Raw genomic sequence first — 102653 nt, 5'->3', positions numbered from 1 at the left:
AAAAGTTTTCTCTGGACAAGAGACATACCTGTACTATATTTTAAAAAGCTGTTTACCAACCAATGCAAAGAAGTAAATTTACATTAAAATTTTCAAAAGTTTAAAGGTCAGTGGTAGGTCCTGTAAAACAGCCAGTTCTTGATGATCTTTCCATTCAGTAGATGTTTTGCCAGCCCAGGGCTTTTCTCCTTAGAGAAGAATGGAAAGCCAGAGAAACTGAACAGCCAGTACTGAGCCCTTCCAAACCCTGGTCTTTGATGCTTCACCCACCCAGCCTTTTTTCTTTTGACAGAGTTATTGTGTCAAAATAAACAATTGTGTTATAATGTGTGAGCAGAGTGGTCAGGCTGTAGTGGGTGGAACTGAAATGTGGAGAAAAGGTGGAAAAGCAGAGAAAACTGGGGCAGAAGGAGAAGGAAGAAAGCTCCTGGAGCAGAAACTTGTTTGAAGAAAACAGAGACAACTTAGATAGTAGAAGTCCACTTTCTGAGGGTCCAACAGTTATTGATTGTGATCCATCATTTTCACAAAAGCAAACATACTCATCTGGCCAAAACCTTTCATATCAGCCATCAATTTATATGCTTCCTGGTCACAAGCTGAGTTTTAATCCCAATGGCTTCATGAACATATCCATGCCATTTCTTGACAACAGCACATAAGGAGTTGTTGCCTTCTTCCAGGATGCTTTTCAACTTCTGAGTCTAGTCTACAAATCAGGGATTTTCTGGTTTTCCATCCTAAGTAGCAGCCAGGTTTGACTTATTAATTATGCAAGATCAGCCAATACCAGCAAGGTGCTGCCATAGAAAGGGCCTGGCTCATGGTGAGAATATGTAGCTGCAAGGATTATGTTGTGTTCTCCTTTGTCAGGGGCAAGATGTATGTGTATAAGAATGTGTTTATATCATTTGTGATCATAGAGTGACAGTTACTTCTACTTTCATTCTCATTGCAAATGATACTGAGGACTAAGGAATTGATGAGCAAAAGACTTTCACTTTTGAGGTTGGCTTTTTTGAGCTTTCCTTGGAGAGAGAGAGAGAGAGAGAGATGATAGACAGACAGACAGACAGGCACACACATACATATTCTTTATCTGCAAGCTATTTTCCACAGAAAGTCATGGAGAATAATAAGGGTAAGATCCTGTGGGACTTCCAGATCCAGACAGACAGGCAGGTACTGGCCAATCAACCAGACATTGTGGTAGTAGACAAGGACCAGAAGACAGTGGTGGTGATAGATGTAGGGGCGCCAAGTGATAGCAACATCAAGAAGGAGTATGAGAAGCTAGAGAAGTACCGGGGCCTGAAGGAAGAACTAGATAGGATGTGGAAAGTAAAGGTCAGAGTGGTCCCAGTGGTGGTAGGAGCACTCAGGGCTGTGACTCCTAAGCTGGGACAGTGGCTCCAACAGATCCCAGGAACAACATCCGAGCTCTCTGTCCAGAAGAGTGCAGTGCCAGGAACAGCTAAGATTCTGTGCAGTACCCTCAAACTCCCAGGCCTCTGGTGGAGAACCCAAGATTGAGGAAGACACATACCACCCATAGGAGTGAGAGGGGATTTTTTTTACACACACACACACACACACACACACACACAAAGACATACATTCTTTATGTGCAAGTTGTGGGGTGTAGAGGCAGCAAACCTACAACAGATGTCCAACTAAACTTTTGTAAGCCAAAAGTGAAGACTGCCCACTCACTCCATGCTGACATGCTTCAGCATTGTTGACTGACCAAAGTTAGATAGGACACTGTCACATGAGTTGCCAAAATTGGCATTTGTAATTATAATACTTTCTTCATTAGCCATAAGACCATATCAGAATATAAAATACAGAGCAATAATAAGACTGTATATAACCAAATAGAGTAAAAGGCAGAACTAAAAGGTGTTTTCCCTCTGAAGAAGGGAAATTGTCATTGTCACACTCTTTTCCTGCAAATACACAGTGGTATCTTGGGTTTATCAGGTCTTCTTTCAGCATCTCACTGATTTCTATACATTTGTGAGGAAATACTGAAGGAATTGAAAGCAATGTAATGGAAGCAACTGACATAACCCATACTTTGCTGAATGTACAAGAGAAATTCCTCTGCATTCCTTTTCATGTGCCCAATGAGCAATGATTGTTGCTTGAACAAAAACCAGTACAGTACAGCACTGCCTTGTAGAAATACCTTTCACTCCTTCGTGGATTTCCTGTATCACGTCTTCTTGTGTTCTAAGCCACTAACACTTTGCAGATATTATTTATCTACAACTCAGGGGTGGGGAGGCAGCAGACCTACAACAAATGTCCAACTGAACATTTGTAAACCAAAGGTTTACAAGACTGCTCACTCAGTCAATTTCTGTTCAGAACAGGAACCCCTAGGAAGAAAAACAGATTTCAAAATATTTGTGGCTTGCATTTTAGCACTATAGATTGACTCACCAATAGGGATATGGAAATACTCCAGCTAGTTTTCTTAGCTATACTTGCTTGCTTGACCAAGGCCAATCCTGCAACATATAATAAAAGCTATTCCCTGAAGAAGCATTACATTCCACTACTGGGAAGGACTGCGTGTGCCTGAATTAAATCCTGAGCAAACATCCTAGTACGAGGTTGTCTTGTCTTGCAATTCTAGAGAGACGTCTAAGAACAAACAGGAATAGGTAAGCCCTGAGCATTCCCCTTCCACCAAGCATCACTGATGGGAAATGCAAGCACCAGTTGGTCTCCTTAATACATGGTGGGGTGGAACTTGTCAAGTATAGGCGGGTGCTGTGAAGGTCAGATTCAGCCACCTCTCAAATTGCCTGTCTGCTTCAGGTTCAAAACCTCAGTGTATGTTTTTTCTTACATACCAGTCTAAAATCTATTGCATTTTGATAATTAAATGCTACCACTCACATTGTTAGGAAATAAAAATAATCTTTTAAATATTTTGTTTGTTGACCATTGTAGAAGTATAAAGGTAGAATCAAAATAGCCTAAGAGCTAAACAAGCTTCTCCTTAATTCAGTGCAAATGCAAATGTATCCTTATTGAATAAAATGGTCTTCTGGTGATTAATCAATTAAAAGTTCAAATTGATTAATCCAACAATTAAATCATTTATATTGGAAGAGCTGTTTCACTTGAGATTTCCAGGTATGATTCCCTTATTCAAGAAAGAAAGCTCAACAGGCTTTGACTACGAGAGAAAGAATTATATTGTCAATTTTGTCTGTGTAATTAACTCACAATACCATGCTTTCTGAGCAATCCTGCCATGTCACTGGTATGAAATTTGGTACTGCATTTTAAAATGTTGGCACATATTTAGAAAAGTAAAAGTGTCTGTAAAAACAAGAAGTACTGAAAAGGCCAATAAAATACTCTCTGCATCAGATTTGAGGCCTCAGTCAAAAAGATAATTGAAGTATAATTGGTAAATGCTTTGATTATAAGGCTTGTTGATGGCTGCATAGACAAACACAAAGCAGATGCATTACTTGGTTGTGGCCATAAAATAGCCCACGCAATTAGCAATCACGTGACAGAGCTGTTATTAGACATCACATGTCTGGAAAGACTGAAGAGGAAAGTCAGACAGAACACAGAAGGCAAAGATCACATCCAATCTCCTCAAGAGGCACAAGAAGAAAATCTTTGCTTTCTCAAAGGCAAAAAACTTTCCTTGGATTCTATGTGACCAATGAGGGGAGCAATAATAACCGACATTCAAAGGAAGTGAGATGGGTAGCTATATAAATTGGTTTCATTAATAATAATAGTAAGAATAATAATAATAATAATAGAAAAGCCATGAGAGCTAAAGAATCATCCAATAATCTGAGAAGCAGCTTAAAAACCCTTTAATTTTAAGTCTTTGTAGTGCTGTAAACTAACTATTAGTTCCAAATCAATAAGTGTATATTTATAATGTGCATAAATACATGGACTTACTATTTCCTCTCCCCCACCCCCTCCCACACACTTCCTAGTGCTTGGTGGGAATAGTTCACAAATTAATAAAAGCGAAGGATGGAATTCAATCTCCCTGTCAATTCACATTGCCAGCATTAACATGCTTCTCTCACTATGCTTTCAAGGTTTCTTCTGTCTAATCCAGTGGTGACTTTCAGACTTGATAGCAGATATCTCAGGAATATATTCAGAAGATGAGTATATTTTAAGGCAGTATCTAATCTCGGCTTCTCATTCTATACATCCAAATAACATGTAAATGAGAATGAGCTATTGGTCTGTCTTCTTGAATGAAGCCACCCCATAACATTAGTGTAATATCTGGCCCAATACACACATGTGGACCTACTATACCACATCTTTTCTTGGAGCAGATAATGGGTGATCTGAGCATGGAGGACATTATTAGACTGTATCCTTTGGCACATTAAGATAATTTCTTAGTCCAAATTAAGCGTGTCACTTTCCATTCCTTCCACAGGTTAGATGGGCCTATTAGTATGGATTGTCCCAGGTGCTTAATGGAACTGGCTTGAAGCCAAACAATGCATGGGGAGTTTCCTAGCAGGCAGGTCCATTGGGCATCTCTGGAACTGGGAAGCAGCCAGGGTGCTTGGCATGATTTTTCCCAAGCATCCTCTTGATGTTGACTGACCCTGGAAGATCCTTGGTTATTGAAGATCTCCAGAAGATGAAGCAGTAGAAGAAATACCTGTGATGATGCTAAAGGAAGGTAAAAAGTGAAACTGACTGAGCATGGGTTCAAGCTAATGTTGGGGTGTACATGGTGGCAGTAAGAAGGATGAAACTGTCTCAGTCATGGGACAGAAACAGCTTTGGTTGCTCTAGTTGATTACCGTCAATAGGACTTGGAAGAGGGGAGTGCATCAGTTCTGATCCTTTTAGATATCTTAGCAGCCGTTGATACTCTTGACCATAATATCCTCTTTCCAGTTGAAGACCAACTGGAAATTGCAGTTGATTCAAAACACAGTAGACTGCTGTCAGCCTTTCAAGGGTGGCCAGGTCAAGAAACAGACTCCACAAGAAAGACTAGAACTTTACTTTTTTGATATAGGCTACAGCAGCAGAATCTTGAAAGGCAGACAAAATTTTACCTCCCTCCCTCTTATACCAAAGACAGTAAAGGCACAGTCAGTTTCAGTTTCTTTCTAAAGTTCTCTTCTTTTCTTTCCCTGGGTTTAAACTATGTTTTGCTAACTGCTGCATTCCTTCCCCAAGATAATCTCTGCAGTTCTCTACAGTTGCATATTGGTAAGTCAAAGTCACCACAGTCAATAACACCTGCAATTTCCATTTTTAGTTTTGTTTTTAATCTGTTCTACCTGACTGATTTTATGATGTAACGCACTGAGAGTCACTTGAAATTGTGGCAGTATTGTAGGTATGTAACGCACTGAGAGTCACTTGAAATTGTGGCAATCCATTAATCAATCAGGCAGGCAGGCAAGCAAGCAGCCTTTCCCATAATTATGGGCACTGACCATGTTACCTAGTCGGGTAATGAAACATCTGCAAGCAAACAACCAAGCTCAGAGAGCACCAAGGACTCCACAGTTCAACATGAGCTACACATATTCTGTTCTGTTGGAACCATAATTATCTGTCAGCATGGCTAGTTGTTGGAAACTATGGGGACTGAAATCCAACGTATCTGCTAGGCACCAGTATGCAGAAATATCTTTTAGTACATTCTAAATGGTAGGACTAAAGGAAGTTTCAAAGTAATATAAGGTAGGAAAAAATCTGTATTTTCTTTATAATCTATTCACATTATAGCCAAATAATAGGTTTGTATGTTGGCATTTGAAATTTTTGTGAGGATGTAAATTACATTTTCACTGTAGGCAGTCAGAGGATCAACAAAGGAACATTGGAGTCTATCAACAATTAGTTTAATACAAAGAACTACCTGCAGTCTTTGCATTTGTTATCACCGAGCCAATTGAGGAGGCAGGACTGCCATTACTGATATGGGGAAATCTGTCTTGAAATGCCTCAAATTATCCTACAAAGATGAAATCATACGATAACTTATTTTGACCAGGATTGGGGGAAGAAGCAAGATGGTTTCTGTAGACATAGAGGCTTTCAAACTCATAGGAAGAAAAATAATTCTGGCATCATGAGGTAGAGGTACATGATGATTACTGGGAACCCTTAGGAAAAATGCCATTTAAGTCAGTGTCTCCTTGTCTGGTGCCCCCTTGTTGTGTTGGACTAGAAATAATAATTTAACACCCTAGGAAGGTACTACTAAGCTAAGGAAAGCTGACCAAATTCAACATATTCTTATCAAAGATACCGCCCCCCAAAAGAAGGGGGGGGAGTGACACAATACATTTTAATTACGACTTTTCCGTACCTGATACTGAATATAATTGCTTTAGAACAGCATTGTCCCAACTCAATTATGGCAGCTAGATCCATCCACCGTGATTTAACTTTCTAAAAAAACAAAAAGACAGACAGCTGTAGTAGTGGGAAAATGTCTTCAAGATGAAAGGGGATTATCTTCCCCTCAGGCCTGATATCATCATTCAACTCCATTGGAACTGAAAGAAAACAGGGTCAAACCTCTAGGGTTACTCCCCATTGAGCAATTACGGATTCTGAAGCTTTCACAGAAATTGCTCTCAAATATTTGTATTTCTCCTGACAGTCTTTAGATGTTAAAAGTGCCAACACAAGGTGTGGTAAGCTTTGCACTGACATGCACATAATTCTCTGGTGTTGTCTAATCTAAGTCTGCTGTCCAGACCTAGCTGTAACTTTCCAGCAGTTTTCAGTAAGATATTGAAGAAGGTTATTATATAATGGAGGATATTTTGAAGCTGGTGTAGCATTCTTGTGACTGAAGCACACTCTTGAAACTGTACAAGTTACTTTAAATCCAGTTAATGCACCAAATTCTTTTAATTTCTTCATTAAGTGTTTGATGACAATCTATGGCTCCCATAAAATCAAAACTAAGTCATCAGCAAAAGCCCTCAATTTATAAACCACTTTTTAAATGTTCAGACCTTTTATGTTCTGATCCTGTCTGATGTCTCTATTCAACACTTCCAAAACTAAAATAAAAAGTAGGGGGGACAGAAACAAAAAACGAAGATGTTTGTTAAAAACATGACTATACAAGACCAGGAAACTTTGATAAGAAAACTGGTTTTAAATTGAGAAAAGATTAAATATCTGGGGATTACATTGACTAATATGAATTGTATGTTGTTTCAGAATAACTATCTTAAAGTCTGGAATGATATTAAAAAAAACTTATTGAGATGAGATAAACTACAATTATCACTACTGGATAGAATTTCAGTAATTAAAATGAATGTTTTACCTAGGATATTATTTCGATTTCAGACAATACCGATATTGACAACTGATGTACCATTTAAACAATGGCAAAAAGATATTTCTAAGTTTCTATAGCAAGGTAAAAAACCAACCAAGAATAAAATATAAATTGTTACAAGATGCTAAAGAAAAAGATGGGTTAGGTCTTCCTGATTTAAAATTATATTTTGATGCCTGTGATTTGGTGTGGATGAAAGACTGGGTGACTTTGAGAAACAGGAGGTTACTGGAGTTAGAAGGACATGATTTAAGATTTGGGTGGCATGGTTATCTATGGTATGATAAGGTGAAGGTTAACATCGCTTTTAAAAATAATTTTATTAGATGTGCTATACTGAGAGTTTAGAATAGATATAAAGCAAGCCTGTCTCCCAAAATACCTTTATGGTTGTCACCTCAAGAAGCTTTTTATAGAAGAGAAATTATAGTTAAACAAACATGGTTGATACATGCAGATTTACTGACTTTTTTTGAAGGAGAACCTAAACTGACGATTAGGGAAGAATTGGAATTGGAAGGCCATACCTGCCAATGGTTTACTTATGCTCAGTTGTTGGAAAGAGTTAAACTGGATAACAAGCGTCATGATTTTACTTTTGAGAAAATTAACCTGGAGTTAGCTTTGTGTACTAATGATGAACATCTTATTGCCAAGATGTATAAACTTTTGTTGAAAATGAATATGGAAGACTGTATGCTTAAGTGGGCAAAAAATTTTGGATACAATATAATGTTGGATCAGCGGGAGAATATGTGGAGCATAGGACTTAACTACAACTAACTACAATTTGAAAGAGAATTTTTATAAGATGCTATATCGTTGGTATTTAATATTGGATAGATTGTCTAAAATGTATAAGGGAATATCAAATGTATGTTGGAAATGTAATCAATGTGAAGGTACTTTTTATCATCTGTGATGGATTTGTAACAAGGCTAAGAAATATTGGGACGTGATATGTAATTTGATTCAGAGAATTTTAAAAATAGATGTACAACTGAAACCAGAGGTTTTTCTTTTAGGCATGATGGATAAACAGATTGAAAGAAAACATGAAACTGTATTTCTTTATAAGACAACAGCAGGGAGACTCCTATATGCGCAGAAATGGAAGGATTTACAAATACCTACAACTGAAGAATGGATAGTGAAGTTAACGGAGCGGGCAGAGATGGTGAAACTGACTACTTTGATTAAAGAAACGACGTTCAAAGGCTTTGTTTTCTATTTGGAAACCGCCTTTGGACTTTTTGCTTGAAACCGAAAGAAATGAAATTGTAATTTTTGGATTTGACAATTGATATTTTTTATAGCTATAGAAATACTTTGTATTAGTTTAAATATTAGAGTAAGAGGTGACTGTATTATACACTTGTACCTGTCCCAAAGAAAGTCTTTTTTCTTTCTGCCCTTTAAATCCTGTTCTTGTTCTGATCCTTTCTCTTTTTCTTCTCTTTTTCCCCGTTTTCTTATATTTTATTACTTGTTGAAATTTAATAAAGTTCTTTGAAAAAAAAAGAAACTGTACATGTTACAATTTTGATGACTCAGCAGGGAGTTTCCTTTGCTTTATACAGTCACACCAATAAACAGGTTTATGGCTCTCTTGGGTGGGTGTGGCATTACAAAAGCTTTCCTTGACTAGGAACAGGGTGGAGAACTTGTGGTTGCAAGGAAAGCAGTTTTATATATTTCTCCTGTTTGCAGTGATAGACTTGCTGTAATGTTTTGCAAAAATGCCTTCTACCTTTGAAGCACCAGCACCAATGCCTCTTTCATTGGTGGTCATATAAAATGAGGATGCAAATGTGTTCTGTTTGTAACTCTAGGACTGTCCTGTATTTACCAGAAAAGAATTTAGATTGACTCCTGTGTACCCTAAAATGAAAAGAGAGGGAGGGAGGAAGTGGGGTGGGGGGGGAGAGAGAGAGAGAGAGAGAGAGAAATTGAAACTCTGGATAACACCAATCCCAGATATCACCTCCTCCTTCTGACTGAAATTAGATGCCATAAAATAAGGTATTTATTTACAAACTCGATCCCTCACGCACATATAGAAACCATTTTCTCATACACACAGTCAACACTCTATGTATGCTATAGATGGGTACACACCTCTGCACACACCTATTCCCCCTGCTTCTTCTAGCAGAAAGAGAATAGAACCACAGAAATGGGATAAGGGGAAGGGCCACTTCACTGGGAAAAGAAAGGAAGAGCAAAATCAGATGGAGATGAGAGGAGACGAAGTTGAGTACAGGAAAAAAAAAAAAAAGAATAGTGAATAATAAATTAGGATGGTGAAGCTGGTTGCCTGCTCTACAGGAAAAAAAAATGTCTGTCAATAATGAGCAAAATGGCCTGCATTGTAACAGGGTGGTACACATGAATAGGGAAAATCTGGTTCTTCCAGAAGAATTTGGGGCAAATTCTCTGCCAATTGATTTTATTGTCTTTGCAGCTGCTGATACTATTTGTGGAAATGGTGTAGGAATATGCATAAAACAGAAAAGGTGTTTTGTTTCATACCCAAACACACATGATGGCTTGAAATTTTGGGTGGAGCACTCCAGGTGGGCCATGGTTTGGCCAAACCAAAACCTGGAACATCTTAATTGTACTCAGTTTTAAACTATGGAGACATCTTACAAGGTGAATAGGGCTTGGCTTGTGTACCCTCAGCCTCTCTCTCCTCCTTCTCCCCACTGATCTGACTGGCAATCTGCCCAGCAGCTCTTAGCTGTCTCCATCCATGAAGTCAAGGGTGGCATATCCAACCAGGCCCTGCTCCCCTCTCCTGATCTTGAAAGGAATGTAGGTGCTGGGAGGCTCAGCAAAGGGGCAGGTGGGAATAAATGGAAAACTGTAGCTACTATTTACCTCTACCCTTGAATTAAAATGTGGCATGTCCAACTGACCCGCATGCCTCTCCCCATCAGCCCTTTGAAGTAGGCCTGGTGGAAACAGACACCACAAGGACTACTGGAACTCTATTATATTGTTATAGGGTATGAGAACAATCTTGAAAGCTGACAGCATTTCTCTCTTCCCACTCTTGAACCAAAGAGAATCAAGGAGGGGCAATCTTGAATTTCTTTATCACCCTCTCCTCTCTTTCAGGGCTAAGCGGATGTTTATGTAACCATTCTTGCATTCCTTTTCCGTATTCCTCTATCCCTCCTGACCTTTCCAGCACTTTTTTTTCTCTGTTTGGGTCACCACTACTGGCCTTGCTTTTTTCCCACTTTCTCTACCTCAAACCACTTCTGCTGGAATATTCATATTTCTGGTCTGCGCCTCAACAATACGCATTTCTGCCTGGATGCAGGCCATCCCAAAACTATCTGTTCTGCACACAGGATGTTATGCACTTCCCTCAAATGATGGTCACAGTAGTACTGCCTCATGGCTGCCCGTCCATTGACAGGGCTCCAGAGGAGTTTGGTTGCTACTATCTAGTAGTTGCAGATCTTTTTCAGAGTTCGGTTTAGTGCCGGCAAACAGGCAATCTGATCCCCATATTAGAATATATAGGGATTTTCAAAGCAGAAGTGACAGAGCAAAAAACATTTTCTCCAGAGGCCTCAGAAGCAAGGAGGAGGACAATTAGCTATTAATAAGCCCTGAAAACAATTGATAAAGAAATCTGCAACCATAAAAAAAACTCGCCTGGCTTCCTCTGCCTTTCTCTCGGGGAAATTTCTGAATTTCTAACACTGTCTGAAGAAGTTGCTGCTCATTGTGCAATAGTGAATGTAGGACAGCGAATGACTAAACATATGGTTTGTGTTTGTACTGTTTTATTTGGGAAGCCCATTCATTCAGTGGGGCATGTCCATTGGAGTTGGGCGGCCAAGAAATTTAAATAAAATAAAATAAAATAAAATAAAATAAAATAAAATAAAATAAAATAAGAATGAATGAATGAATGAATGAATGAATGAATGAATGAATGAATGAATGAATGAATGTAGGTGTCCCTATAGGATTGGGAACTTGTGTCATTTCTTTTCTGCTGCTTTTCTACTTACTATATTTGTTTCAAGTGGGTATTTATGTGAATCTCATAGAGGATAAAGGAGTGCCTTTTGGTAAGATCCCTGCAAAATTCTTCACTGGCATTTGCAGCGTCAAGCAGAATCAGGCATTAATTCCCTGATAGAGGCATTATTCCACTGAAATGAGTAGTGCCCCAGGCATTCCTCTGGCCTCCTTTTCAAGAAGAGATTCTAGTCTCATTTTGAGATTGCTATGAATTTAGGCCAAGGCAAATGATATCCCCTATAAGGCAAACAAAACTTCAGCTAAATCAAACAATTGAAGTTCTGCTTGTTTCTATTTGTTCTGGTATCACAGTCATATCTATCTATCTATCTATCTATCTATCTATCTATCTATCTATCTATCTATCTATCATCTATCTATCTATCTATCTATCTATCTATCTATCTATCTATCTATCTATCACTATATACAGAATGTGAACATTTTGTAGCAAGCATGGAAGAATCTTGATGTACCGGTAGTCCTCCTTTAGTGACTGCCTCATTTAGCAACCGCTCACAGTTACAACAATGATGAAAAAGTAACTTTACAACCAACTTTTGCATTTATGAACTTCATAGATGTGTAAAGCAAAGGGAAGCTGAAGTAAGATTGTAAGCACAGGAACAGTTTTACTTAGCAACCACTTCACTTAACAACCAAGTTTCCAGTCCCAATTGTGGTTGTTAAATGAGGACTACCTGCATTCTAGATTTGAGAAAATATGAGTCAAAACCACAGGAAGTGTAAGAAGCCTCTTTGTTTGAGAGTGAGGAAGTGAGGAAAACTCTCAAGTTATAGGTACCAGAAAATAAGCTGGATCTTCATTAGAATAAGGGGAAAAAGAAACAAAGAAAATTAAAATGGGAAGAAAAGAAAAATAAACCATTTGAAAAAAAAAAGCAATGGAAAATTAAACAAAGGGCAAAACAGAAAGTTAAACAAAGGAGGGCCTATCATTTGACCTATGGTTTATTGACTCCAATTCAAAGAAAGGGGGTAATACTTTTACATGAGCAGAACAGTTACTCATAGCTAAAGTTAAATGAGGGCATTTCCCCACTAGTGACCACAGGGTCTTCATAGGGTTACGTAGACATCCTAAAGTGATAGGAAGTCTGTTCTTATTGCTGATTTTGGCACAATGATGATTAGATGACTCTAGAAAATGCTATAAGTTCCTAGCGGGGAAATGCACTTTATTAAACATAATTCATGGGAAGAGAATATTTCCTTTAAAATAAGTAATTGATCTATTACTTATTATACATACAATTGTGTGAAAAAGAAAGTACACCCTCTTTGAGTTCTATGGTTTTACGTATCAGGACATAATAAAAATCATCTGGTTCTTAGCAAGTAGCAAAATTAGGTAAATACAACCTCAGATGAACAACACATGACACATTACACCATGTCATCATTTATTTTACAAAAAGAAAGCCAAAATGGAAAAGCCATGTATGAAAAACTAAGTACACCCTTACTGCTTCCATAGGTATGAAGAGACTAAGTAGCAGCCAGGTGCTGCTAATCAAATGCCCTTGATCAATTGATCATCAGCAAGTGTGACTCCCTCTATAAAAGCCAACATTTTAGGAGTTTGCTGGAATTGAGCATTGAACACAGTACCAAAGACATCAGCAATGATCTTAGAGAAGCAATTGTTGCTGCCCATCAATCTGGGAAGGGTTATAAGGCCATTTCCAAACAATTTAAAGTCCATCATTCTACAGTGAGGAAGATTATTCACAAGTGGAAAACATTCAAGACAGTTGCCAATCTTCCCAGGAGTGGATGTCCCAGCAAATTCACCCCAAGGTCAGACCGTGCAATGCTCAGAGAAATTGCAAAAAATCCAAGTGTTACATCTCAGACTCTACAGGCTTCAGTTAGCATGTTAAATGTTAATGTTTATGACAGCACAATTAGAAAAAGACTGAACAAGGATGGTTTGTTTGGAAGGATTGCCAGGAGAAAGCCTCTTCTCTCTAAAAAAAACATGGTAGCATGGCTTAGGTTTGCAAAGTTGCATCTGAACAAATCACAAGACCTCTGGAACACTGTCCTTTGGACAGATGAGACCAAAGTGGAGATGTTTGGCCATAATGCATGGTGTCATGTTTGGTGAAAACCAAACACAGCATATCTGCACAAACATCTAATTTCAGCTGTCAAGCACGGTGGTGGAGGGGTGATGATTTGGGCTTGTTTTGTAGCCATAGGACCTGGGCACCTTGCAGTCATTGAGTCGACCATGAACTCCTCTGTATACCAAAGTATTCTAGAGTCAAATGTGAGGCCATCTGTCCAACAGCTAAAGCTTGGCCGACACTGGGTCATGCAACAGGACAATGATTCCAAGCACACGAGCAAATCTACAATAGAATGGCTGAAAAAGAAAAGAATCAAGGTGTTGCAATGGCCCAGTCAAAGTCCAGACCTCAGCCTGACTGAAATGCTGTGGTGGGACCTCAAGAGAGCTGTGCATAAATAAATGCTCACAAACCTCAATGAACTGAAGCAATGTTGTAAAGAAGAGTGGGCCAAAATTCCTCCACAACGACGTGAGAGACTGATAAAGTCATAGAGAAAACAATTACTTCAAGTTAGTGCTGCTAAAGGTGGTTCTACAAGCTATTGAATCATAAGGTGTACTTAGTTTTTCACACATGACTTCTCCATTTTGGCTTTTTGTAAAATAAATGATGACATAGTGTAATATGCCATGTGTTGTCGTTCATCTGAGGCTGTATTTACCTACTTTTGAGAACTGCTAAGGACCAGATGATTTTTATTATGTCCTGATACGTAAAACCATAGAACTCAAAGAGGGTGTACTTTCTTTTTCACATGACTGTATAATGGGGTTATAAAAAAGACTATAGTTTTATTCCTTCTGGCCTTTCAGTAAAGAGATGTCTGAGAAGAGAGGCATTCAGTTAAGAACACAGAATGTGCATGTATACATTTTTCTTAAGAGCATTTCTAACTTGGAGGTTGAGTTTAAAGCCTTGCTCACTAAGAAGCTGACATTTAGACTTACGCTCTACATCATTATCTCTTCAATGATTCTGAAGCTAGCAGGCACATATATAACCTTTCCTTAGCCCCTGAATTAGGATGGGAAAGATGCTGAATCAGATAAAAAACAACCAGTTTCATTAACCTTTTATTTTCACCTGGAGACAGTTCTGGAAATGGAATAATAAAATAGATCTCTGTGTTCAAGCAATTAGGTTATGCTTGCAAATGCACATGCCTTGGTGAAAAATGTTTCTCAGGCAGCAGTACATATTGGCAGAGTGGTCTAATCTCTGGGAATCAAACATCCTCTGGAAACCAGCAAAGCAGAAATAAAAAGGGAGCAATATTTGTTCCATCCTCTTTCAGGGAGTTTTTTTAAAAAGCATTTTTAATCAAAATACTTTGTTCCCAGTGGAAATATTCTTCCGAAGTTTAGAATCTTGAACCACTCATCTCCCCCCTCCCCCAACCCCTGCCTTTGGGAGCTTTCTAAGGTCAGGATTTCCAGCCTCATAGAGCACCAGGGACGTTGAGAGAAGATCCAGTATATATCCTCTCTTCAGAGCTCCTGTGTCCGACAGTGGCCCAGAGATCTTCTATTTACTTGCTTGTAAACCTACAAATAGTTGATTTACCATTTCTGCTACTCATGCTAGACTCTTAGCAATTCCTTACAAGGGAGCCTGGAATTCTTCAAAAAAAGGAAAAAAGGAAAAATGGGGAAGATGATCCATGGTCAAGGCACTCTGTCTTCCTTCTGCTTTTTTTTTTTTTTTTTAATGGCTTAATGTTTTCTGATTTTGGATTTTCAGTAACATGACAATCAGCACGCTCTTTTGTAATCAATTAGTCTGCTGCTGACCTCTGGCTGTAATAACGAATCTATCTTCTTTTTCTTTTTCCTAGAAAAGATATTGCCTCACAATGGATGTTGGAATACACTCCTATATTTCGAAATGAAGCTCGTGGTAACTTCCATCAGAATTCTGCTGCTACAATGGCTTTGAAGACTCTTCTCCATTCATTAAACACATTCTTGATCTCGATTACCAAATGGATGGTAAATGAGTGGGAATAAAGCTTTTATTATCTTAACAAAGCACCAACAATCCTCCACTGTAATTATATAATTTAAAATTGGATCTTGATGCTGGTACTATATCCCTTTGCATATTCAAACATTGTTAAAAACCAAAAAGTTGTGTTAGGGCAAAGAATTCCAACATGAAATTGTAAATTCAAAATATGTATCTCTTTACTTACTTTCCTTCCTCTCCGAGTCACTGGAAGTACACTCCAGTCCAAACAGTAATGTTTATGGTTTGTTATACACAAGAATACAGCTGATTAATATGATATAGCACAATATCATTGCTTACTGCTTCATTTGACCTCCTTCAGATATGTGAAGCAAAACAAGTTACATTTTGCCTTTAAAACGTAACCCTATATTTTAAAAATTATTGGAAGAAAATCTTAAAGAAACAAAAACATTTATCTAGATAATGTTGATCATACATGTTAGTTACTAAGAAAAACTTTCTAAGATTCAGACACTCTCTGAATATATACTGATTTTATTTTTATATATATATATATATATATATATATATATATATATATATATATATCACTATTTTAAAGCCCTAGGTACAATAAACAGAAAAGTGACATATTGTGCTGAATCAATGTTGTTCCATGTTAGAAGTCGGTTTGGCACAGATTATCGTGGGTAGGAATTCCTCCAATGAGTATTTGATGCTCTCAGCTTCTGATATGAGAAATATAGTCTTGTTACTCAATATTAGAATTTAGTCTTGTTACTAGACCGTCCTAAACGATTCCATAGTTGATATGGAAAACTTAAATCCTAAGAAATCATTCCACAAATTCAGCTTAGAATGTTATTATCAGCTTTCTAGTCTTGTCAGAATTGAGTATCCTGATTCAACTCTTGTGCTACAGAAAGTTTACTTTTCTAGGAACTAAGACTCAAGTTACAACTTTTGCACAAATGTTTTTCATAAAGTCAATATTTATGACAGCATCTTTGAACACTTCTCATGCATAACTGACTTATTATGAGAACAAATATCACAGGTCAAAAACTAACATGGCTCCATAAATCAGGGCAGGTTTTAATATTTAAGACCCAAAAGGGGGTCATGCTCACAGCTGACCAATAGTGAACCTTCAGCTTACAGGCTGAATTCAGAATGGGAAGTTTTCTTATATCCCCTACTCAGATCCAGATGGACTGCTCCTCACAATGTTGTACCTCAGAAACAAGAGATCCGTTCACACAATGTTCTAGAGCAAGGCTAAAATGTGAGTGGCAATTTGGTGGCTTAGTGTATTGTATAAACCAGCCAATGTGGTTATTCCTGAGTGTGTTGTGCAAACCAAAATAACTGGGTTAATAAACCAGAGTTAAGGATCCTGTATAAATGCAGCTAATGGATCTTCTAAAGACTCACTCATTTCCTCTACACAGAAAGTGACTCTCTTAAAGGCAAATACCATGATTGTTAGGAATTAGCAATGGTTTTGTCAAAAACAGCTCCTGTAAGACAAATCTCATCTCCTTCTTTGACAAGGTAGCTACTTCAGTGGACAACAGGAATGCTGTAGATATAATCTATCTTAATTTCTGCATAGCTTTGAACAAGGTTCCACATGACATTCTCATGGAAAAGCTGTTAACGTGATTTGGATGGCATTCCAATAAGATGGCTCCACAACTGGCTGATTAGTCACGCTGGCTGTACATTGAGTTGAGAGCAGTTGCCAATGAGGCCCTGCAGGGTTCTGTCTTTGGGTTGATATTATTTAACATTTGTATTAATGATCTGAATAAATGGAGTTGCTAGAATTTGTGGATGACACAAAATTAGGTCTGGCCAATGGCTAGAAATGACACAGTGAGATTGCAATCTAATCTGGAGAAGTTGGAAGAATTATTGTATCAAAGAGGCAAGGTGGGGATGACATCTTCTGCCACTGAATCCTAGTAACCTATTTATCATTTTATTACGATTTATTAATGTAATCTGTCTATAGCCAGAAACCTAATGGACTCCAGGCACCTTACAGAACTTAGTGTAAAAATACAATATAAAAATCCGTATTATAATTTCTTAAAATAATAAAATCTAAAACCTACTTTCCAAATAATATTAAAAATAGCAACCTAAAATTGTTCAACATGGTGACACTGGTTATAATTAATCCTCAAAGGTTTTCTGGAACAGCCATGTTTTCACCTGCTTCCAAAAAGCCAGGAGGGGGGCCCCATCCTTGCTTCAGGACAAGCTCTTCCAGAGTAGAGGAGCTGCTATGGAGAATGCCCACACTCAGGCCTCTTCCTGGTAGGTGAAAAGGATGCAGAGAAACTATTGAGGAAAGGCAGCCTGTAAGTTACCCAGGTCCTGAGCCATATAGTTTTTATATGACTGCAACCAGCACCTTGAAGTGCACTATTGGGAACCAGAGCAGATCCTGCAGCAGAGGTATAACATAGCAGTATCAAGACTGACCACTGAGAACACATTCTGGACCAGCTGAACTTTCCATGTAGAGTACAGTCCCATGTAGAGTAAGGTATGGAATCTAATCTAGAGATGACAAGGACATGAGCGACTGTCCTCAGTGCATCCTGCTTCATATAAGGCTGCAACCATCTCACCAGTCATAGCTGTGCAGAAGTCCCCCTAGCTATGGTCTCTGCCTGCTCTTTGAGTAGGAGCATAAGTCTAGGAGGCCCAGATTGTAAACCTGCTCTTTCTGGCTGAGCACCACCTCATCAAGGGCCAAATATGGTGCAAGCCTGCAATCAGTTGCTCCCTGAATCGATAGCTGCTCTGAGTCTGAGGCTGTTTTTCCATTCAAATGACAGCTTCCAGAATCCTGGTCATGACCCACATCACATCTCTTAACAGGCCTGGGATGCAGATGCACAGGTAGGTGTCATCTGTATGTTGACAATACCTCACCTGAAGCAAACAATGGCCCATCCAAAGGATGATTTAACACTCATTCTAGTTTTATGTAGATATTAATCAAGATGGCGAAGAGGCCTGAGCCATCAGGCACTCCATAACAAAGTGCCCCCTCAACTATTATTTGGACCTGACTGCTCAGGTAGGAGCAAAACCAGCATAACATCATCTCCCCCAATTCCTAACCCTCACAGGTGGTCCAGAAGGCACTATGGTTGACATCAAAAGGCACTGAAAGATCTAGGACAGTGTTATCCAAGCTTGGCCACTTTAAGATGAGTGGACTTCAACTCCCAGAATTCCCCAGCCAGCCATGCTGGCTGGGGAATTCTGGGAGTTGAAGTCCATTCATCTTAAAGTGGCCAAGTTTGGACAACACTGATCTAGGAGATTAAGGATAGTTGCACCTATGCATCTTCTTCCTTCCCATCACAAAACAGTTGTGATTTGATTTCTGTTCTTTGTATTCATTTTTTTTTAAAAGAAGATAATTAAGCATTTTTCACTTGCATTTATTAGGATTTCATTTGTGGTTCTTTAATAGCTTTCCCACTGCGTGTCCACTGTAACAATATATTGTAATGGTATACCAAATGAGGTAATTCAATTCGATTTGGTTCTTATTTTACAAACAGAAAAGTCTCTTTTGGCATTTGAATCATTGTAAAAGAGAAAAAGAAAACAAAAAAAATCTTTTAAGTTAGCATAAAATTTATTAGGGGAATTTTGAATATAATGCAATCCTATGGAATTTACACTGGTCTAGATTTACAAGCAAATGGTTGGCAACATACCATTTATGAAGAGAACTCTGGGTTTTTTTATGTTTTAGGGAAAGTGTCAGAAACATACATGGGGATTTTTCTTCCATGTGCTTTTGAACTGCAGAGGAACTTCTAGTTATCAGTATGGTTGGCACACTATCGGATTAAAGAAAATACTTTAATACAAATGGTATTCATGTAAACAATATGTAAGTGGTTAATCAATATATAAGTTGTTAATGTTTAAACTCTGAGGTATTGAAGACCATGTATTTAATGCCTCGGTGCAAAAGTGCAGAATGTCATTTTAAAATAAGGTTTCTGTTTCAACTAACTCGTCAGTGGAATTTGTGATTACAATCTCTGCTACAACTCAGCTATCTGCAAACATTTAAATGTGTAAGATTTACTCAGAATTTAATACCACTGAATTTGACGCTCACATACATGGACGCGGGCACATACAAAAGCCTCAGGGGAGTTGAGAATATTAAGGTTAAAACCTACCCTTGCCCATTTATGTTGCCAAAGCATTCAGTGTCCTGGCTTGGCTTCTACTCTTACAGGATTCTGTAGTCACACCCTTTAAATTAAAAGACTCATCTCCTAAAACACCATATTTTTACAAGGCCCAGTGATCATAAAGCAGTGTTGTTATAGACGTGGAAAAAACTCTGTGCTTGTGAGACCTTCTAAAATTAGGGCTTTTCAAGAATCTGACAGCAGCAACAGCATCACTAGTTGATTAAGAGAGGACAGAGGTCTTGGGTCACCCGTTAGAAGTTGCATACGTGTCTTCTGACTGTGGGGTTGAAAACAATCCTGCCCTTGACTACACAAAATACATAAATGCTGAAAAGGCAATGGGAGTAATTAAATATCTTCCAGCCATATTCAGGTTGTATAAAACAATCACCTAAGCCAAAGAATCTCGTTTGGAGATGAGTTGGTAGTTACCTCCTCTTTGCACGTGGATTCCCTAACTTCCTCTTTCCCCTAACACTAGTTTGGCGGTGATTTGCGAAATGGCCAATTGTGGTTAACTCGTTTGAAAACTTGCAAGCCGTGTCATGAGGCATTAGAAGCTATTAATTCCAGTTTGGCAACTGGAAAGTATGGTTAGAGAAAATCAGGAACAGAGAATACACATGTGAGAAGAAGGATAAAATGGTAAGCCCATGAGAATTTCCTGAGCACCCAGTCAGCAGTATTCACATAAAATATTAAGGCAGATTTTTTAAACAGTTTGTTGAAAAAGTTGTGGTGGCTTGATTCGTAAGTAATGCTAAGTCATAACTGGTGAGTTTGCACATGATCTACATGTGGCTGCTACTGAAGATTTGAGCTAGGCAAGAGAAGAATTTTTGCACTTCCAACACAAAAAATGTATCATATGCAATGTTAAAGAATGCATTTCCTCTAGAGAAAGCCAAACTGAAAAGCAGATAGACTATATGATGAGTAACAAATGAGCATTTATTATGAAAAAAAGGAGGAAATATCCTGAAATGTTGCAAGTGGCCTTTTTGTGACTGGAGTTCAAATGTTTTCTTTGGCTTGTTATGCCATATTTTTATTATGATCATTTTAAAAGACGCAACATCAAGGTGAATTTGAGCACATCTCAAATTCAATATACAAATACATAAAAACCCAATTCCAAAACTTCCATCAAGCCAATGTTTTGGAATGATTATTATATACATATATGGCAGTGTTCTGCAATAACTATAGTTAAGCTTTACGAAAGCTGCCCATCAGTCTAATTTGTTAAGTATTTACAACACTGAAAGGTTTTTAAAAGATCCCATATCTAGGTTTCACTTGTTTTTATACAAAAAATTCCCAAACTTTTGCATAATTCCTCGAAACTTGTTTTCGTTTGGATGCAATGGATGGTATAAACTAGGATTGTAACTAGCCACCTGATTGCTCCTTCCGTAATTATGATGGGTGGCCTTGCTATTTGCCTCTGGCAGTTGAGCGCTGGCTTTGGCTGTGTTGCTCATTGGCTGAGCTGAGTTTTCCATTTTGCAGAATGGTTCAAAGCGACTATAAACCCGCCTTTCACTCAAGCGAGGCCGCATCAGCTCCTCGTGAGGCTTCGTGCTGGACAGGCGAGAGCTTGGGGCACTGTTCCTTTGTGGAGGAACTGCGGCAGGAGCAGGCAGGGCTACTCGCTCACGGCTTGTGTTTGTATGTAACTCTCTGACATCTTGGTACTGAATTTGTTCTGTGTTAAATCTGGGAGCAGATGAGTCACCTGGAGGTACTTCTAACAGGATACTTTCCAAGGGTTTCACAGTAGGACTTCTTTTAGTATTTTCATCAGATGGAGCTTTTAGAGATTTTGGAGACTTCGGGGGCTTGGGAGATTTGGGAGTCTTAGGAGACTTGGGGGATTTAGGCCTTATGGCAACATCTTCTTTACTCTTATGTAGGCTCCCTTGTGAATTTGATGAGGAGGTTCTTTTCCTTCTTGGAGAACAATCTATCTTTGTTTCAGAAATTTTGGGCTTTTGATTTTCGTCATATTCTGATGTCAAAGTGTCAGAACTGCTACACATTCTGTAGAAGGCAGGAGTTTTGTTTTTGGACAAATTTTCCTTCTTTTCTGGTGTAAGATTCAACAATGACCTTAGTTTCTGTGATCCCTTTTTCAGGAAACTTGGGGAATTCTTATTCTCTTTCTTTAATGAGGCATCTTTATTAGGCTCTTCTTTGCTAGATTCAGCTAGTGCAGCTACAGAAACAGCCTTGGTAGTAGATGAGCCTTTTGGTTCAACTTTGTGGGTTTTATTCTCATCTGACACATGATTTGCCACACTGTGCAAGCTTTTAGAGTTTTTAAGGCTGTCCTCCAAAGGGGGCTTCATAGCTGTTGCATGCCTCAATCTACTCCTGTTTAATGTACTATAGACATAACTGGATGCCTCTTTGTTATCTCCGCGATCCATAATAGATTTTGAATGATCAAACATAGGAAAACTTCGCCTTTTCAATATATTTTCATTTTGATGATTCTTTAGAAATTCTGGTCTCCTTCTGTTTAGAGATGAATATAGGTAAGGAGGTTTCTCCTTAATGATAGGTGGTGTTACACTTGGTTTTATATCTTCTGAAATCTGCAAATTATGATTCTTTACTATATCAGGCTCCAGTGGGACATTAGTGTTTGGTTCTACCTTAGTATTAACAATTTCATCTTCCTGTTTAGGAATATGATTGGGTGTTGCTTTAGGTGTTTCACTGCCCTCTGAACCAATGATAGTTGAATTGGAAGAACTTGCACAGCTGTTTACTTCTTTCTGTTCTGGCAGCGTTGGCTTGAAAACAAACGAGGAGCGAAGCCGAGAATGAGCATAAAGGGCATGGGCTTTGATATTATCTGCTGCATCATAAGTATCGCCTATCCCTGAACCATTTGAATCCGCTGGAAAATCTGACTGATCATTTAAATACGATTCAATGCGCCAGTTACGTAGAAAAGATTTTGTGGTACGTTCAAGTGTTGGCATTCTCTGCTGGAGAAAACGGATATGACTGTCAGTTCCGTTGAAAGATCTCCGTACAATCGAGTTCCTGTCTGCAATATTGAGCTTTGGCTGTGGAAATCGATCAGCTAAGCTCTGCTGAGGCACTTTGTGATTTGTATAGCTTCCGTGCAATGAAGATACAATACTGAGACTATCAGATGGTACTTTCCAAATGTTTGGTGGATTATTTGCTCGATTAGTTGTTCTACTGAGCATCAAATAAGGAGTCCTTTCTGGTTTCTCCCCTGCATAACTGTGTCTTTTCCAATGTTCATTTACTTCGTTGGGCTGATACTGCTGTATTCTATTCTGCATATGAAAACCTGGAGCAAACTGTGTTTTATGAAATAGCTGATTTCTAGTATTGAACTTGTCATTTTCATTTATTCCATATCTAGCAGTACCTCGTGTTTTCAGAAAGCTGGAATCTAAATTGTGAATTTTCTCTTGCCACCCAGAAGGGTTACGCTGACTAGAAATTGAAGCTAAAGAAGAACGCGAATGCTGGTAAGCTTCATTTTCCCAGAGTGTTCGGCAGCTATTGATTCTAACTAATTCTGGAGCAAATGAACTGGGAACAGAAGAGCGGGCATACAATGTCCTAAATTCTTCATCAAATGATTCAACAAGTTGTCCTGTGATTATCTGGACCATACTGAGATTGGCTTTTTCAAATGACCACATAAAGCTGAAAGTTAAAAAAAAAAAAAAAAGGATAATTAACCATTTAAATCAGAAACAGATAAAAACTTTTGTGATATATTTATGACAGGTTTTTGTTTTGTAAGTACTACATTCAGAGGTCAAAATCTCCAAAGGGAAGTTATGAACGAACCCAAAATAGCAATCTGAAAACCTCACTAGCAAAAAGATATTCCTGATAACCAAGAGGCTAAAATATAGTTCAGATGTTAAAATGAAAATGAAAAATAATTTCATGTTGATAACCATGTGGACTATACAATGGATATAATGATCAAATATAATATATTTCCACTACTCTAAATAACTATCAAGAGTACATGGGGTAGATAATTATAGTTATCATCAAAACATCAATATTTTCCAAAAGGAAGCTCTATTATTTTTAAAACATTGGCGTTTTGTTAGGGTACGTCTAACCAAAAAGAATTTGTTCTACAATTAATTTGTCTGCATTATTTAACAAGTGTATAAATTGGTCCAACACTACTTCTATAATTTAGTTGTGAGACAGAATCCTAAAAAATAATTGATTTAGCATAAATATTTGATATAGTTAGCACTGTAAACCAAAAACTGTCATATTTGTTTACAATCCAACTCTAATGCATCAACTAAATATGCACTCAGTAGGACTTGCATGTAAGCCTGAGCACAGCATCTCTTTGTTACTAATTAAAACAATCAAACTCTACACAAGCTTTAAAAAGGGACTCCTGCATTAAGGGTTGACTCCTTAAAGTGCCTCTTAAACCAGCTGATGCCTGAAAAAAAGACATTACCAACTATTTTAACCTTAGGCTGAAGGCTTGATGTCTGGAGTACTATTTGCACATCATTTTTTGACGCTTCCCCAGAATATTATATGGAAAAATCTTAAGGTAAGGAACTCTTGTTCCCCTTATCTTCTCTGCAGCAGAATGGAGAGGGAGAGGTCATAAAAGTCAAGATGACAGTCATGACTTTGAGACTGAAGCCCCACCACTTTGTACACGTGTGCAACATCAATGGAAATACAAGAAGGGTAAGGTTTTGATCATGTTTGTGACTTTTTTTATCTCCCCAGATGCTACTGCTTCTCTGCCATATAGAAATGTTACAAAAGCAGCTGCAAATTAGGAATCACAGATCTGAAGAAATACTGCAGTATACTTATTTTGTGTGTCTGTTTGATTTATATGGGTGCCCATCTTTCCATAGAGAGTCTGGGTGGCTAGCAACATATAAAAATACATTAAGAACATAAAAACTACAATATATATAATAACCACCAAGGTAAAAAACAGCCCACAGCTTAACCTCACAGGCCTGCATTCACCGTTCAACCCCCATGATCAGGAACACATCCAGGTCTTCAAGGCTTTCAAAAAGGCTGACAGAGTTGGGACCAATCTAATCTTGGGGGTATGATATTAATATAATATATAATGATATATAATGATATAAAACTAATACACATTTATATAATTTACTGCTTTTTTAAGTTCTAATTGTTTCCGATTGCACAAAAGTATTATCAAAGGATCCTCCTATGGTATTACAAAGATAATAAATTCCTTTGAGAGGTACAGAACTAGCTGCATTAGTAGATGGAATGAATGGATATATTTGGCCTTGAGCTAAAGCAATGGAAGGGATATAAAAGTACTCTTGAAATACCCGAAATGATATTATATAGAAAGTTAACACCTGTCTTCTTTTGTTTAAGATTGCAGGACATGGAACAATGGAATTAAATAAGAGGAAGGTCTGATTTTTACTGTTTTTCTTTTATCTTTTTACCTCTTTTCTCATAACACTGGGAAACTGAGGGGGAAGGGACAGTTTTATTTTGATTAATCTGTGCAATGTGGACACAACTGAAGCAAAATAGATAATGCACTTGATCAGTTCTGCACTGGAGAGTAGAATGTCTCAGGACAGCTGGTCTGAGCTTTCTAATGCCTGATAAAAAGTGTCATCATTACTATCTATGAATTATCACCTATTAAAAAGAGTTATGTTAGGCAAAAAGACAACTTGCCCCAAAATACCTTGGATCCTTGTCCCTCCTGGTTGGTTAAAGCCACCAAGGAGGTGACTTTAGGGTGGGTACTGGCGGTGGTCAATTCATCCTTGCAGGAGGGGGTGTTCCCGAAGCCTTTCAAGGAGGCTTTGGTTCGCCCCCTCCTCAAGAAACCGTTGCTAGATCCCAACCTTCTGGACAATTTTCGTCCAGTCTCCCACCTTCCCTTTCTAGGAAAGGTGGTGGAAAAGGTGGTCGCACGGCAGCTTCAGAGGATCCTGGAGGAAACGGATTATCTGGACCCCTATCAGTCAGGTTTCAGGCCCGGTTATAAGACAGAAACAGCATTGGTTGGACTTGTGGATGATCTCTGATGAGAGCGGGATGGGCTGGTGCATCAATCCTTCCTCTTCTTGACCTTTCAGTGGCTTTCGATACCATTGACCATGGTATCCTTTTGGGTCGGCTGCAGGAGTTGGGGCTGGGTGGCACAGTGCTGTGCTGGTTCAGCTCCTTTCTCCAAGACTGAACCCAACCTGTGTTGATAGGGAGCGACAGGCCCAACCCATGGCCCCTACTTTGTGGGGTGCCTCAGGGTTTGGTGCTCTCGCCACTCCTATTTAACATCTACATGAAACCATTGGGTGAGATTATCCGGCACCATGGGATGAGGTATCATCAGTATGCTGATGATACTCAATTATACATCTCCATCCCAGGTGACCTAAGTGATGCTGTGGCTACCTTTTCGCAGTGCCTGGAGGCTGTAGGGGCCTGGATGTGGGACAACAGGCTTCAACTGAACCCTAGTAAGACGCAGTGGCTGTTGGTACAGGGAGCCTCAAAATCTAGGAGTTTCTCATCTTTGGTTCTTGACAGGGTTGCACTACCCCAGACAGACTCACTGCGTAATCTTGGGGTCCTCCTGTTTGAAGAGCAGGTGGTAGTTGTGGCTAGGAGGGCCTTTATGCAACTTCATGTTCTGCGGCAGTTAGGATTGGGAGGCTCTCCTCGATTGGGAGGCCCTCCACACAGCCACTCATGCCTGGTCACCTCCCAGTTGGATTACTGCAATGCACTCTACATGGGGCTACCCCTGAAGAGTATCTGGAAGCTACAGCTGGTGCAGAATGCAGTGGCACAGACAGTTCTGAATGCCCCCAGGGGGGCACATATAACACCGTTGTTACGCGAGCTGCATTGGTTGCCGGTTTGCTTCCGGGTCCAATTCAAGGTGTTGGTTATCACCTTTAAAGCCCTTCATGGCACAGGACCAGGTTATCTGAGGAGCTGTCTCGTCTCTGTTATATCAGCCTGCCCCACTCGATCTGGCAGAAGGGACATGTTGCAGACCCCACCAGTCAAGGAATTTCGACTGGTGGGATCTAAGAAGAGGGCCTTTTCTGTGGTGGCCTCCGTTCTGTGGAGCAGCCTTCCTCTGAGGGTGCGGTGTGCCCCCACTCTCATGGCCTTCAGAAAAGGTGTGAAATCCTGGCTATGCCAGAAGGCCTGGGGGTTGGATGGGGGCTCGCATCAGTGGATGTTGCTTGTGCGGTAATTGATTTTGCCCCCCCCGTCATCTTGAATATTTTTAGTATTTATGTACAGTATAGGGTATGTTTTACAGTCTGACTTTTAACTGATTAATTGATTTTAATTATGTGGTATTACTTTTAATTGTTCATGGGTTTTTGATTTTAATTGTGAGTCACCCAGAGTCACCCGTTGGGGGAGATGGGCGGCATACAAATAAAATAAATAAATAAACACAGTGAATTACATAGCTGTGTAAAAATTTGAACTATGGGTAGAAAAACATGTCAGGGTCTGTGTGTTCAATTCTTCCTTCTTCCCCACCCCCTCGTCTTAGGGGCAGACTAGGCATAGGTAGGGACATGGATGATATTACTGGAGTGGGGAGGAGTCACTTTTTCAGCTTGTCTGTCTTTGGGGTGAGGGGAGGAAGGAATTATGGGATGCTATTGACACAGCTCAGCAGCAGCCCCAGGACTTTCCTACTTTTATCAGAAAGATGAAAGCAGCACTGAGGCATCTGCAAACATGCACGTGATGTTATAAAGCATGTAAAAAGAAGGGCAGGGCTTGCACTTTAACACTGCAATGCTACTTTCATCAATCTGGCCTCCCTCCCCTCCCCCCAACAAAGGCCACTAGTTCACTCATTACAATCTTTAAGTCCTGAAACCTACATCCCAAACAGACCCTGTCCTTATCCTGAACATGCCACACTACAGCTTGTGTCGCTTTTAAATGACAGAAGTTGTATAATCCTCAAGCAGAATAGCAGAAAGAAATACAGTATTTTCATTTATACTGAAGAGACACAAATGCATAGATTCTTACCTATAGGTACCATACATAACTTTCTTACAATCAACAAGAAGAAACTTTTGTTCCATTTTTCCATGAAATTTTGCCCCTGACTTGGAGAAATAATCTTGTCCTTTTACAGTACGTACTCTCATGTTCTGCAAAAGAAGGCAATAAGTAATATAAAAAAACTAGAATGTTGTATTACTGAAGTTATATCACAACGCAAAGTGTATTTACTTAGAAGTAACTCCCCAAAGACTTAATGCTAAACAAGTATGCATAAAGTTGCATTTTAAGACTACATTACGCACCACACACTTAGGTATGTACTTTCTTTCATTAAGTCATCTTTAGATGAGTTCAGTAAAAAGTATTGCCTAGTGAGCGAGTTTAGGAGTATATTATTAGATGCTTCTAAGTTCTTGCTGCAAGCAGAGTTTAATATTCATTTAGCCAGCAGTAGGTACATACAGAAAGTGGTTTCCATATATAAATTAATTTGTCAGACAGGTGTCAGACATCCAGCAGCCAGGGTGTCACACAGTAATCCTGATAGTATAGATCAACTATGGTGCCTTCTAACCCTAAATTTTATCTAACTTTCCATCTGTGAGGAATGACATCCACAAGTATGATCAATGCCATCTCAGTACTATAACCCAGCTTGAAACCTGACTGAAAAGAATCTAGATAATCTGCTTGCTTCAGGGTCCTCCAGAGTCCAGATCTGCAGAGTCTCCAGGCACTGGGACGGGACTTAGATAGCATCACTTAGGTGGCCCAGGACCAAAATGCATAATTGGGTATCATCTTGATACCTGACCCCAAACCGACAGATGATCTCACATAGTGGTTTCATGTAGATGTGAAACAGAAGTTGAGAGCATCAACCTCTGCAGTACCCCATAAGTGAGGGGCTGTCAGCTCAATCTCCCTACCACCTGAAACTGGCCACAAAGATTGGACAAAAATTCTTGAGGGCAAACCACCACTTCCTTCAAAGTAGGGTGGAACATCCTCTCTCACAAAGAAGCATTCACCACCACATGCATCTACCTACATGTCATCTTCTGGAAGGCCTTAGTCAACCTAGAGAGACAGGGATCTAGAACACAGGTAGCAGAACTCCGAGCCCCAAGGACCCTGTCCTGAGGACTAACAGGGTCAAAGTCTTCCCAGCTAACCAAGCAAGACCATTTCTCAGACAACTGCATGGGACCTGCACAGCCAGAGCCCAACTGTGAGTGACTCATCCTCATAGTGACACTGCAAAGGTTCCCCTGGCTCCTCCTTACCCAGGAGGGACAAAATCACCTTAAAGAAGGCTACCAGCCAGTGATCTGCAGATGCAATAAGAATGGAAAAATAAATACATTCTCTGCTTTTATCGCCACAAGGTACTCCTTAATAAAGGCTTGGTTGAATTCACTCTTTGTTTTCCTCCAGGGACACTTTGGGCATCTCTTCTGCTGTTTCATCTTCTGGAATTCCTTTGAAAACCACAGAGCCCTCCAGAATCCACACAAACACAGTGTCTGCACAGGTGTATTCAATCCAAGGCTGTCATCACCCGCTCCTTCCAAGCAGGGACTAAAGCCTCAGTCAAGCCATGCAGCAGAGCTTCAGGAACAACTCCAAGTTCCCTCTAAAACCCATCTGGGTCTATCAAGTGCCTGGGGCAGACTAGTTTAATAAAACCTTTCTCCCTGAAGTGGGGAATAGCCACAGAGAATTCCAAGGAGTAGCCACAGAGAATTCCATCACAAGGGGGGACAATAACATGCCAACTCTAGATCAAATTCTGAGACAAAACCCAGATCTTAAGTGTGACCCTCACTTTTGTGGGTCACGCATTAAGATTGAGTTGGGCCATCAATAACTTGGATCAGGTCCATGATTGCCATGACAGCCATGAACTCCTAAGCTGTCTCTGGTTCTGAGCCCAAAGAAGGGAAGTTGAAATTCCTAAGTACCATAAGTTTAGGAAAATCCACTGCCAACTTGGTCACAGCATTGAGCAGCTTAGGTAGGTAACCAGCTATGCAACAGAGAGGCTGGAACAATAGCAGCAAACTGGTTTCAGGCCTGGTTATGGGACAGAAACAGCATTGGTCACACTTGTGGATGATCTCTGGCGAGAGCGGGATGGGGTAGTGCATCCATCCTTGCTCTTCTTGACCTTTCAGCGGCTTTCGATACCATCAACCATGGTTTCCTTTTGGGTCGGCTGCAGGAGTTGGGGCTGGATGGCACAGTGCTGTGCTGGTTCAGCTCCTTTCTCCAAGGCTGAACCCAACCTGTGTTGATAGGGAGCGAGAGGTCCAACCCACGGCCCCTACTTTGTGGGGTGCCTCAGGGTTTGGTGCTCTCGCCACTCCTATTTAACATCTACATGAAACCGTTGGGTGAGATCATCCAGCACCATGGGATGAAGTATCATCAGTATGCTGATGATACTCAATTATACATCTCCATCCCAGGTGACCTAAGTGATACTGTGGCTACCTTTTCGCAGTGCCTGGAGGCTGTAGGGGCCTGGATGTGGGACAAGTTTCAACTGAACCCTGGTAAGACACAGTGGCTGTGGGTACAGGGAGCCTCAAGATCTAGGAGTTTATCATCTTTCGTTCTTGACAGGGTTGCACTACCCCACATAGACTCAGTACGTAATCTGGGGGTCCTCCTAGACTCACGACTCCTGCTCGAAGAGGAGTCATGCAACTTCATGTTGTGCAGCAATTATGCCCCTTCCTCGATTGGGAGGCCCTCCACACAGTCACTCACGCCCTGGTCACCTCCCAGTTGGATTACTGCAATGCACTCTATGTGGGGCCACCCCTGAAGAGTATACGGAAGTTACAGCTGGTGCAGAATGTGGCGGCGGAGACAGTTCTGAATGCCCCTAGGGGGCACATATAACACTGCTGTTATGTGAGCTGCATCGGTTGCCAGTTTGCTTCTGGGTCCAATTCAAGGTGTTGGTTATCACCTTTAAAGCCCTTCATGGCACAGGACCAGGTTATCTGAGGAGCCATCTTGTCCCTGTTATATCAGCCTGCCCCACTCGGTCTGGCAGAAGGGGTATGTTGCAGACCCCACCAGTCAAGGAATTTCAACTGGTGGGATCTAAGAAGAGGGCCTTTTCTGTGGTGGCCCCTGCTCTATGGAACAGCCTTCCTCTGAGGGTGCGGTGTGCCCCCACTCTCATGGCCTTCAGGAAAGGTGTGAAATCCTGGCTATGCCAGAAGGCCTGGGGATTGGATGGGGGCTCGCATCAGTGGAAGTGGCTTGTGCGGTAATTGATTCTGGCCCTCCATCATCTTGAATGTTTTTAGTATTTATGTATAAAGTTTGTTTTACAGTTGATTTTTAATGGATTAATCCATTTTAATTATTTATGGGGTTTTGATTTTAATTGTGAGCTGCCCAGAGTCACCCGTTGGGGGAGATGGGCGGCATACAAATTTAATAAATAAAAATAAACTCATCTGCTCCCTAAAATGCAAGTTTACAGACAAAGACTCACACCCAGTTATCTATGTGACAGTGCTCCTACTAGTTACCAGAGTCTCTTGGGTGACAACAGGCACTCCACTACCTCTGTTCCAGAGCTGCAGCTGGTGCCACACACAAAACCCAAGTGGGCACATTTCCAAAAGGGAAACTCTGCCCCCAACTAGGTTTCAGTAATGCATATCAGGTCAATCCTGTTTCCTGACACAATTAAATTTAAAATCAGCACAACACTGGTGTTTTTTTTCATAACTTAGAACCCATGTACCTGACAAAATGACTGTCCCAACCCCAACTGGATGGTGCTTTCCTCTGCGTGTCACCCCCATCTGAGGTGGTTATCAGAGAGATCTTTTTTAATAGTGGCATCTGATATACTGAATTCTCTCCCAGAGACTGTAGTGAGGTGCAAACAGGAAAAAATACCTTTGTTCTTCTAGTATTCTCAGTGTTTTATTGTTCTTATTTCTGCTATGTTTTCTTGTATTCTGTACCTTTATTTATTGTTTTCTTTATAAACTACTTTAGAAGCAATGTGAATATATAAATCTCTAAAACAAAATAGATGATTCACATAACAAGTAATCTTAGTTCATTCATTCCACCCAAATATTTGGCAAATTAGAAATCACCTTAATATACTCCTATCCATTATAGCTGTTTGCTGTAAGTAGCAAATTTTATAAGGGTAAAATAAGCCAAACATGTTTATCACCTATTAAAAGAACGGGAACATCCTGTGTAAGCACAGTTATGCCACATCATTGCAATGATACCATCTTATTACACTTGCAATCAATAAGATGTAGTTTGTTTTATCTGCAGACATAATGTACAAGCAGAAAATAGGCATTAATGAAATACCTTTCTCACAAGTGGGAGACACAGTGTTTTTCTATTTGGACATAATGAGATATTTCCTTCTGAATTCAGATGCTATTAGAAAATACATCTGTTGTTTTAACCAGTGTTAAATCTTATCACTGATACTCTTTAATGAAGGAGATTAACTCACTATGTATGTTCACAATTATTAAATTAATAACATTAGGACCAGCAGTGATTCACATGGGTGGAAGAAAATATTGGAGGAGGAGGAAGACTCTTCTCTAAATATTCTAGTGTCTGAACAAGTTTCCTTCAGAGGTCTTCTTTGCTTGAGTATCTTCTACTTCTCCTCATAGGCTAACCATTTAGTTGCCCTATATTTGGCTCAATCCACTCCACTATTCTGAGGGAAAAGGCAAAATGAGAAGATAGTTGCTACTCCTGTTTATGTCTACCATTTCTTGTTCAATTAAAAGAGATCAGCTGAACAGGCAGCAGCAAGTAGTAGGAGTATGACAGGTTCAAAGTACATTGGAAAGTGTAGGCTTCAGCAGTTACTAAGAGAGAAGTCCCCACAACTGCTTGAACTTAAAGTATCTCCCACCAAAACCTGGATCGTATTCTGAAACTCAGAAATCAAACATACCCAAATGGTCTCAGTTAAGCTGCCATTAAGATCTGGGATCACAGATTCAATGGTCTCTGGACAACAAGTATTTCTTCCTATGCAGCCACATGGTAGTTTATTCTGTGGATATCCCAGAATGCAATGGCTGTATAGTGGCAACACCAGTGGATACTTCTGTTTACCCCTTCTATAAAAAATTTGTTTTCTGCCACTCCTTCTCCAAATATGATGATAAAGCAACAGCAACGGTAGTTTTCACAAGACCCCTCTATCAGAAAGAGGACATTTTATCACTGTCCACTTCTCTACCAACCTAATATATTCACTCCTTTGTCTCAGTAAGACAGTGGTGGTATAATCCTTTGACTGTTGGACAATCTATACATACGGAGTTAGCATACAATATTCCAGCTTAGAGCCATTTTGTGAAGGTTTTCAGGGATTGTTGGTCCTTTTAATGAGTTTCCACATGTGGTATTTGTTATAATTTCTTTTAACAGTGCTAAAGCTCCTTTGTGACACCTCAAGTACAAACAACCATAATAATATAAAAGTGAACAACCACAACAATGGCAACAAAAGCCAAAAAACAAAACTAATGGAAAGTTTTGAGGGAGAAGTGTATTTTTGCCTCTTCCAAATGGCAGTACAGAAAAAACAAACTTACACCTCCTCAGGAAGCTGATTACATAACTTTCTGGGCATTTCACTAAAGCTTTGCATCAGGCAGCCAAAATTCTAATTTTGCAGAGCAAGGCAACAAAACAGACCCTGACCTGCAACAGAGCATAAACAATAGAGGAGCTCACCGTAAGAGGAGAATTTATGTCTCAGGATATGATGGACTTTTTAAAAAACAAGTTCCATAATCTGATAGGTTTGCCCAGCCATCGTTCACCAAATGTGAGACTACCTGTTCGCTGAAGGAATCTTCCAAAGCAGAACATAAATGATCTTTGTATCATTTTGGAACAGCAGTTGAGACGATATTGGCCACTACACTAATCTTTCCTTTACAAATGTTTTGCAGATACTTGCTTTTAAATAATACAATTATATAACACAGGATATGTGTTATAAACTTTAGGATGGCATAAAATAATGAGCTGTCACTGAAAATGTAAGATATTAACATTGGCACCCTACGCATATAAATGAACTGTTTTAGAACTTTTTTTTTTTTGAGAAAGTAAAGCACACCCACCCACACAAATCTTAGTCCTAATATAAAGCCAAACCATACTAGTTGTTAACAAGCCTTATTAACAAGGCTTGTTCCCATGGGTTCATTCCCCCCATTTCTATACTTAGAAAAAAGTATTACTGAATCAAATGAGAATATATTGGTGTAAATATTCTCAGGATTATGTCACCCTCACAGACATTTTTGTGAGCATAACCTCACTGACATCAATAGGATTTACTTCTGAAATGTGATTATAGTTATTACTACTACTACTACTACCACTAGTGTATACAGTATTAGTCTCCCTCCCTAGTGGTGCATAGGATCAGACTGTAATCTTTTCACTGGGAGAAAATGCTGGAAATTAATAACAGCACAGTAATGTAGAAACACACTATTTCCAGTCGTAATCATCTCACCAATATAATCTATAATATAATAATCCATTTCATGTATTAAAACGTCATTATCTCTGTATGAACCACTTACTATTGACTATTAGGCAACTAATGCGCAGATAAAGCTAGCATGTTATTACTTGCCAAAATATTTGGATTGTAAGATTCCTCAGCTTAGCTGGAAAACATTCTATAAATGAACTGTTTTAGAACTTTTTTTTTTTTGAGAAAGTAAAGCACACCCACCCACACAAATCTTAATCCTAATATAAAGCCAAACCATACAAGCTGTTAACAAGCCTTATTAACAAGGCTTGTTCCCATGGGTTCATTCCCCCCTCTTCCCCTTGTTGCGTGGGTTAAGTTTATTCACTGTTTTCTAGTTCACAGCAGACCATAATCTATAGTATCTTAAACTGGGCAAAGAAAGGTTTGCAATTTTTGTCTGTAAGCAAACTTTTAACCAAAACTTTAAGGCTGTGCAACACTTCATATTCGGTCTCTAAAAAGGGCATCAGAGTGTGTGGAGATGAAACATAGCACCTGTCTACATTGCCTTTAAGTAACAAGTATGCGATATCATGGAAAGATGCCATGCTTTACAGTGTTGTAGGAAGGTGCTATGCATGTACTCTCACATGCTCTGAAGCACCTTTTAGAGATTGAAACAGGTTCACACAGCCTACAAAACAGTACATTAAGGCATGTTGTTCAGCTGAAAATAAGTGAGGATATTGGACTGACAGTGGAGGAAAGAAAGGATGGGAGAAGAAAGTATCTACTGATTTAGGAAAAAAACAAATGAAACTATTTCATAAATGTTTTAAGCTAGAGTTTCTAACTACAGTATAAACATGAAATATGCATCTTTAATATTCTAGTAATCTGTATATTATAAAGCAAGAGAAAGTAAAGTTTCATTCATATGTTTGAATTGCCAACGTACTAAACATTACCCTTCTATACTTACCCTGAGCCTTTGGACTTGACAACCTTGTTTCTCTGTCATCTTAAGAAAATGGCTGAAGTTTGATTCATCTAGTAGAAGATAGACTGAAATTCCTCTGGTGGATGCTTCTACAATTTCTTTGAAAATATCTACATCTGTAAATATATCCATAACTATGGCAATAACCTAGGTAACGGAAGAAAGAGAAAGTTGTTATACCATTTTACACGTTAACAATAACTGAAATTAAAATATTACAGCTTTTTGTAATTCACCTTTTTGATAGTGCACACAGGATGATACTATTCATTTATTAATATGAGGCCTTACACATATACCTGTAAATAATCCTTAGTTGCTTCACTCAAAAATAAGCAATGAACAATAAAACTGAACTGCATTTAAATCAGCATCATAAAACAATCTAAAGTTTAGAGCAGTTAAAACACACATAAATAAAACTATCAACTGTTCCTATGCCTAATTTAAAAAATGCAAACATAAAATATATAATTCATGAAAGATTGATCTGAAATAAATGGGTTTTGAAAACCTACTTAAATATTGGCAGAATTTGCCACAACCAACTTCTAATGAACCATAATAGATTGGTCTATTATTGAATAATTGCCTTCTTCTTTACACAGGAGAGTGACTGTGAGTTACTTTCTAAATTCTTGCATCAAAACATCAAATGTGTTTCTTTTATCACTAAGAATGAATTATTTCGAACACTTGGCTTGGTTCTCACCAATTTGGCTTCCAAATTGATATACACAAATTGCAGTGTAAGCTAGCCAGCTGACAACAAGGACAATACACTGAATAACTAATAATGTTGTAGAATCTTAAAAGACTAACATTGCTGTCATGAAATTGTTAGTTTTGAAGTATCACAAGGCTCTTTGTTTTTGTTTGTTTCAACAGACTAACACTACTATCTTTCTTGATTATGTCATGTAATTCCATGGTTTTTCTTATGTGGCTGATAGGAATAACTGAATGAAATATTTTATGAAAGCAGATACTTGCTGCAAAAATAGCATTATTTTAAATTGTATCTTCACAGAATGCTAGGATTCAAAGGGACTCTGGAGATCTTCTAGTTCAACCTCATGTCTAGTACAATAATCCTGCATCACAGCTTCCCTGACAGATAATCATCAAATCTCTGTAAAGAAAAGTCCACCATTTCCTGAGGAAGTCTGTTCTACTGTTGAACAGCAATTCACATTACAGGTTTGACTCTGATATTCAACCAAAATCTGCATCCTTGTTATTTGAACCTATTGCTCTTTTGAACAAGTCTGCCCTATGTTCCATATGATAGCCCTTCAAGTACTTGAAGAGAAGTATCATGTCTCCCTGCAAACTTCTCTTCTCCAGCCCTCTAATTGTATTGTGCATATTTTTCCTTCCAGGGCCCCTACCATCTGGTTGAGAAACTGGAGCATGTCCAGAGGAGAAAAAGCAGAGAGCAATGTTTTTCTTAAAATGTGGAACTAGATGCAATGTTCCAAGTGTAGCCTGATCAACAGAGAACAGACAAGAATGTTGATACGTACGGTACTCTTATGCTGAAACCACTCCTTAGCCTAATTCCTAAGATTTTAAGATTCAAGTGGATGACAAAACACTGCAAATTATAGCACAAAACATTATACAAAACCAGTTACGCTTGCAAAAGAGGAATAAAAGGGCTGTTTAGGTGCATTTTTAGGAATGAGTAAAAGGATTGGCAAGTAATAGCCCTCCAAATATTTCAACACTATCTGGACAGACATACACTGCTTATCTCTTGTCTAATGAAACAATTATACTTTTGATGTCCCTCAGTGAAACAAAATATATTAATGAAGGCAATATATCTGACTGTAAAAATCTGAATTAAATGAGATAATAGGCCTGAAGATCCTGGAAGGTGAAAAAGAACTCAAGACCAAGTGACAATTAATTATAGAATTCTAGAGACTTCCAACTTCTGGAGGAAAAAATGGTATACTGAAGACAGCTCTGTGAAAAGCAGAGTTGATGACCGTGGCAAAGAACAAAGAGCCAGTGAGTAGATTGGCTCTTTGAACCTCTCTGGACAAAGAGAGATGGGAGATCACCACAACTGCTCCAGTTGCTCCTCGTGAGGAGTGTGCAAGACAGCGGTCTCCAGTGGGTTTTGAGTACTGGGAGACGAGGGAATAGCTATCTTGCTCAACCCGCAGTTGGTGCTTTTAAAAGACACTAAGTTCACATACTTCCTTTCTAATCACATTTGGAAATCGCTTATTAACTATTTTTCAGCTATTAGAAACCTTTGGATTGACAAGTCTGAGAACACTGGGTGAGCCTGCCTTCAGTCCTTAATGAAAGAAAATTTTAACTACATGCTTAAGAACTTTTTAAAAATTTGAAATAAATAGCAAAAAGCTAATTAAGACTTTGATTTTAGAAAGTTATAAGTGAATTAAGGGTTCAGATAAATTTGAAATAAGATTTTGGAATTAATTATAAAGACTCCTTCCCATGAGAAAATCAAATTGTTTTGAATTTTTTAAAAAAACATAAGATTTTAAAAAGTTGGACACTAGAGAGAAGATTTCAATTAAAGGAGAAGAACACATAAACTTGACTAACAGTTATAGAATGGCGCAAAATAATCTACACTGGAAATACTGAGGGACACTTTTGAAAAATGGAGTCAAAAGTTAATATTAAAAAGGTCAACAGCAATATCTCCCTCTATAGATAGACTGTGTCTAAAAGATGTTATGGAAGAGAAACAAGTTTTACCTGACAAGACAGAGACTGAGTTGAAAGTAGATTTACAAATGACAGACTACAAGAATGGCATGGGAAAAACACTGGACATACACAAGAAACTGGCTGATATTTTAATAATAAAGGGACATACAAACAATAAACCAAGAGAATGACCTGAATAATTTTTCTATATTGGAGTTACAAAAGAGATTAGTTAAAGCTTTGAGGAATTTCATGAGAAGGGATAAAAAAATGAAATCAAGTTCTGTGACATTATTTGAATGGACTAAAGATTAAGATTGTTAGAAGTAAAAGGAAGGAATATAAAGTAGGTTTATTTGATCAAAGTTATAATAGATATGTTGTTATTTCTGGTAGCCCTTAATGGACTTTTGCTGACATCAGGAATGAAATGATGATGCTTTATGGATTTTATAGATAAGAAATAGGATATGGGAAGAAGAGATCATTTGTTGTAATTTAAGAAATGAAAAGTTACTAAAATTGTTTATACTTGTTATGGTAAAGGTTGGAAGTAACTTCTTTATATATTTTTTTCTTTACTATATTCCTTTCCTTTCTTTTTTCTTTCTATTCTTTTATGTCTTTTCTTTTTTTCTTTTCCCTTTTTCCCTTTTACTCTTTCTATTTTTCTATCTTTCATTTAGTTTGTATTAGTTTTTACTATTGTAATTATCATCTTTAATAAAATTACTTGAAAAAGAAAAGAATTCTAAAGGCTAAGATTTAAACAATTTTAAAGTAAACCCATTTTTTATGAGCCAAGAACAAGGAAGAGTTTCATTCTGAGTGAAAGAATGACAGGCATGGAAAGAAGGGGATGCTTAATCTTTCCTTACTGATAAGGTTTTTTTTGCTATAAACTGACTCATGTTTCAGTAGGCGAGAGGGTTTTCTGCTTGCCCTCTCGCCAACTCCCTAAAATTCTGGATGTATGTTCACCTTAAACAAAAGCTGACATACAATGAATAAAGAAGTGCTGATAAATTATTCTGTGCAAGCTGATGTTAATGATCAGTAACAAACTCTACTACATGGTATTTGCACTGGTGGTGCCAACTGTTGGAAGACAAAAATATCTGGAGTGGGGAGAAAGAGACACTTGAGCAAAGATACATTTAGACCTATGTTAAGCACTTTAAGCAGACAGTAACGTATAATATCCTAATATCATTAGTCCATACAGGGGTTGATTGAGCGTAACAATCAACAAAATCAAACAAAAACCAAGGGCTTTGGCTATAAACTCTTTTCAAGTTCCTTTTGCAGGAAATGGGTAGCCAATCTTTTAGCAAAGGCTGATGACTCTGAGATCTGGGCAAGAAGTGTTTGTATAGACTTATGTGAAGGATACCTCAAACAGTGGATGATTATATGATATTGGTCCAAAACTATGAAGGCCCAGAGTTTCTAGGCAAAAAATTGCACTACTCAGAAAGTATTATTGTGCTTGTCAATCCTGCTAGTTCAGTGAACTACAGGTAGTCCCCAGGTTATGTTGCTAAGTCATACAGTAGTAAAGCACAATGTTATGTGACTGCATCGCTTAGCAATGACAATCCCAGCAGTCCCAGTTGCCATTGTAACCCCAAGATGTGTGGATCATTAAGTGGGAAGTGGCAGGAATCACAGGTGAGGAGTGTGGGGGTGCTGCGGGGGTGAGGGAGTTCCTGGCTTTGTGTGAGTTGAGGGAGGCCAGGAGAGGCCTCACACCTGGTGCAGGCTGCACACAAGCACAGAAAGGCCAGGGGAGGTGGACAGCATGGTAGGGCACGAGTGCAGGAAAGCTGGGGATGGACTGCACAAGCTCAATAGCTGTTCTGGATTACTGACTTCTCCCTCCCCAGCCCTCTATTTTCTCTCAATATTTTGGAATTACAATTAATGCTTTGTCTTGATGGCTGGATGGCTACCCTCCAACCATGAACAGATTGTGAAGTCCTAGTTGCTGAGCTTGTTTGCTTGCTTGCAGCTGTTTCATTACTTGACTAGGTAACATCATCAGTGCTAGTGAGTGTGGAGATTGCTCCCTGCTTATATACAATAGCTTGCCCTGCTAGGGTTGGTGGGGATGTGGTTTTCTCCTTGATAGTTCCTTGATTAGGGTATTGTTTTCTACTTGGTTGTTTGTCTGGTGTTAATCTCTGCTTATCTGGGTATTGGCTGCTGGAGAGGATGTGTTCTAGCCTTTGTTTCCTTCTTAGCTTTTTTATTGTCTCTTTTGAATGGTGTATAAATGTGGTTTATCTCTATGTATCTATTGATGGCTGATTTGTCTGAATGCCAAGTTTCCAGGAATTCCCTAGCATTTTTGGATTTAGCTTGATCTAGGATGCTCACAGTTTTCCAGTTGAAACTATGGTTGAATCTGTCCATGTGTTGTGAGATTAAGGAATTTTCATTGTGTCTTCTGACTGTTAGGTGGTGTTCATGGATGCACTCTGCTAGTCTTCTGACTGTCTGTCCTACATAGTGGCTATTACAGTCCTTACACAGTATGTTGTAGATGACTCCTGTTTTTTCTTCTCGGGCTACTGTGTCTTTTGGTTTGCTTAAGATGTTTTGGAGGGCTTTAGTTGGTTTGTGTGTTACGGTGATGCCGTGTGGTTGTAAAAGTCTACTGGTTGCTCCTGAGAAGTTTTTGATGTATGGTAGTGTTATCCTTTTCATAGGTTGTGTTGGTTGCACTATAGTGGGTTGAGTGGCAAGGCACTTTTTAATAAAGTTGCGTGGGTGTCCATTTTGGTGGAAGATATTGTACAGGCAGTCTGTTTACTTTTTCTGGTGTTCTGGGTTGCTGCAGTGCATTTGTATTGTCTGAATAATGTTCTTACAGAGCTCCTCTTGTGGGAGGTTGGGTTATTACTTTGGTAATGGAGCACTTGGTTAGTGTGGATTGTTTTTTGATAAGCTTGTGTTTCTATTTTGTCATTGTTTCCTCTGCTGATGAGAATATCCAGGAAGGGCAGTGTGTTGTTGTTTTCTTCTTCCCTTGTGAATTTTATTCCTTTGAAGATGCTGATTGATTCATGTGTCCTCTCTAGCTGTTCCTTTTTATGATGATGTAGATGTCGTCTACATACTGGATCCATAGTTTTGGTTGTACTATATGTGTGGGGGTGCTATAGTTTCTAGACACTGCATTACGCTCTCTGCTACGAGTCCTGAATGAATAGACTTCCTACAAAAGATTTCAGACTGAATACTTATATCCATATCTGTAATTTCTTAAACCCTTAAGCCTAGTAGGATAGAACAACAAGTGAAACCAAAATGCTGAATTTGGTTTTCTGTCATGAAATTCTTTAACAAATTTGAACCAGTAGTAGGTACTATTGGAGCTCATCCATCTTGGGCATCAAACATGTTTTAAAATCCTTTCCAAGTATTATTAGTCTTTTTTTTTATCCAAGCAACCCCTATTCTTCCAAACTGATTTTTTTTTTTTTTAAATCTGCGCTCAGTCATTGCTGACCCTGCAGTGACTGCTTGGACGAGTCCTTGCAGTTTTCAAGGCAATTGTTTTTCGGAAGTGGTTTGCCAGAGCCTCCTTCCTAGGGCAGAGCCCAGCTGGCGAGCGCAGGAGGCGGGGTTTCCGTTGCTTCGCGCCCTTTTCGGGAGCGCATGGTTTTTCGCGCTTACCGGCAACTGCTCCCAACTCCTTTTTTGCAAGGCGCCGCCAGCATTTTTCCTCCCATCAGAGTGAGAGTACCCATTTATCTACTCACATAAGTTTTCGAACTGTTGGGTTGACAGGAACTGGGGAGGAAACAGGAGCTCACCCTGTTTAACGCGAAGGCTGGACTCGAACCGCTGAAGCGTCGACCATTTCTGGCCAGCAACTTTCAGCGTCATTAAGCCGCTGCGCCACCGCATCCCTTTTCCAAACTGATAAGTAGACTTAAAATGAAAGTTCATTGAGTAGATATTTGTTCACCATCTCAGAAAATGTGCCCTTATAAAGTAGGCATAGGAATCAGAAAAACAGAGAAAGATTAGAAAAAAACTGTAATAAGCAATTAAACAAAGCATCAACAGATTAAAATTATACATGATTTGCTAGTTTCTATGAATTGATTTTCATTCTGTATTTCAATAGGAGAGAATATATGTAGCTCAGGGTTGAACTGTAGAACCCAAGTCCATTATTCTGTATTTTTTGTTTTAATCCAACTTATATATGTTGGAATGTACACCAGTCATTTGTGAGTAGAACAGCCTATAAACTTAATAATTTGGTTAGTAAATAAATAAATAAATATCTTTGCATGCTGGTGATAATTAATGGAACCCAGAAAGGAAAATATTTGAATAGAAAATAGACAAGCAAAAAAATCTTTGTTAGAAAATGAATCTGCTGTCTCACAGGTTTAAATTTGAGCCAATAAAATAGCTTTTTTTCCACCAGGCTCCAAAAACTGTCATGTATTTTATGAAGGTTCTTCAAATTCCAATTTTCTATCAGCATAACCAACTATATAATTTGTCAGAAAAAAGATAAAGAAAATAGAATTATCAGTTACATTTTAAAAACATAGCAGAATAATATTCCAGTGTGTAAAGTTCTGCTCAGATGTATGTAAGAAGTCTGTTTTATTCATAACTTTGTCAACATTAATAACATAGCATTCCATCGTGGATTTATGCAATCATCATACAATATATTATAAAGCTTCAAAGGAGCTTTAAAAAGGAAGATTATGTATAATGAATCTAGGAAAGAAGCATTTATTTTTTACCATATGATCAGCACAATCATCAAACAGCAGATTTATCATGAAGGTTTTATATATGGTAGGTTTTTTTCTCTCCATAATATGCTAGCAATAACTATCACTGGGAAGTTGTCTGCTTTATATCAAGTCAGAAAGCCAGCTTGGTATAGTGGTTAAAGACACTAGACTAGAAACCAGGAGGCCATAAGGTCTAATCCTACCTTATGCATGAAGCCAGCTGGGTAACTTTGGGCCAGTCACTCTCAGCCAAGAAAACTGCAGGGGCTTTTCCAGGCAATCAAGCAAGAGTCAAGATTGACTCGAAGGCACATACATTCACACAAAAGATGAGTAATAAGAAAATTAAAGTGCTGACAAGACAAACCCAAATAATTCACAGGGACTGAATCAGTATTTACTGATCACTGAATATCACCCATGAGTCACACCATTAAGACATAACATATAGTTAGGCGAAGCTGCTAACTTTGTGTTTCTACCTATCTTAGAGAAACAAGATACCTGAAATTACACAGCAATCAAAACAGCACCTGGCTTTTAGGTATGAGGATTAACATGTAAATGTATTGTGGAACTTTTGTTTGGTTTTTACCTCCCTTTCCCTCCCCCCCCCTTTGTTTTGTAGTCACTCCACTGTGTTTCATCAGAAATCCTATAGCAAAAGTTCCTTAGACTATTAAAAAAGTGGAGGAGGAAAAGAACCAAGTTGTATGTATATAGTGAATGTGCTATGTAAAGTCTTGGCTATAATTCTTAGCAAGAAATTCCAGCATCCTCCGCTAAATGCCAAAAAATGAAGATATTTCTTCTTCAAATATAGAACAGAATTTTGTGATGCAGATTTTATGCAGGAAAGTACTGAAGAGAGAGCTAACAATTCTTGCTGTATAAATAAAAACAAGGTTCCAAATGGTTAAAACCAACTAAAGATGTGTTTCACTCCATCCTGTCTCTTCCATATAGAGAAAATAATATCTTCTATAAATTCCTAGTCAGCTTTCCTTTACAGATGGTTTGAGAAGTTGATGGAGAGTAGTGTTCTGGAACCATACTGCCCTTATGGCTTCTCCAAAGTGGGTTATTGGCCAAGTCAACTGATCACAATCTCATTTCCCTGCATGTGATTACAATCTTCAGAGGAATTACTAGAGCTCTGGTAGGCTCATAGGGTAGGAAGTGGCCTTTTAGATGCCAAGCTGTTAAGGCCAGAAAACAAATACAAAGCTATTTGTAACTGTTTGCAATTTGCAAACAGTTTTGAAGAGCAGAGCAAGAACATATTGCAGTAACCATGGTATGATTATTTCATCTTAATAAGAGATGATAAAGCCATGGACATTATGGCCAGATTCACTTTCCTAGAAAGTCAGACAGTTGGCACAGAAGCTGAAAATTAGCAATGGCATTTCGAGCCACCACTGCCATCTGATCATCAAGAAGCAATGCTGGACTTGAGAATCCTATAATATTCCACAGAGATGCGAGATCATCTACTGCCATTTTGTCTCACCACATGCTTTATTTTGGAAGACAATAAGGTTGTTGCAAACACTCCTGCTTTCAAAATCTCTATCTTGAGCAACCTGTTCTCTACCACAACACAGTGGAAAAGAGATATAACATTCCCTAAGCAAAGTATTTGCATTGTTAAACAAGATGTTTCATTACTCTTAGAGCAAATACAGTTATGGGGAGAAAAGCTGGATATTCTCCAGTTTGTCCTAATTTACTCTCTACAGAAACTTAATGAGCCCACAAAAAAGGAAAAGAGGAAATCCTAGGCCTTCTGAAAATGAACACATGCAAAACTCATAAAACCTTAACATAATTAATTGGTTAATACATGTACGTAAAGAAAAAAGGATTATAGTAAAGGCAAGCTATTTATCAAAAGGAAGAAAGAAAACCACATAAGAGAAAATTGAATACTGCAGCTTAGAAGCATGAAAATTTTAAGTATAATAACTCAGCATTAACATGTGACTGTATACTGCTTTTCAGGATGCATTTAAGTTTTTTATTCATTCAGTGCCAGAGGTCCAAGTTATCTTTAAAAAAACAAAACTGTGATTCAGAATTCCAAGGCACCATTAAATGTTATACGGAATTATTCCATATATAAAATAAAGGACCGAGCTTCCAAAAATAATGAATAAACAGAATGAATTCATTTCTGAAATCATTTAAAATGACTTTCCCAAGAATGACTTTCCCAAGAAACTGACTTTCTTCCCAAAGACTTCAGCAATTTAAAATTCATAATCAGCATCTCCCCAAAGGTTATTTAAAAATATTGTGCTTCATTTCTCTTGAAGCTATTGAAGAAAGTGGAGGCCAGCCACTTTACCTCATGAAAAGTTTAGAAGGAGATGATAATACTGATATGAATGGCAAGAAGTCAAAAGAGATTTAGAAATACAGACATTCTCTTCTATAGACTTTGAAATTCATTGCAAGGTGAACTTTCCAAAACTGTGCACATCACACAAAATTAATTTACTTTCAGATGAAACCTTAAGACCACTATTATGTTTCATAAAACACTAGCTATATCATAAAGTACCCTAAATTTAACAACCCACTCACAGGAACAACCCCTCCCTCATACAGACACACACTTCCTTACACTTTAAGTAGAGAAACACAGTCAACTTGAGAGGAAAAAAGAAGGGGTGTGAGAAATCCCTTGAGTTTAGAGGAGTGGGGATGAAGAAGAAAGAGAAGGAAAGGGCTGGGAAATTCAGAAATGGAAAGAGAGAGGAAGGGAACTAGTTATTCCATCACAGGAGAGAAATTAGTGGAAAATCACTTTAGAAGGCATTGAGAGAAACCCAATATGTAATTTGGGAGAAGCGTTTTGTGGGTCTGAGAGAAAATTATTTGAATGTGATGTTTCTACTTGGAAGAAATACATTTAGAGAAATTAATTTTAGAACCCAATAGTTTTAGAATAATGTATTTAGAATTGGTAAAAATAGACTTATGTCCTAATAACATGGTAGATATACTATAGCAAGAAACAATAGGCTTAAATAAATGTATTTTTAGCTTCACCAATGCATCTTTCTTTAAAAAATGGGATTTTTCTGTGGTAATAAATATTTTGTTTGCTTGTGCCCCATGGCTGTCATTTTGTGGCAGTGCCTTCATGCTTACTTAAATATCCACATGTGGCCAGAGACCCCAAAACATGGAAGATCCATGATTTAGAGCAGCATTTCTCAACCTTGGCAACTTGAAGATGGGTGGACTTCAACTCCCAGAATTCCCCAGCCAGAAAGCTTTAAGATGTGTGGACTTCATGCTGGCTGGAGGATTCTGGGAGTTGAAGTCTACCCATCCTGAAGTTGCCAAGGTTGAGAAATGCTGGTTTACAGTATACATATTAAAAATGTTCAAATCTAAACACTCTAAAAACCAGACTGAGATATTATTTAATGCTAAGCTGAAGCACAGATGTCTCCAAGCTGTGAACATAGTGGCAGAAATACTTCATGGGAACCATGATATGAGACCAAGTTAATTAAAACATTTAATGCATCTTTGAATATATCATGTACTGCATTTAAATGAAAAATACAGCATCCTGTGACGGGACAGTTCCTCCTAATACAGCCCTAGATTGGGGTTCAATTGAGTTTCCCAATCAGCTCTTCTGTGGTTTTTAAAATTTTAAGAATGTGAAAGGATTTTTCTTCACAATCTTCATTTTACTAAGAAGCCTTGTATTTCCTTTCTTATCTTATTTCAACTATTTCATACTAAAAATCACTACCAAATTTGGCCAAATTTCACTGGTGTGATCTCAAGGCGTTGGGGACTGCCTGTGGACTGCAGGTTGGGCATTTGTACCTAATACAAAGAACAATTTTTAAAAGATTTTTTAGTCAGAACTATAACTACAGAATCAAAAACTTCCAATTCTACAATAGCGGTTAAACTGCATTTCAAAAAAAGCATGTACAGGTAGTCCCCAGTTTAAGAATGAGTTCTGTTCCCAAGGTCTGTACTTAATCAAATTTGCATGTAAGCTGGAACAGTATTACAGTATTATTGTATAACACTTTATAAGTAGTATTGTGTAATTAACTCAAACCATTGCACATTTAATTCGAATCACTGCATATTTAACTTGAAATTGTGTATTTAACACGAATTTTGCTGTAATAGGCTCCATTCTTAACTATGGGTTTGTAACCAAGGCATTCTTAACCTGGGGACTATCTGTACATTAAATGTAAACACAAATTGAATGTCACATGTAGAATGGGCTCTAGTTGTACCACTCGTTATAAATCCTTTACCACTCAGGTGATGGCCAAAAGCAAACACTGCTGAAACTGGATTAAATTTAGTCTCATTCTAATTAGTACCGAAGAGGTTTTGTCATATAATTGTTCAGTTCAATAACAAGTACCTTAATCCATGTAACTACACAACTAATTTTCTTGCTGTTTTACGCATATAAGGGATATAACTCAAAGACAATGCAGTGATCCCACTTCACTGCCAATTTTATTTTGCCAGATGTTCTGACTGGTTTTACATCACCCGATGGAGTGAACCATGAAGTATTAGAAAAGCATATGAGCATTAATAACCTAGTTTTCTAGTAAGGGAAAGAGTGTCACATTACATAGTACTGGTAGTACTGGCCTGTAACCATGTTCTGGTTATTTGCAGGGAGGAAAACATGCTTTAGAGCAGGGTTCTCCAAAGTGGTCAATACTGACCATCAAGGGTTGATAGAACTATCTAAGGGGTTGATGTTGTTGTTATTATTATTATTCATAGTACTATTAGTTAAAGTAGTATTTATTAAATTATTTTCATATTAAAAATATTTGGGGGTCAATGAACAATCTGGAACTTCATGAAGGGGTTGATGAACAGAAGAGTTTGGAGATCCCTGCTTTAGAGAGATTCAAACAATTTTTTTAGGAGTGTTCTGAATATACGGAATAATTACTGAATTGGCAGACATCCAACAACTTCTTACCTCACACCTGGCTGGTTTTAAGAAAACACAAAATACGTTTCTCAATTACTCTTTCAATAATGATTTGTTATCAAACTTAAGAAGCTGCCACAAGGAGTTTCCCTTCCGTAATAAATATGAATCCCCATATAGCTAGAAGAAAGAGGAGACTGAATGCTCGAAATGAAAAGCATTTCTGAACATAACTCACAAAATGACAGAAGCTGGGTTAGAAAAGCAGACAGGTAAAATTGCATTTGCTGAAAATGCAGCTACTGTTTGAAAAACAGCCAGGACAGGTGATGCCTGTAATTAAATGCTTGGATACTTGTTTCAAACTCTTTAAGTTCAATAACTCATAGCTTTAACTTCTATATAGCATTAACTATATAGCATTGACTACTTTGGAGAACCCTGCTCTAAAGCATGTTTTCCTCACTATAAATAACCAGAACATGGTTATAGGCCAGTACTACCAGTACTATGTAGTGTGACACTCTTCCCCTTGCCAGAACACTAAGTTGTTAATGCTCATATGCTTTTCTCATACTTGTTCCAAACTCTTTAAGTTCAATAACTCTATATAGCATTTACTTCTATATAGCATTTCATTCTCACATCCTACAGAACTGGAATGGCTGGAGCTGCAATTATCAATCAGTGTACAAAAGCTAAGATTCCAAAGTAGGAATCATACTTTTTTGGCATATAACAACAAATGAGTAAAAGCCTAACAGGTAACAGCCTAGCAGATACAGTACAAAAAAGATAGTTACAATCCTCAAAACATTTTACTATGACTTGTTACAGAGTGGGGAGTTGGCTAGTAATTTGGACCAAAAGAATAGTGCTGTGGATTAGATTTTCAACTGTCATTATTTTCAATGTTTATTGAGCTTTCTGCCCATTCTGTTCATTCTTCAAACAGTCTAATGATAAACAACCTAGCTAATCATCCCACTTAATGACTGGAACATTTCAGCTGCAGACAGATAAGCACTGTTCCCCAGGATAACATAAGTCTACAGGTAGTCTCCAGTTTAACAATGAGTTCTGTTCCCAAGGTCTGTCCTTAAGTCAACTGTGTATGGAAGCTGGAACAGTATTATTGCATAATACTATATAAGCAGTATTGTGTAATGAATTTGAACCATTGTGTATTTAACTCAAATCACCGTGTATTTAACTCAAATTTTGCTATAATAGGGTTGTTCTTAACTGTGGGTTGTCTGTAACCCAGGCATTCTTAACCCGGGGACTACCTGATATTCTGAAAATTGCTAGTTGCTGCTTCATTCCATCTAGGTGTGCAACAGAAGCCAAGATACATAGGCAACTCTTTTCACCACTTAAGTAATTAGCTGCTAAATAACAGTACAATTTCTCCAAAAATAAAGAGTACCATTCACAAGATGACTCTTAGGGGATAATGCCAGTTATTAAACACCAATTTACTAGTATTCTATCTTTTAGAATGCTCCCTACTGCTCTTACCTTTGTCCCTTTTCTAGGCAAGATAGCATCCTTTATACAAAGTACTGGGTTACAACCACCTCATATTTTTATTTTCTAAAAAGTGTATGGGCACTTCAGGGCCCACAAATATTCTTAGAAATAAAGGTGAGGCTAGAGGCTGACACTTTGCACTGGAATGTACCAGATTTCTATTTTTTAGATTAAAAGCATGTCTTAAAATGCAAGAAGTCAGATATGAAAAGGAGCTTGACAAGAACCAGGTGTCTTTGGCAATACAGTGGTACCTCTAGTTATGAACGCCCCTCCTTACGAATTTTTCGAGATATGACCAGCTCCAGCCCCAAAACTTTACCTCAACATGCAAACTCCACCTCAAGATACGAACCGGATCCGCGGCCATTTGCCCTGCTGCCACGCGGTCGCGGCTTCCTGTGGGCGAGATCGCGGTAGCAAGGAGACGTTTGGTGAGGCTTGTGGTGTGTTTTGTGGCGTTTGGAAGGTTTTTGTGGCATTTTGAAGGTTTTTGAGGTTTAAAAATAAAATGCATATGTTTCAGAACTGTTTAGCTGTATTTACATTGAACCTTATGGGGGAAATTTACCTCGGGGTGCGACCAAATTCGGAGGGCGGATTAGCCGTATTTACATTGAACCTTATGGGGAAATTTGCCTCGTGGTGCGACCAAATTCGGAGGGCGGAACGGATTAACCGTATTTACATTGAACCTTATGGGAAACTTTACCTCGACTTGAGACCAACTCGAGTTGCAACCAGAGTCACGGAACGGATTAAGTTCGTAACTAGAGGTTCCACTGTACATTGGGACACAGGAGCTATTGGTCGAAAATAATAAACTTCAAATAAGCCAATAAAAATCAGTAAGCCAGTAAATAAAAATTAAAAACCTAGTAAGAAATCAAATCAGTAACATGGCCAGTTTTCACTGCTTCTGAATACTGTCTGAAGTGGCTGGGGGGTGGGGGTTAGCTTAATGTCTAAAATCATTGAAAGAACAAGAGGAATCCCAGTGAAGAGAATTCAGAAATGAAGATCTATTTCATGTGGCCACCCACTGTACCTGAGTTAACAGGAATATGCAAAGCAGACCTGTGGTTTATGAATATAATTATCTGATAGGTTTATATCAATTAATACAACAAGGGATGTTTAGTTGCATGTAGGAAGTGTACATAATTTTAAACAAACTTTTATATAAATAACTTTGTGTGCAGCTGAAAAGCAACTGCAGTAAAGGAATGAGTTTAAACACAGCAGTTACATAGAAGGAGATCAGCTCTGCTCATACCAGCAGGAATTATAGATGTATGTGCTGGAGAGAGAGATTCTTCAGGTGAGCAACCAGAAACCCCCAAGGGCTATAAAATCAACATGTTTTTCTCTTGCGTACTGAGATATTTGTAAATGAATTGGGGTAAAATAAACTACCATGAGCACAATGTGTTATCAGGCTTAAATAATATTCCTGTTGGAGGAGGAGAAAAAGGATTGCTCAGGATGTGGGCTTCCTTGCACCTACAAAACATTTGTTTTTGATCAAACACAACAGTTTATGTGGCTTAATGAAAGAGTATAATTCTACTAGATTTCAGAAAACTTTGTATAATTTGGTCCAAGGATTTAAATGAAAAAGCTGGCGGGGCTTTCCCCCTTATTTCATTTAGAATGTATAAAAGGGCTTTAGAAAAAAATGTTTGTTATATTGACCTGGTTAATTTCATCTACAGTACTGAGCTTAAAGAAAGCATAAGCAGTTCTGTTTTTGCTCAGACTTGCATCTCTGTCCACATCAAACCAACACTATGTTTTCATGCCAGAGAAGTTCTGTCATGACTCCAAAAGCAGAGAGGTTTGATCTTATTATTGGTTTGTTTGCTATGGGATCGGCTTATTTTACATCCTTGATGGTAAAAATCTAATCCTTATTTGCAATTAATGAGATTACCAATCAGTTGGGAAGAAAAAAAAATCTAGTCCAGCCTGCTTTTCTAACAGCAGCTTGAAGGGCAGAAGACAGAGAAGCGGCTTTCCACAGAACTGATACTAATATTATCACTTGCCTACAGCAGAAGTTCTGGTTAAAGGGAACAGCTAGAACCAAGTTAGTAGTTTCATCATGAACAATCCATCTGAAACAACAAGATGTTTTCAGTTACTGTTTCTATCAGACATATCTATTTAAATACAAGAAGCTTTAAGATCCCATAATAATGCATTTACATTATTTTGGATTTCAAAGATAATATACATGTTAAGATAAAAATGAATGTGTTTATGGGGAATGTGCAATGACGACACCAGCTTTATCATTCTCAAGTGGGCCATTTGCTTTTCTAGATCTGTACAGAACTCCAAGGCAAATCCTGAAAAATAAACCTTATAATCAACACAAGTATTACCTAAGAGCAGTACCGTATTTTTCTCATTACATACACGGTCACACGCAAACAATTCTTCCTTTACAACTATTGTAGAGATTAAAAAAAAAAAAAAAATTGCATTTAGGAAAGGATGACCTCATAAATACTCTGCTACATTACTCTGCTTCAGACTAAAAAGCTCAAAGTCTCTCTCAGAATTAAAATTGTCTAGATCAAATCATGTTTACAAAGTGTGGTGAATTCCACCATTTCCATCCTATTTACATGTAACTTGGGAAAAAGAGAGCAATTAGCAATTAGCTGTTAGAAAAATGAAGCAGCCTTTTTCTACCACCTTGAGACCTTTTCTTACTACTCTATTATCATTATCTAGCTTTTACTGTTGAATTAGGATTATTACAAATGGTAGTATAGCAACTGCCTGCATTTTTAATCCACCCATGATAAATCACAGCATGTAGAATTGAGGACTAGGTCAGTCTGCAGGCCATTTGACTTTAGTTTTGAGATTACAAACCATCCTCTATTGCATTATTGTTCACTAAAAATTGCCATGGATAATTCAGGCGCATTCAGATGTTTGATAATACTACCTTCTGCCCCAACAGTTTTTGTTGAATGCCTCTATCACCAATCCTTCATATTTGTAATGCCTTTAATGGACTATTCTTGTTATTGAAGACAAACAGAAGCTGGATAGTCATCTATTGGGAATGGTGTAGTGACTCCTACAGGATGCAGGGGGTTGGACTTTATGTCCTCTTAGGTCAGACAGACAGACAGAAACTTTATTTCGGTCCTTGACCAATAAAAATACTTTCTATAAAACAAACAAAACAAAATTATCCCCTAACATCAATAACTGTTAGCAACCATTTGTGGGCGAAGCTTACACATAATGTAGCAGAATTTGCTACTTTTAGAGAAATACATTTATCTTGGTTATTTAACAGATAATGCATATAAAAATTATCAGAGGGTCCTGAAAATTTAAATAAAAGGGGGGGGAATCAACTGGTGGTGAATATCCCTGTAGAACTGACAATACAAAAGGACCTCTTAGGTCCTTTCCAACTCTATGATTCTACAACAGTGGTGGCACTGTAATGTCTGAACATCATCAACCTAGGTTACATAATTATGTCACAGTGCTTGTATTCCTTTCTCTATTCTTTGCAAAAGACTTTCATCTAAAGCAGTAGGAAACCTCATGGGAATTCCCACAGTATCTTTTTGCCATGGGACAGATGGGAGTTCCAATCCAAAACACCAAGAGAAAAGTCACCAGTCTCTGTACTATGCATGTTTTTGTCCCATGATGGATGCTGCCAGCTTTCAATTTTTCATTTCAAACATAGAGAAGTTTAGATTATTTGGGGCTTGTAATATCACAGACTCATGAAATAATACTATTTTCTTCAACACGTTCAGAATCTGAGATTTTTGCCCATCCATCATACAAGACTCTAAAATTTTTGCATTGTAAATAAATACATACTTACGCCTCCTGAAGTTTTCTGCTAAATGATTTCTTGCTTATAACTTCTAATGTTTTGTTTCTAACTTGTTTTATCAATAACACTGACAGAAGCCACCAGTACACTTTTGACAATATTCCTTAACAGAGAATTGCTACTGAAGAAGCAATTTGAAGTAGCATTTGCTTCCAGAAGTAGTTCCCCTTCATTGTTTACTGGGTTCACACTTCATTATATCCATAATTATTAATTTTGGAACATGCAGGACATAACATTACCTGTCACCAATACAGCATCTATGATACTGCCACTCCTTGTCAAGCCAGCTATTGTTCTAAAACATCATTAGATCTTGTTCTATGACTTGATGGAAAGACAGCTCAGCCAATTATCAACCTGATTATTGGATGACATATAACTCATTTTTGAATGACTTATATAAATTAGGATATGTTTTTTGCAAGCTTGTTCATGCTTTGAGATACGATTTATATTTACCAAGGTGGTGTAGTGATCACAGGCAGAAATTATGAAACTGTACATGCACAGCTGCCAGTCCTATTCATTCAACCCTTGTAGGTTATATACCAAGCCTATCTGTTGAAGACAAAGCAGCTCTAACTTTAATGCTGGAATATATGTAACGCTCAGTGCCATTCTTGTTCACAATAACGTATCTTTTGCTACATTCAACTTTATAGGAATGAATAATCACTTGCACAACAAAAATTCTCTTTACCCCATTGCTAATGTATCCCCCAACCCAAAACTATTCCAGAAGGTTCTGCAGCTCTCCAAAACAAATTGCACAGTAGGCTAAAAGGGAAGGAGGAATTCATATCATTGGCAGCTATGCTTTTTATCAGGAAGCATCATCCCCTTGTGCAATCTTTCTGAATATACTGTACTTGTCTTATGTCAAATATCTCCCATTTATTTTAGAATTGGTACTGTCAATGCTGTCATGGCAACAGACGGCATACAAACAGTGTAACCTCTTCAAATTCTCCTTAAAAGTATATTCAACAGTACAACCCTTGGAACACATATCTCCTAAAATTCAGACTTGTACTATCTCCATCATTATAAATAATAACCCTATCCTACGAAGAAGTTTTAAAACTTTTAAATAAAATAAGTAATGTGCACATACATTGTATTAATGAGATAAATGTCAGAGAATTATTAAGTCCTCCAAATTCTGGAAGAAAGCAAGAATGAAAAATATAGAGTAGAATATCGAAAAAGGCTAGCAACTGTACAGTATTGTCCTTATTCCATTAACTTGGTTACAGAAATGAAATTTCACTCATTTATAAACTCTCTGACAATATATTTGGAAGATCTGGAAAAACAGAAGTTTAATTTACTCAGCGTATAACTAACCTGGAATTCCAAAGAACTAAAAATCTGAATATTTAATTGGCTGGATACTATACTATCAAACTCACACAAATGTCTAAAAGCTGATCAATAATTTTTCAAATTAACTCAATTCATCTACATAGTCAAAATGATCTACGATAATGCTATAACAAGTTATTTTCACCACTCAGTGTTGTAATATCTGGAGTATACTGCAATGACTGAACATGTTTTTGAGCTATGTCATGTCTGGTCCTTTGCTAACAATTGCTAAAAATGATGGCACTGACATAACTGTTCTCTAAAATTATACGGAACTGACTAATAGTGATTCAATCAAGAGTTCCATGTGAGCGAAAAAAGGTACACGTAAAGTTCCATTTATATTGCAGGAAAAATCCATGGACCATATGCAAAATAAATTCTTATAAGTTCAATTCCCTCCACTGAAATATAGGTAGTCCTTGACTTATGACCACAGCTGGGACAGGAACTTCCATCGCTAAGCAATCTGGTCATTAAGTGAGTTGCGCCTGATTTTACGACCTTTTTTGCCACAGTAGTTAAGCAAATCACCATAGTCATTAAGTGAATCATGTGGTCGTTAAGCAAATCTGGCTTCTCCCATTGACTTTGCTTGTTGGAAGCCCCTGGGAAGGTCACAAAAGGCAATCATGTGACCCCAGGATGCTGCAACTGTCATAAATACATGCCAACTGCCAAGCACCCAAATTTTGATCATGCGATCTCAGGGACGCTGCAACGATCGTAAGTGTGAGGACCAATCAGTCACTTTTTTCAGTGCTGTCATAACTTCGAACCATCATAAAACAAATGGTCATAAGTCGAAGACTACCTGCAAATGAAGACAGCTTGGCAGGTAAATAAATGCTACATATGTATAAAATAATACAGAAGGAAGGCATGCACCCCAACTTTTAAAGTACAGGTAGTCCCCGGGTTAAGAATGCCCAGTTTAAAGATGACCCATAGTTAAGAACAGAACCTACTGTAGCAAAATTTGAGTTAAATACACAATAGTTCAAGTTCATTACACAATACTACTTATACAGTATTATACAATAATACTGTTCCAGCTTACATACAAATTCAACTTAAAGACAGATCATGGGAACAGAACTCATTCTTAAACTGGGGACTACTTTATTAAATTTGGAGCAAAAAAGGGAAGCAAGTATTGTGGCCAAAACCTGGCTCACCTAAAGCAACCAAATCACTTTAAATATACAACATAATTTTATTTGGCATGCAAACAATACAGTGTACACTGAGCTCCCAGCAAAGCATTGGCAGCTTGTTGGCTATCCCTGAGCAAAGGCAGAACCATTTTTATATACCCTTGGCCTATTACATTGCAAAGACAAGACAAAGAAAAAGGTACACAATGTAAACTACAGCATGACATTGGAATGCTTTTGATAAACCCATCTGGGTGAACTTCTTGTTATTCATCCTTTTCTACTAGGTCAACATGTCAGCTATACTACCTTTGAGATATGGTCAGTAGAATATAAACTGTTTGGTTTACTAGGCCTTAAGTTTGACAACAACTGTGTGTGACAGGCTCTAGCAATTTCCTCTATACTATGGACCTTATCTAGTTTATGCTCCAACAGCTGCAATTAGCCACATCATGAAAAAAAGCTTAGATGTTTCTTCCATAATCTCAACCACATTCCCAGTTCCACAGTTGCTTTTTAAAAAAGAAAATGTGGGTTTGACTCAGAATATTTTCCCCCTCATCTCTATTTTTCTTAGTTCTAAATAAATTTCCTGTTACCTTTTTAACTTTACCTTTTTAATAGATATTTATATTCTTAGAATTTTTGTAGACATTTGTAAGTTCCTTGAAAGTGTATGAGGCAACTGAGCAGACAAAAAAGATCCTTTTAAATTTTGATCAACTTTGGTTGAATAATAGGCATTGATTTGAATTCCCAATAAAATCAAAGTCATATACCCATGATCAATATATATTTCATTTGTTTAACAGAAAGAAGAAATAATTTACCTTTCTTGCTTCTTTGATCATCTTCCTAATAGTTTCTTTTATTGTAAGGGGTTGTATTCGTGGGGGGTGGAAAAGTAGTTCAATGTTTGTACCACCAGACATGCCAGGCATTACATAAGGCCAACCCAAGTCAAGATTAGGAGCTTCCACATCTGATTCCATAGGCCAGTATGTTCCTGAGGAAGAGGCATCATCTACACTGTTGTCAGTAGCATAAACCATGTTTGGGGGGATTTTCTGAACAGTGTTCAATATATAATTAATCTCATCTTCTGCCAGGAACTCAGAACATCTTTCCTTAGCAAGAAATTCTTGGTAAGCCTCTGAACCGCTTTCAATTAACACATCAATGGCAAGTCTGTAACACTCCTTGTAGTGTGGCTCAAGGTAGTTGTCAGATCTGCATTCATCATGTAAAGATGACAGCAAAGATGAGGTTTCCATTTTCAGAGTTATTTTGGATCAAAGACTTCTTAAACCTCCATGCATACACTATGGAATATACCTAAATCAAAAAGAGGAACACAGAACAATCAAAATCTGTATAAGAAAATATAAAGTATGTTCAATGCTATTCAAACTAGCATGAATATTTCCCATGGGTGGAGTTTGTTTTAACACTATTTTAAAGTATTTTATTAAGTATATATTAAAGCAATTAGAAGTTAAATAAGCTTGGGGAAAACTACAAGAGAGTCAGCAACTTGCACAAAATGTTTTCAATACAACTGATCATACATTATGCAACAGCCTGATTATTTGTGTTTCTCAGTCTTTTTCAACATATGCATTTGGTAGTTGACAATAAATTCAGCAATCTAAGTATGTTGTCTCTCAAAGGTGGTTCAGAAATCTAACATATTTATTTCCAGCTATCCAGTCCAAGTGGCTATCACCTTATGTACCAGTCTTTTAGATTAGCTTGGAACAGCACAAAGGCCAGCAGTGGCTACAAGAAGCAGATGTTAGCTCTTCAAGGTAGTTCGAACAAGAAGCACAAATCGTGAATTTATTGTAAGGTTATAGTGAGAGAATCTTGCAAGTGTTTATTGTAAGGTTACAGTAACAGAATCTTGCACGTCTGAAAACATTTCTCCCCTCCCTTACTTCTACTTTCCAAAAAACTAGGAGGGTCCCCTCTGAGACACTTCCCACTCTCTCTTTCCTTCTGTGGGGTGAGATATTTTTTGCATGATGGTTGTCTAGGCTGTAGCTCTTCCTCCTGTCTCCTAAGGTCATTCTCACAGCCCATTACAGCGGGATACAGCAGGATTCTAAATTCACATATCATAAGCCATAAAAAGATTTGTTTACTTTTGATCAAGCATACCGCAGTTTATATACAATGGATTATGGCTTACCTAAGTGTTTAGACCCAACCAATTGTTGTTTGTTTAGAAAATAATGATTAAGCTAACCATGGCTTTGCACCATGTCGGACTCCAGCCAGTAGGTAGTAGCACTGTTATCAGATGAAGATGAGCTCTGAGTCAGGCCAAATTTAAATAATGATGCAGACCCAATGATTACCAAATCTTAATCTATACTGAATACTCCTGAGTGACCCTGAGTCATATCTTCTATTTCAAGCACAGACCTACATGTTGGATAGAGGAATAGAGCTCAACTGCTTGGTCATTAACAGAACAGAAAAATTTCAGGCTCCCTGCTTTAGGTAATTAAGCCATTTGTTTCAGTGCCACAACCCAAAGTCAAATCCTTTTCTTTAAAGAGATCTTCGAATTGTTTTCAGAAGTTCAGGAAACCTTCAAAGATGTAGGACATATTCTGAGAATTTACTTTTCCTAATAGATGTATCCTACATTTGTACCATGACCCTTGTAGCCTGTTCCTGGTTATAGAATCACATTTATAAATATGTAAATTGTAATTATGAAAATATTATCTGTTGGCTGTGACTGCAGCAGTGCTTAAACACTGCCAATAATCCTGTGATTGTGAAAAGAGAATGTGTGTGTACCAATGTGTGTGTACCATAAAGATAGTCTCAGTGTGCGCCTGACTCTTGGTGATTGTGACCCAAGAAGTGGTCTGCCCCTGCCTTCTTCGAGAATGTTTTTTCAACTTCACAGCCTAGCTAATAGTCCTGGAATTTCTGTGTGGTTCTGTCATCCAAGTATTAGACAGGCCTCATCTGGCTTAGCTTTCGAGTTCAGACATGTTCTGCTAGGTGCTGTAACTGGTTGCAAAAGTTTAACCTGGTAGCTTCTTTACGTTATATCTACTGAAATGGATATGCAAAACTCCACCTATGCCTTCTCCTGTTCAAACTCTTTTCTTTCTCATATCTTTTATATGGAAAGATTATCCCAGTGTGTCCCAAACCTGCACCTGCCAAATGTCTTTGGACTACAAGTCACAGTTCCTAAATTCATCAGCCAACATGCCCTTCAGATATATTGTAGTCCCAAATTGGGGGAAGACTGGGCTGTAAAAAAGGTATGCAACTTATCTCCAGTATACAGAATCTGAGTGCTCATTTTATTATTTCCCAGAGCTGATCTAATCCACTTTCTGCTTGCATACCCAATCAGCCTACATCACTTCTATGACTAATTAAAAAACCAACCCTTAGGAATGATTTCTCTGCCACACATTTGAATAAACACTGAATCAGCAAGCTGCCGATAGGTTTAGACCCTCAAAAGCAACACCTTTTTAAGATCTACAGTTTTTTTTTAAGTCAAAATGTGTTATGAATGTTTTCTATGATTGGAAAACAGTTTTGCCACTAAAAAGAAAAGCAGAGGTTCATTGTCCATTACTTTTAAACATACAGTTGTTACACTAATAGCTAAATTTTATATAGCATTTAGTCAAGGAATAAGCAACCTAGTGCTCACCAGATATTTTGAATTTCAACTTGCTCCAGTCCAATCAGTTCATTCAAAACAAGGGATTATGGCAACTTTTGGGCAAGACATCTGGCTGGCGCTAGACCAAGGAAGAGAAAAATGCTGGCGGCGCTTGCACGGGAGTCGGGAGCAGTTGCCGGTAAGCGCAAAACCGCGCTCGCCCGAAAAAGGGCGCGAAGCAACGGAAACCCCGCCTCCTGCGCTCGCCAGCTGGGCTCTGCTCTAGGAAGGAGGCTCTGGCAAACCACTTCCGAAACAATTGCCTTGAAAACTGCAGGGTCAGGACTTGTCCAAGCAGTCACTGCAGGGTCAGTAATGACTGGGCGTAGACAAAAAAAAAAAATATATATGCTAGCTGGTTTGCTGGGTGTTGGGAACTGCTATTTTTGCAACATGTTTCCATGTATGAAAATAATCTATGTGCAAAAAAGTTTCCAAAAGATAGTGCTTTGCTGAACTGAAATTTAAAGCAGATTAATCAAACACAGTTCATATTTGTAGGCCTAGAATTTTATTACAGCAACTTTACTAACTTCTGAATTTGGAATTCCATAAATGAATGGAATGGTCTATTTATCCTTGTGAAAACCAAACAGCAGCATGACAAAAATATATTGTTGCACCTCTCCAATTGCAAACAATACCTATCATTCTGTTATTTCAAAATAGCATAAAATATTGTAAAACAGAGACAATGAATACTTGATAACTTTGACAGATTATATGCCCAGTAAGAAAAATGAATAATAAAAAATCTTATTAAATGTGTATACAGTTACTCACAGAGCTGCATACTTATCTTTCAAGAGATTCTCCAAAAGCCAAATGTTAAATGAGTAAGTGCTGAATGTGTACAAGTAAAAAACATGAATTAAAAGATTTCACAACATAGTTTAAGCTAAATCTCTTAATTCATGTTTTTACTTGTGTATACAATTAACAATTCTCACCCTTTGTCCCTCACTTTTATGCTTTATAACTGTTTCTACCGTATTGATACTGATACTGTATGTTATTGTGATTGGTGATATGGAGGGGGAACTAGTTCCACAGAGCAGGCACAAGAACAGAGAAGGCATGTCTCTAAGGACCCATTACAGGACACAGCTTTAAAGAGGGGACCCCCACCATGTGCAACTTTGTGGGATAGGTAGCACTAACCAGAGATAGGCAGCCCCACAAACAACCCCACAGGCAGTCCCTATGTCATGTAGAGCTTTGAAGATGATAACCAACACCATGAATTGCACCCTGAAACCTACCAGGAACTAGTACAGCTCACAGAGTAGTGGTGTTATATGAGTGTATCAAGATGCCCTCATTACTACCTGCACCAATGCATTCTAGACCTACTGCAACTTTCTGATGGCCTTCAAAGGCAGCTCCATGTAAATCACATTGCAAAAATCCAACTAGGAAGTGACTATGGCATGAGTGACTATGACTAGGGCCTCCCAGTCCCAAAGTGGGTGCAATTGGTACTACAAGATGGACTTGTTCAAAGGTCCAACTGGTTATGACCATCACCTGTACCTCAAGCAGAAGCCATGAGTTCAGGAGGACCTCCAAATGATATACCAGCTCCAAGTAGGGGAGTGCAGCCCCTTCCAAAAATCACAAGGGAAAAATCCTTGGGGGTAGGGCAAAAGCCCACAGCCACTTAGTCTTGCTAGAATTAAGTCAAAGTCTCTTCATCATCATCCAGACTCCCACAGCCTCCAGACAATGGGAAAGAACCAAGACAACATCACTTGTTGGCCAGAGGCCAACTTTATACTGTATACTGATGTTATTTAACCTGGTGCTGACAGATGACTTTATCCAAGAGCATCATGTCAAACAGAAGTGGTGAGAATGGAGCCCTGAGACATCCCACAAAGCAGGAGCCTAGTGCCAGACTTCTCCTCCACCATCCAACAACACTGACTGGAAGTGGCCCAGGAGAAAGAAGAACCACAGCAACACTGGGCTTCCCACTCCCAATCCCCTGAGCTGGTCCAGAAAGATACCACGGTTGATGGTACTGAAGGCAACTGAACAGCAATTAAGGTCCAAAAGGGATGTACTCGCCCATCCTGAGCCCACTACAGATCATCAAAAAATGCAACCAATGCAGTCTCAGTGCTACATCCTGGTCTGAAACCTGGGGTCCAGATTTCCTCCAGGGCCCTTTGAATCTGCAACCAACCACCTTCCCAACAATCTTCCCTAAAAAGGGAAGGCTGGAGACTGGATGGATATTGTCCAGATGCACTGGATCCAGCAGTAGCTTCTTAAAGCAAGGCTGGACCAATTGTTTTTGTCTTCCTTACATATTTGTACAATATTCCTTCTTTCATAAGGTCCATTAGAAGTTTTAACATTAAAATTGATTTTAATGGATTTTCCTTAATGTTTAAGTATTTTCTTTTATAGAGTACATTGCATTAAAAGTTTTCTCATTCCTTAACCAAATTATCCTCTTCAAAGATCCTCAAAGGTTTCATCTCATGTAAACCATGAATTATTTGATTAATTGGTTACAAATCAGCTTTACTCAGTTCTTAAATTAGGGCTTCCAGATCTGGACTGCAAAAATCAAGATGACAGCAATTATATACAGAAAACGTAGCACTTTGCTACCATCCAAGGGTCATCCATATTTTTGCACTCAACATCTAGTACCCCTAACTTAAATCTTTTTTTTTTTTTTTAGCAAATATAATTTCCATTTCTTCATCAATCTTGCTTAAACATCTAGTTCTAGCAGGCCCATGTTTAATATACTTCAACATTAAGTTACTTAAAAATATTAAAAACTGGTCAAAGGGATGAAATTAAAAGCCTACTATCCTGGGCTCATATGCTCTCCACCTCTATTGTCTTTCTATAAAGCTTAGAAATGTTCACTTTTCAGTTAACCATGGGTTCTTGCGTCTCTCAAACTAGAGAGTATGATTTACCATCATGGGTAGACCCAAAATAAATTAATTTCAAATCGTGTGATAGCCAACTGGGATACTGAAATGAAGCTCAGTCCTGTACCTCTGAGAGGGTTAGTACTCACACAGACAATGAAAAACAATCTGATAGCAAATTTCACCATTGCAAAAGAGGCAGAGGGAAACATGAGCAAAAAATAAAAAAAGGGGGGGGGGGAGACAGCCCACCAGGTGGAAGCAAGAAAGGGGAACAAAAATGTTTGCTTTCTGTAGGTGCCAGAATTATTTCACATAGCTTCATAACTTTTCTTCAATAAAAGATTACTTACTGGAAGTTCCTGAATTTCTTGGGTGCTTGGCTGACTGATTCCAATCCTGCTTCCTAGGTGAAGCCTAACAGCCTTCTTATCTACTGAACAAACACTGAGCTATAAAGTATAGTGAACTGATGTCCTTCCTCGGTGCCTGGAGGCTGTGGGGATCTGGATGGGGAACAACTGGCTTCAACTGAACCCTGGCAAGGCTGAGTGGCTTTGGGTTTTGGGACCTTCTGTATCTGAGGATTTACCATCTTTGGTGCTGGATGAGATTTATTTATTTATTTATTTAATAGGCTTGTCCCCGCCCATCTCCCCACAATGGGGGACTCTGGGAAGCTTACAACAAATTAAAATCAGAAGTACATGATTAAAAGTTATAAAAAACCACACCTACAAAGATAAAAAGACTAAGGTGAGGTTGCACTGCCCCAAACAAACTCGGTGCACAATCTGGGAATCCTTCTGGACTCATAACTCCTGCTCGAAGAACAGGTGGCAGTTGTGGACAGGAGGGCCTTTGCACAGCTTCCTACTGTGCTCCAGTTGCACCCTTTCCTGGATCAGGAGGCTCTACTTTCATTCACTCATGCCCTAGTCACCTCCCGAATGGACTACTGTAACACACTCTTCAAGGCTGCCCTTGAAGAGTATCCGGAAGCTTCAGCTGGTGTAAAATGCCGTCGCACAAGCAGTTATGTGTCCCCAGCATGTCACACATCTGCTCCGTGAGCTGCCTTGGTTATCAGTTTGCTTCCAAGTCCAATTCAAGATGATGGTAATGACCTTTAATAGGCATGAATGGGGCCAGGTTTTCTGAGGGACCGCCTCACCCCAATAACATCCACCCATCCTATCAGGTCCAGCAGGAGGGGCATGTTGTGGGTCCCATCAGCCAAGAAGCTCCTCTGACCCAAGAGGAGAGCCTTTACTGCTGTGGCACCCACACTTTGCAACATCATTCCCCCTGAGGTATGGTTGACCTCAACTCTGTTGGCCTTCCAGAAGGCCCTCAAAATTTGGTTTTATCATCAAGCCTGGGGATCCCATGGAAGCGTGTAGCCCATTAAATGGCTGGTATAAGTCCATTCTTCCCTGTCTTTTTGGTATTATAGTTTTTAATTGTTTTACCTGTTTTAACAGATAAATTATATTGTTCAGTTTTGTTTTAATTGCGTAAGCCACCCAGAGTCACGTGCAAGTGAGCTGGGCAGCTGTATAAATTTAATAAATAAATAGTTCTAGAGCAAGCTGATTACTAACCGAGTTCTGCAGTGCTTCACATTTGATCCCAAACAAGTGTTTTCTACCATGCAAGGGCATGAACAGTGCATCTGTTCACACACTTTAAAGCAAATGCATATTTTTCCAGGATCACTTGGCAGCTGCATAATCCTGGGGAAAGATACAACTGCTTTAAAAAATTGCATGCAAACAGTTGCTGTGTTCTCATTCCCACATGCTCCAGATCACCATTGATTCTAAAGTAATGCACAGCCCTAATTACTAACAGGTGGTGTTTTTATAACTATGGCATTTTAAGCATGATGGCAATATACACTATATACTTATTATTTCAATTTATATCTTTAGAATGCTCGAGGCAGTTAACAGACATCGTTATCATTATAATTCAAGGCAATTAAAATCCAATTAAACCAGCAACTAGAATGATTAATCCACTTAGAAAAGTTTGCTGAAGAGGTCTTCTTGATTCCTTTCTTAAAGATGCTGAAGGAGAATCAGTCATTTCAAGACCTTTAAGTATGCACACATTGGTAAGTGGCAGATTTGGTAAAGAGATTCCAGTGAATCTCAACAAGGGCCTTTTAAGATTTCCTCTAACCTAACCATTAACTCATATATGCAAAAGTTACTTGGAGATAATCTGTAAAGATCTTGTATAATTTCATGATAAATACAGCTCCATCTTTTAATCTAGTGTTACAATATCAAGCATTTTCTGTTTATCATCTGAAGGTGAATATAAGTGAATAAATTGAAATTGAATTTTAAAAAGTACATGATACTTTGCTATGCTATAACAATAGTTAGCAGTATAGTTTTTGTGAATCACTTTGAAAGAAAAGTTCCATACTTTTATATCTTAGAGTATCAAAATCTAATTAGTGTAAAATGCTAAATATTGGGCTCTCCATGAGGATCACTGAGAGCTCCAGCTGCTACAGAATGCAGTGAAAGGCCTTTTTCTCTTGCAACACTAAGGCACTGTATAGTTAGTCTGGTCTAGCCTTACAGTAATTTTTATCCAACCTGCTGTGCTTTAACATGAGGTACAAATCAAGCCATTATGGCTTGTTCAACTAACCATGTTTTTAAAATAACCTAGTTATTGTGTGTGAAGTAGGCCATGATAATATTCTCTACTAGCTATAGCAATCACTGATTTTCAGTAAGAAATACCATCTTTCCCCATAGCTTTATATAAACAGTACTATTTCACCAAGGACATAAAATGCACAATACTTTTGGTTTGTTTACAAACAATAACTGCTACACAGGATGATTTTAAAAAGATCCACAAAGCTTTAGAAAAGAAATCTGTAGGACTACATTGTAAATGACCAGAAACTGGCAGCGGAAAAAATATTAGTAACATAATTATGAAGATGTACATCAGGGAATAAAACAAATCCATTTACACTTGAACAATGAAGTAATTCTCTTCTTTCATATTACCCAAACTGAACTCTGTCAGCATAGTGGCTAACGAGAAAGGTTCACATCTCACCTGTGACAAAAACTCTCTTGGCAGTTTTAGGCAACTTATAATATCTCATCCTTAGCTGTACTTTACACCGAACCACTAACATTGTTTGTGTATGACATGTTTAAATGAATGCAAATATTAAATAGCTTGTTGAAACACTATTAAATATTAAATAGCCTGTGGAAATTCTGCCTTCTCCAGAAAATCCCAAACAAATCTAGACTTTAACCCCTTCCCTTTCATGATTCATTACAATTAAAATTTCTATTCTATAAAGGTCTACTGTGGTATGGCCTTGATTGGTGATTAGTCGATCACTGCTTTGCAATGTGCAATAATCAATCCTGTTCCATTTATCCTCATACACCTCCACCCTTCATGAATACAGCACGCTGTACTTCAATTAATGGGTATGAGGCTGGGAGTTTGGCAAAGGAGTTCCGTATATATTCATACACACACACAAATCCTTTTATTTATAGTTACAGTTATTTTAGGCCCTTGTATCCGTTACATCAAAATATTTATAACAGAATAAATGTTCTAATTTACCGTAACTTTGCCTATGGAACACTATTAATATTTAAGTAGGAGGTATTTTATCTTTTGATATTTTCCCAGTGAACCCCAAGAGAAGCTCTGTTTTGAATACTATACAGAATATTAGAATTCCTGTCTCAAACAAAAAGATTAATAACCTCTGCTGAAATAAGTAGATTGTAAAAAGCCTGTTATCCATTGTGGTAGATTTTGTTGTCCTATTTTTTCATCTTTTTTTTATGTTGTTTGCCGTGGGAAAGAAAAGAAATATGCAAACTCCAGGGCTGGTATACTTCCCTCCACTCCCATACCACAAGTATCTTAAGAGAAGTGGACTTTTGCTTCCTCTCCCACCTCAGTATATCAGTGGAACAGCACTAGCACAGATCTGCTATATCCCATGGCTTCTGGGATATTTTCCTGAGGATCACAGGTCTGCAGCTTTTTCAAAACATCAGAATTTAATAAAGATCAAGTTAGTGCAAAGTCTAACACTTGTTTCCACTGAAGCTTTATTGATTTGCATTGTAACAATAGATCACTGGTTTACTTTTAGCTGCTTATGTGTAAATAGATAAACCCTTATCTTACACATGAACAAAACAGTATTTTATTGTGGATTGTGACATTATGTGCTCTGCTCCAAGGGAGCAGGAGACAGCTGTCTTGGGGTGGAGTCTTCCTGTAGAGGTGTACTGAGATAGGAAGTAGAAAGAAACTGAAGGTTTGGCTCTCTTGAGTGAGTGTAAGAGGGAGGGAAAAACAAACTCCATCAGGCTTTCAAGATTCTGTTATTACAGCCTATATCAATAACGTATTCTAGTATTTCTTGCAGTGTTTGTATCCTGACCTGGTCTACCTCGAAGGGCTGACACTATCCATGTTTGTGATAATACAGTTCTTGTCTAATCCACTTGTTTTCACTGAAGCGTTACTGAATTGCAGTTCAGTAACAGGTCTCCACTAGTTTTTGTGCTGTATACACTCATATCTTTAGATGATTAGTGCTACGTATAATCCTTATACATGAATAAAAGATAATTTTAATGAGAATAATGTCATTATTTCCTTTGCTCCAAGGAAGCAGAAGACTAAATTATCTTGGGGTGCATACCTGAGATAAAATTTTTCTATCTAATTTCCTCATTGGTATATCCTAAATTGTGAAGGCCTGAATGGAGGAAGGGTGTTGTTGTTGTTGTTTTTACTGAGCTTTCTTCCCTAAAGAATTGAATAGTGCTGTTTCAGAGAAAATCGCATCCCAGTCTGTTTTTTGCCTTCATAATCTTTAAGGGATCTTTAAGCTTCTCACAATATAAGTATAGGTTGTGTAATTTAAAGATATGTAAATAAAATAGCTCCATAAGACACAAGAAAAAGAAAATAAAATTGAGCAATTTCTACAAGTCTTAATACAAGTTAGCCAAAATATATAAAAGGCAGGATAAAAATCTAATAATAATAATAATAAAAATCTTGTACATCCTAACTTGTAAAGGCTGTATGCTCACCACCCTGGTCTCATCAACCAACACGCAACTCTTCCTGGCATACCAAAAAAAATATAGTAAAACCAAACGTTCATGTTAGGATGTGGTATTTCAATTTATGATGAAGATGATTTTACATTAATGGTTTTTAAATGACAAAAACGGTTTCTGAGAGATTACTCTATTGGGAGCATATTCGCTGCTTAGATTTCTAGGTTGCTTTCATTCAGGAGCTCAGTGGCACAGATGCACGCCGCAAACCTTACTGTGCTCCAGTCATGTGATGAGTAATTCTGAAAGCAAAAAGGAAGCATAGCTGAAAAGCACCATACCCACCCCATAAAGTTATCTCCCCTATCTTTTCATTAGACGGCAACATTTTTCCTCTCAGACTTGTCAACAAGAGTAAGGGAAATGGGGGAGAGAACCCTAGTAGGGTAAAAGGGCCGGAGGGAGAGGGGGAAAAAAAATTTAAGCACCCTCCCTTCCCAATATGAAGCTGGAAGCAAAACGTTTTCGAAGGTAAGCATGCACAGAATTCCAGCCTGAATGGCATTCATTCAAAGTTTCATCTTCGCATTCAAAGTACAGCCAGTTTAAACAAAAAGCAATTCCAACATCACAAAGCGGCCCGAAATCTCCCCAGGAAAAGTAACAGAGTTCCATGGAACCGTAAAGCCTAACAACTTTTATCTGCTTTCCCTTAACCATCCGTGGGAGGCAAAGAAAGAGATGGCCAGATTCGATAAACAACACTCACTTTTGCATTTGTTGAGAGTCCTTCTAAGCACACAAACGCTTTGGCCGGTTTATTTGCCCTCTAAGGACCCCGCGTCTTCTTCCTTCCTTTCAGTTAAATCTAAGCTGCCTAACTATCCCCCCCCCCCCGCCACAGTTTAAGACATAAGGGGGTGACCTTTATTTTAAAAGTGCCATCCCGCGTTTCACGCCAGCGAAACTTCCGGAGATTGTAACGCCCTCCATGAAGCGATTCCTCTCAGGACACCCCCACATTCATTCTTTGCCTCTCTTCGTTCCAAACTCGGACAATCACACCTTCTCCCCCACCCCTCCTCTCCCTCCCCCCGCTTCTCCTCTTTTAACGCCAGACTCCAGCAGCACACATTTCCTGAGCTCTGGCTTGGTAACCAAAGCACGGGAATTCGAGTCGCGCACCTTTCCGACCGTCGCGCTACAGGAGAGGGCGGACTGGAAGAGAAGTCTCTCTCCAGCCTCTCTAGTACGTAGAAATGAAGCTACCCGCAACAACAACAAAATAGGGTGTTGGCTGGGGCTCGTGCAAGGCGCGAACCTCCTCCGTCGGCCATCCGAAAGAGACCCCCCCCCACCAGGAGAAAGCGAGGGAAAGCAGAAGGATCTCGCCACTCCACTTACTTCGCTGAGTCCCGGCGCGCGAGAATCCCACAAGCTGTTCCCAGCGCTCAAATGCTAAAACCAACTGGGTCTGTTGGGAAAAGTGCTGAGTTTCAAGTTGGAACACTGTTCGTCTTCCTCCCAGGTATTTCCCGCCCTTCCCTCTCTCTGGAGCATTGTGGGCAGGGACGGGCGTGGAAACTAGTTGCAACACGTTAGGAAAGTGTTACACATCAAACCCTACCCTGACGGCTGCCGCCAAAAGAGCGGATCAGGAACCTGTTTGAAGTTTGAACCCGGAGCACCCAGCCCTTCCTCGAACAAAATACGACATGCCCCCTTGCCATTGTAAACTTCGGAGTTGCAGCCGCGGGATGGACGCGGAAAGCGGGAGACACCGGACGCTAGCCTCAGCGAAGGAAAAGTTAGAAACGGAGAGCAAGTAAGTTAACTCCAGACCGCACGCAGCAACCTCTCCGTTACTTACAAGAAAGCACCCGGGGCATGGATGAGCGGCCCTCTACATTTACTGCTAAGTGAGTAAAAAAAGTAGAAGGTCAACCTCGCGCTTCAGAACATTTAAAGGAAGAGTATATAATTGCGCTCAGTTATGGCAGACGTTAAATAAGAGCTTGGAAAAAAAAGGCAGAGTAATGTCGAGGAAATTAACAACAACAAAGATTTTTATTTTTGCATGATTCTTTTTAAACAGAATGAACAGTAATGTCACAAATCCGGCTCTTTTTGGTAGCATAATGGTGCAAAAATATTAATCCAAGTAAATTTCTCCTATATTTCTATGATTTTTGCACGGTCCATGAATATCATAAATTATCATAATTAAATTAAATTAAATTAAAAATTAAATTAAATTAAATTAAATTAAAAATAACATAATTAAATTTAGGAACTTGATCAGTTGTACCATACAGTGCTACAGCATCACAACATTGATTCAAGACCCAGATTCACTTGGATTCTCTAGGAAAGACACAAATAACATAGTCAGGGACTATCAAGTAACAGACTAATGCATGGTGTAGTGAATAAACCGCAAGTGGGTAAGTTCACACTACATGCTAACATAAATAACCCAAACTCTATTATGATTTAGCATCTATTGTGAACCCACACAGATTATTATGCCCACAGTTTGCTTCAGAAAATAACACACTATTAGTACTTCATATAATAAGGAAAGCGGGATCAGTGTAAATTCACGAGGATCCACATAGATCTATTCTTCAGATCTTGGTGGTACTGAGGGCCACATGGTGGAATATTGTTAGAGTGCATATTTACTAGAGCACAAGATAAAATGCTTGTGGTCGAGTTTCAAGGTTTGTGCAGCAGACATTTGACAGCAGGTAGAAAAGTCGTACCTTGAAAAGGGGAAGAGGACTGGTTTTGAGATATTCAGAAATCACTGAGTGACCCAATTATGAGACCACCCATGACCCTAGTGTAACCAAAAGCTAATTAAGATAGTAAAACACACACCCCTCAGGTAGAAATTTTAGAAAACATAGAACGTGCTAAGCTTATTATGGGACATTAGTATGTAACATGGAATCAAGTACGTCTGCGCAACTATGTAACCAGTCATGTTTTTTATATGCCTGCTTCCCTATTTCTGAAAAGTATAAAGATTGATGTAACGCTTTGCTCAAGATTCATCTCCCTAGAGAGACGGGACCCTTTTTGCTGAAGCGCTTCAGTAAAAAGAATAAAAGGATTCCCTGACTCGGTGTGTTGATTGGACCTTGTGTGCCGGGTAGATGAACCTGCCACTCTTTTGTGGCCAACAGTACCCCCCCAAAATCATGTTTACATTTCTATCTATGGCAACAAATGTAATCAGTGATTTGATTGTGGTTTCAGGTGAGTCTCTGGTTCAGAGACTGTGAAAAGAGGGAGGAGGCAGAAGATGCCTCTGCTTTCTCTTCCTTCTCCACCTCCACCTGAGCCAAGCCTAGAGAAAGAGATACTAAGGGATCCATTCTCCCTTCCTTCTACAAGCCTCTACTGAGAGGAAAATGAGACAAGACTGTAATGTTTGGTCTCTTTTTACTCATCCTATAAAATAAGAAAGAGGCAGGGTTCAAACTTCATCTGAACTCATTATTTGTTTTAACCATGGTTTTCTGAACAAGCCACAATGCTGGTGTTCACAAATCATGCTTAGCTGAAACCAAGCAGAGCACATTATAGTTTATCATGATCTGTAAATCCAATTATTCTCTCTTTTGGCAGATTAGGATTAACCACAGTTCTCAGCACTATCCGGAACAGAGATGAAGGCAGTTGAGGCCAGCCTTCTCCGGAGAGTTAAACAAGAACTGATTAGCAGCAAAGAGCCAGTTGTGATGCTGAACCCAGTCCGAACTACCACCCTGCTCACAGGAAGCCATTTTCTTGTGGCTAAGAGATATTGGGGTTGCAGAGGTTGTGACTGATGACGTGAGCATGTTACTAGCGTCAGAAGGGTAATTTTTCACTCCATTTTTGTCATGGGGGTAGGATTAATGGGGAGAATGGGTGCTTTAAGTCTCATAGATGTGCAAGGCTACATTTGTGCCCCTTATTTACATGGATGCCCAATCTTGGTAACATAATCTCATGATGTTCTGGGGGAGTGTAAACTGAATGCCATGGGCTGTAGATTGTCTCCCTCTCAAAGAGCACTTTTTTCAATTTATTTTTGTTTCCTGCTTCCATGAATCATAGCAGGTATTGGAAAGGCATGATAATGTCAACATAATTGGCAGAGCCACGTTTTTCCTTTAAGATCTGGGATGTTTACATAAAAAAGGTGTGTTAAGCTTCCCAGAGGCTTAATACAATAGGTGTGCATATGTTGGTTTTGTATTTGTTTTTGTTTTTTTAATTTACAAGAGTGTCATATCTAGTTGAGTTTATTGTGTCAGATTGTGTTATGGTATATTACAGAATTATAAGTTCTGTAATGTACCATAAATACCAAAAATAATATAAAAACAGTATTTTTGCATTATTTTTGTAGTTTGCATTGAGTCTAGTTTGATTCCTGTTGATTACCTGGACACATCCATGTTGTTTTCTTGCACAGGACAGAAGTGATTTGCTGTTGCCTTCTGGAAGAAACTTTCTTTTTTCTTTTTACTTCCTAGTCTAGGCTTATAGCTTTGGGAATTTCTGGTGGTCTTCCATCCAATTACTCTGCTTAGCTCTTTTTATCAGGCAAGATTGGCTAGGTGTTGCCATCTGCTTTAAATAAGCATAGCTAATTTTTAAAAAATTAACCCCCATTTTTCCCAAACAGTTGCAGAATGAAGAAAATCTGCTTCACACATGCATGTTGAAAGTTATTTATTTAGTTTACAGTTCTTATAACCTACCCTATCAAAAATTGGGTAGGTTACAACATGTTAAACTATAAAAGCAACAATTGCAATCAATTATATAAAAAAAGCAATAATAAACCAGCTAGTACTAATTTATTTATTTAAATCAGCCTTCCTTCAAAATGGATGCCAATAAACCTAACTAAGATTGAAGATTCAGTGAAATAAACTTTAAAGTCCCAAAAGCCATGGAGAAGTGAGCTTTAAGTATGTGACACTAAGCTGAAATTGACAGTTGCTGCTGTAAGTTAAAAATTAGCTGGACTCAGACACAGAAAGGACAAAAGCTAGCAATTTGTTAAAAGATGCCTTCAGAAACAGATAACAAGGAACCAAGTTGTTAAGAGCCAAAAAACATGGGGAAAAAAATCAAAATACAAAGGGAAGCTGGGTGCAAAGCCCAAGGAAACCTTAATTCCGTTGACAATTGCCAAATTTAGAAATCAATAAAACAAGGACTTTTAGGGATAAAAAGGGGTCCTGGGGCACACCAGTTCTTTGAGTCATTCTGAGTCTGGACTTGGTGGCTCCATTCCTCTGGCTAGTGCCTGGCCAGCCTAGTTGAATAGCATTTGGGTAAGTGGGATGTGAGCAAGAAAGAGTGAATGTGGAAAGATTGCATACTTTAAATAAATAAAGCTTTATTGTGGCTTTAAGTTCAGAGAGTTTGTGTATTTTAATAACACTGATTGCCTCCGTGCTTGGTTGAAAGTGGTTTTTGAGAATTTCCAATTCTTTTCCCTGCTGTGAACCGGGACTGCGAGATCCACACATCTCAACCGAGTGCATAATTGGAGCAAGTGATTATAAGCCAAGCCTGGGTTTTTATAACAGATCTAGGGAGGACCTCTTCAAGAAAGGACATCAGAGCAGTATCCACCACTACTGCCTTGCCTCCTGAGGCCATATACATTTTCACCACCAAAAATGATGTAATCATGTTCTAGGATGAGCATGAGTTGTTTTTTTAAAGGAGAAATGTATTGATTCCAGTCATCAAAAATATGTTATGGATGAGTGGATATGGAAATAAATAACGGATAATGGAGGTACAAGGGAAATGGAACCACAGTATGGCAAATATTTGTTTTTTTTAAAGTTGATCTGGTTAAAGATTTCTGTTGGAGGTACGGGCATCCACGCGGGGGAAATGGAGGCAGATGCTGAAAATTGCCTCAGAAGGTTGCAATGCAAACTCTGAGCTCTTGTACTTGCACCCCAACCTCACATACGAGTGCTGTATGTAAGGGATGGTGCTTGTATTGTAACATAATGAACATGAAGTCATTCTGATGAAATGAAGCTAAGTCATTTTTTAGTTTAATTAAATAAAATGAATATTTAGCATATTCAGTGGCAATTACAGGCAATGGTTAAGAGAACAGAAGCAGAATACTCATTCTCATTTTTAAAATGACATCACTGACCTTCTAGGAAGCCTCCAGCAAATTCATTTAACAATTTGATACACATAAAAGTTAAGAATTTGTACTATATGGATAGACATTGAAATGCAGAAATTGTTCTCAAGCATTTCAGTCTTAAAAATGGCTTCAGAAACATAGTTTTCCAATCTGTCTGAACAAGACTGCAGCCTCTGAACTAATCAGCCCTAGTGATTTATAAACTATGGTTTATGAATTATCACACTGTGTAAATCTAGCCAGTTGTGATTTATTCAGTAACCATGATTAAATTAAACTAACCAGGTATTTGTGTTGAGCACATAAGAGCAACCAAAGACTCTTAATGAAGAGGTGAACAGGAAAGTAGTACTAGATGAAAGACTGATTTAGGCTATATTTTAACTTAGAAAGAAGGACAATTGCTTAGAACTTTCCAAAAAGAGAATAAAAAGGAGCACACAAGTTGTAACTGTACCTGTACCTGCCTTCCTAGAAGTGACATCTGAAGAACAGGTAACAGTAATTTAAATTATTGGATGTATTGACAAATCAAAAATAAATAAAGCACAGATGATAGCCAATCAAAAATTTGTAAAAAACTCAATTGTGGAATTACTGATACTTTGATAAAAATATGTAGCACATCCTTTGGCTTGGCCTGTGGATTAGGAAGTGGCCAATATATTCTTAATTTTTTTTTAAAAAAATTGGGGGAACCATGAAATTATAGGCTGGTTGGCTATAAATATGGCGAATTAAATGAAAAGCATTAATGTGGATAAAATTGCAAAAGTAAATACTTCCTCGTTAATTTTTGAGGCTTCTTTTTATTTTTTTGGTTGGTTGGTTGGTTTTGGTAGACATACTTTACTTGCTTTTCAAAATTCATTTACCAAAGCCTCCTGAACGAATGTTGCAGTTAACAGTAAAGAACAGAAAGCAAAACAGAAGGAAATAGTTCTTTCAAAAGATGAATGTAAACAATAGCATTTTTCAGGGATTTGTATTGAGACCAATACTTTTTAAATTTGTTTCTAAATTATCTGGAGTTAAGAGGTGGCCAGTGAACTCTTTGATTCAGAACTTCACTTGAAAGTGATTCAGTAGAATCTCTTGAATCAAATCATTGGATTGATTGTGTCAGCTTAAATCAGGTGTTTTCAAACAGGTCTGAAGGTTCAGTGGAGTTTTGCACATGCACACACAAACTTACCTAATTCATTACGACAATCTAAATCACAAATCTACATCAGTTCAACTTTTTTTTCAATCAGATTGCTTAATATAAATTACACAAGAGGGAGCTTTATGAATATTGCACTCGTGTCCTACTAAGGGATTTCTGTAGGTATCTGAACACTGTCAGAAGATGCTGGACTGGGTTTTTTATTTGATCCAGCATTGCTATACTTATGTCTTTTTCTCCCCATATGGAGGATACTTGGCTCAGGATGAAGAGATAGGCATATGGAATTCTTAAGAATTAGTTATATCTTACATTCAGATCAGTAACAATCAAAAGGTGAAGCTAGTAAGTAATGTGAAAAAGTTCCTCTGGCAAATTTCAGAAGAGGATGATTGCTAAACAATTAAAAGATGAATTTATTAGAAGATGTGAAAAAGTTTCTCAAGTTAATTCCAGAAGGGGAATCACTCAATTATCTCACGTAACTTTTTTTAAATGCAGAGTTTTGAAATAGTAGTGGCAACCTTTCTTTCACTGAAAAGATTTGATTAACAGGTTTAATAATTATCATTATTTGTTCGGTCTCAGTCTTTTTTTTAAGAAATGGGGCAACAGGCATAGATAGAATAGTTTGTGTTTTAAGTATTAATTGGTATGGAATTATCTGGAATATGCTATTAAGTGGAGGGAGTAAAGTGGTGTATGCTTTGATAATTATTTCAAAGAAGTACTTTGGACCCTGTTCAAGGGCAGCAACTTTCTGCTGCTCATTAAGCCTTTTTCAGGCTTCTCTGCAGCAGTGTAAAAAAGTTGCTGCTATTTTGAGGAATATACTCGTTAAAGTTAATTTACTGTTAAAGTTGACTCACCTTTGTTGCAGGCTTGTATAGGCGTCTGAAAAATGACAAGCTGCTTGGATGAATAACAAACAGATGCAGTGCTTGCATGAGGTCTAATCAGAGGTTTTTATTATTAAATATTGTTTTGAGTTTAAAACACTGAATAAGTCCATGTTTTGAACATCATGGCCCACTCTTTGCAAGGAAGCACTGATTCTTTTGCCTATTTTCTTTTTAATTTTGCCTTTTGGTAACATTTTAAAAGAAAATCTTCCTTTAGGCAATTTGTTTTGTGTAAGTTATATTAAAGAGTGTTTTATATATTTTAGATTGCAACCCTAATAGATAGAAGGACTGGAATTATTTCTGCTATGGACCTTTTGTGTGTGTGTACGTATGTGCGCGTGCCTTCATGTCTGTCTTGACTCCTGGTGACTGCCTTTCTAGGGAACTAAAAAAACAAAAAAGCCAAGCATGACTGCTCCAGGTTAGTACTTAGATAGAAGGCAACCATGAAATACCAGGGCTGTAGACTAAACTGGACAAAAACACCATCCTGGAAGGCAGGGACAAGCCATTTCTGTACTGTTGCTTGAGGAAACTGCATGGTGCCCATGTATGATGTCTATGTAGTCACTAGGAAGACAATGTAATATACATGTAGTCACCAGCAGTCCATTTGTTATCTTTACTTTTATCTGTGTTTTAGTTTTGGTGCTGTGCAATCTCTTTTGTATGATTTCTTTAGTTCTGATTGAAAGTTTTGTTTGTTTCACAGATTTGAATGTTTGTTTTAGTTCTTTGCAAGGTGCCTTGAGAACTACTTTCATCGCAAACTGGAGAAAGAAACACAATTAATAAGCAAACTTGATTGATTGATTGATTAAATAAGTAAACAAATGTGCCCTTTATGTGCAAAAATTTAATTTTATTACATTGCCTTAAATAGAAGGCAATCTATGTATCTTTATGTCTGGATAACAAATACATATCACAAAAGGAATGCATGGAGAGAAAAGGTTAGAAGAATAATTTTACAAAAAAGTATTATTGACACTGATGCTTGCATGAAAAAAAAATATAAGCTTTATTTAGGAAATACTGTACCATGATGACTGGAAGGTTTGAGTTACTCAGGCTGTTTACAGGTAAGAGCCTGTGTTCTCCCATATGGAGAACAAGCAAATCAGGAAAGTACCTGAACTGCACAGATCAGAGACAGAATAGAATAGAATAGAATAGAATAGAATAGAATAGAATAGAATAGAATAGAATAGAATAGAATAGAATAGAATAGAATAGAAATCTTTATTGTCATTGTACTACTTGAAATTAAATGCCACCCCAGTGCAGCTTTAAAAATATAAAAACCATAGAACACATAAAACACATATCACACATAAAACATATAACACAACCTTCACATTCCATATTGCACAACCCCTGATGCTACATTAATACTGCACTATATGATAGAATTCAGTATAGTTACAGCTCTAAGATAGAAGCTATTCTTCAGCCTATTCATCCTTGTTTTTATTATCCTGTACCATCTGCCAGATGGTAATAGTTCAAAGAAAGAATGTCCCGGGTGGGATGGATCCTTAAGAATGTTTTGAGCCTTCTTAAGGCAGCGGGAACTATAAAGTTCTTCCAAAGAGGGGAGAGGGCAACCAGTGATCCTCTGGGTAGTGGTGGTAACCCTCTGGAGCACTTTCCTATCTGCCACTGTGCAGTTAGCAAACCATACACAGGTGCAGTAGGTTAAAATGCTCTCAATGGTACAGCGGTAGAAGGTCACCAGCAGTTTTTCTTTCAGTTGTTGTTTCCTGAGAAGTCTCAGGTAGTATAATCTCTGCCGGGCCCTCTTAACCAAGGCTGCAATATGAGCGCCCCAGGTCAGGTCCTCCTTTATGGTAACACCCAGAAACTTAAAACTGGCCACCCACTCCACTTGGTCTCCATTAATAACCAGGGGCTGGACATCTAATCTATTCCTCCTATAGTCCACTATAAGCTCCTTGGTCTTATTGATATTAAGAGCCAAATTATTGTCTCTGCACCACGAAAGCAGCCGGTCCACCTCATCCTGGTAGGCAGACTCATCTCCTTCGGAGATAAGCCCCACCACTGTTGTATCATCTGCGAATTTAATGATAATATTGCTGAAGTGAGTGGGGATACAGTCATATGTATAAAGAGTGTAAAGTAAGAGACTCAACACGCAGCCCTGTGGTGAACCAGTGTTGAGAGTAAGAGCTGAGGAGATATAATTGCCTAATCTAACCCTCTGGGAGCGGCCAGACAGGAAGTCCAAAATCCAAGAACAGATTGAATATGGAAGCTCAAGATCCATAAGTTTAGACCCCAGCCTATGTGGAAGGATTGTATTGAATGCAAAGCTAAAGTCTACAAAAAGCATCCTCACATAGGCCCCCCGCTGTTCCGGATGAGTCAGAGCAGTGTGGAGAGTGATGGCTATAGCGTCCTCTGTGGATCTATTAGTTCTATATGCAAACTGATTTTTATCAAATGTATGTGGAAGGCAGGAAATGATGTGCCTACAGACCAATTTTTCAAAGCACTTCATGATGATAGGCATGAGTGCCACTGGTCTGTAGTTGCTGAGGTTGTTAATAGGGAACTTCTTTGGCAGCGGAACAATGATGGAAGCCTTCAGACAGGATGGAATAATGGACTGGGATAAAGACCGATTAAAGATCTTGGTGAAAACCCCAGCCAACTGGTCAGCACAGTCTTTAAGCACCCGGCCAGAGATGCCATCAGGTCCGGCAGCCTTTCTAGGGTCCACAGCCCTCAAAATACTCCTCACCTCGTGCTCCTCCACGGTGAGGCAGGGGCTATATTGGACCAATGGCTGTACCCTAGCTGCCTCTGGTGGCTCCACTTCAAAATGGGCAAAAAAATGATTCAGCTTCTCTACCAATGAAGCATCCCCGTCAGCAGAAATGACATTATTCGGTCTATAGTTGGTAATTTGTTGAATCCCCTGCCACACCTGCCTCGTGTTGTTGCTATGAAAATGATCCTCAATCTTCCTCTTATAATCTGTCTTGGCCTGCCGGATGCCTCTCTTCAGACTGGCTCTAGCAGCACTATATTTTGCCCCATCACCGGACCTGAAGGCATTGTTCCTGTCACGCAGGAGACGCTGGACTCCCTTAGTCATCCAGGGTTTCTGGTTGGGATAGATCCGGACACATTTGTCCACAGTGACAGTATCTGGGCAGTGTTTAATATAGCACAGAACAGCTGCAGTGTGCTCCTCCAGATCTGGATGGTAAAAGATATCCCAATCTGTCTTCTCAAAACAGTCCTGAAGTTATTGAGAAGACGACGGAAGTGAGAGAGGAAGGAGTAGTGAAAGCCATAAGAAAATCACTTGGCCAAGTCGCCAAGTTACATAGAGATATGCAAAGAAAGTCTTCAACAAGGAAAGGAAACAAAAGTGCATTGTTAACTAGTTCTGGAGCTATTGCCCCTCATGGCAATAGGTTTCTAGATAAAGAAAACCAGTGGATGCAAAGTTCAATTCCAACACTTCAAGACTGCTGAAAACATATTTAGTCTCCCAAACATTTAGAGATTTATGGTGGGAAGTATTTTTTTTAAAAGGTACTTCTTTATTATTTTCCAACCTTTGTTTTTAATGGATTGTCTATTTTGATGGAGTTAATAAAGAGTAAATATCACACAACAAATTACTGGCTTTGGGGCAAAGCAGATGACTTGTTTCCTCCATTTCTAGGGACTAGATACTTCAATGCAGTACAAGCTTTATAATGCATCTGTGCTTTCAGCAAAGGATCAAAAAGATAAATCTGCCCCAAACAGGAACTTTGTCTAGTACCAAACCATCCTATAATATGATCTGTTTAAAATTAATTTGCTTTAAGTGTATGTTAGTGAGACCAATGCTTCCAAGACTCCCAAGATATTTCTATAGTAAAGATAGCTACAATTTCCACACCCAGCCAATCAAGTGGTAGCCATATACTACATTCACATGTCTCAGTGTGTTGGTATACTGCATATACCTCCTAGTTAGTAGGACCACCAGCAACAGTATGTTGGATCAGTACTTCCTTACTGATCAGGAATCAGGAATGCTGCATGTGATATGGATGTAACTAAGGCTGGTAACCTGGTTTATACCTTTAACATATAAAAAGCATTAGATGAAAGCCTCAACTGACCAAAGCCATGATGGGTAATGGAGATCTATATTGATAGGCCTATCTGGTGAAAATCATGGCATCTGGAAGATGTGGACTTGGAATTTCAGAGGAATAGATATGATGAGCAGTAATGGTGTGTTTGTAGAAGGGAAATGATGTAATAGTTATGAGTGAGGGTGGTCTGATCTAGTGAAATAAAGTTATAAAATTATTCTGAGTCAGATATGAGTTTTGTGAAGAACTGTAACTTTCTGAATGAATGCAATCCAAAGAGGAAAAAGTATTCTGTAAAGCAACAGAAATGGATAAGTGAGAATGAGAGAGTATAGAACAAGTAATTGATCCAAAACTAATTAGAATGGTGATCACTGAGTATTTATTTATAAAAAGATGTTTCCTTCAAATACTTCACTTAAGCACAGCTCTGTTCATATGTACACATTACAAGGGAATTAATTTAAAAGACTGATTTGACTGCATATTATGAAAGACTGGGAGACTTAAAGGATAAGGAAGGATTAAAAAGTGATAAGATCCTTTGACCATGTATTAGAGCATTATGCGGTAGTGTCAGCATAGATCTTGGGGGAAAATGGGCACTGAAGAAAAGGAAAGTGAAAGAAACTAGAGTAAAAGAACAGTGACTTCAGGAAGAGAAATTATAAGTCATCTATGAAAAAGTATTAGAAAATAGATTAGGCTCCCAACCAAGAATAAATGGAAAATGAATGTAAAGAAAGAGGATTTGGAAGCTGCTTGGAACAGAATGAGAAGAATTGCGTTACAGGTAGTCCTCGACTGACAACCACAACTGGGACTGGAACTTCTGTCACTAAGCAATGCGGTTATTAAGTGAGTTGCGCCCGATTTTATGACTTTTGTGGTGTGGTCATTAAGTGAATCACCGTGGTCATTAAATGAATCCAGCCTCCTCGTTGACTTTGCTTGTTGGAAACCCCTGGGAAGGTCACAAATGGTGATCACGTGACCCTGGGATGCTACATCCATTGTAAATACATACCAGTTGCCAAATTTTGATCTCATGATTACAGGGAATGCTGCAATGGTCACAAGTGTGAGGGCCGGTTGTAAGTCACTTTTTTCAGTGCCATCATAACTTCGAACGGTCATTAAACAAATGGTCGTTAAGTCGAGGACTACCTGTATAAAGAGCTTATCCATACAGTTGCTTTAGCCATGCAATTTCTCCTGTTCCAAAGCCAGGGAGGACTTCTGTTATCCTAAATCTGTTGTCCCTTCAGCGTACCTTTACCACACAGTTGGACTGGACTGTGCTATGCTGTTCTTTGTATAGCTATACTATGTGGCAGTTTAGAGGCAGTGATTGGTGGTTTCCTTTGGGTGAAATTTGAATGTAACCAACAACACCAATTTTTATATGGAAATAGTGCATTTTAGAATTCCCTCCTACATTTGCCTGAAGATGAGCTGCAAATTGTAAAAACCAGTTACTCTGTTCCTGTTTTGAGATTGGAGGTATTATTTAGTAATACATTTCATTTTCTTTTGATCAAGTGTACATGTTAAGGGATAAAACTACTGCAAAAAAGGTTAATCTTTATAAAACTACAGTACATCCAAATATAACACAGGCATAGAGATTCATTTCTTAACACAAATTTCTAAACAAAAGATATCAGAGAAAAAACTAAAAATATTTATTTAGCTAAATAAAATCCCACCTCAATTTGAATCTCAGTCATTGAGGCAGCGTCCTAAAATAATGCAGTCAGCATTAAAAATCAGAGTAACAATGACAAAATCCCCCTATAAAAATTAATCACTGCAATTTCATAGCCACGTCTAGCAGCAACATTCAAATAATGTTAGCCTGCTAAATACCTGGTACCAATTATTTGTTTGGCACCAAAAAGTCATCAGAATATATGCCAAAGGTATAAGGAAGTTTTTGGAACCACTTTACCCCATAGAAATGACTCAGCTGCAATTATGTTTCTTCGTAAAGTTGATTTGCAGTACCATCTGTTGGAAAATTACTGTGGGAACTTTCCTGTTTAGCTTGCACCCAGCACACTCCCAGTCAATCTCATTATCCAGAACACAGCAAGGACACACACCACATCAGTACAGCTAGCAAAAATAAGCTCAGTGTTTATTGATTAAACTTCCACAAAAATCAGAAACAGTTAATTGGCAAAATGGAACAAAATGGCCAGGAAAAGCAAAGACAAAAAGACACAAGCAACAGGCGAGAGATAAAAAGGTCAGAGGACTTAGTATCAGCAATCTAATTATTTCTATCTAGCACAAAAGACACAGAGCCTTCAGAGCTATTGAAAACAATACTGTGGGTAAATAGCATGGGGAGTCCCCAAGGGAGAGGCCTTTGGTTATTCCACCCTTAACCCTTTTATGTACATAAATGCAGCAGAATAAAAATGGAATGTAGGACACCAGGTGACCTCTCCTCTATTCTGTACCTTGAAAGAAACAATTTGGTGGGCCAGGATGTCATATCCAACATCTATGCTTGTCTCTGCAGAAAAGAAGACCCACTTAGTTAGCCATGAAATGTGCCATAGGATTCAGTGTAAAAGAAATACCAAGTTTGTTTATCAATGTATTTCATATATATCATTATACTGCACATAGCTTTCCAAGAGTGAACTTAAGATTGATTTGATTTTACTTAATGGATGGAGAATAGTGGCAGATGGAGAGAATAAAGTACAAGATTCAGAAATTGTTACAGGAAAAAAATTTTTTTCATAGTCCTGAGTGTGTAGTAGTTCAGTCTGTGTGTTGGAGAAGAATTACCTGAGTTCCCTCAGCACTTTTCTCCCTTCTCAGTCAGCTGTAGTCTACAGCAGTGTTCCTCAACCTTAGCAACTTTAAGATATATATGGACTTCAACTCCCAGAATTCCCCAGCCAGCATGGCTAGCTGGGGAATTCTGGGAGTTGAAGTCCACATATCTTAAAATTGCTAAGATTGAGGACAACTGGTCTACAGTACCTTTATTAAGAGTCTTCAGAGTCTGGTCAAGCACAGAAAGAACATGTTTGGTGATGTTTCCTCAGTCAAGACTCCAAGCACATGGTCAAGCAACCTGATGTAGACAGTTCACATAGAAGGAAATATAGAGAAATGACTAGCACCTAGTCAGTTTCATCCATTCCTGTGCTACTAAGGAATTATTCTGTTTAGGGCAGTGAACACTTTGGAGGAATTCCTCTGTGTGCAATAGCAGCACCTGGTGCTTGGTCCCAATGTTAGCCACATCCTGGCTCCTGCAGGAGTACCTTAACTTTCTGCCCACAAGTAAACAACTTCCTTGTTTAAGGGAAAATGCAGTTAGTGTAGCTACAGAGCATTTGGAAAGTATTCAGATCCCCTTCACTTTTTTCAATTTTGTTATGTTGCAGCCTGATACTACAATCTTTCAAATTCATCTTTTTTTCTTATTAATCTACACTCAGTACCCCATAATGACAAAGTGAAAACAGAATTTTAGAAATGTCTGTAAATTTATTAAAAAGAAAAAACTGAAATATCACATTGGCATAAGTATTCAGACCCTTTGCAACAACACTTGCTGAGCTGTTTCTACACCTTGACTGGAGTCCACCTGTGGTAAATTAAATTGATTGGACATGATTTGGAAAGGCACACACCCCTCTATAGAAGGTCTCACAGCTGACAATACATACTGTACCAGAGCAAAAGCCATGAGGTCAAAGGAACTGCCTGCAGAGTTCAGAGACAGGATTATTGCAAGGCACAGGTCTGGGGAAGGCTACAAAAAAAATTCTGCTGCACTGAAGGTTCCCAAGAGCACAATGGCCTCCATAATTCTCAAATGGAAGAAGTTTGGCACAACCAGGACTCTTCCAAGAGCTGGTCACCCAGCCCAACTGAGCACTCTGGGGAGAAGAGCCATAGTAAGAGAGGTGACCAAGAACCCGATGGTCACTCTGACTGAGCTCCAGAGATCCTGTGTGGAGATGGGACAAAGTTCTAGAAGGACAATCATCACTGCAGCCCTCCAGCGATCTGGGCTTTCTGGCAGAGTTGCTAGACAGAAGCCACTCCTCAGAGCAAAACACATGAAAGCCTCCTTGGAGTTTGCAAAAAAGCACCTGAAGGAGACTCAGACTGTGAGGAACAAGATTCTCTGGGCTGATGAAACCAAGATTGAACTGTTTGGCCTCAATTCTAAACATGATGACTGGAGGAAACCAGGCACCACTCATCACCTGCCCAATACCATCCCAACAGTGAAGCATGGTGGTGGCAGCGTCATGCTGTGGGGGTGTTTTTCAGCAGCAGGGACTGGGAGACTGGTCAGGGTTGAGGGAAAGCTGAATGGAGCAAAGGACAGATATCCTCAATGAAAACCTGTTCCACAGAGCTCAGGGCCTCAGACTGGGTGAAGGTTCACCTTCCATCATGACAACGATCCTAAGCACACAGCCAAGACAATGCAGGAATGGCTTAGGGACAACTCTGTGAATGTCCTAGAGTGGCCCAGCCAGAGCCCTGACTTGAACCCTATTGAACATCTCTGGAGAGACCTGAAAATGGCTCTCCACCGACGGTCCCCATCCAGCCTGATTGAGCTTGAGAGGATTTGCAAAGAAGAATGGCAGAAAATCCCCCAATTCAGGTGTGCAAAGCTTGTCACGTCATACTGAAAAAGACTCGAAACTGTAATTGCTGCCAAAGGTGCTTCAACAAAGTACTGAGTAAAGGGTCTGAATACTTATGCCAATGTGATATTTCAGTTTCTCCTTTTTAATAAATTTACAGACGTTTCTAAAATTCTGTTTTCACTTTGTCATTATGGGGTAAATGAGTGTAGATTAATGAGGAAAAAAATGAATTTGAAAGATTGTAGTATCAGGCTGCAACACAACAAAATTGAAAAAAGTGAAGGGGATCTAAATATTATCCAAATGCACTGTAAGTAGAATTCAGCCTCAGGCACAACCCCATGTATCCATCTTCCACAGTGTAAATACATTTATAGTTATTTTAAAGTTGAGAGATAGATAATTTCAGTCTACCAAGAGAACTGAAAGGAAAGATGAGATCATGCTGTCCTAAATGATCTGATCCATAATAACTCATGCTATAGGTTGAGAGATAAAATAAAACCAGAATGGAGAAGGAGTGAGAGAGGATATATGTAAAAAAAAAACACAGTGAAGCAGGGTTTCTCAGATTTTGTGATGCTGTGAACCAATAAAAGAATGAAATAAATTTGTGCAGCCAGCACATGGATAAAGCTAATTATTTCACTGGAGTTACAGTTGGGTAAGAAGTCAATAGGCCACTTACTTTTAACAAGTAATTTTATTCTATACATCAGTAAGACTTTGTAAAATAAAACTGTTTCATTGGAGATAGAGAAAAGAAAACCCAACCCCCAAATAAAATTTAAAACGATGTTTTTAATGAGAAAGATTGGCTTGCCTACTTCCTTCCTGAAATCTGGCTTTTATTTTTGAAGACATCCATTTAAACTCCTCTTAAAATGCTGCAGCTTGGAAAATGGTGGCAGGCTAAAAGTTAGTTCTGGCATACGCTCCCCCTGGGCAGCTGCATGGCTACAACATTGCAGCCAATTCACTCTCTCCCTAACCGTCTGGGGTAGGCTTGTAGATCCTTCCCCCCTCCTTGCATTTTCCTTCTCTCTCCTTCCTCACGGTCATTCCTCCCTTCCCATCTGCCCTAATTTTCCCTGCAAAGGGGTCAGTTGAGATGGTCAGAGGGGATTTCATAGAAGGCTTCTGTCCTCCAGGCATAGTTATTGCCCCATTGAAGGGCAGAGACAATGTGCTTTTTAAAAAAAACAAAATGAACATTCAGCCTTCCTGTTTGCTTTGCATCTGCCATGCTTCTGCACCAAACTGGCAAGGAAGGCACTTTCTAGGATCCAGGGGTGTCTGCAGGGAGGGGGTCAAAAAAGTCAAGACGGAAGTCACGGCAGTGCAATAGAAGCCCGGACCTTTTTTACAGGCAGGGCTTCAACTGCATGATTGTGGCTGCCATTTTGACTTTTTTGACCCCCTTTCTGTGGACATCTCTACTTGAACTCCTCTCCTTTTGCAACTGTCCTGTGATCACAAGCCACACTTGGAGTAGCACCATGTATGCAATATAATTATCCAGTGAAATACTATTTGTTCCATCAGTGTATTCAGTTTATATGGCTATTTAAAAGAATGCTGTTTCAAATCATATTCAGGGCAGAATATTGAAAATATATTCAAATGTAGATGTATTCAGAGCTGATCCTAAATATCATGTGTACCTTCATTCACAGCCATACAAGAGCTGCTGAAAAAGAATCACATATTGTAGATATATTTAAAAGCGCTCTCATTAGGTACATCAGCTCAATTCTTTGAATTATTTTTATGCCCATGTTTGCTGATACTAGAAGGGAGATGTTGGGACTCTTATGTCCGTAGAATTCAGTCAATTGTGGAACCAATTAGGGTGATTTCAAGATATTTGAATGCTTTCTCCAAAGTGCCCACAAATTATAACTCTTAATGAGAGAATGTACAAATTAAATATATGAAGAGCAATCATCTCAAATTATTACATTAAATTTAATTATCCTAGCCTGATCTAGTTTTTCATCCCAGCTCAGACCACTGCTTAGCAATTCAGCATGTGACAGGCTGCTTCCAGGCCAAGCAAGGCCCCCAGGTTCAAAAGCTTGTCCATTTCTGCCCTAAAGCAACCAGAACTGAATCTGGATTGTCTCAAACCTTCATGAATGAATTAATACTTGGGAGGGCTGCACCAGGACAGACCAGCGTTTGCAGAAATTCTTTTTTTTTTTTTTCCATAGTTGTAAAAGATCAAGGTGAAAAAAGGAGTCAAACATCTTGCAAATCTAATCTCAGGGAACAGTTTATCGAGGCTGTTCAGACCCTGTGCTTTAAGAGAGTGAAAACTGAATCAGATAAAATCCTATGATGAAGCCTGTTTTATGTCTTTTGGTTGGTACTCATCCTCAGCTAATTTTTGGAGGGAGACAGTTTTGTACACCAATACTCTTCCGATTTTTATCTAACCTAAACCAACCCTTGGATCTTTTCTTAAAACCTTCTACACTCCTTTTTCTCCCAGTCCACTTTTAGCAATTAAATGTTTTTGTAGTCACTGTTTGTTTTATGTATTAGAATTTAGTTGCATAGACAGTGGACTCTCCCTTCTCACTTCTGCCCCATCTTGCAAACCATAGTTGTATACTTAGTTCATTGGTTTTATCATGAATCACATTTTGTGTATTTTAATTTTTTATGATTCTATTAAGTGTTTTAATACAATGCATTTTATTAGAAATGCATGAAGTATGAGAGAGAGAAAAATACATCATTTTACTTCTCTGTACTGCTTCATTGCATTCTTTCTCATGTGTGGGTCCCTTACACTGTGTTTTGTAATGCATGACTTCACTGTAGTGAATTATGTAATTTACATCAATATTCTTAACATTAGTAAAATATATGTAACATATATTATTAAATGCAACCAATAAGAAACTGTTTTTCAGGTCAGTAGTCTAAGTGCCTGTAAGAGAAGGCCACAAGACTATTTTTGCAGACCTTTAAATGTTTAAATTACTTTGAAACGCTGCACTGGGTCAATCTGGGGACTGACTGGTAAGTTTTACTGTAATTAACATGCTTTTTTTCTTTTTAAAATGTCACATTTCAGTGTAAAGCTCCCCACACTAAATGAAACTGAGCACAATTTAGTCTATTTTCACTTCTGTTTGAACAAGCTTAATCCATCTCATTTCTCAGTTTCTCATAATCTCTTTCTCCAGGCAAGATACTGTATGTGTGTTTGTCTGGGTCTGTCTGGGTTTTCTCCTCACATTTCTGAAAATTGGTGTACATTCCTTGAGGAACCTGGCAAGTGCTTCCAATCTGATCATAGCTGGCAGAATTTTGCCATGGGAATGAAAAAGCTACCTGGTTGCTTTTTGAAACAGGAAACTTCAAAGGTTTCCAACCCAGTAGAGGAAATGAGAGCAGTCACCCACTTATTTTATTTAGAAAAGAGGGGGGGACGTATTTAGGTTATTTGAATTTTAAAGTATTCTGAAATGACATTTGTGGGTTTCTTTACCTTTACCTGCACTAGCTCTTCTTACTCTCATGCAGTATCCCGCAAATAATGAAGATGTTGAGATGGGATTTTCTTGCTTATTTGCCAGTTTTGATCACATCTTCCCCTCATCCCCTTTGAACAAGAAAGGCCATTTCAGTTGTTGCACTCTATAGGACTGAGCTGGTTAACCAATCATGCCAGGATGTCAGCCCACTGTGTAGACCAAACCAAGAAATCAACTCCACAAGAAGGTTCAAACTACTTACGTTAATATTGGCTACAGTAACATAATCTTGCAAGTCTGACTGTGTTTAAATTCCCACCCCCCTCTTATACTCATGTAAATTAGGGAGGTGTCTGCCTGAGTCTTTTGTACATGCCTTCTTGTGTTGCACTTGTGAGATGGGGTGTGGAGACACAGCAGACAAACCAGCCTCAAGAAGCTCAGGTGGTGTCCCAGAGTCAGACCTTCCCCATGACTGATGCTGATCTGGTGATCTGCTGAAAGGGAATGGCAAGAAATCCCTGACTTGCACACTCACATATCAGGCCAACTTCCTTGGATGCTGATTTGGTGCGAAGGACTTGGCAATGAAGACAGCACATTTTATGCATAACTGCTTTGGGCCATCTAAAGGATGGGTGGAGATTACATCAATCAGTAGTGAGGAAAGCACCTAAAAACCAGTTGTCTTTTAAAAACAAGTTTCAGTTTTAAGGCAGATGGAGGAAGACCAGGAACGAACTTAAGTCTGCATCTTCTTTACAGGTTGGGTGACAAAAGTATTTAATGGTGATATAGCAAATCTTTTGTTCTGTTCTGTAGGTGCTGAATAAGACAGTTTTTATTGTGTTGCTTGAATGTGCACTGAAGTAAAGTGAATAATCATGACATTTTAGCAATATGTTTCAATTTGACAAAAATATTGTTGGGGGAATAAGCAGTTCTAGAAGCTTCATTGTCTGCATCGTCCTCTTACAAAACCAGTATTTTCTCATCTTTTTCTCTGTTTCAAGCCAAGTATAATAAAAAAAAAATCCTTTAGTATTTTCCACCTGCATTCCACTGTCTATCCACTGACTTGGAAATAAGCCTCACTGAATTCAGTGAACAAAGTTCTGAGAGAGAAAAAGGGTGTGTGTGTGTGTCATATTTATCTATATGTGTCTCCCTATTGTACTGATAAAAATTTACTTGAAATAAATTACTTCTAACTATTCATGTTAAGAATTCATGGAATTCATTTTAAAAACAGAAAATGAAGGTGCATTATAAGTGATTAAACATTATTTTAAAAGTTGTTTGCCTATTTTAATTAGAGTTATTTGCTGGTTTTTGGTTCAGAAAGAACACTAAAAATGGCTTATAGTCAACATGTATAGAAGCAAAAAATCATATCAATACAGAAAGAGAGTAAAAAAAATAAAAGCAGGTTAAAATATAAATAATGACAAATATAGAAATGTGTACTCTTGTGTACTCTTGTGTACAATAGAGAACAAAAGGTATACTCTATTGATGAGGAAGATTATAACATTACTAATTTAAAATAGTTATGCTTTAATTTCAAATTTCATGTGTTCTAATCTATGAAGAAGAAACATTAATTATATTAATGCTCCAATCTCCTTAATATTTAAGAAGTTTCTTTGCCTTGTGTTTAATATTTTGATATGCATATTCAATATAAAAAAGCATGTCCAATAATACTGCTCAAATTTGGGTGACATCCTCATCAATGAAGCTCCTTCATTGTGAATTAGCTTCCCAGCATCTGCTACATATGAAATGTGTTGCTGTTAGAGTGAGCTACGTATTTGAAGAGGATAATATTCATATTATTTCTGGTACCTAGTGGCGATGCAAGGAGGTGGATTAGAGAAAGAAGATGATGATTTAATAAAGCAAATATGCAGCATTAAGAGATTGAGATAAGCTGTTACATCTCCTTTCCTGACTTTGAACACTTTTCAAATGTTCTCTTATCCATGGATCCTATTCAACTACTACCTACTGCTGGGCGGGATGGATTTAATAATTTACATGTTACTCATTAAGAGCTTGACACTTTCACTGAGCTTTGAAAAGCAGGCATCTTTTTCTGCAACCAGCAGCTATGAGTAGGAATGCTCAGCTGTTTACTAACTGTTGGGTTTTCAGTGCAAATTATTGCATGGCTACTTCCTATACCTCTCTGTTAATATATGTAAGGTTAAGATGGTAATGGAAGGGATTGACCTTTGCTGATTTTTTTTCAGAAAAGCAGAATAAAAAAGCACGAAGAGAAAAGCATAAAATAAGTAGACAAGATATTTACAAGCATCATAAGGTGAAGTAAATTAAGTACACATTGTCAGAATAATGTTAATTTGGTTCTAGTATTTAAATATCTTATATCATTTTAAAACTAGAGATCATTATTAAAATCATGTTAATGTACAAGTGTCAATGACAATAATTGGCATAGTATGAAATAGAAGTTAAAGTGAAAAATTACTTTCTCATCTAGTCAATAAGAAATCTATTTTTATTTAACAAAGCATCCATGACTTATCTCATATTAAAAGAAACCCAGATTTCAGATGTGGTATAAGACCATGGGTAGAATTATAGTCCACAAAAATTATTTCCATGTTAAATTAAATTCTGTGTTAGATTTATTTTCAAATGTAATTGAAAATTAACCCCACAACTTAATTTGCCAGTAAGAAAAATGAAGGAATTGTATGTACTTTCCAGTGAGAAAACCATTTTTCAGAACTGCTGGGATTTACAGCATTGTGGCACAGCATGAAAGAATGATCCAAACTGACATTATATTTCCAGTAGTTTTTAGAAAATCAACTGTCAGTTTTAGAAATCAATACTGGAGAAATATGCCATCAGTAAAATATCTTATACCAGTTTTCTATGTGTGATATTCATTGTACATTTTTCTTCCATCGAAATTCCCATTATTAATAGCAATTGCTCTGTCTAAATTCTGAATCCATTTAATGATACAGAGTTTAAATTTTTCAGTTTCTGAGTCATATTTCACAAACAACGTATTTCACAAACAGCAAATGGAGTTTTGTGTTATAAAATTTTCAAATTCTGTCAAATCTCTAAGTGTTACATCAACACTGCTCATTTGAAGATATTGAACCAGTCAGAGTTCTAACCATTCTGAGGAGTCTCAAAAGGTTTCATCTTTGTCTTATTAACAATTAAATCTTACAATCTGTTTTATTATTTCTCCACTAATTAAATTTCTCTGCATTTTCATCTTAATTAAAATAAATATTTAATACAAAACAAGATATGATAAATCTGGACTATTTCCTTTTTCTGTGGTTATCCCATATTTGTAAAATGCTGCTTATTATTGAACAATCTATTATAAATTGTCTATTTCTGTTTGTATGAAGCCTAGAGCATTTGTGTAAACCACCTAGAAATCCTGCTGCCTCAACAAAGGTGATCCACCCATAGTGTGATATGATCCAGTCTGTTATCCAAGTTAGACAACTGGCTTGATAACATAGTTTGAAGTTTGGTACTGCCAAGCAGCCTCATTCTTCTGAAGCTTAAATGCAATCCTCAGTCAACCCATATAAAATTAATTATTTATCTCTGACAATCTACCTTCAATTTTTATTGGAATCATTTGAAACAGAAAGTTAAGCCTTGGTAGAAAGTTCATATTTACAGATGCAATTCTTTTTAAACAAGCCAGTTTTAGCTTCTTCCATTTTAGGGTATCTACCATTATATTTTCCCACATTGGTGAGGAATTATGTTTAAATAAATCTTTATTGTTTTTTATTTCAAAAAATCCCAGGTATTTAATCTTCTTAGCACCAATATTGAACACCATTATCTGTTGCAGATACTGCTTTCCTTCTTCAGATGAATTCCAGGTCTGCATTTGAGTCATGTTAATCCAATTCCCTGATACTGAACCATACTGCTGTTTCTAAATGGTTTTTTGGGTGAGTATATAACCATAGATTCAATAATTTCAACATATAATTTCAATTTCTGTTCTTGGTTTGCAAATTTAATTCCTGAAATTTTATTTGCTTCTTATATATTTCTTTGCCACTGGCTCTAATGCCAGTGTCCTTGTCTTCTTCCCTTCACTGTAGTATGTTTTTTTCCCACAGGAGACGTTTTACTATTATATTGGGTTCTTTTTATATATAAATACTCTGAATCCAGAGCTTTGTTGGATTTTCATTAGTGCATGATTGTACTAGACGTTCCATTCCATTGTCTTTCGTTACCTCTTTTCTAGAGAAGTACAGAACAGCATCTCCGATACTCAGGTAACATCTAATTAGTTCAATATTTACTGATGTATTGATCAAGTCAGACCTTTTAAATAGGAGCAAAATGTTGACGTATAGCTAAAAATGGACTAAGGAACAGGAGGAAATGTTAACTATTTTATTTGTTTATACTGTTGTTAAAGAATTAATGAACTATTTTAACACTTTTGATACTGTATTTACCTCTTGCTATATTCTGTTCTGGTGATAGAATTTTAAATTGCTTCTTACTGTGTAGTAATTTTTGCTAAAAATAATTATATTTCATGTTGTGTCTTACTGTGGGATGAAAGTACACTGTGTTTTTCTAGAATCCCCATAACATTATTTTAATATTCCTATCTACTTTCACCACTGAAGTTTTCCCAAGTAGGATGAATTCATAAATTCTCCAATGTAACTCCTCACTCCTGATTTCACTGAAAGTCCTAGTTGCAGTTTCTCACTCTTCACTTCATAAAATATTTAAAAGAATGATTCTTGGTGGCCGCTTTTGTTATTACCTTGGAAGAAGGGATCTGGCAGGGAGGTTTTAAGTTATTCTTCCTTCCAGTTTGGTTCCTTTCTAAAAACTGGCTTCCAATTGTCAGTTTCCGGTCCTCTGACTCTTGAGTTTGATTTGAGGAACGAAACAATGATATCAAATTTTAACTAACTTTAAGTATGTTTCTTATAATTTAAAAACTAGATTACACACACAAGAAAACTCTCAGTGGATGTTTAAAAAGGTTGGCTATCATCCTATTTATCTGAAAGTATTATACAATACATATGAAAAAATGTTACTGTACATGCATTGGTCTTGTCCACCATTAGCTTTTGGGATATACATTATTACTGTAGTGAACCAGGTCATAGGGAGGAAATTAATATTCAAAGATGTTAAAGTGTTGTTGAATTATGTCACCGAATTTGAAACTGGTCTGTTTGTGAAGACTTTGGATGTCTTCAACTGTTGCAAAGAAAGAAAAAAGGTAATTGTGTTTTCTTGGAAGGACACATGTATATCAACTAAATCTCCTAACTCTCAGTCTTTAAATTAGTTCTTTATTGATGGAGAGGCAAGATTGGACAATCTGATTCCATATTGTCTAGGTTAAATTTTCTTTTTAAAAATGGATTTATAATGATTTATATTGTTATAATAGGGTTTTTTTTTTTTTACTATTTTAGTATTCTGTACTAAAGTAGAGAAATATTATGGCATTATTGCATTTTTTAAATTTTATTTTAAAAGGACTCCGTTTTTTAATATCTCCAGCAATGAGGGAGGGGCTGGGATAATTGCCCCTATACATGTCCTAAAACCGTGACTTGCTCAGCGTGAATGTTGATTGGCCATCAGGCATGACACTTTATAAGGACTGGGTGGTGGAACAGTCAAGCAAAAGAAGGCAATACTGGGCACCTTCTCCCAGGTTATATTTCACCAGGAAGAAGGGACTAAGAGAGAAGGATTGGGGAGGATCCATGGAAGGATGGATCTGAGGGAATTTAGAGCCCAGGTCTGGGAATACTTCCCTCAGAAGACAGAGTTAGGAATTATTTTAGGGCTGGTGTAGGCTAGCATTGTTAGGATGGATGGATGGATGGATGGATGGATGGATGGATGGATGGATGGAAGGAACACACACACCCAATGAATGAAATAAATGAACCTGTTTTGAAGCCTGTTTTTAATTATTTAATAAAAGTCAGTTTGTTCCCATGTAACCAAAAGTTTGTGTTATTTTTTATCTTCCCCATGTTCTATCCTGTTATCTTACCTTAGAGACTTACAGAGTTTCAAAACCCTCCAAGGGATTTAGTGTTGGCTGTAGAAAAAAGAATTATAAAGGAAAAGACCTCCCCTACACACACACACACACACACACACACACACTCATCCACCAGAACAAGGAAGTTATGTGATAGGCTGACAGTATTGTGATCATAGGCTGGCATTCGCCACAATCATTTATCAAAGAAAGTTGATCATAATACTGCCTAGTAGCAACAAAGAGATTTGTTGCTCTTATCATTTTAGGAAAATATTTAGTATTTCTGTTCTAGAATAAAGGCTCCATGGAGTTTGTAGTGTATGCATTTGAGGGCCATGTACTATAAAAAAAAAAAAATGGAGACAGCTTATTTTTAACTCTTCCATTCAGCAGGACTTCTTTCTATATATGTATCATCAGGATCAGACTTTAGAAGTATATAGTGTTGTTTTGTAATCTTACTGTAGCTTATACAAATAGAGATTCACGAGCAGGTGACTAAAAAGAGAACACTTACTTGATTCTGTTGAAGGTCTTGATAAGCTAAATAGAAATTCAGAAGATGTCAAAGTAGACACCTGTGAATAATTGGTTTTCTGTTACATCTTTAATTGCTTATTCATAAAGCCAAAAGCAAATGCAATCCTGAAGATTTGGGGAATCTCAGATTCTTCTCTGCTAAGATGAAAAAATAGATTCTCAGCATTTCCAAAAAGACTGCATCTGCCTGACATTTATGAATAAGATGGCAAAGACTGAAAATTAATTTTAGTAGAAGTAGAATACTAAACAGTGCAGTTTCAACATAATCTAAACTAAGTTCCAAAATAAATCAAATGCTGGATTATTTGGAGGCTTCACAAACTATGCAGAATCAGAGAAATGGACAATCCTGCACAACTCAAATGATGTAGCAGAACAGATTGGGCAGAAAGGAAGACAATTTGAGTCAGGTAGCAAAAAAAGCTTATTTATAGGCTCCATAGAATTGGCACAAGCTGATTCTGTGAACTTTGTAATGTAATTTCAAAGCAATCTCTATTTTATTTCTACAAATTCAGCTGAATTGTGGAGGAATTAATCCTGAGATTTCTGGAAAGTAAGCGGGATACATTCAACATGGATATAACACTGATACAGTATATCTGCAATGTTTGTGATTTTTTAGTCTGTATATTGTAATACAGGAGCTAACTGCATCCAGGTTTCTTCTTGATTTCAAGTCTCATCTCAGATAAATGCCAACAGCCTGGGAAAGCAAACAGGTTTGACGGGCTTGGCTGTTGCTTCTCTATCCTAAAGGTAAGGCAAGGTAATGTTGGGCTTGTCCCATTTCAGTTTCATTACAGTTTCAAAAGATTGGGGGTTTTTTTTAAAGAGAAAGAAAGAAAGAAAAACCTCCCTATTTCCATTCACTGTCACAGGCCTCCAGCAATCCCAGTATAACTCAAGTCATACACATCAACACTAGCGTCTGGTATTCAAGACATGAAAAAGAGTGAGGGAAATCGCCTCCAAAGTGATGGGCATGTGATGGTTTGAAATGAAAGCCTCCAGTTACTCATTTTAATAAACCTTTCATTATTTACTTATTTACATACTACCTTCACATTAACATTCTCAAGGTAGTAGACCTCAATAAGAACTTTAAAAACAACTGCCATGGAATACTGTATATTGGAAAAGCATGAACCACTAAAACACCTAGAGTTACCACCAGATCTGGCTACAGAAATCCAGATGGCCACTAGATGGGAGCAAATACATACTTTTGGCTACCACCTAGCAATTTGGCCTTTTGCAGCCCAGAGCTGATAGTTCTGCCTAATTAGCATACACAATCAATAACTTCAAATCTATTGATTATGCTATGCTATTTTTTTCATTCCTTAGCTTTGGGATAGGTCATTACCTATGCCGGCTATCTAACCTAATTCCTTGCATCTTTGCCCTGTGGTGGAAAAGGCCCTCCCCTGTGTTCAAAGAACTAATCCTCTGAAGACGGTAGCACATGGAGTGCAACAGGGATTGATCGTCTTCAAGGAGAGGCACTATCATGGGGAATGAAATAGTTCCTCAAATATTATAGATCAGTGATGGCAAACCTATGATATGCGTGTCAAAGGTGACATGCCACAACATTTTGGGTGACACGCCAGCATTCACCAACACCTGGCAACAACTGTTCTCCCTGTTTGAGTTAGCAAAGAAACTCAGTTTGTTTTACTTGAATTTCATTTTTGTAATTATTTGACGCTTCTTTGTATAATACATGGCACCACAGATGATTGGACTGTATTTTTTAAAAAATAAATGAATATGTTAAGAATTCTTTCTCTTTTTTTGGGCGGGGGGACACACCGGCAGAGTCAAGTTAGGCATTTTCCAAATGTTTGACACACCGAGCCCAAAAGGTTCACCATCACTGTAATAGATCCAAGTCAAATACATGTTGAATTTGAAGCTTGGCTCAGAGATCTAAGTTATAAGTCAACCTGCAACTACTTTAGAGATGTAGAAATTGATAAAGTACTAGATAAGACCGATAGCAGTCCATGTAATTCAATGTTGTCATCTGCCTTGAGTCTTTTGCAGCCTCTGGACGTGGCAGGATTCAGTGTGGGCTATTTTAAATGCAAAGCAAGTGCCCTAGTATTGAGCTTACTGAGAGACAGATCTGTAGCCAGATCTAGACACATCTGTACACATCTGTAGCCCGATCTGGTGGTAACTCTAGGTGTTACCACCTAGTGTTAAAATGCTAGGTGTTTTAGTGGTTTATGCTTTTCCAATATATTCCATGGCAGTTGTTTTTAAAGTTCTTATTGAGGTCTACTATCTTGAGAATGTTAATGTGAAGGTAGTATGTAAATAAGTAAATAATGAAAGGTTTATTGAAATAACTGGAGATATTTAGAAATCAGATAGATATGCTTCGGCTATCAGGCATCACTACTGATAGCACCTTCAACAGAATGTAATACTGATGATTGAAAGACAATTATGGCATACTAAGAGATAAGTAATGGAAAGAACTATATTAAAATAACTTGAACATTGAAACTAATTTGGAAAGTTACTGCTTAGTAACATTAGTTCTGTTGGAAGTCTATCAAAAAGAAATTTAAAGAAAACTACTTATTAATCTTGAAACACAAAATACTATAAATCACATAAAAACCAAGAAACTCTAACATATGGACAGACTAAAATTAAATTTATATGGTTGTGTTATCATTCTATATTACAATTGACTGTAATTCTGTATTAATTTTTAAACTAAAAAAACCCTTTCATCAGAGATTTTCCACACAGTAATCTAGTAACTAGAGTTAATACTTCTGGGCGTGCTTCTTGTCTGGACTACCTCGCAAGGCTGACAGACTGGGAAAGTAATCCAGATGTGAGACAATCAGCATAAATCTGCACAGCTCTAGAAAGGATGATTGGGTCATATATAATTGACTTGTGTACACTCGTGTGATATGCAAGGAAAATATTGTTGCAATATTGATGTTACCCACAATTTCTGTGTGTAGGGACTCTGTGAATAGTCATACATCAAGCCATAATCAATACACAGCAATATACAGATAATACAGACCTGTTAGCCCCTCCTCCATAGTTCCAATCCAGCTGAATCAGCATCCCTGAAGCTGCTCTTCACATTTTTTAATATTCATATTAATTGTATCCATGCTATTAACTGTTGTGCTTAATTTAATCCTCAGGCATCCAAATTGATAGGCAGTAGATTTTAGATGGATGAAAGAGAGGATCCTTTAAGCAGGAGGACTGGAGGATGGGTCTATTAACTTTTATAGCTGAATGGAGCTTCTGCCTATAAAGATAGCAGGCCTTAGAAGACCAAGAAAGAGATGATTAAAAACAAGAGCTGATGGCTGTTGCCTTCACACTGGCCTGGTTGTCCTCTGGTCATCTGCTGTAGCAGGTTTCCTCAACCTCAGCAACTTTAAGATGGGTGGACTTCAACTCCCAGAATTCCCCAGCCAGCAATGGCTGGCTGGGGAATTCTGGGAGTTGACGTCCACCCATCTTAAAGTTGCTAAGGTTGAGGAACCCTGTGCTATAGGAAAAAAAGGTGGACCAAATCCATTCTACTCTGCAGACCAGAGGTTCTTCTTGCTTCAGTCTTCAAATTCTTGTATTCTTTCCTGATGCATCTGTTAATTCCCACTGACACGTGGAATACGGAAAATGCTCTCTGTCTCTCTCACTCGGTTTTCTGTCTAGACTGAAGCTTTCATTTTCACACACATTGTGGCAGCATTTTTAAATTGATGTTTTATGTATTTATATATATTTATGGTTTTAATGTTTTCTGCGAATTGCCCAGAGTTCCCCCATTGGGGGGAGATGGGCGGGGGAGAAATTTAATAAATAAATAAATAAATACATTCAGATGTATTTTAAAACACTTGCTTTTCAGATAGCTTTCTGCATGAAGATATTTATTTGATTCCAGCCTTGAGGGCAAATATACCAAGTCCCTTTTTGTGTGTGTCTTCTAAGCTGTGACACCCTCTAGTGACTATAAGATGATTTACTTCTAATACCCAACCAAAATGCTACTGCTTAGGTGACAGTGAATGAATGCGGATGTCCTTGAATGCTGACAATTCCAAATAAATGTCATATTTAATTGGAAAATTAATAGGCATTTCCCCACTTCTCCCTTTTATGAGTCAGCAAATGTAACAATCCTATGTGCAATGGAAGCTTAAATGTAATCATTCAATAGTCAAACTCACTTAGTTCAATAGGACTTGCCTCCACTTGAACACTGCTTTAATGCAGCAGATTTCTGATGCAGTAGTATCACACCAAAAGATGTTTTTACACTGTGCTTTGATTAAAGTAATCCGTATTGTAATCCATGGGTCCAGGAGGAGAAAACAGACCAAAACCATCAGCAAATTGTATTGTGCTGCATTGGGGGAGAAGTCTCAAAATGGAAAAACAAAAGAAGGACAAGGTACTGATGCTCAGATGTCAGCTGGCAAACTAATCAAATAATTGCAAAATCAACTGCCAGGAGAAATGTGGATTGGAGAATTTCCAAGGCATGCCTTCTTTCAATATTCAGTAACTTCAGTGTAGAACTCTCAGAAGATCTGAAATGCCTGGCTTTCTCCTTCCTGATCTATTTTTTCACTTACATCTTGACACTATAATGAAACATTTTCATAATTAGCTGATTGTATAATATATCTGAAAAGATTATATCAGTCCTAGCAAATGTGAAAGGATGCAAATGAAAACACTCTTAGCTGGCACAGTATTATTTTAGCTAACCTTTCAGCAAACTTCTTGTGTTATCAGTACAAGTTCCTAAAATGACACGTTGCTTTTCTTCATCTACTTGCAGCTGAAATTTCCATTTTTGTCTTGGCAGGTCACAGGTCGCTTGCTGAGGAGCACAGATGTATATGCAAGTAAGAGCCAGGCAAAATCTTCAAAAGAACAAGATTGCATGTTGCACAAGCTTTTCATAATTACTCCAATATTCCAAAGTCATATTTAATGCCAAAAATAATCCCAGGCTGCAGTCTTGTGCATCGCTATCTGGGAATATACTGTATCCCATTGGACCTACGTCTTGGTAGATTGCTATAGAATTGCAGTATCTTTTGGAATCTACATGATCTTAGATTTCTACCTAGGTCTACAACATGGGTACCTATATGTGTACAAGGGCCTCCCCTGATGCCTACCAGATTCAGTGCCTTATCTGATTTTAGGTATTTTTTAATCTTCATCTTTATAACTTTTTTTTAATGGTAGGGAAGCTAGCATTCTGCAAAGCACCAAGCTATCATTATTTTCATTACCTAGAATGCTCTGGGACCTGAATATGCCTCACCAGCCCAGACAAAAAGCAAGAAGCTGAGATGGGACAAAACGTTTTGGGAGACTAAAGTGTGAGTGGTGAAGAACTTCACCAGACTGATAATTATATGTTTTGAGTGGCCATGCCCACAATTAGCACACATTTTGCGAGAGTGCCCTTAACATGCTTTTCAAATGTGCCTAGTGATCCAAAAAGATTGAGAAATCCTGCTATACATCAGGATGTGGCCCACAGAGCTTTCCATCTGGCTGCCATCCTATGCTTTTCAGTATCCTGCTGCATTTTGGTTTGAGAATAGGTTTCCCCTGAACTGTCCCATCTTCAGGCCAACCTCCTTCCAGGCTCCCTTGTGCTGCAATTATTGTAGACAGTCTAAATTTGATCCACTGGAGAAGATAAGTGCAACCCAATCCTGTATTCTGCCAAGAATACCAAATAGATACTAATAACCATGACAATGTAAATATGTACCCAGAGGCAAAGAGAAGTTGCATGCTGCAAAGATATGTATATCATTTGAACAGGGAATATAAGAACCATGAGCTAAGGCAAATTTGTTGTCAGAACCGAAACATCAAGGTTTAACATTGACATTATGTTAGTCAACAACCTGAAATGGACTGGAATGGGCTACTTCATATCAGAGAACCATCAGCGTTACTGCAGATAAGGAAATTATAGAAGAAATAGAGTAGCCATCATTATGAACAAAAGGGTATTGAATCAGTGCTCGAAGACAACCCCCCAAATGAAAGAATGATTTCAACTGAAGTCCAAGTCAAGTTAATTAATCCATGTCTGTGCTGCAGCCACAGAAGCAGAGGAAGTGGAATTTGAACAATCCTGTGGCAACTTGTAGCACCTTATCAGTGCAACATACTCTCAACAAATTGTTGAGAATACCTTGGACTACAAGAAGAACAAATCATTCAATACTAGTTGAAGTAAAACCAGACAGCTCACCAGAAGTGCTAAGAGCTTTACTATTTTGGACAATCCATGGAGAAGATTCTGATGCTTATAAAAATTCAGAATAATTGAAAAGGTGGCTGACAGAATGAAAATGTGTGGGTGTGTATTGTAGGGGAGAAGCAACTTCAGCAATACAGTCCTTAGAACTAATCCTGGTAAGTATTGTGTTCCCCAGGCTGAAAATATGTCCCAGCCTCTCTGTATTTTAACTGAATGTAATGTGGCATTCTTCAACAAGATAACACCAATATTCTTTAACTCTATGGTGAAAAATTGTTGAACAAATAATCTTTTGTTAACTCCAAGACATGGCCAATAACTGACTCAGGCCACACCGATAGTCATGTTCACAAGAATCTGACAGGAAACCTATTGTAATAACCATCACTCTATAATTCCTTATTGATCCTCAGTGTATATTCCTTCTAATATATACTAAACATAATTCAATACCTCAGTTATCCCCCCCCCATCATACTAATGTGACTCTAGCTTTAAAGATGCCCATTGTTCTAGACTTCTCCAACACTATTATCCCAATGAATGGTTTATGATTCTTTTAAAATAATAGAAATAATCCAATAATAGAGGTATACAAAAATTGCAAGACAGGGAAAGAGTAACATGCACCAAATTCTTTATAATAGACTTTACATTTAAGAAAATTGCACCACTTGTTATATCCGACATATAGCCGCTCAACATGAGCTTCACTCCCCACTTATTGGGATAGAGACTGATAAATCACGAACTGAAGGAGTTTACATTCTTCGATGTGAATGGCATCTTCCTAACTTCAGATGAGACAACAGCTGAACATAGGCAGTTTGCAAGTAGTTCAAGAGAATTGGAAACTAGCCAGCATCGTGTTATCCTTTTACATTATTCTGGAGACATGCAGTGCAAAATTACAGATTGGCTAGCACAATTTTTAAAAAGTAAGAAAGGGTTTCCAGCAAGGCAAATTAAATTAATATAGGAGCCTCAAAGCTGTTCTTGGCTTCATCACAGAATAAGACAGATCAAAGACTGCTTCATTCTATTGTGGGTATTATCCCAGGTGCTAATTTTATTGCTTAAATATGACATATGATCAAAACATGCTTGTAAAACTACATTGGACAGAATATTTTGGTAAGTGCTACCTTTCTATGGTGTATCATTTGATTACCATCCTATAATTTAATGCAGATTTTGCAGGCTAAATTTCCATTTGCAGCTTCATACATAAAAACTGTTCTTACTTTGCAAAGAAAACAGCACAAAACTCAGTGATGCTGGTACACACATTGGACATATTATTCTGTTCAAGTAACCAGTACTACAGTCTACCTTTTTCCATGCTTCCCCAAGTGTTTATTTGTAGAATGCCTTTTAAATATTAATCCAAAAGACTGTTTCAAGGAGAAGCTATTATAGCCAGAAAACAATGGGTATCCCTATAGGGATAAGCAATTATTTCAAAGACAGAATCTGGGCATTTTATGGATGTGTGGGATCAAACCTAGCTAAACTGTAATTACTCAGTTGTTATCAGCAATCTTTGATGAACCAGAATATAGCCTCCCATTCTCATTCTAATCCTGCAGTGTTCCAAGTGTGACATAATACACAACTTCTGTCTTTGAAGCTCCAGATACGAAGCAGTTTATACATTCTCTAGTGGGCTGCCTTTAACTGGACAAGGTCGAAAATTATGTAGAAGCCAATTAATTGGGTTTTCAGTTTTCCTTCCTTTTCGTTTTTGCAGTTTATGAGCTTGATCACATAGTAAAATAATGAACATGAATTACATTGTGAGCTCTGTTAATGACAATCTGCAAAGGCAACACTCTCTGGAGACACTTTGTGCA

The 102653-nt window shown here is 38.1% G+C and overlaps 1 protein-coding gene and 1 long non-coding RNA gene across 2 annotated transcripts; one reads left to right on the top strand and one right to left on the bottom strand.

The window, feature by feature from the left end:
* Positions 1-20639: 20639 nt before the first annotated feature.
* Positions 20640-69087, bottom strand: SACK1B (scaffolding CK1 anchoring protein B). Its single transcript, XM_007434770.4, has 5 exons — positions 68773-69087; positions 56503-57007; positions 35285-35449; positions 27792-27916; positions 20640-23408 (listed from the first exon to the last, which is right to left on the bottom strand). Exons 2-5 carry the CDS (start codon positions 56944-56946, stop codon positions 21005-21007), a joined length of 3138 nt encoding a protein of 1045 aa, XP_007434832.1. The 5' UTR covers positions 56947-57007; positions 68773-69087; the 3' UTR covers positions 20640-21004.
* LOC112542445 (uncharacterized) lies at positions 68995-91850 on the top strand. The gene is made up of 4 exons (XR_015795511.1): positions 68995-69287; positions 71005-71237; positions 90142-90212; positions 91755-91850. It is a non-coding gene; the product is annotated as an uncharacterized LOC112542445 (long non-coding RNA).
* The last annotated feature ends 10803 nt before the right edge of the window (positions 91851-102653 follow it).

Source organism: Python bivittatus, unplaced genomic scaffold (assembly GCF_059951505.1).
Source record: "Python bivittatus isolate LINGU-HERP-01145 unplaced genomic scaffold, Pbiv_v1 ctg000020_np1212, whole genome shotgun sequence".
NCBI lineage: Eukaryota > Metazoa > Chordata > Lepidosauria > Squamata > Pythonidae > Python > Python bivittatus.
Note: the sequence above shows the minus strand (reverse complement) of the source record. Positions and strands in the feature narration are given on the sequence as shown.

Bases quoted from the DNA above. Each gene is read 5' to 3' on its own strand.
- SACK1B (XM_007434770.4), bottom strand. From the start codon at position 56,946: ATGGAAACCTCATCTTTGCTGTCATCTTTACATGATGAATGCAGATCT. The intron at 35,450-56,502 runs GTAAATTATTTC...TCCGTTACCTAG, and splicing joins TGATCAAAGAAGCAAGAAAG to GTTATTGCCATAGTTATGGA. The intron at 27,917-35,284 runs GTAAGTATAGAA...CTTCTTTTGCAG, and splicing joins GTCAAGTCCAAAGGCTCAGG to AACATGAGAGTACGTACTGT.